This window comes from Eublepharis macularius, chromosome 15, assembly GCF_028583425.1.
Source record: "Eublepharis macularius isolate TG4126 chromosome 15, MPM_Emac_v1.0, whole genome shotgun sequence".
NCBI classification, from domain to species: domain Eukaryota; kingdom Metazoa; phylum Chordata; class Lepidosauria; order Squamata; family Eublepharidae; genus Eublepharis; species Eublepharis macularius.
In genome coordinates, this window is record NC_072804.1 from 55,309,535 (window position 1) to 55,432,443 (window position 122,909).

Below are 122,909 nucleotides of genomic sequence, written 5' to 3' on the forward strand. Positions count from 1 at the left end.
AAAACACCTTGGCGATCCTCCAGCATTGAGAAGGCAGAAATGGAGGAGGAAGGTGCTAGCCACTTTGGATCCCCATTGGGGGAAAATGCGTGGCATAAACGAACATAATAAATAAATTAAGGTCCATCTCCCCCATAGACAAGGTTCGTGCCTTCAGAATGGAGCCAGTTTGGTGTAGTGGTTAAGAGCAGTGGGACTCTTAATCTGGAGAACCGGGTTTGATTCCCCACTCCTCCACTTGAAGACAGCTGGCTGACCTTGGGGCGGTCACAGCTCTTCCAGAGCTCTCTCATCCCCACCCACCTCACAGGGTGATTGTCGAGAGGATAATAACAACACACTTTGTAAACTGCTCTGAGTGGGTGTTAAGTTGTCCTGAAGGGCAGTATATAAATCAAATCTCATGATTGTTAATATTATCTGCTGCCTCGTAAGGGTAGAAAAGCAGGATACAAATATTGTAAAATTAAAGAAAAAATCTGTCCCAGCATGAATTCTGTTGGGCCAGAAGCCTGCAAGCAAGGGAGGGGTATTTTTAGGCAGTGCCCAAGAGACTACTCCATCAGGTATGTTCTGTTCCAAGTACCAATTTGATGCATCAGTTGGGCTTCTGCCATGGCTAAAAAGATCACTGCAAAGAACAACTGTGGTTATCGAAATTGCAGCATGAACGCTGCAGCAGAGGCGAGGCAGAGGGCCATAGATGGGCTCAGATTGCCAGCAAGGAAGAGACTGCAATGGAACCAGGCACTGTGTCACATCTACAAGTAACTCTGTGCATTGAAAATTGGAAAGGTCAACACTCCACAGCAAGAAAGGGAGAGAAGGATGGATTCAAGGAGCCACACAATGTTAATATCACCGTCCACAGGGCTTTTTTTCAGCTGGAACGCGGGGGAACAGAGTTCCGGCACCTCTTGAAAATGGTCACATGGCCGGTGGCCCCGCCCCCTGATCTCCAGACAGAGGGGAGTTTAGATTGCCCTCTGGGCCGAGGGCGGGGGCCACTGGCCATGTGACCATTTTCGCCGAGTCATTTAAACTTTAACCTCCCCCCCCCCCGTTCCAGCTGACCCAAAGTGACGTCATTGTGCGGTCCTGAGTTCCACCACCTCTTTTCCCAGAAAAAAAGCCCTGACCGTCCATATTGTAAGAACTGTTAGATAAACTTCTTAGTGGGTTTTCTCTGCCAGTTTTGGGTGTGTGGTACAAGGCACTCGTCTTCAATGGCTGCCGTTTAGCTACATGCCCCACTAGCTTCCCCCGCCCCCGCTTGCCTCTTAGGGCCAAACCAGCCAAATGGGGTCAGAGCACCAGCACGTTTATTATTTATTTCTATGCTATCTCTTGGGCCCTGCAAATGTTTTGCTGTTGTTAATAGCATCTGTGTGAAACCCTAATTCACTCAATTCTCCCTCCTCATGTTTTTTGTGATCAAAAATGTTCCTTCCATCCCACATCTACCAACAGCAGTATTTGCTGTTAGGAAGAAACATACAGCACCTGTTTTCCCCTTGCTCAGCAAGGCAAATACCATCCCCAGAGAGGCATTTGTGCTCAGAAAATTGCTCTACCCGCCCCCAGCTAGGCACCCTACAACTGCTGTCTCCTTTCCCAGTGAAGCAGGCAGCTAACCATTGAAACAGGAGTGAAGAATTGCAATTATCTCTGAGCATATGCAGAATCACCCCTGCCCTCCAGAACTGAAGGCTGATGGTAAAGCAGCTATTTAAAATCTGGGCTCCAAGGCAGCTTCTTCACCTTCAAGAATGCAGTCCAAAAAGAGAGTTTGGATACTTTTACAAACATTTAAATAACGGCTGCATCATCTAATGGCTGGGATCTATGCTGGTACACCTGGAAGAAACCTTCCTTGTTCATTTGATTACAGAACCACAGGATTGCTTCCTTCACCTCCTTTACTCTGTCCCCCTCCAACCTCTGCAGGAAACAGGACTTTTCTGTGGTCAAAATGTTGGCCTAGGATCTGGGAGATCTTGAATCAAATCCCTACCCAGAGACGGAGCTTTCTCAGGCGCCTCGTTTCAGTCATAGAATCATAGGGTTGGAAGGGACCACCATGGTCATCTAGTCCAACCCCCTGCATAATGCAGGAAATTCACAACTACCTCCCCCCCCAAACCCCCAGTGACCCCTGCTCCATGCCCAGAAGATGGCAAAACACCGTCACGATCCCTACCCAACTGGCCTGGGGAAAATTGCTACCTGACCCCAACATGGCTCTCTCTCTCTCCTAGCCGAAGCTACCTCACTGGATTGTTGTCTGGGAGAAATGGAGAAAGGAGAGCCAATTTTGCAGCCCAGAGCTCCTCAGCAAGGCAGGATAAAAATACAAGAGAAGCAGCCAACCCTTTGTTGACGAGGAACAATAAGTGAAAGCCACCTCCAGAAATCATGTCCTCTTTTTTTTCCTGCAGTTTAATTTTTTATTCCTCCACTCAACAGTCATTTGAAAATGTCACACATGTACGGAGACAAAAAACAGGCATATAAATACCAGCGTGATCGAGATTGGAGGGAGGGGGCGGTGGTAGAGGGAGGCCTTCTGCTCTTTGCCAGCTTAGGTTACGTGTGCGGGGACGTGGGAAGGTGATGAAAACAAACCCTGGTCGAATTTGGGAAGGCGCTGAGGGGAAATACCAACCCCTGTGATCATGGCCGGAGGGGGAGACTTAACACCTGAATTCAGGGCACACGCCGAGGTGTGGGTGGGTGCGCAAAGCTATGCACAGTGTGGAGGCCTAAAGCACTTGAAGGCAGCCCGTGGGAAGAAGCGAGTCAGGACCCCCAAACAGGGAGAAGCCACCACTCATCCCAGCGTGAGAACTAGGGCTGAAAGACTCCATAAACCAGAGCCTAGAAGTTGCACAGAAGGAAGCATTAGAGAGGCTGCAATCTCTCCTGCCCAGTATTAGGGAGAAGTTGCACTTCCAGCCGTTCTGTGCAAATCTTGACGGAACAAGAAACAGCCTTGAAGGGGTCTAGAATGGGAAGTTTGCAAAAGGCAGGGGACCCTTAAGAGGAGCCATCAGCCCGGCTGAGGCAGCGCAGTTAAGACTGGGAAGGGGCACGGTGAACTTTTGCTTCCATGGATCAGAGGGGAGCAAGAGGCAGGTGCACTGGGTACGCGATCACATGGGGGGGGGGGGGAGAACCATTATCGTCTACAGAAGAGAGCATCCAGTTCTGAGTCATCAATGCTCCTTCTACAAGAACATCTCCCTGTACCAGGCCAGAGGGGATTCCAGGGGCCAACCTCTTTGCTCAGAGATTTTAAAAATTAGTAGGAAAGGAGCCCCTGGGCAGGGAGTCACCCCCACGTCTCCCAAACATATTCTCACGCGCGGACACCCATCAAAACGGCAGCCTAGGAAAGAGAGAAAGTGGCATTAAAAAGTGAAAGAGCAGCCCTTTTTGGGGGGGGGGGGATTCGACAACTCCCCCTGCCAGCCGAGGAGGGGCTCTCCCACACCCTGTGCACGGAGCCCTTAAGATGATTTGAGAGTTCATAGCCCTAAGACAACTCGGCCAGCTTCAAGGCAGCAGGATAAAGAGAGCAGGGCAGTGTATTGGGGGAACAGACCCTCCCCTACTGGGGAGAGAGGCCCTAACAGGCTGAAAGCCCGCCTCGCAGGGCTGTTAGATATGCAGCAGTTTCCAGGCAGACCTAAACACAGCAGCAGGGTGGCCATGGCAGCATCCTAGTCCCTCCCAAGCCTGACTATTGAGCCAGATTCCGGGGCAAGTTGCCTGGGGAGAAAGCAGCAGGCTGCAGTCGCGCTTTGCTGTGTGCTGCAGGCTGAAAGCAAAACCAGCCAAGGCGCTATGGTTAAGCTGCCCGTTTTAAAGGTGGCTCCCCACCCAGTATGTTTTTGTGCCAGCAATTCTTGCATTGGAAAGTTCCAGTTAAAGCCATTCGCACCATTGCACCTGTAACCTTTCGCAGCTCAAAAACCGGAGTCTGGGATTAAACGAGAAATGTGAAATCACCTTTCACAAAACTGGATCCAAGCGGCCCAGCTCCCATCTTAGGGATTGCCGTTCAGGAGAAGGGTGGAGAATTCCCCGTTAGAGATGCTCCTTGTCGAACTATAGTGCCCCAGTGCGCTCTTCTGGATAGGCTGCCAGTGTTAGAGCGGGTTTTAGATTTGTGGCAGAGATGCCCACACTTGCAAAAATGCAGGAATGGCTCAGGAACATGCAGAGAGGAAAAACGGGAACTGATTTGCGGCGACAGGGCTAGAAGCATATGGGTAGCACGCAATGCCAGAGATAGGTGGAGCTATGATGGGATGGAAAGAATAGCGGATTTGAAACAGCTCTGCAAAGCAAGCTTTTCCAGAGCAGAAGACATTAAAGGGAGAAGCAGAGAGGGAAGAGGAGAGATCCAAAAGGTGGGGCAGATGGAGGAGGGGCAAACAGAATCGGTCAGGTGGAGCAAAAATGGTCTGAAAGGGGTTAGCAGGAAGAGAACAGCCACATCTCTTCACCTAGTGGTTATTTGCATCTGGGGGTGGCAAGAGAGCTACACTGCGACTGGTAAAGGGTGCCCGACTAATTAAGAACCTGAGGCAAGCAGGCCCAAATTCCCTCCCTCCTCTTAGCGCGTGCTTCTTGATTTCAAAGTAGCACCCCTCTGGCCGACCATTCCCAACCCCGTCTGCGTTTGTTCTCCTAGGGATAACTTTCTGCCAGGGCACTAAGGAGTCACCGAGATTCCCTGAAGCGGACTACAGTTCTGAGAGTCATGAGCGTCGCTTGTTATGAGCAAGATCTGAAACCAGATTAAAAGGGTAGTGCAGACATCGCCTCGCCAGTGACTTGTTAAGCTTCCCATGTGCTGAAGCCTCAGAAGGAAGGAGCGGAAAGATGCTGTCCCAAAATGGAGCTCAGCATCCATGCGCTGGTCGAACTGTACTTTGTAGAGACCTGCCCCGCCGTGTGTGAAGGACAGAGGATGGCTTTCGCATCTACAAAGGAAACAACCTCATTTCGGGTGTTTGCATGTCAATTCTGGAATCTTTACTCAATCTCCCAAAAGCTGGTAATGAGCTGCCAAGGCCGGCAAAGATAAGATACCCCATCTTACTCCCCTCCACCGAGGCATGTTGATCTGGGACCCTGTGGCTCTTTATTTTATATAACATTTTAAAAATCTTTTTTCATAGATAGGGTTCCCCCCCCCCCTTAAACTTCCTTTCTGCTAATGTGGTGGGGAGGGGAAATCAAACCCAAACTGGCAAACGCAACCAGGAAAAAAAGAACCCAAACCTCAACACAACAAAATTCTTGTAAAGCACACTCACACCACCACACACTCTTGCACACAAGAAAAAAGGAAAGAGAGAGGAGAGGATTCCTTCATCAAAAGCTCTCCTCCTCCTCCTCTTCCTCCGCCCCTCACCTCCCGTCCTCCCTCCGGGCGGCCCGTTCTCGCAACATATCACACGGTTGCACCCAGTTGTTATCATGGAGTCCCACCCGGCACCCAGGTGTGTCTTTGTCTGTTTGCCGGCAGCACATCCAGTAGGAGCGTCCGTAAGGCAAGTCGTGATGATAGGGCTTGGGGTGCCAGCGGCAGAGGGAGACGTCCCCTTTCTCGTAGTGCTTCTTGCACTGCTTACAGGGGTCGTCGCGATACAGGGGGTCCCTGTTCCACCGAGAGTCTGTGGCTTGCACGCCGAACGTCTCGATGATATACTTGAAATAGTGGCAGGAGCATTTTAAGGCAGCCAGCGACTGCGTGGGCAAGTAGCTGAAAATCTTTACCATGATATGGTCAGGAAGCAGCAGCATGTACTGGCGAGGTTCCAGCAACCGCTGGATCTTGAAGCGAATCTCCAAGAAGTCGTGGGAGACGTGGCGATAGAGACGGCACAGAGAGGTATCCGAGGCTGCTGACTCAAGTCCGGACCCGTCAGACCTCTCGGGCCCGCCGTCACTACTACTGGTGGTGTCCAAGAACAAACCGTCTCCGTCCCTGCTGTCTTCTGGCCGAGTGGTTTGGGTGTGCAGGAAGAAGAGCTGTCCCGGCGGGGGGTCATCGCAAGACGAGCACAGCACTTCTTGGGTTGGAGAGCTAACCGTGAGGCAAACAGTTTCCTCCTTCATATTCTTGGTGCTGTCTTTGCCAAAGAAGACACACTGGTCCACCACACCCGTGACAACCACATCAACGTGGAAGCCAGAAACACAGTCCCTGGAGAGAGAGCCCGGTGGGCCACCCAGCTTCTCCCCACCAGATCTGCCACCCTCTGGGATGGCATCCAGTTTGCTAGAGCCACCTTGGCTGTCCCCACAAGTCATCTCGACGTCGGGGGGCTCGGTGCCTGATCCCTCTGCCCCTTTGGGGGAGGCACTTGCCAGAAGGAAGTCCACATTGTTGGGGAGAGTGTCCCTGGAGGGACTGATAAGTTGATAGAGGTCGCACGTGATCTTGTCTTTGGCACGGGCTGCGTTACTTGTCGGCGAACCTCCGCAGCTCATGAACATACAATTGGGGCGGGTGTTGGAGCCTCCTTCGGTGGGCGAACGCGGCTCCCGGCTGCTGGAGATACGGAAGGCAATGCGGACTTCACCCGGGCTGTGCTGGGAGTTGGCCACGCACTCAGGGGACTCCCGGCACAAGCCGTTCTGCCGCAAGACATTCCGCTCCCGCTGCTGCGACTCGAAGTGGGCCACGGCCTCAGCCACCCGGCTGCAGTCTGAGCCGCCTCCCAGCGAGGATGCCTTCTTGTCCCCACCGTCTCCTTGCTCCTGGTCTGTAGACACAAACACCATGGGGGACGACGTCGCGGCAGGTGGGCTCGGCCGGGGGTAGTTCTGCAGAGCCAATGCCGTCCGTTGCTCCACCAGAGCCACCATCTCTGCCACCGAGAGTAGGTCAGTGTCGCCGCCTGAGTCAGGGTTGGACTCCGGACAAAGGCACACGTCCTCGGCTTCCTTGCTACTGTCCTTGGGCTTGACCGGGCACGCTTTGCTTTTGCTGGGGTCATGGGACCGCCGCCGGCGCTTGGCCTTGGAGCTGTCGCTCCCCCAGTTACCTTTGACTTTCATGGCGCTTGCTCGGCTACCGCTGCTGCACTGGTGGGCCACAAAAAACGCGATCTTCTCCTTGGTGTTGCCTGGCTTGATCACGTACCACGTATCCAAAAGCACCCGTCCCTCCTCCACCTGGCTGGGGCTGGGGGAGACGGCAGGGGGTGGCGGTGGCGGGGCGGGTGGTGTGTTCTCCGAGCAGGCCTCACCACTGCTGGCCCCCTCTTCCTTGGCTTTGCAGGCGAAGTCTCCAAAGGCCTTCTTCACTTGGCCGCCGCTGCACTGCTTGTTCTGGGAGTAGGTGCCGAAGGGCCGCGGGCACCATAACTGGACGTGGGAGAACGTGTTCTGATCCATCGTTCTCTCATGGCCAAAGGGCAGGGGGAAGGCAGCTGCCCCCTAGCTCATGGCGGACTGCGCTCAGGGAGTCTCCCGGGGCTCTGCAGGTATCTGGGGAGGTGCAGGGAGAGAAAGAGAGACATTGTCAGGTGCACACATCACAAAAGGCAACCAGCAGGAGCATGCCTAGTCTGCAATTCTTCATCCGGCACGAGAATTTCACTTCTCAAAAAGGTCAGCGTTCATTTTTAAATGCCGGTTTCTAGTCCTTGTGGCCTGAAAGTAACATGGGCAACATCTAATGAAATCTCAGGAACTGCAAAAGAGGCCACAGAATGCTGACAACAGAACAGAGATCACTCTTAATTTATATATTACGCCCCCCCCAAGCCTACCATTTATATAAATCCTATCAACACACAGCCCAGAAACCATTTCTAAACTCCTTCCTTTGACCCATGTGTCTTTTTTTTTTACATTTTGAGAACTTTGCAGGTTTGTTTTCTTTTTCAAGTCAAGTTGCTAGTCCTCTGACTGCCATAAACAACCCGGCCTCTTTTCAGGAGGCAGGGGGGGACATAGGAGGCCCGCAGCGTTCTCTCTCCTGCCCTGGGCCTCACCATGCATAGCTTCGGATCCACTGGCTCACACCTTCGCCGCTGTCTGCCCAACCCACAGAGCAACGGACTGTACACAGCTCAGTGCCCCTTCTGACAGACTGCCTGCTCAGGTTCTGTCCAACTTCCTGCATAATTTATGCTGAAGAAAGGGAAGCTGGATGACAGTAAGGATCCAATTACCACGCTGTAAAGGGTAGGAGGGAAGTAGTCATGGCCCAATAGTAAAGAGTCCTGTAGCATCTTTAAGACTAACCAACTTTCTTGTAGCAGAAGCTTTCGAGAGCCACAGCTCTCTTCATCAGATGCATCGACAGCTTTCGAAAGAACCACAGCTCTCTTTGTCAGATCTGACGAAGAGAGCTGTGGCTCTCGAAAGCGTCTGCTACAGTAAAGTGGGTTAGTCTTAAAGGTGCTCCGGGACTCTTTTTGATTTTGCTACTACAGAGTAACACGGCTAACTCCTTTGGATCTAGAGTTATGGGGGCCCAGGTGGCAGCCACAGAAAGGGACGGAATGATGCAGCAGAGACACGTCGGGGGCAGGAAGCAGAACACACCTTCTGCACGACAACCGGTTGGTTCTCTTCCACGTTGCAAAAAGATTCTGGGGCAAGCCCTAGGGCAGTCGTTCACCTCACACTGGCCTATTGGGCCAGGACAACCCATGAGAGTAGGGGGCTGCAGCCCTATGGAAGAGCTCCCGCTTGGCAACCGGCACCTGGTGGGTTCCAGGTTCAATTGCTGACATCTCCGGCTGTGGATCTCTGGGGAACATTGTTGGGAAGTCACCTGCAGTCTTTCAAGGATGTTTCTGCGCCGTTCCTGACCCGGTCACCGAGGAATCCATCACAAAAACTCCTCCTGTGTGCGGAAACCCCCACGGGATTGTTTATGGGGCGGGAGGCAATGGAGATACAGGCTGACAATGTGTAATAACGGAAGTGTGAGGCATTCTTTTGTTATGGAGCAAAAGGCCATCCTGGGCCCTGGTTCAGGCAGTCTCTTTCTCAACCTAATCTACACCTCACAGGGTAGTTACAGAGATTAAAAACAGAGGAGAATCACACACCAAAAGAAAACTAGAAATTAGTAGCAGAACTGATATTCAGATTCACAGACATAAACATTATCTTTGAGTTCTTACGACAAACCTGACAAGCAGGTCAACCATTTCTCCTGACTGGGAACAGGGGATGAGGGAGAGAACTAGTCGAAGACCATCTAAAGATTGTGCGGCCGATGATTCAAACCCGTTCAGTTTTGCAGCCACAACAATAATTGATCCAGAGGAGTTAGCCGTGTTAGTCTGTAGTTGCAAAATAGTAAAGAGACCAGTGGCACCTTTAAGACTAACCCACTTTATTGTAGCATAAGCTTTCGAGAGCCGCAGTTCTCTTCATCAAATGCATTGTTGCGTCTGAGAAAGAGAGCTGTTGTTCTTGAAAGCTTCCGCTACAATAAAGTTGGTTAAAGGTGCTACTGGACTCTTCACTATTTTGCAACAATAATTGAGTTAATAATATTTAAACAGCAATTCAATTGTGCTTCAGAGCATCTGAAGCACCAGACACACATTACCTTCATCATTTTCCCCACGGCCTACCTTCCAGGGTTGTTTTTAAGGATCACAGCAAGATAGTACAAGCACACTTCTAAGCACCAACCACACGCCAAGTGTTCAGATTGCTTCCACTGCCTGCTGAGGCCGAAGCAGAGGTTGGAAAAGCCTCCGAGAAATCTCAAAAATTCTTCAAGCTCCAAAGAGGTTACAGAACAAAAGGGGCCTGAAAGGAGCTTTTTCCTCCAACTTCAACTGGAACTATGGGGAGGGACCACAGCACAAGCTTCAGCCGGCCACCCTGCTTGTGCGTGCTGGGGGAGGCTCTCGTGGCACTGGAATAATCCAGGCGGCGGAGCAGGATTAAAGGCAACCCTCCTGCCAGCGTTCCCCTCTTCAAACTCATAATCACCGCCTCGCCCAAGGAGTCTGAAGTCCCTCATTCGTTTAAAGTACAAAGGTGACTTTTCCCAGTTTCCTCTTTGTGCTAACTGAAGAGAAGCAGGGGATGAGGAGAGGGACAGATCATATTCAACATGTGCCCCTATTTCTCACTGCCAGTTCATGCCCAAGCCCTTCAACAGAGCTAGAAAGAAGACCACCGGCTCACAAAAAGAGCTGGCAAATGGTAGGAACATTCCGAGAGCAGCAGGGGCACTCGGCATGCCCCACATTCGTTCATGACACTTTGCTTCTGGGCCCGTTCCACACAGCGTTGGGTGCTAGACATGCAAATAGGTCTGAGAGGAGAACAGGGAGCCATGAGGGCAACTCCTAAAGGAGAGGGAAGAATACTTTCCTTCTGTGCTGTTCCAAAGGGAGGATACAGGAGTATTTGTGGGTGCTCCTACCAGGTGGAAGGCAGCATTTCCTCCTGTGCGGTCCCAAAGGGAAGGGATAGGAGTATTTGTGGGTGTTTCTACCCAGGTCTGAATTTCCACTCTGCCATGGAAGCCAGGGGTGACCTTGGGCCAGTCACATGCTTTCATCCTAACCTACTTCACAGGCTTGCTGTGAGAATGAAAGGAAGGAGGAGGAAATGTTATAAGCCACTCTAGATCCCCTTTGGTGGGAAAAGTGGGGTATAAATGAAGTAAATAAAATAAAGTAAGATAGGTCTGTGGACAAGGAGGCCATTATCAAAAGATTCCTAGGCCCAGCCACTACACTTTAGGTACTGTAGGGAAGCTGCAGCGTGGAACAAAACTAGCAAGAGAGTACTCAACTAGCACTCAACATATTAAAGTTGTATTTTTATATGTTGTTATCCGCCCTGAGCCTGCTTGCAGGGAGGGTGGAATACAAATTTGATATAAATAAATAAATAAAATAAGAGTTTTGAAAAAGGGGGTAAACTGGAATGTACCACCTAAAAGCTGGGTGGGGGGCTCACACGACCAAACGCACTTCCATATTAAGCTTCCCGCACATAGAAAATTAGCAAGTCAAGGTGAAGTGGTCTAGTCCAGCCTAACATTCTCCCTGAGAAGCTAGTTTTCTAGGCCAAGGGGCTTGGGGAGCAGTCCAACACACGCTCAAAACACGACCGTTCTGATGCACGTTAACCATCTCAGTGAGCATTCAACCTACCATCGACGCTTAGCCCCTGACGGAAAGCTGTCTCCTCAGCCTGTTGCGAGAATTATCTCTACATGCTTATCAGCAAATAAATACGGCATATCTGTTTCTATTTCTGACCCCCCCCCTGCCAATGACTCCTGCTCACTGCAAAGCTGGCTTCCATTCTGAAGCAATTGGGGTGGGGGGAGCAGTAATATTTTAATATTTTAATCGTGCAAGATTTGGGTCCAGTAGCACCTTTAAGACCAACTAGATTTCCAGGGCATGAGCTTTCGAGAGTCAGAGCGCCCCTGGAAATCTAGCTGGCCTTTGAGGTGTTACTGGAGCAGAATTTTGTTTTTCTTTCCCTATCTGAAACTATTTTAATTGTAACATTCTTTGAAGACGTAGCTTGTTCTTCAAAGCAAGAGATCAAAGAGACGGAATTATCCTTGTTGCCCCCTCCCCAACCAAAATGCATACTTTGCCATAGTTCCAGCGTAGTTCCATCAGCCTCTTGCAAATATTCTAATTGTTTTTTTAAAAACTCAAACTTCTTTAAAGGCCACATTTTGGGTGACACTGGAGAGGAGGGAAAGGCCAACCACTAGGACCTCCACTGCTCCACCATCACCCCCAGGAGCAGTGAAGGTTCAGCCAAGTTCCAAGGAAGTGAGACACGCCAAGGCAAGAAGCCCATCTAGGTGGCATTTGGGCTGGCCTATCTGTAACCCCCATTGTGGAGGGGGGAGCCCAATCCATGCAGGCAGGCATGCCTGTGGATTCCCCACGGCCTTCCAGGAGCATCGCGGAAGGTGGGCGTGTGAGCATGGGTGCACTGCTCCTGCCACTTGCGGGGAAGCGCTCTGCACTCTAGGGTCCCACTAGTGCAACTGGCTGCACCCTCCCCCCTAAAGTACCACCATTTACACGCAGCCTCAGCCTCGGAACGCAATACTGTGGTGCAAAAAAAACAAGCCAGGCAATGCACTAGCACAAAACAACGCACACACCCTCACACTGCAGCAGCCCCTTTCTCCCAACTAAGCCATCATCTCTTCACCCCCGCCCCACAAAAGAGAGATCCGGTTCCTTACCTGTGATCCCAAAGGGGGGGGGGTGCAGGAGGAAATGCTACCTAGAGCAGGCAGGCCCCCCCTGCTGCAAACTACATCCTTGCTTTGGAAGCCTGCAAAACAAAATATATAATATGAAAAAAATGAAATAAAATCCACAGGTTGCAAAGGAGAGCCTTTTTTTTGGCAAACACAAAGGGGGAGGGACCAGCGCAAGCAAAACCTGGGAGAGGGCACAGGATTTTCCTGGCAAAGCCCCCGCTCCTGTCTGGCTGGTGGGGGGGGCCTAGTTGATCTCTTAAAGGGCCAGCATCCCCATTCCAGCGCCCCCTTGATGCCCCTTGCAGTACAATAGGAGCCCTGACCCCACTCGATTGCAACCCCCCCCCTTTCCTGGCACACACACACACACCATCAGCCAGTCTCTGCCATTTGTTGACAGACATATGCATGGCGCCTGGCAGCCAATCAGAAAGCCAAGTTTGGGGCATGCCCATATATGGATGACAGCGGAGTCGCAGCCTACCCAGGGTTGGATTCTCTTTTTTTTTTCCCCCTTCGCTCTTCTCCCTTTTCCTAGTTAGGGACCGACTCGCAATTGACTCTGCAAAAGAGGAACGAAGAAAGGGGAGGAAATCAGGAATTGCTTTTGCAAACCTGTCTGCATGTTCAGGAAAAAGGAAAGGAGCTACTAAGAATGCCAAGAAAACCACTCCGCTGTTTGTTTCTTTCTTTTAAATACCCAGGTTCAGTACTAGGTCATGCATTCTGAATAATAACTGCAAATAATAATTGCAAATAAATAATGATGATGATAATTTTTCTGCCCAAACACTTGGCTTTAAATCGAGAGACAGGTAGCATTTATTGATCTGATTTCTTCTTTAAATACCTCCCCACCTTTCCTCTAAGGAGCACAGGGCAGTTTACAGGGCTCAGTTCTCCTTCATTTTATCCTCACAACAACCCTGAGAGGTAGGTTAGGCAGCAACTGACAGTGCAATCTTATGCAGAGTTACTCGGATAGACGCTATTATATGGTTTATTGAAATGTCCCTGAAATTGACTGCACTGTGTCATCCGCCTTGGGTCTCAACAAGAAAGGCGGACTATAAATAACACAAATAAGTAAAAAAACTAAATTAACAAGCCCACTGAAGTCAATGGGCTTAGACTGGAGTAACTACATAGGATTGCACAGACGTTTCTCACGGCTAAGAATACTAGCAGGTACTCAACTCTGCACACTCTTTCCAGAGAATCTTAACTGTCACTGCATTTTGAGAAGGAACCTCTTCCACCCATAGCTCTCTTTCAAAGTTTCTTTAAAACTTCCACTCAAAGAAACTGTTAAAAAGCTTAAAAGTATGGAAATAACTTTTAATCAACCAAGTGCCCGATGGGTCAAATTATGTAAGCTCTGAGCAGGCAAGTGGCACAAACTTCTGTGTGACTTGAAAGTTTGTGCTGGGCGGCTTTTAGAGGCCTTGATGGTGTTTTCAGTAGGCTATGGAGACATCCACCTTCTCAGCTACTTTTGTGGGGTGGAGGTGTTTTGGAGCTAAATTTCTAGCTCCAGTGATGGGAGAGACAAGTTTCAAAAAAGCGACAGCAAGAATGTTACGACTGAAAACAAGGAGACTTCGATTTTTTAAAAACTCTCATGATAGCACAATCAATAAGTATTATGTGTAAGTTCAAAGGCTTGGTAGCTGGTTTGTACTCCTCGAGATGGGAAATACAGAGCAAGCAAAGCCATATAAAAAGATCCCCTTGGCCCATTTCAACCCACAGGTACTGCAGGAAAACCAGCGGCAATGGCCAGCTCCCCAGTTGGTCTTTGATGTATTTTTAAAAGAATTTATTTATTCTTGCCATTTATTCAAGTGGGTTTTTTGAAACCTAAGACCTGGCCCACTGACAGCTGAAATGTTCTTTTGTGCACCTACACACACACACACACCCACTGCAATGTGAAATTGTGTCCTTGAAGTACTGCAAATCTAGATGTGAGTGCTGTAAACATGGAACTGTCACACACATGAAATTGCAGTATTACACCGCGGTCCTACTGCGTTGTAGCCTCTCATGGGACTGGCAGTGGCTCTCTGGTGTCTTAGGCAGAGGAAGGTCTTTCCCAGAGCTCCTTTATCTGAAGATGCAATCCCGAGGACTGGATCTGGGACTTCCTGCTCACAAAGTATTTGCTTTAGCATGGAGCTATGGTCCAGCCACTGTCCCTCCCTTTCTACACATCTACATTCATATTTTGCAACGGTTAATTCAATCTTTCTTTTCAACTGACATATCTGATTGATTTAGTTTCCAAAGCACATTTTTGAAGCGGGGTTATACTCTCAGAAATTGCTGCGGCAGAGAGTTCCAAAGTTTGGGGGTATAGCTGGGTGCGGAGGGGGCTTCTTTGGTTCCAGTTTCAGCAGGAGGTGGCAAACAGGCTGGGCAAAGTTTAAAGAGAGTCATGCATGATGATCCGTGTTAACAATAACAAAACAATAAATCAATAAAAATAATAAAAAATAAAAAACCAACAAAAATAATAAAAATCAGTAAGAGTGCTTTTTGGACTGTCAAAGTGCTTCACGTGCATGATCGTAGCCATTCTTACAGGGGTGCAGACTCATCTCCAGATAGCAGGACAGAGACAACCAAATGAATTCACAGTGAAGGAGAGAGAGAGGCCACCCAGCTTACACTATACTCATAGCCCTTACCAAGCTGCAATGGATCAAGAATTCAGCCGGCAACCCCTCCCCTGGGAAGGGTTACAGCCCCAAGGCAGCGAGAAGGAAGTATCTCTCAGTGAGAAGCGAGGAAGCGCGCCACTGCTGGCTAGCTGCCAAATGTCATGCTTCAAATTAAATCTCACCATCAAGCAATTTACCTGGAACCGTGTAATTAACCCATGTAACTCACCAACGCAGAACAAGGTAAAGAAAGCTTAGATGCTGATTGCAACTGAGCACGGTGGAAATTGCACAGGCTACGGAACTGACCGCTCCAGGGCATTGTCGAACAACCCGATGCACAAGCATACACCTTTGTAAGTATTTCCAAGGCGTTTGCTTTCAGAACCTTAATGGCTTTCATCTTTTGCAACCATGCGACAGAGCATTATCTGCCAGCCACCGTTTGATTTTGGAGCACAAACTTGCTTCAAAATAGCATCCAGTTCAAGGGACAGAGGTGAGGGTTGGTGCAAATGGCACCCTGAACTCCTCGTTGGAAGAGTGGCATAAAAATGAATTAAAAAAAACTTTATTCGTTTAATTCCATTTCTGGCAGCAGGCAGGGTACACAGCCCAGATCAGTAGCTATTGTAACAGGAGGTAGTTTCAGGTGGGTAGCTGTGCTGGTCTGCAGTAAAACAGCAAGATTTGGGTCCAGTAACACCTTAGAGACCAACTAGATTTCCTGGGTGTGAGCTTTTGAGAGTCAAAGCTCCCTTTGTCAGACAGCAGGTGGATCACTGTAATCAAGTAATACAGGGCTTCCGATTGCTGATCCCTGGCTCACAGCGTAGCCAGGCTCCTAACAGAAAGCAGATCCTCCAAAGTCCATTTTTCATCCCACGCCTCCCCTCCAGGGCACCGCAGCTTCCTCTGCATTAAAAGCAGAGATTTCACCCTAGAGAAATGATCTTGCCAACACATAGCAAGCACTTCCAGGAGCTTGAATCAGAGTGCGCAGCCAACCAATGCATGCTCTTGTGCTCCTACACAACAGCCCTTTCTCCCTGAACATAAGATATAGTTCACTCCTTCCTTCGCAACACAGCCCAACACAAAGCCCACACCCTAGTAGATGCAAAGAAACAGATTTGGAGACAGAGAGAGAAGGTCCTTTGATATGTCACCAGCTGCTTCTATTTCCTTCCCCAAGATGGGTTATCACCTTCTCTAACCAGCCCAGCTCTTCTGCTTTACCAAGCAGCCAGAAATATAGAATAGTTGCAGACAGGTAGCTGCGTTGGTCTGTAAAAGAGCAAGATTCAGGTCCAGCAGCACCTTAAAGACCAACTAGGTTTCCAAAGTTTGAGTTTTCAAGAGTTAAGGAGTTACGCATCTGCTTCTTCCGCCTGTAGCAACAGCTTTTCCTGGTGTGGAATTCCTGGGTGTTCGAAGCACAGGAGCAAGACCACTGAAAACAAATGGCAACCCTAAGTCCCCTAGCGTTGCCAACTCCAGATTAGAAAATTCCTGATCTGAGGTGCAGCCTGGGGGGAGCAGAGTTTGGGGAGGGGGCTCAGCAGAGAGCCTATCCCCCCCAAACTGCCATTTTCTCCATCTGTGTACGGAGATTTGTTGTAATTCTGGGGTCTCTCCAGGGCCCCCCTGGAGGTTGGCAACCATATACCACCACCCATTCCCCCACCCTCCAGCCTTGCTTGCTATTCCCCCCTCCTCTCTTACCTCCCACATCTGGACAGGTGGGCAACTTCAGGTGACTCCCTAACTGCACCAGCAAGACCTTTGGCTTCCGGGTTAATCACGGCGCATGCCCGAGTCCTCTTGGAGGAGTCCAGTTCCGGACTTGCCTCCCAGCCTGCTTTCTCCGCCCCCTTCCGGCCCCAGGCGCAAAGGGGTCTGGGAATTGTAGTCCTCTCTGTCTTGATCGCCCACTGTTGGGTTCTGCCGCAGCCAGTTTAGGGAAAAGGGATTCTTTGCAGGTTATGAAGTCCTCCCCCATCTTGCCTCCCAGTTAAGAAAGGTTGCAGCAATTCGAGGTCCAAAATTCTGAGTGCCTCTGAGCATGCAAAGAGTGCCTTTTCCCCATTGAGATAGCGTTGCCATCCTCCAGGTGGTGTCTGGAGATCTCCCGGAATTACAACTGATCTCCAGGCCACAGGGAACAATTCCCCTGGAGAAAATTATTTGGAGGGTGGACTGTATGGAATTAAAATCTGCCGAGATCTCTCCCATCACCAAACCCTACCTTCTCCAGGGTCTAAACCCCATCCCCCCAAATCTCCAGGAATTTCCAAACATGGAGCTGCAACCTTACGAGGGTAAGGTCACTTCTGAGCATGTACAGAGTGCCATTTCCTCCTGAGAAAACAAGGTTTTAAAACAATCGGTGGAAAGAATGTCTTGAGCATCTACAGAGACCCCTTTCCCGAGGGATACCACTTATGCTCTTTTTCAGCATTTCTTCAACTCTATTATGGACTTCTGCAGAGTTTTAAAGCTTTGCAAATTTGCTTATGCTACAAATAAGTTGGTTAATCTTAAAGGTGCTATTGGACTGTTTACTATTTTGCAACTACAGACTAACACAGCTAACTTCTCTGGATCTATGACTAGGAAGAATTCTGTGTCACTGGAAAGCTCACACTGTGTTTTGCCCATCTCCTATCTTTTGGTAGTATTTCCCTACAATACAGTGCTTTTGAGGCTGTGGCTGGTTGGTTGAGACAAAGTCGGCTGAAATTGAATCCCACGAAGACGGAGGTCCTGTATGTGAGTCGTGGGGAGATGGCTTTGGGACCTCGGCTTCCTACACTTGATGGGGCAGCACTTACACTGGCCCCGAGAGTTAGGAGCCTGGGGGTGATTCTGGATTCCTCCCTGAAGATGGAGGACCAGATCACTGCAGTTGCCAGGTCTTCCTTTTATTATCTTCGGCAGGCCACGCAGCTTGCCCCTTATTTGTCTCCCCGTGACTGGACTACAGTGGTCCAAGCAATGGTCACCTCTAGGTAGGATTACTGTAACGCGATCTATGCTGGGCTTCCCATGGGCCTGATCCGGCGGTTACAGCTGGTGCAGAATGCAGCAGCGCAGGTCATTGCTGGAGCACCGGTGTGGAAGCATATTACACCGGTGCTACGCCAGCTGCATTGGCTGCCAGTGGAGTACCAAATCAGGTTCAAGGTTTTGGTGTTAAACCTACAAAGCCCTATGCAGACTGGGACCGACGTATCTGAGGGACCGTCTCTCACCATATGAGCCCCAGAGGACTCTCCGCTCTGGTGGAAAACATCTTTTAAGTGTCCCTGGCCTTAGGGAGGCCTGCCTGGCGTCGACCAGGGCCAGGGCCTTTTCGGTCCTGGCCCCGGCCTGGTGGAATGCTCTGTCTTGCGAGACAAGGGCCCGGCAAGATTTGCTTGCATTTCGCCGGGCCTGTAAGACAGAGTTATTCCGCCAGTCATATGGCTGATGCTGGGCGGTGCCCCCCCCCCCGTGGAGGGGGGGTTAAACCATCGCCCCTATGCGAACACAGATGCATGTATGAACCGCTGTGCAGTATGAACCGTAACATGTAATGCTTTTAAATGTTTTTAAATGTATTATTTAATGCTTTTAAATGTTTTAATGGTGGGTGATGTTTGTATTTTGTTATCCGCCCTGAGCCTGCGAAAGCGGGGAGGGCGGAATATAAATATAATAAATTAAATTAAATTAAATTAATATCCTATTAGTTTAGCATCTCAAAAGCCAGGAGGGAGGCTGAGGCCGGCAAAGTATGAGGATCTCTCCTGCCTTACCTTCTTGCTAAATTCTCAAATTGTCCTTGATGAAGTCCACGTAGAGCCCAGGGCCAGAAAGCAGCAAACTGGGGCCTCGAACCAAAGCCGAGAGGCTAGAAAACTGAGTTCCAGAACATCACAAGGCAAGTGTGTGTATGTTGTGTTAGATAGTACTGGCATGCCATCTATTCTGAGCTGCCTCATAATTTTTGGTGAAGTTGTTAGAGTCACAGCACTTGGGTTTTTTAAAGCTACTAGTTCTCAAGAAGGCATAGAGTTGTAGGTGAGCTATTATTATTATTTATTTATTTTATTTATGTCATTTATTGTCTGCCTTTCTCACTGAGACTCAAGGCGGATTACACAGTGTGAGATTAGTACAGTCAATATCAAGGACATTTCCACAAACAATGCCAGAGAGTAAATCGATACAAGTTCACAAAGACATAGCATTAATAGGAATCCAATACAACATAGTGGTGAGGTCTCTGGTTCCGAACTCATTCACAGATCATCTGAAATCCCCTGCCTACAATACAGTCCTCCTATCTGAGTAAAAAGCCTTTTTGAATAATTTGATTTTGCATCATTTGTGGAATGCTCAGGCAGGCCATTCCACAGGGTAGGGGCCACCACAGAGAAAGCCCATGTAGAGGCTGCTGTTGGTTTCACCAATGTGCAGTGTGGCACCTGCAGGAGACCCCGTTCGGAAGAGCAAAGCTGCCGTGGAGGAGCATAGGGAAGGAGGTGGTCCCGTAGGTATGCCTAACCAAGGCGATCCATTCTTAAAGCCCAGTAGCCAAAAGATCAGTAATAAAAGGACACATTTTAAAAAACTCTTTATTTGAATGGACATTGCCTGACTCTGACTGTCAGCAACATTTTCAGAACCAAAGCTCTCAGATGACCGCTCTCGTCCTCCCAGACATACAGTGGCTGGGCAGGCACTAAGCACGTTTCTCCCTGTCAGGAAAGGTGAAGCTAACTTTAGCCTTGTGTGATTCAAGTACTTTTTGAAAACTAGAATCATGGCAATCCACTGATGCATTTTAAATTTGCAATCACCTCTTCAGGATTTCTGGACAGCCTGTGGGAAATGCTGGTTCAGCCCAAAAAATAAGGGTAGGGTAACGTTTGTGGAAGAATCCCAGGAGCCAGAAGGAGCAAAGGAGCCCACAAGAAATCAGTCAGCCTGTGCTTTTGGTGCACCCCAGCACTCTCTTGTTGTCCAGACTTTGCAAACAAATAGTATCCCTTGGGTGCCCGAGCTGCTGTTAGTCGTAAGTTTGAAAGCAGCACTTTGTGTAGTTTTCTGTTCCAGACCCTGTTCAGAGGGGCTAGAAAACCGGTTTCCATAACCTGATTTCCACAAGTAAAGACAAATCTCACATTATGTGAGAGATCTAGGACTGGCTTGCCACATGCAGGGCTCACGGCAGCACTCTCTGCATGCGATATAATTTTTATCGTGATCATGGTGTCTCCCCTGCCAGGTAAGTAAACTCGTGAACGAGTTTGTGACTGTGGACAAGTTAGAGACCTTGGATCATATAATAGTTTTTTGCCCTAAGTGGAGTAAGGAAAGAGAGAGATTTATTATTCCTATTATGTTAAAAGAAAAGCTTCCCTTCCTTCCTTGGGCAATCTCAGTGCTACTGTCTGATAACTTTCCTGACAATCAAACCTCTGCTATAGTGGCTTCCTTTTTAGCCACGGTGATAAAGAAACAAAATTTTCATGAGCTTAGATAGTTTAAAGTGATAATGACGAGTTATGTCTGTGTGAATTGGGTCTGTTCAAGTGTACAGTTCATATTTTGTTGGTGTTTGTATGGCTTATGGCTTCGGCCGGAAAAGCAATAAACAATTTATTTATTATTATTTTTATCAGAAAACAGTGCAAATCTAATACGGGATTTCTCTCATAAGGTGTAATTTGGCCCACCTACTGTTAATTGCAGTGTACCAATAACCTTTAAAAAAAACTTGTTTCCAGTTTGCAAAGTTTCCCTGCCTGGTCACCTGGAAGGGATTGTGACTCGCCCCAGGTAACTAAAGGATTGGCCGCTTACACACATTGGGGTAGACTGCTCCTAGTGATGCATCCCCATCAAAACCTGGGCAGCAGAAGCTTGAGGACAGTCACCAAGGGCAGCTCCATGCAGGGCACAGAAGTCTGTCGGCTGCTTCCTATTCCACAAATGTTCTGCTGCATTGTCTTTCTTTTGGCCCCTCATGTTTTGGAATGCTGACAATATTCTCCCAAGTACTCTTGACCACCAGAAGGGAGCTGGAGGCAGCAGCAATTTGGGGGGCTTGGAAGAGCCTGCTTGGCATCAGGGAACTCTCCTGCCCGGTCTTCAGTCTTCATCCTGACGGGGATGTACCCATAGGACTTGCCACCCGCAGGGGTCTGGTGCAAACCTGTTGAGTTGGGGGGATCTTTTTCCGCCGGGCAGTTTGGAGGCCTGGGGGTACTGTCCTTTTTGCGACAGCTGGTGCTCCGGCTGCGCCAGGACGTCCAGGTGTTGCAGCTTTGGCCCTGCTTCTCAAGCAGTCTAGAACCTAGCTGGCACCTCTGCCACTTCCTTCGGATCTCGGACTGGACCTGGAAAAAGCGGAAGGGCAAGAATAAAGAAGTTAGCATTGGTGGCAAGGGCAAACAGCGCATCTCAGTAGAGGTTTGTCTCTGCCTTTCTCCCCGGAGGCCAACGACACAAGCACAGGGGCAAGTGCACCATATAGGAGGCTAGGCAGCCATCTAGGGTGGTATAAGCTTTCGAAAACCACAGCTCTCTTCATCAGATGCATCTGATGAAGAGTGCTGTAGTTCTCGAAAGCTTATGCTACAATAAAGGTCGTTAATCTTAAAGGTGCTACTGGATTCTACTATTTTGCAACTACAGGCTAACACAGCTAACTCCTCTGCATCTAGGGTAGTGCAATTCAAAGGGGTCCCTCATGGCAGAAGGTGGGGGCTCTCTTCCTGCTTTGGGCATAGCCAGCTGTCTGCATTTGGAGAGGATTTGCCCATTTTCTGTGCAAGGAGTTCTTAGGAAAGGCACTTAAAAATCATAATGTTGTTGTATAGGTCTAGTATGCTCTGGCTGCATTTTGAATAGTGTATATACTTCTGGTATACTTCTAGTCTATAACTATGATATTCCCCATTATTACGTATGGATGTGAAAGTTGGACAGTGAAAAAAGCTGATGGGATGAAAATTGATTCATTTGAAATGTGGTGCCGGAGGAGAGTTTTGCGGATACCATGGACAGCCAAAAAGACCAGTAAGCGGGTACTAGATCACATCAAGCCCGAATTCTCCCTATAAGCTAAAATGACAAAACTGAGGCTATCGTACTTTGGTCACGTCATTTGAAGACAAGACTCTCTGGAAAGTCAATAATGCTAGGGAAAGTGGAGGGCAGTAGGAAAAGAGGAAGACACAAAATGAGATGGCTGAACTCAATAAAGGAGCTACGTCCTCCAGTTTGCAGGATCCGAGCAAGTCTGTTAATGATAGGATGTTTTGGAGGTCATAGGTTTGCCATGGGTCGGAGGCGACTTGATGGCGCATAACACACACATATACTTCTGGTGGCCCAACTGAGAAAGAATATCATTGGGTTAGAAAAGGTCTAAAAATGGGCAAGCCAAATTATTCGGACTTGGAGGAAAGGCTAAAGAACATGGGGGAGTCAGTTTGGAGAAAAGGTGACAAGGGGCATGAAATTACGCATGGGATGGAGAAAGTGGAAAGATGAAACATTTTATCCCTTCCCTCTCTCACAGTATATGCTCCTAATGAAGTTAACAGGTAGCAAATGCAGGGCAATCAAAAAGAAAGCGCTTCTTCCCACAATGTACAATCAACCTGTGGAACTACTTGCCACAAGACGTACTAATGGCCAGAAGCTCAGATGACTTTAGACAAATTCATGGAGGATAGATTCAGCAATGGCTATTAGCTAAGATAGCCATGGAACCTCCATGTCCAGAAGCAGTGTACCTCTGAATGCCTGTTGCTGGGGGTAACAGGTGTAATCTCTATGTCCCTGTATCCTGTTTATGGGCTTCCTAGAAGCATCTGGTTTGCAACTGTGGGGGACAAGCATTCCAGTTCCTTGATGTGTTCTGAGACTGTCCAGTTAACAGCTGACAGCACTTGGAAGGGGCGGGGAATGATGGGCAGCTGATGTAGTAACGTTGCAACGTTACAACGCATGCACGAACATTAAAAAAGGCGTACATTGCGATTCCCCCTGAAAACCGAAAATAAAACTAACTCTTTCTCTTGCATCTAAAAAGAAAACAAGACACCAAATTGAATCTGCCTCTGATGGTGCAGAATGCAGGAGTGCCATGCCGAGTCCATGTCGATCGGGGCGAATGCTTAGAATGACCGGCTTAAAGGGACTGTGCATAAAACATGCTAGTTTCTGCAGAGATGCCTTTGAGTCACCTCCCCACTCCAACAGCAGTAAAGAACTCAGAACTGGCCTTTTCCACACAGACGTAATGTGGGGGGGGGGGGCTCTCAAGGACCTACCTCCTTGTTGACGAAGCAATAAAGGACACTCACAAACAGCCCCTGGAAGATTAAACAGTGATGACATGTCAAGAAAGATATCTACACCGCAAACTTTAATTAGTTTTAAGTGCAACTACCCAGGTGAGCCTGATCTCGTCAGATCTCAGAAGCTAAGCAGGGTCAGCCTTGGTTAGTAATTGGATGGGAGACCTCCAAGGTAGACCAGGGTTGCACAGGCAGGCAATGGCAAGCCACCTCTCTCACTCTTTTGCCATGAAAACCCCATCAGGGGTTGCCATAAGTCAGCTACGACTTGACGGCACTCTCCACACCACCACATCCTCCAAGGAGTTTTAGGAACTGCAATTTGGGGAGGGAGAATTCTGCTGGAAATTCCCACCCACACCTCGACCTTCCATCAGATTTTCCAGGGCAGGCAGAGTGACTATTAAGACAATAGTGGAGAAGCCCGCACGCAATCCCGGACGGTCACCTGGAAGGAGTTGAGGAAGAGTTCAAAGAAGTATTTCACGTAGTGCAAGGTTCCCTGGGCTTGCTCATCAGTGACCAGTGCAAAGACCACCTCATGGATGCCCAATAGCGGGATGAGAGTGAGCGTTGACTTGGCCAACCTGAGAAAAAGGGGGAAAGAAAAACAAGGGTATTGGGGTGTATGTGTCAAGGAGGGGGGCGGAATCCAAAAGATACCTCCCAAAGTAGCTGCTTCTAGCACTAAACCACATCCAGAGGTTGGGATATGCAAACCGACCCAAGGTCTGTGATGTTGGCTCAGTAGACTCTCCATGCTTAGAGGCAGTGTCCCTCAGAAAGCCAGTTGCTGTGGGGAGCAATGGCCTTCGTGTCTTGCATGTAGACCTTCTGGAGGTATCTGGCTGCTACGAAAACCAGGATGCCGGATTAAATCGACCTTTGATCTGATGAAGCAACGTTGTTCTTGTGTACTCAAAGCACACACCATTCACAGGTAAGGAGGTCTGCCTTGGCCCTGCAGTCACTCCATTGGCTGCCTATCAGCTACTATGCTCAGTTCAAGGTACTGGTTATCACTTACAAAGCTCTTCACGGCCTTGGTCCGGCATACCTACGGGACCGGCTCCCTCCCTATGTTCCTCCACGGCAACTTCCCTCATCTGAACAGGGCTTTCTCCAGGTGCCACCCTGCACATAGGCAAAATCAACAGCAGCCTGTACAAGGGCTTTCTCTGTGGTGGCCCCTACCCTGTGGAACGGCCTGCCTGAGGAGGTCAGGAGAGACCCCACTCTCCTAGCTTTCTGCAAACAATGCAAAATGGACTTATTCAAAAAGGCTTTTGCATTGTAGGGAGGGGCTCTCAGATGCTCCGCTAATGAGTTAGGGACCATAGACTTCACCACTATGTTGCCTTACGTACTATCTGTTGCTTCAAATATGTGCTCCTATATACTACCTGAGCTTCATGTTGTCTAATGTCAGCCCTAGAAATGCTTCTGTTTCAGCATTTCTTCAACTCTGAATCAGATTCCTGCTAATGCTATATCTTTGTAAATTTGCATTTATTTACCCTACAGCATCGTTTATGGAAATGTCCTTGATATGGACTGTACTAATCTCATATTGTGTAATCCGCCTTGAGTCTCAGTGAGAAAGGCAGGCCATAAATGATAAATAAAAATAAATAATTTTTTTTTAAAAGAGCCACATTTCCCACCAAGGGCCTGTTTGGCTGCTGGTACAGTTTGCATTCTCCTTGCCTATATATTACCTGTCCCCTCTCAGATCCTGGTCCGCAACAGCCCGTTTCTGCTTTGCCAGCTTCGTTTCTAGGCATTATTACCAGAGCATCATTTCCTGCCCTTTGGCATCTGTCAGAACTGTGTCCCCTCTGCACAGTGAGATTCCTTTCTCTCCCCTCCACCCTGCAGGCAAGCCCCTTCCTTACCTAAATTTGTAGTCCGCATAATGCATCTGTTGCGCTCGGAGTTTAGATACCAGTATCTTTATGATGCGGATGAAGATCACGAAGTTGACCTGAGAAAGAGGGGAAAGACACTGAAGGGCAGGATCCTGCACCTTCCAATACTTGTCCCCCAATACTGGGGGAGCCAGTTTGGTGTAGTGGTTAGGAGCAGCAGGACTCTAATCTGGAGAGCCGGGTTTGATTCCCCACTTGAAGCCAGCTGGGTGACCTTAGGTCAGTCACAGCTCTCTCAGGGCTCTCTCAGCCCCGCCCACCGCACAAGGTGTTTTGTTGTGGGGATAATGACATACTTTGTAAGCCACTCTTGAGTGGGCATTAAGTTGTCCTGAAGGGCGGTATATAAATCGAATGTTGTTGTTGTTGTTGTTATTGTTATTGTTATTATTAATGGCAGCCTCTCCTTCCATAATTGCAGTCTGGAACAGATATCCACACTGGGGGTGGGGAATTCCTGCTTTTCTTCTCAAAAGGCAAAAGCAGCAACGGGCTCTAAGTTCATGGTTCAGACTGGGGCAGGAGTGTGTGCGTGGGTGGGTGGGGGAACAGGTCAACCTTTTTCCTGCATCATGCTTCTCCAATGCAAAAACCACGCACAGCTCCCCCCTCCCCAGTGCTACTGTTCACAGCCCAAGAGAAAAGACACATATACCATACACGTGGGGCAAAAAAACAGTACAGGGTGGCTGGGTGGGAATTTACATCAGGAAAATGGAGTGTGAGAAAACATGGAGACTGGGGAAGGCCTTGGACCGCAGCTGCCAGTCTGAGTCGTGACTGCTGGGCAAGAGGGGCAGGATCCGGCTTTGCACATTGCAACTTACAAAGATGGCTAGTAGAATGGGGCAACGGATGATCCACCAGTAGCCCATGTGGTCATTTCTCTCCCAGCATCTGGAAAAGTAATGTCAGCACATGAGAACCAAGAAGAAGAAGGAGAAAAAGCTGTCAGAGGTGGAATTGGCCTTTATAGTTGCCAAATCTGGCTTGGAAAATTCCTGCAATTCGGAGGGTGGGTCCTGGGGAGGGAAGGGAGCTCAGCAGAGATGTGATTCCATACAGTCTACTCTTCCAAGCTGCCATTTCCTTCAAGAGAACTGGTCTCTGTAGTCTGGAGATCAATTGTAATTCTGGGAGAGCTCCAGCCCCCCCCCGCCCGCCCCGGAGGCTGGCAACTGAAGCACGCTCCCTCATATACAGTCCCTTGCCCACTTACGGGCATTCTGATTTGTCAGAACTGCATGGAAACTCATGGCCTGAGTTGGGATTAGTCACTTGAACAGCCCAGTGTTGTGGACTGCTGGGCCCTGGAGCTGCCAGCTGCAGGCTGGGAAATTCCTGGATATTTAGGGGGTGGAGCCTGGGGAGGGCGGAGTCTGGGAAGGCAAAGGACCTCAGCCAGGTACAATGCCATAAAATCTACCTTCAAAAACAACCATTTTCTCTAGGGAACCGATTCTGTAGCCTGTAGATCAGTTGTAATTCCAGGAGATCTCCAGCCACCCACCTGGAGGCTGGCAACCCTACCTCAGCCACCTTTGGGCACAGAATGGGACCGCCCCGCCCCCACCAAAGCCTTGGATTGGTTAGGTCTGGTATGAATACCAGAGACCAGGCCTTTCTGCAAAGTCCGATAAGGGGTGGAAGTGTGCTTTTGGAACTGGAGAGTTAAATCACCCCTTTGGCATGTAGCTCCTTGGGTGTTCTTGACCTAATCTCTCTCTCTCTCTTGGCTGGGTTGTCATGAGGACAAAATAGAAGATGATAGAACCATGGACGCTGCCGTGACCTCTTTGGGGACAAGGAAGGGTAAAACTAAAAGCTGACGGTTGCCCTTGTTTGGGGATCCTTCTATGCTAGCTGTCCAGCTTCATATCCGGATCTTCTCTCAAGCAGCCCCTATCAGTTTGCTGAACTCAATGTCTCCCTCTAAAGGGAGGACTGGGAATTGAGTGAGAGCATGAGGGTTAAGTTCTTTTTAAAAATAGGAGTATCCTACTTCCCCCCTTTCAAGACCCTTTCAGTTGCTTTCTTCCATTTTGTAGCAGATCATCAGAACGTGATTCCTTTCCCTTCTTTTTGTAAATTTAAGCTTGGCCGTTTCCAGACGGCTTACCTTCTGCCGCTCCATGCCGCAACGTTGCGGCTCATGCCGGGGCAAACGCGAAATATCGTGTTTTCTCGCACGAGTTTTGCGCGATGTAGCGCAAAACTCGTACGAGAAAACACGCTATTTCACGTTTTCTCCAGCACGAGCCACGACGTTGCGGCAGAAGGTAAGCCGTCTGGAAACGGCCCTTGTCAATCTACTGGGGGCATTTGAACCTTCACTTTACAAGCACGGGGACTCTCAGAGAGGCATAGTAGGTGGCTGGAAGAATAACAATAATGTTATAATAACGACAATGACTAAAATGTGGGTAAAAGTTTTTTTTTTAAGCAGATAGACTTACTCATTGTTTTCGTAGAGATATCTCACAATCACCCAAGGGATGACAAACAGGACTGGGGCCCCTGCAGAGAGGCAGAGAGAGAGAAAATTAACAACCCCCCCTTGCTGTATCTTATTCCCTTCCATTTGGGCGCCAGCTAGCTAGCTTCTCGGCTTTCTTTTTGGAGCTCCCTGCGGAGCGGGCTGCTCTAGGAGGCAAATTGTCTTTTGAACGTATTAATCATTCTGGTTCCCAAAGAGTATTGTCCTAAGCAGTTTGCAGACCACTTAAGCAGAATACAGTAAGCAATGAAATAAAGATTTAACAAGAAGAATTTCTTTTTAAATAAAGCAGCTATAGCAACTGACAAATAAACCGGCAACAAACCTCTGCTGAGGCATTGTGAAAATTCTAAGCGGATTCAAATGGAAATCAATAAGGAGCTGCCCTGTATCAAGCCAGATCATTGATCCATCTGGGTCAATATTGTCTACTCTGAATGGAAGTGGATCTCAAGGGTCTCAGGGACAGGCATCTTTCCCAACACCTGAGATCTTTTTAACCGGAGAGCTACAGTGCCATCCTACGCAGTTACACTGTTCTAAATCCATTAAAGTCAGTAGGTGTAGAAGGCTAAGCCTGGGTTCTTCAGTAGGGTTGCCAACTCTAGGATGGGAAATCCTGGAGCTTTGGGGTGGAGCCTCGGGAGGGGGGGGGTACCTCAGTGGAATATAATGCCAGACAGGCCACCTGCCAAAGCAGCCATTTTCTCCAAGGAAATCAAAGAATCGTAGGGTTAGAAGGGGCCTCTAGGGGCATCTAGTCCAACCCCCTGCACCATGCAGGAAATTCACAACTATCTCCCCTCTCCACACCCCCAGTGACCCATTCCATGCTCAGAAGATGGCAAAATACCGTCAGGATCTCTAGTCAATCTAGCCTGGGGGAAATTGCTTCCTGACCCCAATGTGGCGATTGTCATTACCCTAGGCATGTAAGAAGGGGTCAGGAGAACTAAGCACTGATGTAACCCTTCCTGCCCTCCCTCTCATGATCTGCCTAGGTTCACAGAATCAGCATTGCTGTCAGATGGCCATCTAGCCTCAGTTTTAAAACCTCCAAAGGGGGAGAGCCCACCACCTCCCGAGGAAGCCTGTTCCACTGAGAGACAATGGAATTCTCGGACCTCTCCAGGCTCCATCTGGAGGTTGACAACCTTTTCTGTATGCAAACTAGGGACTCAGACCCTCAAGCCATTTGGGCTCTTCCCTTTTTGCTTATTATAGTGTATTATTCTAATGCATTAATACCAGGGCTTTTTTTCAGCGGGAACGCGGTGGAACGGAGTTCCGGAACCGCTTGAAAATGGTCACATGGCTGGTGGCCCCGCCCCCTGATCTCCAGACAGAGGGGAGTTGAGATTGCCCTCCGCACTGCTGAGCGGCGTGGAGGGCAATCTCAACTCCCCTCTGTCTGGAGATCAGGGGGCGGGGCCACCAGCCATGTGACCATTTTCTCCGAGGGCAACCCACTGAGTTCCACCACCTCTTTTCCCAGAAAAAAAACCCTGATTATTCTAATGCGTTAATTTGTTGCTATAGCTATCTATTCGTACAAAATTATAGTTTGATTAAATGAATGAGTGGAAGGGGGGGATGTTTGGATTTGGCAGCTGTGCCAGATATCCTGTGGCTGACCACCCCTGGTCCCGTGGCCTCCTCTCTCAGCTTGGAAGGTTGAGCCTCCGTCCTGACCCATCTGCAAGAGGCTGGCACCCCACTTGTGGGTCACGAGCCACAGAGAGAACCGCTAGCTGGGTGGCTCCCTGTGTCTCCCTTCCATTTTGTACTGGACGTAGACTCACCCCAGCCAAGAAGCAAGTACCCTGGGAAGTAGCTCTCTTCAGAGAAGGCCCTCAGACCCAGCAGGTTATGGAGGTAAAGGCCCTCCACTAGAAGCCAGCAGTAATTTGCGCCAACGCAGTACTGAGTCAGAATCTGTGCCAGCCGACAGCCAGCAGCGGCCTGAATATCCAGGAGAGAGAGAAAGGTAACTGAAGTTAAGTCCTCCATTCTCCCATATTATCTCTGGTTGCTGCAGAACCCATTCTAACAACAGCAACATTTGATTTATATACAGCCTTTCAGGACAACTTAACACCCACTCAGAGCAGTTTACAAAGTGTGTTAATAACAACAACAACAACAACAACAACAACAACAACAACAACAACAACAACCGATTTATATACCGCCCTTCAGGACAACTTACTGCCCACTCAGAGCGGTTTACAAAGTATGTCATTATTATCCCAACAACAAAACACCCTGTGAGGTGGGTGGGGCTGAGAGAGCTCTGAGAGAGCTGTGACTGAGCCAAGGTCACCCAGCTGGCTTCAAGTGGAGGAGTGGGGAGTCAAACCCGGCTCTCCAGATTAGAGTCCTGCCGCTCTTAACCTCTACACCAAACTGGATATTATTATCCGTAGGAGAAAGAGAACCGAATTCAAGTCTTCCACTCTCCCATGCTATCTCTGGTTGCTGCGGGACCCATTCCAACAACAACAACAACAACAACATTCAATTTTTATACCACCCTTCAGGACAACTTAATGTTCACTCAGAGCAGTTTACAAAGTATGTTGTTATTATCTTCATGACAATCTCCCTATGAGGTGGGTGAGGCTGAGAGAGCTCTGAAAGAGCTGTGACTGACCCAAAGTCACCCAGCTGGCTTCTCCAGATTAGAGTCCTGCCACTCTTAACCTCTACACCAAACTGGGTCTCTACACCCTCTTCTGAATCGCAATGAGATTACCTTCCCTCTCCCCCCTCTCAAACGGAACGGGTCCTGACCTGTCCTGTCGGAAACTGGGAGACAGCTTCTTCTTTCCGCACAATTTTGGGGAAGTGCAGCCACAGGAGGCTGTCTCGGGCAAGGATGGAGACTGCGCGCAGCATGAAGGAAAGGAAAAGGTTGATGTGGATGTAATTGCGGATGCATCGAAGTTTTCTGCAGAGGTAGAGGAAACAATGGGGAAAGAGTCATCTCTGATGCAAATCTGCATATCTACCCATGATCTCAGGCAGCTACTAGAAGGCTTTATTTGAACCTAGTGCTAGAGTTTGCTGAATGGCAGCCAACTGCACTGAAAGGCATCGCGTGTTAAGTTCCGTTCAGTGGTCCTCCAGCTTTCTGGGAACCACTCCTAAAGGCACTTTCTGGGACTCACTTGCAAAGTACCTCCAGCCTGCTTTCCCTCTTCCACAACCCAAAACGCAGGAATCAGTTAACACTGGACAAGATCCAGAGGAGTTAGCCATGTTAGTCTAGAGTGCCAAAATAGTAAAGAGTCCAGTAGCACCTTTAAGACTAACCCACTTTATTGTAGCATAAGCTTTTAAGAGCCACAGCTGTCTTCATCGGATGCATCTAACAAAGAGCTGTGGCTCTCGAAGGCTTATGCTACAATAACGTTGGTGAGTCTTGAAGGTGCTATTGGACTTTTTACTATTTCACTGGACAAGAGCATGTTTGATTTTTTAAAATGCATTTCAGTCTCATTTTGCTACCGTTTGAGAAGCACCGCTTTAGCTATCAGTAGGGGGACTGTTGCTTTACTTAGCACTGCTTTAAAGAAAAGTTAAAGAAACAGCGTCTCTCTTGGCAGGGATTTGCTTCTGAGATGAATGCAGCTCGGTGTGTCTGACTGTCTTTTCTTCCACCACAGCTAGTTTTCCCCAGTTTGATATTTGTGGCCTGGGAAACGTATCTTTTTTGGTTACCTGAAAGAGGCTAACAGTACCAAGGCTCCCAGCAGAGCTACCAGTGAAAGGGAGTAGCCCACAGTGTACATCAGCCGAAACTGATCCAGGATCCACAAGTGGTTCTGGAAGAAAAGAGAAGCATCGCCCATCAGTCAAGTGGAACTTTTGCTCTGGAAATAATACAGAGACTGAATACTCCCATGGGGTAAAAATGCACCTGTCCTAATAAAATCAAAAAGAGTCCAGTAGCACCTTTAAGACTAACCAACTTTATTGTAGCATAAGCTTTCGAGGTTGCATCTGACAAAGAGAGCTGTGGTTCTTGAAAGCTTATGCTACAATAAAGTTGCATCTGATGAAGAGAGCTGTGGTTCTTGAAAGCTTATGCTACAATAAAGTGGTTTAGTCTTAAAGGTGCTACTGGACTCTTTTTGATTTTGCTACTACAGACTAACACGGCTAACCCCTCTGCATCTATGACCTGTCTTAATAGTGCTTGAAAATAATATTATTTCAAAGAGTCCTGTGTGTTTCTTACTCATTTCCCTCTTGAGAGTTCCGCCACCTATTTTCCCAGTAAAAAAAAACCCCGCTTGCATGGCTGTATGAATTGGAAAGGAGGAGAGGGGAAGACTGAAAATAAGGATCTCTCCTCTAAGTATCTTTCTACTCGAGACATCTGACATGTGAAGAACACGTGTCGGGAGATGCAATGTTAGCAGGGAAGGGTAGTTTAAAAAGACAGAGCCAGCAGCAGGGCAAAGGCTTTGCTATACACTGGAGCTGTGTGAAGGGGCTGTGAAATGCCAGAAGGGAAACTTCAGCTTATTATAACCTCTCCAGGTCCAAGCCCGACTCTGGAAGGCAGCTCCAGCCCATTTCCATTCCTCGCTGCCCTCTGGTTGTGATCCCACAGGGTTTTAGAGTGGAAAGGTGAAACTGGCAGAGCCTTAGAGGAGCGAAGATGAAATTAAGAAACGCTCTTCGGAGCAATCTCCACCGGCTCTGTCTTTTTAGACTCCTCGGCTAATATTGCATCTCACTACACTTGAGGAACACGTGCCGAGGCATCTCGTGTAGCGAGACTCTAAGATTATAGCATTTGCCAACCTAAACTGCAGAGTTTAAGTGACCTCTAGGGGGCAGAAAGATTGCCTACATGCAACGCTAAGAAAAAAAAATCCCAGACTGATGAGGCTTCCATGAAACACTAATACGGTGGAAATACATCTGTTGACCTGTTTGAGGTTTTTAAAAAGTGGCCTCCCGAGTGACGATCATTTAAACATTTAAATCAACATTCCTGTAACTGCAACTTCAATGCACAGCCAAGTCGCTAAGATAACGCAGGAAAGGCAAAACAGTTGAATAAACAAAAGCCACCATCCAATATCAGAAGTTCCGTGTTAATATTTTCTCGTTTCAATCTGTTTTGGAAAAATCAGAAGCAAAATACTCCTTCGCCAAATGCTCTTAATTCATCTCCCTCCGCTAATTAAGCAGACTTGCCTGTCTCTGACTTTTGTTGGCCAGTCGAGTCGAGTGCCAGTTGGTTAATCTACCCATGAAACTGATTAAGAACTTGCCACTCTCCGTGGCGACCCTTTCTGATCTCTGGATGCGTAAAGCATGTGTCCACATTGTTCCTTAATGTGGGTTAGGAAATCAAGAGCAGCCTTCCATTAAGATGGTATCAAAACTCCTTCTCTGAAGAAGTGAGCCGTGGCTCATGGAAGCTCATACCCTACCATATATTTTGTTAGTCTTATAGGCAAGGCTTTTTTTCTGGGAAAAGAGGTGGTGGAACTCTGAAGAGGGAAATGAGGGAGAAACACAGAAGAAAAGCTTTCAAATGTCCCACTGCTTTTTTCAACTGAGGGGGTCCCTCCTCCCCTTCTCTCAGCTGAAAAAAGCAAGTGGGGGTTTGAAAGCACTGTTGCTGCTTTCAAGGCCTGCAGCTTGTTTCAGCTGATGGGGGATCCCCCTTCCATCAGCTGAAAAGCAGCTGGCTTTGAAACCGACACTTTTCTTGCCACTTGCAAGCAGCAAGAAAAGTGTTTCTCTTTGCCCGAAGCTAAAGAGCTGGACGCCTTGGGCTGCGCACGGGAGGAAACAGGATCATGGGGTGGGGCCACAGGACAGGTGATTACTTTCAAGAGGTGCCAGAACTCCGTTCCACTGTGTTCCCACTGAAAAAAAGCCCTGCTTATAGGTGCTACTGGATTCTTGCACTTTTCTGCTGCTACAGACAGACTAACATGGCTACCCATCTTGATCTAAACTCCTCCGGGCCACTTCCAGTTCTGGAGGCCTTCCCTCAGCGGACTTACCTGGAAGGGGAGCTCTTCACTGAGGGCTTCACACTGGGAATGATCCCGCCAAATATGGCCCGATTCGTCCACCACCCACTGTCCATCTGGACCACATTTCTGGAGCACAAAGCCACCTTGTACTGCAGAGGAACCAGAGAAAGGGGAGAAATGGAGCAAGAGTTCCATATCCTACAAGGCCAGAACAGCGGTTCCTCTAGTCCAGCATCCAATTCCCCATAGTGGCCAGGAAGCAAGCCACGAAGACAGCTGCCCTCCCCTGTTCTACGACACGGAGCTGGCTGCTGGGATCCTGGGACATCGTACAGCGGAGAGTTGGCTGCGATGTGAGGTTAGTTTGGAGTCCGGGGATAAAGCATGAGAAACAATTGTGACAGCAGAAAAGAGCAAGAATCCAGTAGCCCCTATAAGACTAACAACATTAGTAGTAGGGTATGAGCTTGCGTGAGTCACAGCTCACTTCTTCAGATGTATCTGAAAATATATTCTTCAGTGCATCTGAAGAAGGGAGCTGTGACTCACGCAAGCTCCTACCCTACCACAAATTTTGTTTGTCTTAGACGTGCTATTAGACTCTTGCTCGTTTCTGCTGCTACAGGCAGACTAACACGGCTATCCATCTTAATTATGAATTAGCTGTGTTTAGATGGTAGTTTCTTAAAATCCTGAAAATGGGTGTTCTTTTAAAAAATTATTTTATTAAAACAGGAAATAGCATTGAACTGTAAAAAAAATCAAAAGCAGAATATATAACAAAGTAACATTAGACAGGAAACATAATATCCAAAACAGAATGTGTAACAAAGTATTAACTACACAATAATATAACAGAAAGTAACATTATAGAATAGACATAATAGCAAAACCAGAATATCCTACTATATAAAAGGAGAGCCATGTTCCAGATGACTCACCTTTTATCCTGGTGCAGGCGCAGTCTGTGCAAGGGCCCGCAGGTTGGCTCCACCCTCCCCTGTCCTGATTGAGCCAGGGCCAGTGTGGAGCTTTCCCAGCTTCCCTGCGCTCCACCCTGAAAGCCTCGATCTGGGGCGGGAGGGGCGGGGGGCAGCATGGCTTGCCTGTGCTCCCCTGAAAGCCTTGATCTGGGGTGGGAGGCCATGAGAGGCAGTGCAGCTTGCCTGCGCTTCCCCCAAGCCTCAATCTGGGGCGAGGGGCCATGGGGGGGCAGCACAGCTTGCCTGTGCTCCCCTCAAAGCCTTGATCGGGAGTGGAGAGAGTGTGGCAGCAGGCATGCCCTGCTCATCTGCGCTGCCCCCCAGTCTCAAATGCACCGGCCCCATTTTTACTTATTTGAGGCCAAATTCGGCTGGTGCAGGACATAGGAACACTGCCGGGGCAGTGCAACAGGGTCTGGAGTGCCCCTGCAAACCTCACCAGTTAAATTTCCACCCATTTGAGGCCGAAGTTAGCCCACTGTGGAGCATAGGAACACTCTTGGGCTGGTACAGGCCCTCACAAGGCCCAGCAAGAGCCTGTTGTATTGTTAAACACAATGGGCTTTGTTGCTAGTATAACAGGATATTAAAATTATGTAATATTTTCATCTCCATCCCTTCACTGATTTTTGTTGAAATACTTTATACTCGACATTTTATATTCAGCATTTTAAAAAAAACAACTTTTCTTATCTTTCATCCACATAGTCAATTTTTTCCCCATTTTTCCTGAAATTCTGAAATTAGGCTATTATGTATATCAGATTAATTTAGCTATTTATCATAAACATACAATGTTCTCTTCATCCATTCAGTCAGATCTGGACAAAGTTTAGCCTTCCATTTTGTTGCACATACTACTCACGCCGCTGTCACCATATATTTAAAAAGTTCACTGTGTTATTTTGAAATATTACTTGGCAAAATATTTAATAACATATCTTTTGGGTCCAGCACCAAACAGAGCTTTAATACCTTTTGCATCTCTTCATATATTTTTATCCAAGATCATCTCGCCTTCTTGGTGAGAATTTTTCTTCTCTCTCATGGGGACCGCTGGTCAGACAGGTTTTTGGCAGCATTTAAAAAACCTACAAAGCCTGTTCAACCAGCGATTGGGGGAAAAAATGAAATGTGTAATTTAAAGCATGGCGTTTTTTTACGGGCCCTGCTCATGGGCCTTGACATTTTTAGGACGGACAATGCTAATTACTGCCAATTAGTTACTAATTAGTGGTCTGGTACAACAGGGTAGCTGTTACATTTTAAGACTCAAGAAGGACCCGTAAGATGAGTTTGAGTCAGGGTGGCACGTGGTGGGCGGGTCGGTAAGCCTGCTGCTCCCTTGAAGTTTTTGATTTCTTTGTTATACTTTCATAACCCGCAGGGGTTCAGCATGGCAGTTGAGCAGTCTTCTCCTAAGACCCTGGCCCAGGGCCGGTGCCACAGTTTCTGGCGCCTGAGGCCGGGGGCAGCTTCAGGGCTGTTGCTGGCCCCACGCGAACACACAAAGCATGTGCGCGCACCCAGACTGTGTGATGGCGTCACTGTGTGTGATGTCATCACGCAGCATGCCACTGCGAGCCGGCCCCATTGGTGCGGCAGGCAGCTGGGATGGCACGCGGGTGGCCTCCTAGCCCTGATGCTCAGTTGCCCCGCGCCCCATCGGCCGCCTGCCACGCCTGGCCCGCAGCTGTGTGCAGGTGGCAGCGGCAGCACAGGGCAACTGAGCGGGAGGGCTGGGAGACTGCCTGCTCAGACTGCCACGTGCTCCCGCCCAGGCGCAGCAGCTGAGTTCCAAGCACGGCAGGTGGCCGGGGTGGCACACAGGTGGCTTCTCAGCCCTCCCGCTCAGCCACCAGTGCTGCCACCGCCAGCTCCACAGGGCACAACCCTGCCCCCGGTGCCCCCCCCAGAACCTCAGTGCTTGAGGCAGCTGCCAGACCCGCCTCCATGGACACGCCGGCCCTGCCTTGGCCCAGCAGAAGCCTACGCCACTCCAGAGAGACAGAACTCCTTCCGAGAACTTCAGAGTACAATTACCTTCCTGGTGCCACGGAAGGTACCAGGGGCAGGGGACCTTGGCGGAAGTGTTGGGTCGAGTATCGCTCCAGCAGGCGTACATATCAAATGTACGATTGCACACCAAGCCTGGAAACAGAGCAGGGAAAAAGAGAGAAGTTGATTCCCCTCTGCCAGGGAGGAACAGGAAACATCTACCAGTTATTCAGATCTGCAAATGTAACAAATAAATCAAGGAAGAATCAACAGGTTGAAAATCAAAACAGTTGACAGTTACAGCAGTCCCTCAGTGGAACAGGCTTCCCCGGGAGGTGGTGGGCTCTCCTTCTTTGGAGGTTTTAAAACTGAGGCCAGATGGCCACCTGACAGCAATGCTGATTCTGTGAACCTGGGCAGATCATGAGAGGGAGGGCAGGAAGGGTTACATCAGGGCTTAGTTCTCATTGCCTCTTGTTACATGCCCAGGGTAATGCCAATCAACGCTTTGGGGTCAGGAAGCAAGAGGACTAGCAAGAGGATTTAGGGGCAGCCAGATCTGGGTACTTTGAGATCAGTGATCCAAGGATCCATGATACAATTCTATTCAGCGCGCCCAACATCTCTACACAAACACAGACAGACGAAGGTCACAGCAGTGCATAAAATGTTCTAAAAGCAATCAAACTTCTGCACCAAGGTCAAGATCCAGAGGAATTAGCCGTGTTAGTCTGTAGTTGCAAAATAGTAAAGAGTACAATAGCACCTTTAAGACTAACTGACTTTATTGTAGCATAAGCTTTCGAGAACCACAGCTCTCTTCATCAGATGCATTGTCAGCTTTCGAGAACCACAGTTCTCTTCGTCAGATGCATCGTTACCTTTTGAGAACCACAGCTCTCTTCGTCAGATGCATGATGAAAACTGTGGTTCTCGAAAGCTGACAATGCATCTGATGAAGAGAGCTGTGGTTCTCGAAAGCTTATGCTACAATAAAGTCAGTTAGTCTTAAAGGTGCTACTGGACTCTTTACTATTCTGCACCAAGGAAATCTACAATCTGTGCCAAGAAAAGGTGGGATTCTACGGCCTATGTGAATGAATCATATTTGCACATAGATTGGTCATGAAGGCTGCCCACCCCTAGGGGTGGAGGCACCAGAAAAGAGCGCATTTCTCACTTGTGGGAGGGGGCTCCTCTAACATGTTGCTATAGCAGGTTTCCTGGTACTGCTGCCAGGCCTCAAACATCTCTTTTGCTGAACGTCGGCGAGAGCTCGTCTATAACACAAGAGAACAAAGTAGAATCAGGCTTGTGTCGGCTCCTCCTCAAAACAACACAGTCTAAAATACCCGTCAACTCACTCTAAAGGGCACGGGTTTGCTTTTTCAGTCTCACAATGGTCTCTGAACGAATAGGTTTTGCAGGTTTTTGAAATAGTAGCCAAAAAAAAATCTTGTTTGATCGTAGGCCAGAGTAGGACAGAAAAAATGCCTTTAAATCTTTGAAAAGTGACTGTCAATCCCATTAAAGAACATCAGAAGAGACTCGCTGGATCGGACCCACGATTCATCTAGCATCTGACAATGAGAACGAAGAGGATCCGGAGCCCAGGTTCGAAACCCCACTCCGCCATGGAAGCTTGCAGGGTGACTTGGGGCTAATCACTCTCTCTCTGCCTAGCCTACCTCACAGGATTGTTGTGAGGATAAAATGGAGGAGAGGAGAAGGGTGTAAACTACTTTGGGTCCCCAGCAGGGGGAAAGCCAAGGCATAAGTGAAATAAATAAAATAGTAATAATAAATAAATGATTTGTAAGAAACCTCTGAGAAGCTCTCAGTTAAGGCCAGAGGGCAACAGCTTTGGCCCTGCCACTTGTTCTTGGACTCTAGTATTCAGAGGTATACACTGCCTCTAGAACCAGAGGGTCCATTTAACGATGTATTGTCGAAGGCTTTCACGGCCGGAGAACGGTGGTTGTTGTGGGTTTTCCGGGCTGTTTTGCCGTGGTCTTGGCATTGTAGTTCCTGACGTTTCGCCAGCAGCTGTGGCTGGCATCTTCAGAGGTGTGGCACCAAAAGACAGAGATCTCTCAGTGTCACAGTGTGGAAAAGATGTGGCAGGTCATTTATATCTACTCAGGAGGGGTGGGGTTGAGCTGAGTCATCCTGTAAGAGTTTCCCAGGGTGTGGAATGCTAATGGCGGGAGGCTTCACTGTATCCTGAGGAGGTTCTTTTGCATATGGATTGGTGCTTGATGTGCTAATCTTCTCTGCAGGGCTATTGTGGGATGTGGAGTATTTCGTTAGCCTGGTGTTTTGCAGGGCTGGAAACCATGCTCTGTTCATTCTTAAAATCTCTTCTTTCCTATTGAAATTGTGTTTATGCTTATGAATTTCAATGGCTTCCCTTTGCAATCTGACAAAGTAGTTGGAAGTGTTGTCAAGTATTTTAGTGTCCTGGAATAGGACACTAAAGCAAGTGACACGGAGAGATCTCTGTCTTTTGGTGCTACACCTCTGAAGATGCCAGCCACAGCTGCTGGCGAAACGTCAGGAACTACAATGCCAAGACCACGGCCATACAGCCCGGAAAACCCACAACAACCATGGTCCATTTAACCATTATGTCTCCTTCTCCATGAATATGTCTAGCTAGCAACAAAGCCTGTTTGGGGGGAAAATACAACGGGCTCCAGAAAGGGCCGGGCAGACAGGCCGGGCATTCCTGCCTCCACTGCCTGCTCGGTCTGATCGGAAGTGGAAAGGGCAGCGCAGGCGCACTGGGCCTTCCCAACGCCTGCGCCTGCACCCATATAAAAGGTGAGTCGTCACCAATATGGCTTACCTTTTAAATAGTAGAAGATTCTCCATCTAAGACATTGGTTATCCCTTCTCCATAATGCCATACATTAACTATGTGTTGCAATTAACTTAATGGAGGACGCACTTTCCACCTTGGAACTGGCCTCTCCTGTTCTGCACCCAGAGACAGAGTTGCCGGTCCAGGTTCGGATAGGCCTTCGGTACTTTTAAGAGTTGCCTAGCAACCGCAGGCTGGCTGGCCTTCCGTGAACCCAGCACAACAATTGGCCAGCAGCCTGGGAGGATGCTGAGAAGGGACGGGGAGCTCCCTTTAGGGCTGTCATCGCATGGCCGTGTGTTCCATGGGCCCAGCTGATGAGCCAGCCCTGCAAATGAACAGAGGGACGGCTGGCTGTGCTGGGGCCAAATTTTCTCATCCGATGGGAACGACAGATTCGGGGCAGAGGTTATCACATCAGGAGTATCCCATGAAATTAAACAGAAGTTGCTGATATCTGCATTGGTCCAAAGCAAAATCCAGAAACCAAAATTTTAAAAAGCTCTCATTCTGGCAGCTGTAGAGAGCAAGTCAGAAAAACTGGCATATAAGAGTAGCCCCCCCCCTTAAGAATTACTCTAAGGAAAACAACCAGGTGGCCTCAATCTTACCTCTGCTCTCCTTTGGAGCAACATAAACAGCAAGAGAATTTCAAGGCCCCCCCACATGCTGAGACGGCAGGTCAGGCATTACGCCCATGGAAAGCATCCATCAGGGCTTCCTTTAGCTCTGGGGGCCTCCATCCTCTTCCATCCACACCAAACCAGAGCAGGGGAGAACCATTCTGGGGGAGAAACCATCAAACCAACAAAGAGTGTCAAGCTCAAGAATCTCTTCTCAGCCAGCTGACCTTCAACAAGACTCACATAGGGCTGATTTGGGACCCCCCTGTTGCACCAATATAGATAAAAGCACATGACAATAATCAATACTAAGCAATACTACACCATGTACTTGTATTCTGGATGAACTTTCAGACTTTGCATGACCCGTCTGTGTGTTTTTTTCTGTGTTAGGTAATTCTAACAGGTGTGCTTTAATCTCTTGACAGTTAATTAAAATAGTGGACTCTATCGAGATTAATGTTCCTCTATCAGAGATTCAACCAATGCTGATTGCTCAACGTAACTCTTTCTGACGTTTCTCAGAGATTTATAGTTTTGTTTTGCAAGTTTGAGTATAGCGTCATTTTTTACTAATTGGAAGGTTATACAATAGAAACTATGAATATTCAATGAAGCATCAGACCAATTATCGTTTGTTTGTGCTATCATGTGAATAGACCTTAGATATTTGCATATGATGACTTATAAAAATGCAAATTCAGATAGCATGGCAGAGCTCTGATGGAAGAAATCTCTTGACAGAATTTAGGTGAGACTTTATCTTTACTTATGCATTTCCTAGAAACTTTGACTATGTTAAACTTAGAATTTATTAGGAAATGTTAGCAAACTTATTTCTTATTGCCTTTCTGTGTTCTGTTTTTATAGGATTTATATTAATAACCATTTATATTTTAATTACTTGCTTCATTAAAAAACTAGGGTGTATTTTCAATAAAGTGAAATAAACTCTAGACAGGTGTCTGTGTGTTTGATAAAGAGTTGCATAGCCGTATTGAACCCTGTTTAAATAAATGTACTGATAAACAGGTGGTTCAAAGAACTTAGCTGTTTGACAGGTCTGAAAACTAATTGCTGAAAGCTTTCCAAGAGAAAGATACTTTCCAAGTGAAAGATACATCTTTCTTTTGGTTCGTGGAAGCTTGGTTCAGACACAGGCAAAAGCTCGTTACACCCCCCAGGGGAAAGAGAGGCCTCCGGGGCCACTGAGATGGGAAGGAATAGGGGGTCAACATTGGGGGGGGGTTGCTTACTTGGGGGGGCACATCCCTGGGCCCAGCTGATGGACCAAGGACATCGAATGCTGTGTCTGGGCGATTCCCTGGATGGGAAACCACTGGAAGTCCTGTGTTATAGGAGGCTAGGGAGATGATAAATTAATGTTTTTAAAAAGTATGTGATGTTCCCCCCTCGACCTTGCTAGCACCCTGGCAGAGATCCCTGCTGGCTGCTTCCCGTTCTCAAGGACAAGGGGGTCCCTCAACGGCCCTTGTTCCCGTGCATCTGTCTCTCTCCAGCCCTTTGCCCCAGTGGTCTCAGGCCACAGAGGGAGGCTAAAAACCGAGTGCCCTAAAAATAGGCCTTTCAAAACATCATCTGCTGCTCCTGAGGCTTCTTGTGAGAATGCAGAAGGGTGGGCTGGGGGTGCACGGAGGCGGCAAGGGACAGCGGGACTGGGCTGGGGGTGAGGCGTATGATGCAACTTTGCAGTTGGGCTGGCCTTCTCCCTCTCTGTGATGGACTTACTCTAAGTAGGGTTACCAACCTCTAGGTGGGGCCTGGAGTTCTCCAGGAATTAGAGTAGATCTCCAGACTACACTGACCAGTTCCACTGGAAAAAATGGCAGCCTTGAAGACTCGATAGCATCATATACCCGCTGTGCTTCTCCCCTCCCCAAATTCTGCCTTCCCAAGCAATCCTCCCCAGATCTCCAGGAATTCCCCAGGACAGAGTTGGCAAGCCTAAATCGAACCCTATCCCTCCCTTACTGTTAGCCCACACAGAGAACCAATTTTACACACAGTGTGGAGGGTCCTGAATAGGGATCCCAACTTTGGGTTGGAAAATTCCTGGAGATTTGAGGGCAACTCTAGTCCTGACCCTCAGCATCTCCTGGGGAAAAGATCTTGGAGAATTGGGGCCAGTCAGGAATCAGCTGGCTACGTGGACCAATGGTCTTGCTTGACATAAAGCAACTTCAGATATTCTTGGGAAGGGTCCGTAGCTCATGGGTAGAGCACCAACTCTGCATGCAAAAGCCCCCCCCCCCATTTCAATCCCTCAATCTCAGGAAGCTGATATTAGGAAAGATTGTTCTTCGGCTGAGACCCTGTAGAGGAGGAAATACTAAACTGGACCAAGAATCCATCCCAGTGAAGCAGCTTCATATGTTTAACCTGGAGTCTCTCTACATGAGTCATCTTACACAAAGATGCTCAAATAATGGGAGAACAACACAACAGTGATCGCACCCGGGTATTCACTGCTCAAGATGTATTGAGAGAAACAAGAAACTCTTAAAGCTATAGTCATACAATAAACCTTTTTTCAAAATTCATAAGAAGGTGTATTCAAAGTGCTAGTGCTACAAACATGCAACAGACAATCTTTGCCTGTGCCAAGTAATGGGAGAGGAAATGTTAGCCGGGAAGTGTAGTTTAAAAAGACAGAGGTGGCAGAGATCACTCCTCAGAAGGTTTGTTAATTTCATCTTCACCTCCCCCAAGGGGAGGTGAAATTGACAGAACCAATAATACTGGTGTCCTTTTGCAATCCAGTTCTTCTAAATTAGCAGGCGGGCACTCACAGGAATTAAATTCCCTGAACAACTAAAGTTAGCACATTGGAAAGAAGAATTCTAGTCTTTTCCCTGAATGACTAGTTTTCTATATGTAGAGATTTTTTAACTTCCTTTTTTTTGCATAGAGAATGATTCCTTTGGAATGGTATAAATAAACAAACAAAGGTAAATAAACCCCTATCTTCTTTCTGAATCCCAGTCCAGAATTTTCCACCTCACTGAAAGCAAAGACTTTTTGCTCTAACCACTGCACATACTCCCCCTTCTCCCCCGCCTTTGTCCTTTGGATAGGAAACAAGCTTCTCAGAGCCAGAGGTCCCATCCCTCGCCCATCAGTCTCTGGTTTCCGCAAGATAATGTTTACTTGGCTAAAAGCCGGTGATGGGAAGTAAAAATTGAAAAATCAATGTTAACTTCTCTGGCTGCACTTAAGCAGCTGGAAGCAGCTCACATCCGGCGGGGAGAAGGAGCCGGAGAAAGCCAGCTAGCATGACAGGAAGCCCTACGCTCCACCTGCACCCCCTTTCCTGATACCTGCTTTTGCTGAAATCACAATTCCTCTTCTCCTTTTGGAAATGCCTGAGGAACAGTTCTTCGGGAGGGGCTAGAGGCACCTTTCTTCAGAGTTCAGCTTCCCCTCCAGAGGTCTCTACAAGTCAAATCTTCGAGGGCAGGGGCTGATACATGGAACACCACTGCATAATCCTGAATATAGGCCCAGTGACCAGCAATGTCAACAGATACTGTGGTGTACTAGGATCTGAGGGGTAGGGTTGCCAAGCTCCAGGTAGTAATCGAGAAGGGGGGCAAAATATCCAGGGCTTTTTTTCAGCTGGAACGAGGTGGAACGGAGTTCCGGAACCTCTTGAAAATGGTCACATGGCTGGTGGCCCCGCCCCCTGATCTCCAGCCAGAGGGGAGTTGAGATTGCCCTCCGTGCCGCTCGGCGGTGCGGAGGGCAATCTCAACTCCCCTCTGGCTGGAGATCAGGGGGCGGGGCCACCAGCCATGTGGCTATTTCTCCGAGGGCAACCCACTGAGTTCCACCACCTCTTTCCCCAGAAAAAAAGCCCTGAAAATATCCAAGGAGACTATATGAGCAATAAGCTTATCAACCATAAACGTCAATTAGTCAGTCAAACCGCATAGGCACAATTAAGAGATTCATTTATAGATCACCAACTTTCAAATATCAAGTTCAGCAATGTCCATCCTATATATGATCATTCCTTGTAATCCTCCACCAAATGTCTTTTTATTCCTTTCAAGCAACAGACCGTCGTGGCCGCATAGGTTCCAACTGACGGACAACAATACTCCTGGAGGACGAGCCGCTCCTGGAGAGTTGGCAACTGGTGCGCCAGCGTTAATTACATCCCGTTTCAGTCCATTTTGCTTCTTCGCCAGCCTCTTTAAAGTGCAATATAATCCTTCATGGTCACTTTCAATGCATTGATATCAATTTTCTCTAATCAGAGAAAATTAATTAGATTTTTCTGATTAGAGAAAATTGATACCAATGCATTGGAATTATGCTATGCCAAAGTCTTTCCCCTCCCCAAGACCCTCTTTCTCCAGGTTTCTCCAGGTTTCACCCCCCGGATCTCCAGGAATTTCCCAACTTGGAGCTGGCAACCCTACTGAGGGGTCAGATTCAATTCTCTGCCCTGGGCGACCTTCAGTCACTTGTTAGCCCGGCCTCCCTCACAGGGATGTTGCAAAGATTCAGTGGGGAACGAAAGACCATGGGCGAATCCACATTACTCATTCTAAGTCGCATGTTCCCTGCATTCCTCACGCAATCCCGAGTGCCGGTCACATTACCTCATTAAACAAACGCATTTCATTCGCATTTCTCCCGAAAATGTGGTCACAGGTTTTCAACAGGAGTTTCGTGGTGGCCGTGAACGGGCCAATGCGCAGTTTACGCGGTTTTTTAAAAAACCACCCCCCTTCCTGTCTCTCCAGCCGTTCCGAGAGTTCCTATTGGCTGATTCAACTTGCAAGTGCTCCGTAGTCTGCAAAAGACTGTTTTTGACTTCATAGCATTGGATTTATTGATTATGCTGTTTCTGAATCAAATCTGGTAGTTTGAAAAATCATTTTGGGGTGAATCCATCCTCAGAACGGACTCGCGAAACTTCCTTTTTAACTGTTTTTTATTTTTTTTATTTTATATTACTGTAATATCGAAATTACAATATCCTTATAAGGAAATACAATATCCTTATAAGGCAAGATTGAAATAACGGAAAAGTAATTTAAAAAAAAAGGCAGGAAGATTTGTTCCCTCCCTCAAAAGCGGAAAATGCGGGTGTGGGGTGAATGCGGATTCGGCCAGTGACTATTGGGAACATAATGACACTCCAAGGAAGTGAAACTTCAGTAAAATTCAGGCACTGAACTGTCCTGCATAGTAAATGCCCACGAAAGCTTCCCACATGCTTCCAAATTTCCAAAAAAGAAACAGGAGAGAGCCATCAGTGCTGTCAGTGGGGGAAAGAGAGGCATCATTATCTTCAGTGATGTTTCTTTATAAGGCAAGATCGAAATAACGGAAAAGTGCGCTCAAAAAAATTTAAAAAGATGGGTGGGGAAAAAAGGTCCCGCCCAAAAAAGCGGTTTTCGAGCGGCGAGAAAGACAGATTGGAAGCAGGAATGTGAACGAAGAGGAAAAAATCACGGATTGGAGGCAAACGGAAGATATCCGATAAACATGCGGGTAATGGGTGAATGTGGATTCGACCCATGTAGGCTGCTTTGCCCTTCATGGAAGAAGTGTGGGATAAAAATATAAGAAGAGCCCATTCATCTGAGCTCTTTTCCCATAAGAAGCGCCGGCATCCATGGAGTTTGTGCTTTCAGATCATAACCACTGGCCCGGCTGCCAGCCTCTGCCCGCTCACTCCTTGCCGCTGTTTCTTGAATGTTAGAAAACAGCAATGAATAAAAGGCAGACAGCATCAGGCAGAGTTCCCACCTTAATCCGGGGCCTGGACTTGCACCTGATCTCCTGGCCTACCCCACCTCCGCCATGTTAAAATATATTGCTTAGGGCCAAACTTGACACAACAACATCCTTGCAGCTGCCGCAAAGACAACAATGCCATTTTAAAGTCATTTAAAAAATGCTGCAAGGGCCCGATTAGGATTGCAGCATTTTTAAATGACTTTAGAATGGCAGAGGCATCTTTGTGCCAGCTATGTCGATGCGCTCACGTTTGCTTTGGCCCTGAGATAGGAAATGAAGCTCCCTCGCTGAAGACACCCCTCTACACATTTTGCATGTTGAATATTCTACAAATATATGCTCAGGTGTTTGCAGAATGAAAGTGTAACGTCTGTGTTTGATTTCAATATCTTATATTGGATGGTAAACTTGCTAACTGGCACGCAACAACATTGAACATTTGACTCTACCAGGTAATTCTTATTGTGGTGTTTTTGACCATATTTAATACTTAACATAAGGTGAGTCCAACCGGATCAGACAAAAGGTCCATCTGGGCCAGAGATCCAGAGGAGTTAGCCGTGTTAGTCTGCAGTAGCAAAATAGCAAAGAGTCCAGTAGCACCTTTAAGACTAACCAATTTTATCGTAGCATAAGCTTTCGAGAGCCACAGCTCTCTTCGTCAGATGCATCATCAGTAGCACCTTTAAGACTAACCAACTTTATTGTAGCATAAGCTTTCGAGAACCACAGCTCTCTTTGTCAGATGCAACCGTCAGGTTGCATCTGACAAAGAAAGCTGTGGTTCTCGAAAGCTTATGCTACAATAAAGTTGCATCTGATGAAGAGAGCTGTGGTTCTCGAAAGCTTATGCTACAATAAAGTTGCATCTGACGAACAGAGCTGTGCTTCTCAAATGCTTATGCTACAATGAAGTCGGTTAGTCTTAAAGGTGTATCTGGGCCAGCCCTCTTTTCTCAACAGTAGCCAGCCAGACCGGGAAGTTTACAAGCAGGTTGTTTTTGTTTGTTCCCAGATTTGGTATTCAGAGATAGACTACATCTAAACACGGAGGTTCTACATACTATTATGACTAACAGTGTGTTATTAAAGAGAAGAGCTTAATTCCACTGGCAGATAGGAAAAAGGTCACATCCTATATAGGCGTATGTGCCAACATTTTTGTTTACAAACATTATGCACTCCACCTAGGGTTGCGAACCTCTAGATGGGCCTTAGAGATCTCCCAGAATTAAAACTGGTCTCCAGTCTACAAAGTTCAGTTCCCTTGGAGCAAATGGCAGCTTCGGATGGTAGATTTTATGGCATTATACCCCACTGAGGTCCCTCCCTCCTCAAACTCCACCATCCCCAAGCTCAAATCTCCAGGAATTTCCCAACCTGGAGTTGACAACCCTAATTCCACCCACCCACCTCTCTCAGTTGCATTCTACAAACGCAGCCCACGTTTTATGGGGAAGCCTGCCATATTTTTATTTGTTTTGTTGAAATATTTACTCCTCTGTCTTCTACAATAAACTCCAAAGTGGCATGACAAGCATTTAAAACGATAGCGAAACACAAAACAAAAATGAGCACTAAACCTCAAATCACACAGTGATGCACCAGAACCCCAAATGCAGCTGAGGACAGAACAGGGAGGCAAAGAATGCTGAGAGTTAGTTAAAGCAAAAAAGTGGGTTGGAATGGAATTACCCTGATGAAAGAGAAACCTGGAGGGGGCAATTCCAACTTGTTATGTCCTCCTGTGACTCCTCACAGGTTTCCAGCTTGTTAGATATAAATGCTATCTTTTGGCACCATAAAACCTAGGGCTGCCAACTTCCAGGCGAGACCTGGAGATCTCCCAGAATTACATCTACTCTTCAGGCTACAAAGTTCAGTTCCCCTTGAGGAAATGGCAGCTTAGGATGATAGACTCTGTGGCATTATACCCCACTGAGGTGCCTCCCGTCCCCAAATCCCACCCTCCCCATGCTCAAATCTCCAGGAATTTCCCAACCTTGAATTGGCAACCCTTTTCAAACCAATCCCCCTCCTCTTTGTTCAGCCTGGCCTAAGATCAAGCTTCACTGAGGATCTTTACTGTACTGTTTGGGAAACGATTGCCTTGAAAGCGGAACATTTATTAACAATAAAAATATCCGCATTAATGCGAGCATTCTGGACCTGTCTAGGATTGATCTTTTTTCCCACTGCATTTTGCAAACCATGGCTCTAGAAACCCCACAGCCTTGACGCAGCCACGTTCTATCTGCTTCTCATGGATAACTAAACAAAACATTTTAATTTGATTTTTTTAAAAATGAGAGGGTGCCAGACAGAAACCAGGATCAATCGGAGCAAAGGCCTTTAATATATCCTTAGCTCTGTGCTTTCTCTTAGGTTGATCCAATCAACTACAAAAAGGACGAAACTAAAGAGGATGAAAATAATCCCTTCTTGTAGTTCGGTCTTGTGTATTTATACTCAGAATTAATAGTACAATTCTAAGTCAACTTATTTCAATCTAAACCCGTCGATTAGACTGGAGTAATTTTGCTTAGGATGGTATTGTAAGTCTGTGATTTTGGAGTATCCTTGTTAGCAGGGCCTTTTTTTCTGGGAAAAGAGGTGGTGGAACTCAGTGGGTTGCCAGCACAGGGGGCAACTCTTGGCAGGTACCTGGTACCTGGTACCTGGTACCACATGCACGTGTGCAAAATGTGCGCACGCTCCCAGGACTGCACAATGATGTCACTTTGGGTCAGCTGGAACAAGGGGGGAGTTTTTTAAAGTTTAAATTGCCCTCGGCGAAAATGGTCACATGGTTGATGGCCCTGCCACTGGCACGGAGGGCAATCTAAACTCCCCTCTGTCTGGAGATTAGGGGGCAGGGCCACCAGCCGTGTGACCATTTTCAAGAGGCGCCGGAACGCCATTCCACCGCGTTCCAGCTGAAAAAAAGCCCTGCTTGTTAGTAAGAGACCAGGGGGCTGCTGTGTATGGCCGAATCCTGCAGCTTTTCCCTCCAAACCACATCTTGCTGAAGTTAATGGGGCTTGCTCCCAAGTAATTGTGCACAGGATTGAAGCCTTAGAACATTTAAACCCTGCTATGGAACCCCCACAAGGTGCAGCCAACTTTTAAAAAACGAATCCTAAGAACATAAGAAGAGCCCTGTTGGATCAGACCCGTGGGCCGTCAAGTCCCGCATCCTATCTCACACAGTGGCCAAACACTGGTGGCCTAACAACAGGGAATATAGGCCGAGGTCCTTTTCCAGATGTTGCCTCCCAACAACCGGTATTCAGAGTTTTAATGCCTCTGAATTTGGACATAAATCCAGAGCAGTTAGCCGTGTTAGTCTGTAGTTGCAAAATAGTAGAGTCCAGTAGCATCTTTAAGACTAACCAATTTTATTGTAGCATAAGCTTTCGAGAACCACAGCTTTCTTCATCAGATGCATCTCTTTACTATTCTGAATTTGGAGTTTCCCTTTAGTAGGCACTGATGGACTATTCTCCATGAATCTGTCTAACCCCCTTTTAAAGCTGCCTCCTATGGTCTTAACTAACTTTTCCTCCAGAGTTGATGCTTCTCCCCCTGAAATGAAAAGCTACACCTGCAGATTTCTGCCTGTCAAAAACAGAGGAGCAGGCTAACTATTATTTCTAGCCATTTGGCAACATTACACTGACTTGCAACCTTTCCCACTGGTGGGTGGAAATTCTGGGGAAGCCAGCTCCACTGAACTCAACAGGAGAACAAGAGTTGGGTCCAATAGCACCGTAAAGACCAATTAGATTTCCAGGGCATGAGCTTTTGAGAGTCGAAGCTCCCTTCATGTTTCTTTCCAAGTTCTAGTTTTAGGATCAAGGACTTAGCAGAGCTGGTGTGCTCAGTTACTCTTGGGTCAGACATCTGAAAAAGACTTTAATTTGCTCCTCTACCCCACCCCTCCCTCTGCCAGACAAGATAATACCACTCAAATCCAGTCTATATAAAACTTTGGAAAATAAAAGCAGCTTGGATGAAATTTTAGACATCTGATTCTAGATAACGTTGTACACCTTTTTGTAGTGATGCCAACTGATCAGAAGAAAAACGACCAGAGCCTGCTCTTCTGCCTTTAATGACAGTTTGATCTGCAGAAATCAACTAATCAAATGTTTTGGGGGATAAAGCATTTTAACCAGCTAATGTTTATTGTTCAAGATTAAAGGCACTCGAGCAGGGACCAATCAAGAATTGGCAAATCAACACCCAAAATGGGAAAATTCTTGTCCCTGTGTTTTCCACCTGTTTGGAATCAAGAACTAGAGAAAGAATCGCCATCAGAACTAGGATGCCCCTTCGTGTGCTCTGTGGGGAAAGAATAATAAAAACTGTGCTGTCAAGTCGCAACCAATTCATGAACGCAGACTCAATTGCCAATTGCTGGGCAAGATTTGGCAGCAAAAGTCCAGTTCATGGATTTAGCCCCACCCAAAACACAGGTTGTAGATTTGCCTCTGAAACATGCACCATCATCTAAAAGTGGAGCTCCAAAGGCAAGTCCAAAGTTTAAAATCACCTTAGTACCTTGCTGCAAACTACATCGTTGTTCCCTACATTTAAAAGCAGAGGAGCTCTTACCTGTCAAAGCAAAGAAGGGAAGCAATTGTGTCCCGGCTCCGGCATCTGGCTGCGCACCCAGCGGTGTCCTTGACGGTCTGGAGTTTAAAAGCATCGCCTCCCTTGCCTTGCCAATGGTGGGGAGGGACTGATGAAGAGGAGGCAGAGGAGTGGGGCAGAGAAGCAAGGCAGGGAGACAGGATCCTTTCCACTTTTCCCTGGGGGAAGTTTGCAACATGCCACAGGTCCCCAGGGCTTGCCACGCTGACTCCTTGGCACGTACCCAGTAATGCACACGGGTGTTTTCCAACAAGAGGGGGTAGGTGGGTGGCGAGGAGAGATATGACATTGTGTGATATATTTGCTAATGCAGGGGAGGCAGGCCGTGGGTGTTTACTTTTGGGAGTAGTAGAAGGAAAACAGGCTTTATTATTAGTATTGTCGTTACCATAAATGGTGTGAGGGAGATCCTAAAAGTTTGCAGTCCTTGAAAGGCACAACAGGCAATAAATACTTATATATAACTGGGTTCTAGAAAGTTGTATAAGGGTTTTTTAAAGTTAAAATAACAGGAATGAAAGGGGGAAAGTAACCCTTCTCGTTTGGGAATAGGAGTGCTTCCAAAACAGGATAATTTGGGAGAAGGGTACTTTCCCCCTAATTTCTTAATAGAGAATTTGTTGGTGGGGCCCTTCCTGACAGCTTTTGACCAAGAATCCTGCATTCAGACCAGTAGAGTTTGGCCAGGGTTGTACAGCGGTGATGAGGCAACACTCTGCACTGACTCAGACACACCCTCTTCTTCATCCTCTGCCTCCATGTTTCAGAGCTACGGTTGCCAACTGACCAGAAAAGAATCCGGTCCTGCTCCCATGCCTTTAGGAGCCGTTTGACCTGTGGAAATCGGCAACTGAAGTTTGTCAAGTGACATGCTGGCTGTCGAAAGCCTGAGAGCAAAGGGCACTGAAAAACGTGGCAGCCCCTTCTTGGACTGACCCATAGCATTCAAAGCAAGAGGCAGAAGCCAAACCCTGTCTCCCAACCAAGCCCCGAGGTGGAATTGTGTATGGCAACACCTTTCTAGCTTGCTTGTTTTAAATCGGAGGGCATACATCTGTCTCAGCAACAGGCACAAAACTCTTCTATTGTTTAAGGGCAGACATGGCAAAGCTTCTTTCCCAGCAGGTCCTATCTTACTAAACTCTGCCGGCAATCCATCAGTCTGTGGCTCAGGAGACTATTTAGCAATTATTGCCATTCAGTCTGAGACGTCGGGAGAAAAGAAGTAAAGAATGAAGCAACACGGATGTATTAAGAGCTATACAGCCAGTTGAATGTCGTATGTGCTGCTTTAGAAGCATACCTCAAACCCAGTTCGAGTCTGGAGTGGTGCGTGTCATAAAATGGAAGGGCCGTGTAGTGGTTAAACATTTACCCTTGAATATATAAGATATTTCTGTGTACCAAATCAGGTCCTTGGATAGAGATTTGAAATATTTGCAGAATTTACTTCCTTATCAAGCCTAAGCTTATTTTATCTCTCAAACAACAGAAAGACATAATGTATAACTCAGCATATAATATTGTACGATATGGCACATGAATGAAATGGAAAGGCATAAATGCCTTCGTTCTAGAAGAGCAAAACTTCCATATCAATACTAAAGAAAGAAAATGCAAACTGTTGTACACGCAGTGCTACCTTAGCACACGTATCTTGGTTTTTGCCATAACAACAACAACATTCGATTTATATACTGCCCTTCAGGACAACTTAATGCCCACTCAGAGCGGTTTACAAAGTATGCCATTATTATCCCCATAACAAAACACCCTGTGAGGTGGGTGGGGCTGAGAGAACTCTGAGAGAGCTGTGACTGACCCAAGGTCACCCAGCTGGCTTCAAGTGGAGGAGTGAGGAATCAAACCCGGCTCTCCAGATTAGAGTCCCACACTCTTAACCACTACACCAAACTGGTTCTCATCAAGTAGACAGATAAAAAATAGAAACTGAAAACAGAAAATGTATATTTTGCAGTAAAGAAAAGGACAGAAACACAGTCATACAGTTGCAACAGGACTAGCAGCATGTCTGGATACTGAATTGAACTCTCTTTGGCCCTTTCCACACGTCCTTAAAGGACGACCCACTCACTGAATGCTGGCGGCTTTTCCCCTTGGCTCATTTTCTGGGGGTGCACTTTCCCACGGTCCCAAAAAAGTGCCAAAGAAATGGAAGCCAAACTGCCTGTAACCATTTTGAAAATGGAGACGTCTGGAGTCAAGGGGGAAAGCCGCCAGTGTTTGGTGAGTGCGCTGTCCCTTTAAGGGTGTGTGGAAAGGGCCGTTGACAAGTAGAGTTGCCAACCTCCTGATGGTGGTTGAAAATCTCCCAGAATCATAACTGATCTTGAAAAACTTCTGGGATCTTTTATGAATAAACTCAGTTTGCTAATTGACTCCCGATATGGTGTGCGGTTGGATGTTCAAACCGAAGGCAGAAAATGGAGCTTGAATGAAAATGTTTCGATGAGAAATCAAAAGCATGTCAGGAAACAGAAATGCAAGCAGCAGAGCTGGATGTGGGGGTAGGGGAACAAATGACGCTTGGGAAAGCGAACGTAAACACATTAATAAAATGGCTGGTTTTTAAAGAAAATGACAAAAATTGCGGAAGCTTTTACATCTATTTACGGATTTGGGTTTGGAAAATGTCAAGCTTGTTGTGGAGATGCAAACGGGATCCCAAGGGAAGAAAACATGGTTAGAAATTTTAGAAACTTCTTAAGCAAATGTCTCATCACAGAGACAGACCTAAATTAAAAGGCAGTTTTTTCTTTGCGGTGTTGTTCCTTAACTGAAAGGTTTTAAACATGTCTTAAAACCATCTTGAAGAGGAAAGTCCTGTACTCCTGGTCTCAAACTTTGGCCTGAGTTAAAGGGCTACCTGTCAACCCACACAAAAGGCTAACAATAGTGTCAAAATATTAAAGAGTCCAGTAGTATCTTTAAGACTAACCAACTTGATTGTAACATAAGCTTTTGAGAACCACAGCTCTCTTCGTCAGATGCATCGTGCTACTGGACTCTTTACTATTTTGTAACTACAGACTAACATGGCTAACGCCTCTGGATCTAATACACTGTCAATAATTCTGGCCCAGTTTGCAGGATTATTGTTAAGACTGCTGAGATAACCAGCATGAACTGCTTTCATCTATTTAAAAAAATCTGTGTTTAATTGATCTGCTGCAGAAAGCTAAAATACTCATTTCAGTCACTGATAATTCCCATGATATTCCTGAGAATGAGTCACATTTCTCCTTGGTCTGATGAAGAGTCCTGCATAGTTCAAAAGCTTGTACACCAGCAAAAGTTGTTCCAGTATCTCCTCTGATTTTTTTTCCAGGCTCCTAAAATGAAATACTGTATTGGGCATTGACTTTGTTCACCGTTCTGAACGGGCACTAATCTGTCCAGAAGGGCTATATATAAGCATACTGTTATTATTGTTGTTATCATTACAAATATTTTGAGTCTTTTCTTGAAACAGCCAGATACAAAGACAAAGACATTCAGAGATACACACACATACCCAACTGATCGCTCTCCATTGGGTTTGGTCAGACTGTCCAGGGAAAAATCTGACAACACAATTCTAAGAAGAATTACTCCAGTCTAAGCCCTTGAAATCAGTGGGGCATCTCTCTTTAGGAATAAGCTGTTAATTAGTTTTTCAAGCAGGGCTACATTCTATTTTTTCGTTTAAAAAATTCTATTCATTGGTTTTGTTTAATACAAATGAGTATAGTTAAAGATTTGGTCAAGTATCGTTTACATTCTTTTGCGACTCCATGTATAAGCACATCGGTCTTTGTCATTAAGTGGAGAAAAGAAGACGCATAAAATGCCCAGAGAGGCCAAGAGACGGGGAAAGAAGAGGAGCTTTCAACTTCTTCCCCACACTGGAATTCCAATTATCTCCCCCCACCCATAAATTCTGTAATAGCAGGTATAGCCTCAAATGGTCCTATGATTTCTGATTTGTACTGGGATAGCATTTTTTACTTGTAAATATTTGCATGCTGCGTCATAACATAGTTCTTTAGATAGTGGTGCGGGGGGGGGAGGTTGTTAAAAATTCAATAAGATCAGCAAATTATGAATTCCAGAGGAGGCGCCATGTTCGTTTGTTGGCTGCCAAAACGAACCGGCCGTCTTGGGGCACATCAAAGACATGCCAAGGGTTTTTTTTCCAGGAGGAGGGTTTTATGGGTGAGAGCCCTACAGGAATGGCAATATACATGATCCGGAGGGTAAAGAGAAAAAGATGCCAGATAACAAGAATATCTTTACTCTAAAAAGAGCTGGCACCAGAAGATCTCTGGCCCTGAGAAATTACCCACTTTATTTTCTCTGTCTTGTCTGACCTTGTTCAAATGCTGCAGGTTGCTACCATTGCAATTCAGCAGAGGTCAACTCCCTTCCCAGTCTTTCTAGAGTGAAGCAGACATTCCTCCCCCCCTCCCCGTGCAAACGTATTTTGTTAAAAGGTGTCCACCCTGCCTTTGTTTCGGCAGCTCAACTTTCATGCCAGAAATATAAAAGACCCCTTTGAGGAAAACCCTGTGTGGGCAAAACGCCTGCCAGAAGCCCAGCCAGGACCCATTCAGTGAATTTGCAGAAGAGTGCAGATTTGTATCTAGGCTTGCCCTCTCCCTACACAGGGCATCCTTTGCCCCCAGCCATGCATGGTGGGCCCAAGCAAAGAGCATACAGCGCCATGACAAACTAACTACTGCAGACTAACACGGCTAACTCCTCTGGATCTATGACCCTCGAGACTGGTTGCAAAGCTTGGGTGGAGAACTGGGACCACCACGGCAGAACCGTTTTATATCTTTAAAGGCACCAGCTTTGCAGAGCAAATCAGGCATCGCCGTATTTTGGCAGTCAGAAATGTTCCCTGATGAGGTCTTCAAAATGATCACCATTGGTGAAATCGGTCCGATTTGTATTTGCCGAACAAAGACCTTATTATTCAGCTAGGCTCTCTTCACCGTGCGCTTGAAACCTTCCTACATTTATAGTTTTTTTTTTTAAGTAGCAGTGCACAGCAATCGACAAAACCATCAGCTGTCATTCTGTGCCATCGTTCTATTCAAGGTTCTTGGAATAATAAGCCAAACGGTTAAATTCGGGCTGTGCAATAATAACTCGTTTGCTGTGATCTTGAGCAAGATTCCTTTAGAGTTTTCTTCGGGTTGCCTGGGAAGGGAGCAATTTCAATCACTGCTGCCACCTCTTGTGCAGGCCCTCCACTAGCAAGGGCTTCTTTGATGCTGGAGCGGTAGAGAAGTAGATGTGTCACGGCTATGCAAGCAGAATCAATACCTTGGAGCCTGGAGTATGTTTCAGGGCAAGGCTTCCCAAATGCAATAGACATCTGTGTATAACTGTTGTATAAAATAAAGGTCTGGGAATAGCTACATGTTTTCATCCTTACCCTTTCCCGAAGGAGTTCAAGCAATTAATGTGGGTTAGTCATCATCAACACTTAGTCCTCTGCGAATTTGTCTAGTCCCACCCCCTTTAAAGCCATCTAAGCACCCAAACCACTTTGTCATGTGGCAGTGAGTTTCATAAGTTAATAATAGTAGAGTCTAGTAGCACCGTTAAGACTAACCAACTCTATTGTAGCATAAGCTTTTGATAAAGTTGCATCTGACGAAGAGAGCTGTGGTTCTCGAAAGCTTATGCTACAATAAAGTTGCATCTGACAAAGAGAGCTGTGGTTCTTGAAAGCTTATGCTACAATGAAGTTGTTTAGTTTTAAAGGTGCTACTAGACTCTTTACTTGCGACTACAAACTAACATGGCTAATTCCTCTGGATCTTTAAGTTAATAATGCATTTGATAAATTTCTTATCATGTCCCCCTTTAACTGTCTTCTTTCTAAACTGAAAAAAAAACCAGGCTTATTTCCTCCAGAACAGTATGCAAGATCTCAGCTGAGGCACCACCCTATAGCAAGAGGTCAGGGCCTTCTTGGTCCTGGCACCAACCTGGTGGAACTCTCTGTCTGCTGAAACCCAGGCCCAACAAGATCTATTATCTTTTTGCCAGGCTTGTAAGACAGAGATGTTCTGCCAGGCATATGGTTGAGGCTAGGCTACGGGTGAGCCTTCCTACCAGTCTCCCGTTGGGGGGCAGGGCAGTGCATTCCCCTCCCCGATATTTCCCACCAACTGGACCACTGCTTCGCCTCCATCTGTCACTCCATAGAATATTTGGTTGGGGGCTGGAAATATGGGCTGCCATCTAAACTGTTTTATTACTGAACTGTATATTTGTTTATGGTTTTAATAGGCATTTTATTGTAAATTTTAGTGCTGATGTTATTCACTCTGAGTCAGTTCACGGGGAAGGCAGATTATAAATTTAATAACTCAGTCAAATCAATCAGGAGGGGTTGGGGGTTTTTTTGGTCTTTTTGGCAAAAGACAAATAAGTGGGTACTAGATCAAATCAAGCCTGAATCCTCCCTAGAAGCTAAATTGACAAAACTGAGGCTATCGTACTTTGGCCACATCATGAGAAGACAAGATTCTTTGGAAAGGTCACTAATGCTAGGAAAAGAGGAAGACCTAAAACGAGATGGCTGGACTCAATAAAAGAAGCCACGTCCTCCAGTTTGCAGGATCTGAGCAAGTCTGTTAATGATGGGACATTTTGGAGGTCTTTCATTCATAGGGTTGCCATAGGTCGGAGGCGACTTGACAGCACATAACACACACACACAATCAGGAGTGCAATGGGACTAGAGTCAAGGTTCTAGGCTGTTCAGTTGGGGTGTGTGTGAAGGAGAGGTTAGGAGAGGAGGCTTCCTTCTGCTAACCATGGCATCCCAGCTGGAAAGTGACTCTGAAAAGAACTGTTGTATCAGCACTCTGGACAGCTCTTCTGCCTTTTGGCTAGTAGGTACCCCTGGAAATTGCGCAGGCTTTTAAGTTTCACAGCACACTTCTTCACGAAGAATGGAAAGGCAGTCTTAGGCCACGCATGAAGCAGGCAAGTGTGTGCGCTTCCCCCTAATATTTGCCCTGTTGGTGATGGTCTGTTTGCAACAAACAGCTGAAAAGACGGCCACGGTACAAAGTATCTGGATATAAAGGGAGAGACCGATCAACACGAGGTCAGCTAGACTTAGGCCACTGCACCGCACTGCCTTAATCCATCATCCCCCACAACAGCTGTGGTTGCTTCAACTCCTGCTTCATGCATCATTTTCTTGTAAGCTCGCCTGTGCAACTCAAACTTTAATTTTGCTAAGAATCCCCTGCTGATCTCGCCTCCTAGCAATGCAGCCCGAAGGGACCCGGCTGCTCACCTGGCATGCTAGTGGCATGATATCCCTGGCACAGCTGAGCCAAGCGGAGCACTTCAGCTTAACGAATTAAGGAGCAATTAGGATGCGGGCAGACAAAGGATGGTTAGGTAGAAGCTGAGCCGGATTTAACCTGCTGGGCTTGCGTGCTCGCTTGCGCAGGGATGCTGTTAAGGTGCTTGCTGCAGCCCCGCTGTGGTTCATTTTCCAAACAAGAGACCCGCCTGCCTCTCCAAACCCAAAGAAGAGACGTCTCAGATGGCTCTAATCCTTTTTTCCTGCAGGAAAACCTGCAGCCTCTTGGCCCACCAAGCCCCTCCCTTAATATTATGCATATGCAGAATTAGATTATGCAAGAGGTGGGCAAATTACAGCCTCAAGGGATGTTTTTTAAAAAAATTTAACCAGCCATCTACCTGCACTGGGAACATGGGCCCGTCCCACCAGACTGCAGCACTGGCGCATGGGTTGGTGCTCTGCCCAACACCTTGAGGTCCATGAGACTGAGCAGAGCAAGGTCTGTGACTGCCAGGTCTGTGCCTGCTTCAGAAGGCTTCTGGATGGACACCACCTCTCCCCTTTTCCAGTACTGCTGGCATCCAACTTGAGCCAAGCTACAAGTGATGCCTGACACAGGTTGGACACTTGTCAGCTTCCCTCAAGTTTTGATGGGAAATGTAGGCGTCCTGGTTTTACAGCTTGGCTCTCCATTACAGCTGCAAGACCAGGATGCCTACATTTCCCATCAAAACTTGAGGGAAGCTGACAAGTGTCCAACCTGTGTCAGGCGTCACTTGTAGATTGGCTCTGAGCAGTAGTCACAGTGAAAAAAATTGTCTACCCCCCTCCCTAGGCTTTTAAAGGCTAGAGATGTTTTCTTAGCAGACAAGGCAGGCGAGAAGATGCATGGTGTGAAAGTGGTGGAGGGCTGGTGGCTACCAGCTATAAAGAAGCTGCCTTGTTTTTTCCAGTGGAAGAATACAGAGAGAACGAGGGAGGCTGAGAGCAGGTCCCCATGGAAAGAGACATCAGAATGTTGCTGTTTGGGTGCTCGGAAGGAGCCCTGGCATGGAAAGACTGCCTGCTCATTACGTCTGACTGCTCCTGTCTGCTCATTTTGTCCATTTGGAGATAAACACAATTTTTATAAGAACACCATCCCTTCACAAGCAAACCGACTCTGTAAAAAAGACAGCCTCTTGTTGGAGATGAAAAAGCAAATTAATTTCAAGTGCGGCAATGTTTTCCACTCACTCACGAAAACTGCAATGCATTTGCCTCGTAATTAACTTCCGGCTTTGCCTGCATATAAAGAGAAGGTCATCCATTTACAGGCATGCCCCCGCAAGGGACGGTGGGGGGGGGCAATTTTGCAGGACCAACCAAGGATTAAACTATCAGGTTATTTGCTTTGTTTATTTATTTATTCATGTCCTTTATAGTCTGCCTTTCTCACTGAGACTCAAGGTAGATTACACAATATGAGATTAGTACAGTCAGTATCAAGGACATTTCTATAAGCAATGCCATAGAGTAAATAGACTCAAGTTTGCAAAGGCATAGCGTTAGCAAGAATCCAATACAGGACTGAAGAAATGCTGGAACAGAACGTAAGCAGTTCTAGGACTGACATTAGACAACATGTCGTATGTAGGAGTCCATATTTAAAGCAACAGGTACTATGTAAGGCAACATAGTGGTGAAGTCTACGGTCCCTAACTCAAAATATCTTTCTTTGCAGACATGCTGCTTCTCAAGCTGGACTGAACAGAATAAGCAAAAGGGGAATGCAGAGGGGACAATATTCGCAAATGCAACTTCACAAGCCAAGAAAAGCCCTGCTGGATGAAATGCAGGGTCCAGCATCCCGTTTCCAAAAGCAGCTCAGAAATAGGATATGAGAACAAAGCTCTTCTCCTGTTTTTTATTCCTACCACCTGGAACTCAGGTTATAGTGCTTCTGTACATGGGGATTCCACTGAATGAACATAGTAACGGCTCTTGACAACTCATAACAGAGGATTAACATTTCCGAGCCCTTCCGAGTCAAGTTGCCAACTGACTAGGGACGGAAGTCTACTTGACTTCTTCTGTTGCCTTATCCACAGCTGGATGTACAAAATCTAGCAGGAGAAGTTTTTTTCCAAACTACATGGATCAATAAAGTACACCCAGCAAGCTGTTGTTAAAAGTACAAGTGCACAGGTTACTAGAACACAGTGGCAAATGCGCTCCTATCTTGCGGCAGAGAGTTCCAGAGTCTGAAGAAATGCTTCCTTCGGTCTGCCTATCCTGAACAGTGCTGGAAGGATGATAAGAATCACCAATTCTGCTCCAGCCCTTATTCCTAGTTTTTAAATCTTATAAACACACTGCTTCATATCCTGAAATCTGCCTCAAGTCTCCGCAAAAAAGGCAGATTTTTAAGTAAATAAATAATACTATAATACCATCATAAATAGTACACACCTCTCTCTAATCTCTATCCAGTATGCTTTTCTCTTCCACATTTTCTCCAAGAAGCTGGCCTGCGTGGTTTTCCCTTCACCTATTTTGTTTTGACAACCACCTTGTGAGGTAGGCTAAGCTGAGAGAAAACGAATGGCCTGATGGATTTCATACCTGAGCAGGATATGAACCCAGGTTTCCCACATCCTATTTGCCCCACTACAGGACACTGTCTCTGATCACTGAATAATCACAATCTGTCCTCACTAGAAAAGGCCAATGGTAGGGTTGCCAGCTCCAGGTTGGGAAATCCCTGGAGATTTGCAGGGTGGAGCCTGGAAAGTGGCGTGCAGGGTTTGGGGAGGGAAGGGACCTCAGCGGGGTATAATGCCATAGAGTCCACCCTCCAAAGCAGTCCTTTTTTTCAGGTGAACTGATCTCTGTGGCCTGGAGATCAGTTGTAATTCCAGGAGATCTCCAGCTACCACCTGGAGACTGGCAACTCTAAATGGAGAGGGGCACACACACACACACACCATCCCAGGTTTGTGCTTCCACTCCCAGCCATAAATATTGGCTTCTCTGGACACAAAATTGTCACTCCGGTTGCTATATCGACAGCAGTTCTGTAGCCAGACTTAATTGCTGCACTTTGGCATTTTCCCTCTCCACTCAGTCCTACGAGCTCTTCCTGGCGCTGGCCCCTTTCTCTCCAACCCACAAGGGGCGAAAGAACAAAGAGAGACCAATTTCCAAGGAAATCAATCCCTGACACCTCAGGAGCAATTCAAAGGGCTTCTCTTCTTGCCGGAATCTCACCCACAAACCCTTTTCTTCGTTTCTAGAGAAGTGACCAGCCACTTCGCCCCAAACTATTTTTTCTGAGGAATAGCGGGGTGAGGGAGGGTTGGCATTGTTGTGCCTACAGGGGTTTTGAAATGACACAGCCAGCTTTTCAACAGGTTTCTGAAAGCAATTTGAATTACAGCACTGACCAGAATCCCAAAATACACACCTGCATTTAATTGGCACACAACCCAAACGATTCACCTGCCAGTTTTTGCAAATCAGTCCTCCGTGGGAAGGCACAAGGACAGATCCAGAGTTCTTCTTTGGGCAACCCTCCACACCAGCCTTCTGGCTCTTGAGCTGTGGGTCGCAAAGGACCTGCAGGAGGCCAAGTGGGAAAGAGAGTTCACCCACTGGGGTTTGGGGGAAAACCTGCAGCCTCTTGGCCCACCAAGCCCCTTCCTTTCAGGAGTCATGAGTGGGGGTGCTGATTCCCTCTTCCCTTCTCTCTCTCGGAGGCAGCAGAGGACACATTTCTTAGATGAGCAGAAGGGCAGGAAGCATTGCCAACTGACCAGGTGAAAAAGCAGCCAAATGTTCCTGTGCCTCCAGCCCGCACAACTCACAGCATAAAGAAGAACAGCTTCTCTTCCAGAGCAGTTAGCCATGTTAGTCTGTAGTAGCAAAATAGTAAAGAGTCCAGTAGCACCTTAAAGACTAACTAACTTTACTGTGGCATAAGCTTTCGAGATCCACAGTTCTCTTTGTCAGATGCACCTGATGAAGAGAGCTATGGTTCTCGAAAGCTGATGCATCTGACGAAGAGAACCGTGGTTCTCGAAAGCTTATGCTACAGTAAAGTTAGTCTTTAAGGTGCTACTGGACTCTTTACTATTTAGCTTCTCTTCTGCCAGCAATTTGCCCGCCAGTCATGCTTGCTGTTAAGGGCCAAAGCACAGGGACTCAGTAAGAAAGATGGCAACATGGGCCAGAGCTTGCCTTTACATGTGATTGTGCCAGGGTTTCTTTGTTTGCTAGAGGGAAAAGGGTGCTATAAGGCAAGGAACACCTGTGCCACTCATTACTTACCTGTCCGATCCAACAGCCAGAAGGAAACCTGCCTTTTATCTGCTTGGGGCTGTGCAACAGAGAGCAGGCCTGGACGCAGAGAACGAGCAGGGGAAAAGCTCTCCTTGGTCATCAAAGCAAGCTCTTCTCCCGAGGCACAAAAGAGCTTGGACACCTGAGTCCTCCTTGCCGTCTACATCTAGCTTTTGTTTAACTCTCTCTACTGACTCACACACCAGGCTAAAGTTCTCACAGGCAACGAAGGTTCTAATCCTGGTCAAACTTAATGCAGTTGGTCCTGGGAACAACCAAAAGCCCCCTGAATGATGAAGGGACATTCTCCGTGGCCTTTCCGAGATCAGAACCCTCCTATCGTTGGCCTCCCCTCTGTCCCTGACCCAGCAAAGACTGAGGTCTGGTTCTCACATGCAGAATAAGGGGATGGTAATTTGCTTATGTATGTTCAAAAAACTCCCTGCCAATAGAAAATGAGTGCAGCAAGAAAAGAAAGGAGGGCAGAACCTCTCTCTCTCCATGGCTTTTTTTCTACCTGCAGGGAGAGGATTTTTAAATACACTTAGAGCTAAAACCTACCACCTGCAGTTTGAAGTGCATTTTGCCACTTCTTCCGTGTGTGAACCAAACCTTCATTCTGGAACAATCCCATGAGAGGGGTCGAGGCGATCATAACTTCTCTAGAGTCTGGTTATTAGTACCGCCTGGAAGAGGGTGGGTGGGATAAATAATGCTGTGGACATGGGGAAGGGGGGAAATGGAGGATAGCCCATTGGTTTCAAACATCAATTTAATGTATTGTCGAAGGCTTTCACGGCCAGAGAACGATGGTCGTTGTGGGTTTTCCGGGCTGTATTGCCGTGGTCTTGGCATTGTAGTTCCTGACGTTTCGCCAGCAGCTGTGGCTGGCATCTTCAGAGGTGTAGCACCAAAAGACAGAGATCTCTGAAGATGCCAGCCACAGCTGCCGGCGAAACGTCAGGAACTACAATGTCAAGACCACGGCAATACAGCCCGGAAACCCCACAACGACCATCAATTTAATGGTCTCGGCAAAGAGAAGCTGACAGTCTCTCCTGGAGGAGATGTCGAGAATGGACAGCGGTGTCTGGGGAGCATGGACGAAACGGAGGGTGAGATCGGAGAGCAAGCAAAAATGAGCCAGGGTCTCAAGAGGGGCCCTGGGTTCCATTCTCATTAGGAAAACCGCCAGCGCAAATCACAGCAAATCACTCGACTGCATGATGAAGAGTTCCACCGAGGCAGAAAGTCTGCGATGCCGCCCCAAAGTGCTTGCTGACGTCCCTCCTGTTTCAGCCATCTGTCAAACATACACGGCCGAGATTGTCAAACAAAATATTTTAGTCTTTGGGGCAGCTACAAAGACCGAGTCTGCTCCCCGTTTCATTTAGTAGCCGCAGGTCTGAGCAGGAATGGATTTGGAAAAGCCAGAAGTCCCATTCCTTGGTCTGCTACGGGCAACCAGGCACAACAAAAAAAGGGAACCCACCGCAACCGACTAATTGATCACAAGATCAAAACCGTATCATTGTCAACTGGTATTATTACATTCATTGCTCAAATTATTCAGCAAACAAATGATTAATATGTATGCATCAAGTGGTTGACAGCAGTAAACACTCAACAAATGTAAATCTCAGTGCAAAGCGTCAATACATATGAACCAGAAATGAATCCAAAAAACATCCAAGCATTAGTTACAATCCATACTAAATAGTAAAGAGTCCAGTAGCACCTTTAAGACTAATCAACTTTATTGTAGCGTAAGCTTTCGAGAACCACAGCTCTCTTCGTCAGGTGCATTGTCGGATTTTGAGAAGCACAGCTCTCTTTGTGCACCTGACGAAGAGAGCTGTGGTTCTCAAAAGCTGATGATGCATCTGATGAAGACAGCTGTGGTTCTTGAAAGCTGATGATGCATCTGATGAAGAGAGCTGTGGTTTGTGAAAGCTGATGATGCATTTGACAAAGAGAGCTGTGGGTCTCGAAAGCTTATACTACAATAAAATTAGTCTTAAAGGTGCTACTGGACTCCTTACTATTTTACAACTAGACTAACACAGCTAACTCCTCTGCATCGAATCCATAAAAAAATGCACTTTTTTGTTTGCTGAATAATTTGAGCAATGAATGTAATAATACCAATTGACAATGATATGGGTTTGGTCCTGTGATCAGTTAGCAGGTTGCGGTGGGGTCCCTCTTTTTGTTGTAGCTAATTATGGGCAACCATGTGGCAGAAGCTTTTGCCAGCCACGACAGGAATCTCTTGCCATGGCACAGGGCCAGTCTTGAACTCCCGATTCTGTTGTTGGGGCTGTAACATGCCGGCTCAGCCTTCTCGCCCCCACTCCTGACCCCCATGCACTCTTTGTTTCCTTCTTAAACTTGCTTGAAACATGACAGGCGAGGCAAAACCAGTTCCCTGGAGGATGCTCACATCTTTTTTAAACAAGCAAAGCAGCATGGTGCAGCCAGTTTATAATAACAGCAGTTCATTTATAGTAACCTTTCATATACCGTTCTTCTGGACAGATTAGTGCCCACCTAGGGTGGTGATCAAAGTCAGTATTGTTGTCCCCACGATGCAGCTGGGGAGCTGGGCTGAGAGTAGAGGCTGACCCAAGGCCACCTGTTGCGTTAATGACAGTTGTGAGATTCAAACCAGCCAAGTGCAGCATCTCAGCCCCGCTACTTAACCACTATGCTACACCAGTGAGAACCCACACACGGGCAAAGTCCCATCACACTGCGGTTGTGTCATGGGCAAAGGTATTGCATGAGCTGGCACGGATTGGCTTGGAAGAGGGCGTCTTGCCTCGTTTGCCCTTCTTGCAGCAGAAATAGCCCCGCAGGTGGGCCCTGAACTTGCGATGGAGAGAGGCGTAGATGAATGGGTTGTAGCAAGCTGAGGTCATGGCGGCAAAGTGGCAGGAGACTTGGGCCACGTTGATGTACCTCTTGCTCAGGATGGAGAAATTGGGGTCCAGGTCTCGGACAAGGTTGAGGACTTGCAGAGGCATCCAGCAAAAGGCGAACGCCAAGACAGAGACCACCAGAAGGAGAAAGATCTTGCGTTTCTGCCTGTTCCATTGACCCCGGTTGGGGTCAGCCAAGCCAGGAATGCCCCGACGGTGGAGGTGGACCGAGATGGAGCAGTATGAGACCGTGACAGCCAAGAGAGGAACCATGTAGCTGATGAAGAGCATGGCGCATGAGTAGGCTAGCCGCTGCGTCTCCATTCGGTCCCAGAGTTCCTCACAGATGAAGAGCTCGTGGCCAGTGCTGCTGAGGTCCAGGTAGGTCGAATAAAGTGCGGGTGGGACTGCCAAGGCCAGAGACACCATCCAGATGGCTGCCACCACCAGGCCACAGTAGCGCAGGGCCATGCGCCTCCGCACCGGGTAGGCCACCACCACATATCGGTCCACAGCAATGGCTGTGAGCGAAAGGACGGAGACATAGACGGTGGTGGCCTGCAGGAGAACCACGCTGTGGCACATGACGGGCCCGAAGAGCCAGCCTCGGTGCTCAAAAGCATAGGAGACGGTCAGAGGCACGCAGGTCAAGCACATGAGCAGGTCGCCCACCGACAGGTTGCCCAAGAAGAAGTTGGTGGCATTGTGGAGCTTCTGGTCAGCCACGATGCAGAGCACCAAGAAGGAGTTGCCCAGGCATGCCACCACCACCAGGAGGCAGTAGAGAGGGACAAAGAGTGGCTTGAACTGCAACAGGAGCTGAAGCCCGACAAAAGCATCCTCGGGGAGGCTCCAGTTCCTTGGAGGAGTGTGGTTGGACTCCATCGGGCTGGCCTGCAGAAGGACAAGAGCACAAGATGTGGCAGCCACAGACTTTTAAAGGAGGGGCTATTCAAGTGCCATTAGCCCTGATGGCTAAAGGGAACCTCTCTGTTCAGAGGCAGTCTACCTCCGAGCGCCAGATGCTAAAGGCAAACCGACAGGACTTGTGTTGGTCTCCCCAGAGGCAACTATCTGGCCACAAGATGCCATATACAGCTGGGGGAGGGGGGCATCCTGTGTGTGGCAATGGGAGAGCTGCCACTCTTGGGCAGCACCGGCCACCAGCACTGATTTCGGTAAGTCTTTTTTCCCTATTCTAAAAACAACCTCCCGTTCTTTAAAATAAAAGCTGTCGTTTTGCTTTAAATCTGTGCTCCTGTGTCAGCCCTAGAATTGCTTATGTTCTGTTTCAGCATTTCTTCAGTTCTGTATTGGATTCTTGCTAACACTATGTCTTTGTAAACTTGCATTTATTTACCCTACGGCGTTATTTCTGAAATTGTCCTTGATACTGATTGTACTACTCTCACATTGTGTAATCCGCCTCGAGTCTCAGTGAGAAAGGCAGACCATAAATGACATACATATATACACAAATAAATAAATAAATTAAGCAAACCTTCTCACCCCCCCCCCATTCTTATTATTGGCAATACAGGTGCTAAAAATACTGGCCTAGCTCAAAGGCTTGTAATTAAGATGTGAAACCCTTCCCGCACTTTGGAAAAGGTCTGAAAGTCCATTCACAGCCAGCCCCCAATTTCCCCCCCATAACTGGAAAACCCAGGCATCCTGGTTCCCAGAAATCCCCTCCTCAATTGCCAGGAAGAGAATCCAGGGAGCTGCAGGACATCGCATAATAACAACTCCAGTAATACATCTTTATGTTCACATTGTAAGTCCGTGATTACCCAAGACTATTTCCCATCCAGCTTCCCCCCCACAAGCCCGTCCAAAGATCACCTGAAATTGCCTGCATGTGATTGCCTCTCTTCTCCCCTCAAGTTCTCTTACGCTTTCGCCAAGTGTGATCCTCAAAAAATCAGCTCTTCCCACCTCGCTGCCCACGAAATGAAGGACCCAGAAACCAGTCCACACTCTGACACGCTCTGAAGCGTGGTAGGTTTGGAGTGACAGGTGTCAGGGAGATGTTCCCGAGCTGGGAGGGACAGGACAGCTCACAAGCAAAGCCCTTACCTGTGGTGGGATGATTTTAACAAAGAGGGAGGCATCACAATTGGGACATCCTTTTGGGTTCATCTGCTGGCTCAGCGACCAGAAGCTCTACGTGAATTTGTCGCGGTGTGTTTCATTGTGAGGCTTTGGTCTGAGACTCGGAGGGTGGCCTTTCTTGCATTTATTCTCCTCCCCTCCACTTCTTGGGAACTGCTGTTGTAACCCTCACCTTGCCAGTGATTTATATAGCACCATGGAAAAAGGAAAAGAAAGTAGAGCTCAATCTTAGCCAAAGCCCAGTCCTGGAACCTATCTCTGAATGCCGAGGCGCAATCCTAGGAAATGTGCTGTGCCTCTAAACATGCACAGAAAGCGTTTTCATCTCCTGCAAGTAGCCACAGCGTGCACAGACACATCTCACCGTATGTTCCCCGAAGGATGCTTCGTTCAGCGGATAAACACTTACTGGTGATCCCCAGCTCCAAGGAGGTTTGTCTTACCTCGACCAGGGCCAGGGCTTTCTCGGTCCTGGCCCCAACCTGCTGGAACTCCGTCTGCGTCAACTCGGGCTCATTCGGGTTTATCTTTCCGTCAGGTCTGCAAGACAGAGATGTTTCGCCATGCATATGGCGGTTGAGGCGGGCGGGCCACCTAAGATATTTGTATCGTCCTCCTGCTATGGGGAGAATGCATGCCCCCCCACCCCGGTTTCTGTAACCATCTATAATTGGCCAGCCTGCCCCACGGGTTAGTTAGGTTAAGTGGGCAATACGTGCATTGTTGGTTTTAGAAATTATGTTATCATTGATGTTTATATTGCTGAACCCACATACGGGGAGAGTGGAATAAATAAAATAAAAAATAATAAATATAGAAAGATTTCCCAGAGGCTTTACCTTCCATGCAAGCCCTTGTGGTCTCTCCCAACAAAACTTCAGACTGTAAGCTCCTGAGGGCATAGACCTGTCCTATCCCCCTCCTTATTCTGTAAAGCCTGCTTGAAGCCAGCTGGGTGACCCTGGGCCAGCCACAGCTCTCTCAGAGCTCTCTCAGCCCCACCCACCTCACAGGGTGTTTGTTGTTGTGGGGATAATAGTAACATACTTTGTAAACCGCTCTGAGTGGGCGTTAAGTTGTCCTGAAGGGTGGTATATAAATCGAAATTATTATTATTATTAAAGCCACATGTAACACCTCTTGTGTGCGCCAAGCCATTCCTCTATTACAATAATGTCTACAACTTGCCTGTAAGGTAGACCAACACTATTCTGACATTGCAAATGGAAGAAAGGGCAGGGACTGAGAGTGGAGGATGCGACTGCCTGGTTGATGGCAGAAGTGGGATTTGAACAGGAGGTTTGTGGCTCAGTGCTTATTTCCATTACTGCTATGCTACAGGAGCATTAACTCAGGCGAGTGGCTTCTGAGCAATGCAGTGGTTTATTTAAAAACAAACAAACATGTTATGCTCCAAAGCCAGACTGTGATAATACTAACCCAAGCAATGGCCTTTCAACATTCAATGGCAGCAGTCGAGTTCCCATTTAATTATTTCAGCATTTTATTTCTCCCCAGTGAACTTCTTGGGAGGGGGGCAATCCGAACCCGGGTCCCTCAGTTGCTAGTTCAGCACTCTAATTCCTGCGCCATTCAGCCACCTCATCCCCCTGCAGGTGTGAACCAGACTGAATTTCAAGCTGGTGCTTCTCCATTAGTAACAGAGGAGACAGCCGTGTTCGTCTGTAGTTCAAAATAGTAGAGTCCAGGAGTACCTTTAAGACTAACCAACTTTATTGTAGCTTAAGCTTTCAAGAACCACAGCTCTCTTCGTCAGATGCAACTTTATTGGAGCATAAGCTTTCGAGAACCACAGCTCTCTTCGTCAGATGCAACCTGACACTGATTCAGTACAAGACAGCTTCTTGTGTTTAGTTCTGCCTCTACAAACCCGAGACTGGCTAAGAGACAGAGTGGAGTGGTATTAAATCATGTTTCCTTCCCTCCAGGTTACTAATGGAGTAAAGGTTGCATCTGATGAAGAGAGCTGTGGTTCTCAAAAGCTTATGCTACAATCAAGTTGGTTAGTCTTAAAGGTGATACCGGACTCTTTACTCCATTAGTTACCTGGAAGAAAAGAAACATGATTTAACACCACTCCACTCTGTCTCTTGGCCAATCTTGGGTTTGTAGAGGCAGAACTAAACACAAGAAGCTGTCCTGTACTGAATCAGACCATCAGCTCTTCAAGATCAATACAGTCTAATCAGATTGGCAGCTGCCCTCCAGTTTGAGACAGAAGCCTTTCACAGCATTTACTTCCTGATGCTTAATGGGCGATGCTGGAGATTGAAGTTAGTTCCTTCCGTGTGCAAGCAGGTGCTCTGCCACGGAACCACAGCCCCTCCCCAAGCTCTTGAGATTGCACTCATTGTATTTGAGATTGCACTCATTGTATTTGGCTAGCAGTCTCATTTCTGGGCTAGCCCAAGAGTGCTGTGTCCCAAGATCCCTTGCACTGCCTTAATTTTAGTTTGCAGATCTTCGACCTTTGGGGAACCCTCCCTCACCTCTGATAAACCCATGAGCAATGCAGAGTGTGCTGGGATGTGCTACAGGCCCATGCGCCGAGTACTCCCCAAGATCCAAGCGTGCTCTTTTGCACACACACCCCCATCTCTCTGTGGCTGCAGTCTTTACAGCGGTGAATATTTTGGTGTTTTTTACATTGGCTGTTATGTGCGTGTTGATTAGGCTGTGCAAGTAGAATCACTACGCGGTCTGGTTGATGATAAATTATATTGCCTTTAGCCCCTACAACTGGGACAGAATGCAAATTCAAATAACTGATGGTTGATGAAAAGTTCAGGTGTCTTAACAGAGTGAGGAGTCATGCTTATCCAGACATATTAAAATACTATTTACGGTGATGATAATTTTTCAAGGACTATGTCATATATTGCTTCAGCCACTCCAGGGGAAGAAACGCAGACTAAGGGCAACGTTCTTCCCGAATGGGTTGGCCCCATGCCCCGTTTCAAAAATCATACTCCCCACTTTGAGAGATGCAGTGCTTCACTGTCCTTTCAACCTACGCACCCCCTTTCCAGATTTCCACCCCCAAATTTTCTGCTCCTCTCCAATACTGTCACCTGGTCAGGCTAAAATTAAGGGCCAGGGGGACAAATGAGTTGTCTCGCCCCTAGGTGCCCCTGCAGGTGCCACCCTGCACATGGGCAAAATCAGGAGCAGCCCGTACACAGGTTTTCTCTGTGGTGGTCCCTACCCTGTGGAACAGCCTGCCTGAGGAGGTCAGGAGTGCCCCCACTCTCCTGGCTTTCCACAAACAATGCAAAACAAGAATTATTCAAAGAAGTTTTTGTATCGTAGGGAGGGGGTCTCAGATGCTTCACTAATGAGTTAAGGACCATAGACTTCACCACTATGTTGCCTTATATCCTACCTGTTGTTTTAAGTATGTGCTTCTATGTACTACCTGTTACTTTAAGTATGACCCTCCCGGGTAGTTATATGTCACCTAATGTCAGCCCTAGAATTGCTTATGCTCCGTTTCAGCATTTCTTCAACTCTGTATTGGATTCTTACTAATGCTATGTCTTTAGAAACTTGTATTTTGTTTATCCTATGGCTTTGTTTATGGAAATGTCCCTGATATTGACTGTATTAATCTCGCACTGTGTAATCAGTCTGAGAGATGAGGACTATAAATAACATAAATAAATAAACAGAAGGACCCCGCTCTCATTGATGTAACAGGAGCTCTACAGCGCTGAAATGTCACTGCAACAGATGGAGACCGTAAGTTAAGGGGGGGGGAAAGTTTATTTACAAAAAGGATCACCATACACAGTCCCGCACAAGCATACACCACTATACTTCTCTGTGGGGAGAAGCTAGAAAAGAGCTTTCAGGAATGTTTAGAAAGAGGTCACAGAAAATTATGAGCCAGCCCCGCTGGAGGAGAGACCCTATCAAAGCGCTCAGGATTAATCGCTACTCAGCACAGTGGGCAAATCTGGCCGGGCTTGGTTAAGCCAGGAAACAGGCCCAGCTGTGCAAATCAGGCAGCCGTTTAACACCTGCGGAGAAATCAGGTCGAAAGAAGCCAGGCTGAAAGCACACAGGGCTGTTTTTTAACAAATATTTAAATCCAGATCTTCGCTGGCTCAGCTCGTCTTGGGTGCCTGCCCCAGCAGAGAAGAAAAACTGACAAACGAAAAACAAATAGCTTTTTCAATCATCGCTAGTGCCTCTGTCATCAAAGGGCTTTGCCGAGTCCCACTGAGGCGGCTGCTTGGCAGGGATTCCTAGCCCAGCACCCAGAGGGCAGTCTTCACCGACACACTGAAGCAAATCAGCCCCCAACCACGCCCAAGCAGAGTCAGGGAAACTCCACAGTCAGGGGGAACAACTGGGAGCAGCATGGCTGTTTTCACCCTCTTTAACATCGCGCAAAACTCACGGAACGAAGGTGTCCTCGCGGCGCGATTTCTGATGTCGTCGTGCTGCGAAAACGGAATCATGATGGGATGGCGTCAGAAATCGCGCCGTGAAGACACCCTCGTTCCGTGAGCTTTGCGCGATGTTAAAGAGGGTGAAAACGGCCTAAGTTGTTGCCTTTCCGCTGGGCAGGGCTCGAAGGAAGGGCTGCAGGGCTGTAACACTGTCGCTTTGCTCTCAAGGCGTTTCTTGAGATCAGACCTGACAGGGTGGCAGAATTAGAAGAAAGGGGTTTAGCAGGGCACTCTGATGCCCGAGAAGCCCTCCCGCACCCTTTTCTTAAGGCGCAGTGGCGGATGGCGCGGGTCAAGCTCCCAAGGCCTGCACTCTCTCTTGCATCTGATGCGCTGCAGACTCCGCACCTGCAAGTCCTAAACGGCAGCACAGAAGGGAGAAAGACTACCTGCTTCAGTAAGACATGCCGTGCGTGTACGAGCTAAGCATTTAGGAAAAACTAACACCTCCATGATTCCCACTCCAGAATAATCTTCGTATTTCAGACCCACACCCAAGTGTAGAAAAAGGGACAGTGCCAATGTTGAGAGGGAGGGGGGCGGGGGAAGCCCTTAGCAATTTCTGGCCAGTTCTCGGCAGCTGTGGGTATGTTATTGAGCTCCGCTGGAAGGCCGTTGGAAGGCACCCTCGATCCTCTGCAGGGACTACGTTCTCGTCTCGAGTTTATTCATGTATTCCTGCAAGGCCTGGAGCCGAGCGTCGATTTCAGAGAGGTCAGCTGGGGGGTCGTCATAAAGATTTTCTGTCGGGCGAGACAGCCGTGTTAAGATACACACAACCAGAAAAGCTGGGGATCGGGGTGGGGAGGCCGCCACATACCCCATAGGACAGCCCCAGCATGGTGCCCAGTACCAAGTGGCTGTGGGTGTGCCGTGGCCCAACAGCAACTGGCCTGTCCTGCACCAAAGGCACGAGCTGTTCTTTGGAATCAGGCTCAAGGACACCCTCCCCGGGATAGGTGGCACTGATGCCAAAGATCAACAACCTGGGAACTGTTCCCACAATGCCTTGCCCCAAGGAAGCCACCCAGCATCACCCTGCTTTGCTTGGAAAGCCGCAGCCCTTGGGGCTAGGGCCTTCTCTTCACTTTGAGGTGAGCTTTCACTAGATCAGAAAATTGCTACAGGGCCTAGCACAGAAAGGAGGAAGTGCTTCTTCAACTTATCCTCCCAGGGTGAGGCTGAGTGTGTGACTGGCCTGAGGGCACCTCACAAGCCCCACGGCAGAGCAAAAGTTTGAACTCAAGTCTTCCAGCTCCTAGCCTGACACTCTAACTGCGCTGGTGCTCCCCCATCCCATGAGCTCCGCAGGCTTGCCCCTCCCTCAGCTCAAAGCACCATCTCAGGCCCCGGAAGGGTTACCTTTGTCAGCTTGCTTTCCTGCAGTCGGGGTGCTCACAAGCGGCTTCCTGTGACTACTGTCCGCTCTAGGAACCTTCACAGAAAACAACAGTGGTCCATCATTTATTTCTATTTACTTGCAGAATTTATCAACCGCTTTAGAAGAAAAAACATTCAAAGGGCCTTACGAAAGCAATTAGAAACAGCTAAGAAAGCAAATTTTTGCAGCGGTTCAAATGCCAAAGAAAAACATCAACTAAAATCAACAGGGAAGAGACATCGGATGAAAACCAGACGGCAAAAAGCCACGATTTTCAAAAGCAGCATTAAAAGGGACCTCGTGAGCCAACATTAAAAGCCTAGCAGAAGAGCCAGATGTTTCCTTGGCTTGGGACGCAGGCAAGGCCAGAGGGGAGACCCTGGGGGACTTCTCCCACACAACGTCACATTTACATTGAGCCACTGCCTGTTCAAAGCAGACGTAAGCCAGGCACTGCTACTCTGCCCAGGTAGCAGCCTAGTTTAAATGGGATGCTGTGCAGGAACAAAGGCCCGCAGGGTGAGTTCTTTCCCCCTGCCTTCCCATTTAACATCAGGCCGTAACAAAAGAAGCAAGAGATGCATCTAGATGGGCCTCTCGACTGAAACGAAGGCCTGGCTCCACAGCCTGAGAGCAGAACCCTGGAGATCTGCCACCTGACAACGGCTCTGGCACCAATCGTGAGCTGGGACTGGGGAAGACTCACCCCAGCTGGGAACTCCTGCGCTGCCTTCTTTGTACTTTTAAATACTTCTATTGTACTGTTTTTATATTATTGTTTTAATTTCAAAAATTTAAATTATATTGTTGTTATTAATGTGCTGTTTTACAGAATGTAATCCGCCCTGAGCCTGCTAGTTCAGGGAGGGCGGAATAGAAGTTGAAGATAAATAAATAAATAAACTTACCCCAGATGATCCATTCCACGAGGAGCTGCTCAGGGGCTTCCGGCCCCTTCCCACTCGCTTCCGGCCCCTGAGAAACAAGGACAGACACAACAGAGCAATTACACTCGAGCAGAAGCGGCTCTTGCCCTGCTCCCACCCGCAATGGGGCAAAGACCAAGATGCCAACACCCCCCCCCCAAGAGGGGAGCATCTTGTCTAGCATTCAAGACCCCGGCAGGACATTTTTAACCATACGACTCACCCCCCCCCCACTTCTGCCTCCATAAGCGTTAGACAGTTGGCCCCACCCAATTAAGGCGGGAATTTCAGCCACACGCAAAGGGAGAATGACCAAGGGAGGCCCTGGCCAGCCTTCCCTTACCTAGAAATGGTAGGTTCAGAGTAATCGTCCATTTCGCTCCCCGAGCTCGCAGAAGAGCGCCGGCTGCGGAAGCTTTCCACTGCAGGAGAGAGCAAGTCAGGGGTGAGGCCAAAGGATACGCTTGTCCTGACTATGGCACTTGGTGCGCGATGGCGCAGGCCAGGCCATCAAATGCTGAACCAGCGTGCCTTCGAAGCAGCCACAGCAGAAGGAGCAGGCAAAACAGAAACGGATCCTCATCGAATAGGCACTTAAGCTAAAAACTGGCTGCCAAAGATTTCCTTCTCTTGGAACCGGACTCTGGAACACGAAGCTGGGCAGCAAAAGTGGGGAAGGGGGGCTGCCATGAGGACGGGAACTCAGCAGGAACCGCCTCCCTCTCCTGTGAACGTGACCTGTTTGTGCAACATTCCTCTGTTCACGAGAGGGCGGGAGGGCGATTTGTCAAGCCCCTCTGCCTAGCCCACCCCTTCCGAACTCGCCATCCAAATCGGAACACAAAACAAAAGAGCAGCAGATGGAAATGCCTGGCAATCAGATCCAATTCTTTAGAAAGGCAAATTTTGCAAGTAATTCTGTATCGGGGGGGTTGTGGGGAGGAGAATTCGACAGAACAGAACAAAAAGTTAACTCTTCCAAAACTGACAGCAGTTGGCCAAAAGACAGCTCAACCCTCGCTTTTACTTCTTTGTCTTTCATGTCCCGGGTGCTCGTTATAAAATCTAAAACATGTTTAGTTCTGCAAAGGAATAGGCCAGACAGGTCCCTGGCTTGCAGGCTCACGAGCTGAAAACGCCAGACCAGAGGGGCAAGGGGGCTTGGAGAGAGAAGGGCGAACTTAAAAAGGAAGATAAAACTTTTCTAGTGATTAGCAAGCGAGCTGGAAAGGAATCACAGAAGCGAACGAGCACCAAGACAGAAATAATGTGTGCCCACCATGTGCCACGGACTCTGTAGGACACATAAATGGTGCCACAAGACCCGACTAGGGGAGCTTACATGTAGCTTTGCTCAGTTGCAGAAATTGTCCCCTTCATCTCTGAGGCAGCCTGTATCTCAACAACGCCCTACCTGAAGAACTCCTGCCACGGGACTTCCCAGCTGTGCTGAACGCTGCCAGCCCTCTGGACTGAGTGTGGCGCCAGCCACTTGGTGGGGTGTCGCCCATCCCTCGACGGAGGTATCGCTTGCTGAAGCGGAGAGGACAGTTAGCAAGACAGGTCAGACATGAGGAGAGGGGAGAAGCAAGAAAGCCCTCTCCAGAGAAAAGCCACTCACTTGTTTTGCTCTGCTTCCTTCTGCTTGCGTTCCCTGGCCTTCACATAAGCCGTGGGGTCGAAGCGTGGTCCCCGGGAGCCTAGGGGAGTGGAGAGAGGCCGATTTTCAGAATGGCTTGCTCCCTTAGAAACACAGGGGGGTGCCTGACTAGATAGGCAGCACTGGCATTTAGGGCTTCGCGTGGCTTTCTTGCCCCCCGTATAAAACAGAAGCAAATTATGCAAGGTCTCTATACGTTTCTATACGTATGTCTCTATACGTTTGTTCCGTTGTAAAATTTGGCTTTTATTGGCATAGAGTTTGGATTGTTGGGGTATCCGTTGATAGGAGGTGTGCTGGCAGACTGTAACAATGTGGAGTTCTCCCCATATTTAAGTTCAGACTTGGGACCAGACCAGCCAATCTGGTGCTCCGGCCAATGAAGGGGATACCAGACGGTGAGAGCCACCCACTTCTCACCTGTAGGGGACGGGGACTGCCGTGTGAGCCGGCCCTGGCTCCCGCTGCGCCCCTCCCTGGATGTGGACCGGTGTCGGCTGGGCACCCAGGCCCCACTGTGCTCCCGAGAGTTTGACCGTTCCCCCGAGGTGGACCGGCGATCCTCTTTCCTCTTGGCGGCGTTGCTGGTTCGGTTCAGGCTGGGGCGGGTGAAATGATTCTGGGGAGACGGTGCGGTAGGGGTGAAGCGCCTGGGAAGGGAAGGGGGAAGGAAACACACAGAGCTCAAGGGACAACGCTCAGTGTATGCACGGCCCATGGCAGAGCACGGGATCGGGTGCAAGGGCCTGCTCCTAATAACAAACCACGTGATCGGCCTGAGGCCTTCCCTCACCCCTTCTTGTATAATGCCAGCTCCGTGGTCAGGCTCTTCACCCGGATCCGGAGGCCCCTCTCGGTCGCTTTCAGCTCGGCCAGCTGGAGCAGAGAGACAGAGGAAGAGCTCTGGGTGGTTCACCGAACACTTTCAAAGGACAGTCAGATTCCACCAGCGAGAGACGGGTATTTCAAAGAGAGAAGCAAAACTCCGGGGCCTCCCCAAGCGCATGCAAAATTCCTGGATATTTGCATAATGTAAGCACATGCGGGCAGCAGAATTCGGATCTTCCCAGCTGGAGTTTGGATTTTTAGGGCACTGCATTTTCCCCCAGGCATAGCACTGGCCACGCCTCGCGAACATCCCCCCCTCCAACCCTTGCAGCCTCTCACAGGGCAAGGGGGAGGGTCCCACCGATCGACCGGCCCACCTCGTCGGCCAGCTGCCGGCTCTCCTGCAGCCGCTTGTTGGCTGCCCGCTGGTGCTTGGCCCTCTCCTTGGCCAGCTCCTCCTCCAGGCTCTGCACCACTTTCTTGAGGATCTTCGCTTCCTTGAGGGCGCTGCTCTTGCTGGCCAGCTTCAGCTCCTCCTGCAGGGCCAGCAGGGCCGTCTCCACCGCCTGCTTCTCCTCCAGGACCTGCTGCAGCCTGCTGGGGCAGAGGCAGGAGGGGTTCAGGGAGCGGGAAGGAGGCGGCTTCAAAAGGGAGAGCAACCCGCTTGCCACACGGGAGGCCCGGGGTCGAATCCTGCGCATCTCCCCTTAAAGGACCCAGAGGAGTCAGCCGTGTTAGTCTGCAGTTCCAAAATAGCAAAGAGTCCAGCAGCACCTTTAAGACTAACCAACTTTACTGGAGCATAAGCTTTCGGGAACCACAGCTCTCTTCGTCAAATGCATCTGACGAAGAGAGCTGTGGTTCTCTAAAGCTTATGCTCCAATAAAGTTGGTTAGTCTTAAAGGTGCTACTGGCCTCTTTCCCCTTAAAGGGTAGAGGAATTCTGGTGTCAGCAAAGTCCTTTCTCTGCCCCAAAGCACGGAGAGCCGCTCCCATTCTCCGGGAGACCGTTCTGAGCTGGAGAGACCAACGGTTTGACTTGGCCTAAGGCCGCTTGCTCAGCAAACCCGCAAGCCAAGACCCTCCGGTTTCCAAGCATTTCCAGCCAAATGCGTTGAGTGTTACTGACTCCTCCTGGTTTTAGGTCCTGCTGCTTTTGCTAACGGGTGTTCTGACCTCTTGGGGTCTTCTTCAGCACTAAATGTGATATATTTGACGGGGTTAGTCAATCTCTTTGCAAGTCAGCTAGCTTGACAGATAGGCACCAGACAGGTGAACAGGGAAAAGGCCCACAGTGGCATGGAAGGAAACCAGCCTTAGAACGTGGCCCCTACGAGAGGTGCTTACGGGTCTGTGATCTACCCACTAGATACCACATCCTTCCCAAAGCTACTGGTGGTGTGCAGTGGAGTGGTTAGAGTACTGAGTTCAAATCCTCACTCACTGTGTGACCTTGTGCCAGTCACTCTCCTTGAGCCTAATCTACCCCACAGGGCTGTTGTGAGGACTAAACAGGGATGTGTAGACAGATGCCAGTCTCTCTCCCACAACCACCCCATATCCTAAATGACCAGAAGAGGCACCACCCTGAAGGTACATCTCCAGCAGAGAGCCGGGGATCCCTCTCCGGGATGCTAGACGTGTTCACACGCAGCCGCTCAAAGTAAGGAACAACACTCCCCATACACCCCACTCACTCGTCCCGGAGACGGCGGATCTCAACATCTCGGAAGTCCTTGCCTGGCTTCGCCTTCAGCACGGCCAGCTCCTCCTTCAGCTCTCGGATCACCTTCTGCAGGACGACGGGGTCCGGCTTCCCCACGTAGGGTAGCGGCAGAGGGTAGTGAATCCTGCCAGGAGGCCACAAAACACAGCCACACGTCACAGCCCACTTCGAACATCGTGGAGGAGAGGAGGCAGGTCTGCCCCAGAAATTTACACAGCCGGGGAACCACCAACATACTGGCCTAAGGTCAGCGGGCAAACCCTATCCGCTCTCTTCCCTTTGACCTTTAGAGCATGAAATAGGAAGCCCATGTTCCCATCTGGTGAGTTGGTGTTTGTGATTTGTGATGCATCAACCACCATTAAACACTACACACTATACAATTCAAAAGGATTCACGTCCGTATTTCATCCACTTAGACACATAATGTTTCTATTGACAGCGTTTGGTGAAGGGGACAAGGGGGGCCACACGACTATGTTTTTCCCTGGGCTGTCTCTCTACAGTCTTGCCCACAAATGGGAATAAGCGTTTCAGCTCAGCAGATGGGTTTCCCCTCTCCCAACCAGCCACTACCTCAGGTTGGTCAGCAACTCCGGAGGGGTTTCTGCCTCTCTGAGCAACACGGGCTGAACCCAGCCCATACAATGACCTTGGAAAGGGATTCCAGCGTCCTGCCATTCTTTTCCTATACCTGCTTACCTCACCCCATGTTCAGTGCCCCCTCTTGCGCCATCCTTCTCCCGGCCCCCTCAAGCAGGATTTACCCTTTGCACACACCTGTCAAATTCCACGGAGTAGATCAGTATCAGGTAGCGCTTGGAGCTCAGCGGGGAACTTTTGGTGGCAGACGTGTGCCTCGGGCCCATCCCGATCTTCCTGCTCCGCAGCGCCTCCAAGTCGGTGTAGGTGAGGAGGTCCAAGGTGACTGACTCACTGCTCTATAGGGGAGGGGGGACACAGTAGCACATCAGGAGCCATTGACACAACCCTGTTCATCCAAGACTGAGCATCCTTGAGGTAACAGGGCCCCTGCTGGATGAGACAACAAGTCCCTCTAACTAGACATCCGGTTGCCATTATCGGCCAGCCTCAGGGAAGCCCAGAAGAGGGACCAGCTGTTGTTCGTTGCAGCATCTGGTCTTCCGAGGTACAATGCCTCCGAACACGGACGTTCCGTTTACTTCAGCAATCTGTTTACACAGCCAAAGGCAACGTGGTGGCGCAAACAATGTGACAGACAGCCAATAACCCTGGCCATATCAAAGGTTCTTGAACCTCTTTCCTATTTATCCCCCAACAAATGATGGAAGCAAGAGCGGGGGTGTTATTCGGCAGCACCAAATTCACCGAAGCTACTCAGAAATGAAGATGAGGAAAATGCCAGGTAGTTCGCAAGAGGCAGTCCAGGCAAGCCCGATCTCGTCAGAGCTCGGAAGCTAAGCAGGTTCGGCTTTGGTTAGTAATTGGATGGGAGACCTCCAAGGAAGACCAGGGTCGCTATGCAGAGGCAGGCAATGGCAATCCACTTCTGTTAGTCTCTTGCCATGAAAACCCCAGCAGGGGTCGCCATAAGTCAGCTATGACTTGGCGGTGCTTTCGATCACCAGTAAGGAATTGTGGCAGACGTTCCCTGAGCCAAAGGATGCGCTACCACCCTGAGGGACAGGAAGATTTCCCCCTGCCCCGCGGAACAGACAGAGGACATTCAAGGGCGGAAAAGAATCCTGGGGCAGTGGCACGGGGAGGACTTCTTCCCATCTCCAACCAAGAACTGGTTGAATGCCACTTTACAGAGAACACTCACAGATCCCAAGAGGATTTGGGATGTGTCTGCAGCTTTCCGGCAACTCCTCCATCGTCCCAACCGAAAGGCCTCTTTTCAGCATGGTGCTGGCCAAAGCAAAAGCACTCTCCTGTGGGGCTTAATGCAAAAGCACGGCATCTTGCTGAAACTTGTGCAGGAGGCCGGAGAAAGCGCTTTAGCCTTGACTTGCGTCATGCTGAAATCAAGCCTGGTTCAGGAAGATGGGCCGCTTCTCAGATGGAAGAATATTTCCTCTTGGGAGGCTGGCATTCAGTCCACAGACCCTCAGCCAGAAGATCAGTCTGTGTCCATGCAGGGATGCTCACAGAGCTCTTCTCTGGTCTTGGGCAGATAATTACTAGAGCAAAAGGCAGGCCCGGTTCATGCGAGCGGAGGTTTTTCCATTTGCCCATGCCCCCAATCCTTGAGATATCTACTGGTGCAGCTCTCGCTGAGCCACATGAAACCTTACCTGCGTAAGGGCCGACTCCAGCATGCTGCAAAAGATCCCAAACTGCTTGAAATTCCCCGTCTTGTGTGTTAGGTCTTCAATGACTAGAAAGGATCAAAAACAAACAAGAACTGACCACACTTGGGATTCCTGGCTCAAGAAGATGGAGCTTCTGAGATAATGCCACTTGAAGACTTCCTTCTCATGTGACAGAGAGAAAGAGACCCCATCCCCCTTTACAAGGAGATCAGCCTACAAAAGGTCTCCAGGAAGGCACGTCCGTCTCAGGCCCCAAAGCCAGAAGGAACAGGAGGTAGCATTGGCCCATTTATTTACTCAGGGGTTTTCTTCCCCTATGTCTCCACGAAAAAAAACTCCCTGGAGTCAATTCCCATTAGTGTTGAAACGAAACATAATCATGAAAAAAATAACTGATCAATACTTAAAGCCACCAGCTGGAAACCACATCATTAAACAAAAAAGGCCCAGACCTGCAGGGACAAAAACAATCAGTGTAAAAGAAGAAAAAAATTACATACAAGGAATCAAAAGATCAAAGTATAGTCAAGGCCAGGAAAAAAAAACCAGGCCAGCCATAAAAAAACCCCTTAAAAACAATATACAGGCTGTAAAGTAGATGGCAGGACTTTTTTTCTGGGAAAAGAGGTGGTGGAACTCAGTGGTGGAAATCAGAACCGTACAATGATGTCACTTTGGGTCAGCTGGAACAAGGGGGGAGTTTTTTAAAGTTTAAATGACCCTGGGAGTGCAATCTAAACTCCCCTCTGTCTGGAGATCAGGGGGCAGGGCCATCGGCCATGTGACCATTTTCAAGACGTGCCGGAACTCCATTCCACCGCGTTCCAGCTGGAAAAAAGCCCTGGTAGATGGTAACTTTAAAGAGCCAAGTGGGGAAATAACTAAAATGTAGAAAGAAACTCAGACAAAAGTCTGGGTGAATAAAAACGTGATGCCCAACAGTCTGAGAAGGCACCGGGCTAGCTGCCGCTTGCCACGCGCTGCTGTGTCCCAGCCCCCAGAAGATCTGAGCAGAGTGCGGCATGCAGCACAGGTACTGGATGCTCAACAATGCCCCTTTGCCCCTGGCCCTGCACTGGGGGGCTCCTCGGCCCTCCCACTTCCCCACCATCGACCCTCTGCGACTCACAAGCAGCATCAAACTCTCCTCGCCACTGGTCCGTGGTCAGGCGGTCCTCCACTTCCACCTCCAGAAGGTTCCCCTCCACCGTCATCCGCACGACATGCTCCACGCCCCGAAAGACGTAGTCCGCTTGCAGCCCTTGCAGCTTGGCCATGGCAGCCCTGACGAGCTCTCGGCCTGCCTAGCAGGAGAGGAGGTTCACCGCCTTCCCGTCCCCAGTGGTTTACTCGAAGTTTTCTGCACAGGCAACAAGAGAGCAGGGAAGCTAAGCAGAATGGCAAGAAACAGCAGCGGGGCAGCAGGATCAGAGTCCAGTGGCAACTTAGAGACCAACAAGAATTCCAGAGTGTAAGCTTTCGAGAGTCAGTGCTCCCTTCTTCAGACACGAATCCCTAGCTTTTAAGCCCAATCTCCTGATTCAATGTCTTTCTTCCGAGTGAGTTCACCTTGATTCCCCTAAGCCTCAGAAGCCGTTGAGGCTAGGGTTGCCAACTTCTTAAGGATTGGAGTCCAGTGGCACCTTAGAGACAAGATTTCCAGGGTGTAAGCTTTCGAGAGTCAGAGCTCCCTTGGTGTCTGAAGAAGAGACTCTTGAAAGCGTACACTCTGAAAATCTTGTTGGTCTCTAAGGTGCCACTGGATGAAAATCCTGCTGTTCTACTGCAGACCAACACGGCTGCCCACCTAAACTACCAACAATGCAGACATCCATTCAAACCTGCTATGGGCAATAGGGTAGTCTCAGCTCAGAGCCCAAATGACTGTTATAATTTGAGACACAGAGGAGTTTTCTGCTAGGGTGGAAGGAAACCTGTGTGGGCTTGCTTTCATTACTTCTTCCTATAGCGTGCAGATTGGCTCGCTCACTGGAGCTACTCATCCCATATATATCGGTATGTAGTCTACCCACTCACAGCTTTGGCATGCCATGTTCTCAACTGCGTGACTCTACAGAGTGGGGTGGTGCGATGTTAGATGTAATTCTGCAAACTAAACAGTTAAGAGGGAAAAGCAAAGCAACTGGTGTATTTCTCATCTACTTTTCAATCATGGAACAAACACTTTTTTGGCTTGTAGAAAGCTGGCTGAAAAGCACAGGGGAAAATCGAGTTTTAATTGGGGCAGGAGGGGCTGTTCTTGGGCAGCGCCCACTGGAATGAGGATTGGGGTGTGGGTAGTTAAGAGGAGCCTCCCCCGTTTTGCTTTGTGAAATGCTGGAAGGTACAACGTACGGAAGACATAAGAGGAAAAACCAGTTGGGTGGGGTGAATGCAATGAGGGGGTTCTATGGAAACATTCAAGATGTTGTAGCTTTAGGGAGTAAATATTGGAGAGATGTGGGGAGATTATATTGAGGGAGTAAGCAAGAGGTATACAGGTAAGGCAACAGTTCTCAAATTGTGGATCAGGACTGAAAAGTGGGTGGCAACTCTCATACAGGTGGGAGGTGGGGCCAGGTTCAGGACAAAGGAACAGAACTGGTTTTGTTTCAGTATAAGGTGTGAAATGGCCAAGCAAGACAGGCTCTTGGCTCAGCAAAACTTTACACCTTCAAATAATAAAACATGAAACGCAAACTTGGACAGTAGTAAAGAGTCCAGTAACACCTTTAAGACTAACCAACTTTATTGTAGCATAAGCTTTCGAGAACCACAGCTCTCTTCGTCAGATGCAACTTTATTGTAGCATAAGCTTTCGAGAACCACAGCTCTCTTTGTCAGATGCAACCTGACGGTTGCATCTGACAAAAAGAGCTGTGGTTCTCGAAAGCTTATGCTACAATAAAGTTGGTTAGTCTTAAAGGTGCTAGTGGACTCTTTATTTTTTTGCAACTACAGACTTAACACGGCTAACTCCTCTGGATCCATAAACTTGGACAGTGTGAAGAATCTTGCGTTTTACATTGGGGAGGATGAAAAGCAGGGCAGAGGGGCTGCAAGCAGGTCCCAAACAGTAAAGTTCAGAGGCAGATCCCGCTTCAAGAAGCTGAAGAACCAACCGTTTGGGGGAAGGTGTGAATTAATATGGCATTAGTATGTGTGAGCGGAAGGGTGAGGTGGCAGAGAACAAAATTGCAACAAAGGATTACATGGAAATAATTCCAGCGGCAGCTACTATTAGGAGCACAGCCATCAGGCGGGGGTAGTGGTGGTTAGAATTAGGGAAGGCACATTATTTATTTAACTTTGTTTATCTGCTGCTCCCCTCCCAACAGGGACCCAAAGCAGCTTACATTGTTCTCCTCTCCTCCGGCTTATCCTCACGACAACCCTGTTAGGTGGGTTAGGCTGAGAGTGTGTGGCTGGACAGTGAGCTTCCATGCCAGAGGGGGGGGGAAATCGAACCGAGGCCTCCCAGATCCCAGTCCCTCAGTCTGGCCACTACGCCCCTTCCTCCATTGTACCCCTACAACAGCTCTGTGGAGTAGTCTTGGCTGAGAGTATGTGACTGGTCCATGGTCACCTGGCCAGCTTCTGTGGCAGAGAGGGGACTCGAACCTGGGACTCTCAGATCCTAGTCCAACGGGACTGAAGTGTGTGGGGGCGGGGAGTGGTACGGCTTTTTTGGTGAATGCAAAAATTCCAGAAGAACCGAATCCATACAGAACCTTGTCTTGGAACAACCAAATAAGGGGGAGATAGAAACTGGGTATTGGGGGGGGGCTCTCTCACTAGTATTAACGCGTAGGGTTGCCAGCTCCAGGTTGGAACATTCCTGGGGGTTTGGGGTGCAGCCTGGGGGAGCAGAGTTTGGGGAGTGGGTCTAGCAGAGTCTCCCCTCCAAAGTTGCCACTTCCTCCAGGATAACTGATCTCTGTGGCCTGGAGGTTAGTGGCAATTCCGGGAGATCTTCAGCCCCCACCTGGAGGTTAGCAACCTCAACCTCCAAAGTTGGGAGGGGGCGTTTTCTGGAGAATGAAGGCTGGGCAGGCCTGAAAACGCAAAATGGGGGGCTATAATTATAATTCATAATTATAATTGGTTAGAATTAAGGGAGGGGGCGCCCCAACCGCCGCTCACCTGCGCGCCGCCTCACCTCAACTGCCGCCTCTGCCGACCGGCTCCCACCTTTCCGCTTCTCCCATTGGCCCCCAGCGCAACGGCTCCCACGCTGCCATTGGATCGCCAGCGCGTCAGTCAGCTGCCCCGCCGCACCGAACGCCGCACCAGCCGGCCGTCAACGCCAAGGGCCCGCCCCTAGTGGCGGCCCCTCCTTCCCTTTTGTCCCCCGTCCTCTTTCTCATTGGGAGAGGAAAGCGAGACAGAAAGTCACGATTGGCCAGCTGTTGAAGCCCGCCTTTGCCGATGGGCTGTCAGGTGTCGATCATCAAGGAGGCGAGCGGGAGCTTTTCCGTAGTGACGTAATGAAGAGTCGGCACGGTAGAGGCGTTGCTCTAGTTCCCCCTCGTGGTCGATGGATGCATAGCTGCCGTCGGCGTGGCTGGGAACTCTTTGAGAAATCAAGAGCCGCCAGTTCGAGACACGAGTGGGTCAGGTTCGCGACGGAACATGGGAAAATTTTACTGTGGTTTGTTTAATTATTTTGAATGTCATTATGGTTCGTGTAATGTGCGTTTTGAGGATCTGTGTACCTCACTTTGGGGGGAGCGGAATGACTTTAAATACATTTTCCTTACTCACCCCCCCACCCCCAAATTTGCAGTTCAGTTGACTGGTCTCCCTGCTTACAACCAGTTGAAGCTCCCTGAGAATGCAACAATACTTTGACAAGTGTGGGACACTCAGGAATCCAGGTTTAGAGGACAGAGGCTGAGCTATAGGAGCTGCCCCCAGCAGCTTGACTACCATATCCTGAGCTGGTCACCCACCAGGAGGAACTGGGCCCCCCTGGAGTCCTTAAGTCAAACAACCGTTAAGGGATCTTCGATACAACTTCCAAGCCGTTTTTTGTAATAGGAAAATAGTGGCATGAAGCCAACCTTCCTTCAACCTCACTGGCTCTGGTTGGAAGAAGAGTCACTGAAGATGGGTCCTGAGGCCATTCAGGGCCGAAATTGGGCCCAAAATGGCAAAAAGGGGCTGAAAATGGCCAAAAAGGGGCCCAAAACAATCAGGATTGGGCTGCTGCTGAGTGGGAGAGTGATCCACCACCTGTCAGATGCCCGATCTGGGCCGTTTTGGCCCCAATCCAGGCTGAAACGGGCCCAAAATGGCCGAGAGTAAGGTGGGCGAGGCCACCTGACATGTGACCTCTTTGAGGAACTGCTGGAACTGCGTTCCTGCGCGTTCCCCCTCGAAATGAGCCCTGCATATAACAAAAATAAAGTAAAATTTAGCAGCATCAGTGTAATCATCAATAACAACTTATGGTTTGTCAAATTACTGTATTCATAAAGGTCTCTGAAACACTTCCTTCCTGGATTTATTTCCTTGTCTAGCCAACACACTCTTGAATGCCTCTTACTCAGCAGCAGTCCTTTTGCCTTGTAGGGCAGATTGAAAACATTATTTTATGCATTTGTGGTGTCTGGATGATCAACGCCTGGGCTGGATCTTGACATTCTGCCCTGTGCATACTGGACACTGTATATTTGCTCATGATGACCTGTGAGCCAAACAAATGCATTCAGTTACTAGTAGTAAATTTCACGCCACCCCCTGCCCATGCCAGGCACCAAAGCAGCAAAACCAGGCTCCCACAGACAAGGTAGGGGCTTTTACATTCTCGATAGACTCCCCAGGCATAGAGAAAAATGAATTCATAAATTAACCAGAAAGGGGAGAAAACAAGACGGAGCATGCCTTTAGCGGTACCGAATGTGAAGAGCAGCTAAGAGTCACATGACGGAGGGAAACATGGGGGAGAGGAAATCAGCCTCTTGAGAACTCATGTGAGCAAAAGCACAGCCATTTTTCTTGCTAGCTTGAGATACAAAGCGGCTTTTGCCTGGCCTTGAGTGTCACTGTACAGCAGAGAAATAGCTTAGCCAGCAAGGCCAGAAGCAGTAAACAAGTGCTGGATGAAACCAGCTAGATAAGTTGGGAAAGTTTCACTTAGGGCTGAAAGAAGAGGCCTTTTGCCTCACCAAGAAGGTGGGTTTTGTCTCAGAAAAAAACAAGGGGTATAAAAGATCCTCCCCGCCATTTTAGGGAGGGCTCAGGGTGCTTTTACCTGCTTGAAACTCTGTACCCCTTTTCTTCTTGGAATAAAATAGTTTCCTCTTTAAAATTCTCCAAATCTTAGTGAAATCATTGGGCAAAGCACCAAGTCACAAACCTTGCTATTTTTGCAATACCTAGAGAATCCTGGAGATGAATTTTTTTGTGGGATGGGTGGACTTTGAAGTGTCTGCTCCCCCCCCTCCCAATTCTGCCAAGGGTCGCAGCTTTTCCAGTATGAATTTGAAATACCCCATGTTCATGGCTTTATTTCCATCCAATTTAGGCCCGGAGAGCCGAGGAGATTGACCCAGGTAATGTTTTCAGTGGAGACATTCTCACCTTCCCCTTGTTGGCTCTTTCTCTCTTCCTGCTCGCGGGCAGCAAATGCCACCTCCCTGCCATTCATAATGACGTTGCCCTGCCTTCTCCCCATTCACGAGGAAGGTGTCCCACCCACACTTCATTCATTGCATCTTTCCCAGGACGAGCCTTCCCTTTTCATTCATGATCTCAGCGCCCCCTAGTGGAGGGAGAGCCCTGCAGCATTCTCTAGGCAATTTGGGGCTGTTTTACCACTTAGAACCAGAATGGTGATGCGTGGGGTGGGCGTGGGGAGGGATTCCAAAAACAATCATCACCTAATTCCTTTATATCAGGACCAGGCACAAGGTACTCAAGCTTCGAGGGACCAAAACCTTTTGAGAGCCAGTCTGGTGTAGTGGTTAAGAGCGCGGGACTCTAATCTGGAGTTTGAGTCCCCACTCCTCCCCTTGAAGGCAGCTGGGTGACCTTGGGCTAGTCACGGCTCTCTGGAGCTCTCTCAGCCCCACCTGCCTTACAGGGTGTTTTGTTGTGGGGGTAATAATAACACACTTTGGAAATTGCTCTGAGCGGGTGTTAAGTTGTCCTGATGGGCGGTATATAAATCAAATGTTGTTATGATTATATTATTATTATTTTCTCAGGCTCACTTCCAAGTGCGTGAGAAGACCCCAAAAGTCGGCACTCTCTCCAAACGGAGAGGAGGAGGCATGGCTTCTGTACATCTCCTGTGGTTTTCCTTTGACTTGAGTTACGTCAACTCTTGAAATCTGCAACACGTCTTGGTAGCCATTTAAAAAAACCTGGAAACGAGAACAAGATTGTGTGGCAGGTAGTTTGTGTGACACATCGGATGCAGCCAGGCCCTATTTCAGGGAACTGACCTGTAGGCGGGTTGTGCAACTATGGAATGCAGAATCACAATATTTTTATCCCACCTCTACAAAAGTCGGAGGCAACCGATTGCTGACACACGCACCAAACACACAGTCAATAACTCACTGCTTCTGGACAATAAGCTCATCAGGGAGAAAGATTGTGTTACCTTTATATGTGCAGGGATGCGTTTAAAATGCTTAGGATGGCATTGAGAGTCATACAAAAGAAAATAACAAACCAAGATTACATTACAGTGTTTAATTCCAGAGGGCTGGTCGTTTTGCATCCCAAACAAAACAACAAGGTACCTTGTGGCTTCTTATAGACTCACACATTTATTGGGTCAGAAGTTTGGGGGAGGGCCCGGGAGGTGTTCAGGGGCCCACTGCCCGCCCTTCCCCTCGGGGCGATGGGCTCCAGTAGCAGGCAGGGGTGGCGCGCCTATTGAGGCCAGGTAGGCGGTGGCCGCAGGCGCGGGGTGCCGGAGGGAGCGCTGGAAGAGGCGCAGGGGGTGAGAGCGTGCCCCCCAAAGCAGAAGCCTCCTATTCCTCCCACCCCGCGCCGCCGCCGCCGCCAGCACAAGCCCCCGGCCGGGCGCAGCCACCGTGGGCAGGCATCTGCTGTGGCGGAGGCAACCGAGCGGGAGAGTTCGGAGGCCGCCCGCCACAGCGATCGGGCCGGCGGCAGCGCCTGCGCTCCCGTGATGACGTCACGCATGATATCATCACGCAGGCAGGTGCGCGCGTGCTTGTGCACGCGGGGGGGGGGGGCGCTTGGCCAGCCAGCCGTGAGCGCGGCAAACCCTAGCGCCGCCCCTGGTAGCAGGGGTGGGGTGGACCCCAACACCCCCCTTGTGACTGAGGGGCAGCCACACCGCGTAGTTGAGGTGGCTTCCATCAGTGGTCGCCCCCTCCTCGTGGGCCCGGAAGGCTTCAGTGACCTGCCGCCCTTCCTTCCTCCAGGGGCAATGGGCTACTCACATCACATCTCTGCAGGGACCACACCCAGTTAGCTATAATACAACCAATGGACCACGGTGTAATGTTCCCAACCAACACGACAGAACTACCGTGTGGTAGTAAAACATAACTACAAGAATATACTTAAATATTATAATGAGGTGTCTATGCCAACTAAACAAAGTAAACGACAGTATGTTTGACAATAGTCTAATATAAACAATTGACACAGCCATATAGAATTGCAATGGGCTTCTGGTAAAAATCCCATTTCTGAATTCCTTCTTCAGGTAAAGCATGCAGGATTCTTTAACCAATTACATACACTTCCTCGTATGTAAAGATCTTCAATCATTAAACGTTGCCAAATTACAAAGGGCAATGCTATAACAAAATACATTATATACAGGCACTCGATAACAGTATCACATCAGAATGTAAATATGAATTAAATAAAGACCAAAACTTCTTACTACGCCTACATCTATTAGTACCAATTTGAAAATATTCTCAGTTATACTGTAGCTTCTGAAATACAAAGAATACAAAGGATATTCCAAAGTCAAATAGTAACTCACAAAATCCCAACAGAAGCCAATAGGAGATATCAAGTGTTAAATCGCAAAATTTCTGCATAGAAATTCTGCATAGTACATACCATTTGTTCAATATTGCCACTCTTAGTTAAATCAGCAAAAGCTTCATCAATCTTTCCAAGTTGGATGGCTACAGACTGCTACAGTCTACACATACAAGGAGCTCACACTACAGCCAGCATTTCTTAACATGGCAGATATCCAAAGTACAAATTCTCTGTAACAAGTCAGTTAATATAGTATTATATTTGGAGGGTGTTACAAAAAAGATGCATATTCTGTTGTTTGATTCAACCCATTTGGTGTGACAGTATTAAATCTAAAAATAAAACGTGCTTCTAATTGTAACAATGCTCTGGTGATATCTATTCTGTCATATTTGTGGGGTTGGTATTCAGCGAAAACCAAAAATTTAAAATTGTCAGGCTGGTGATTCTGGTCAAGAAAATGTTCAACCATTGGTGCTTCACCGGGAAAGCAGAATCAGTCCTGGTTGGAAACAAGCCACTGCGTGGCCCTTTAAGAAGCTGTTCTGGGGACAGTAGACTGGGCCAAACTGGGAGCAGCATGTGAATGAGAGAGCCAGACAGAGCAGAAATGGAGCGATATAAAGCTTGGCTCCTGACCTGGCCGCTCGCTCCTAGCAACCTCTTAATTGGGAAAGACTTGAGCTCTGCAACGGGACTGACTTTGCCTCCTGCCTCCGGCCCTTGAGGACAACGGTTGACGCATCAATCTCGACTCCTGGCCAAACGATAATCTCATTGCTTGCCTTGGGCCCTGCTATCTCAAGAGCCCTTCTCCGGTGAAGATGGATTAGCAAGGTTATGATACTTTCAGTTGCAACAGGGACTCGTGGAGAAGCACAAGGGAATTTACCTGCAGGAGAGGCTGCCTGCTGCAGCTCAGCTCTGTCTGTTGCTCCTCTTTGCCCGTTAGGGGAAGCAGGTGTTGGGAAAGACCCTAAAGCAGCTTTAGACCATTTCCGCATGCTCACCCGATGTAGCCTCTTGTGGATGAGTCCTAGGGTTTCCAGCTCTGGTTTAGGAAATACCGGGAGATTTGGGGATGGTGCCTGTGGAGGGCAGAGTTTGGGGAGGAGAGAAGCTCAGCAGGGGTGTAAGGTGAGAGTTTGGGGGAGCCAGACCCTCTTTCCTTCCGATGCATGAAGTTTGCAGAAATATTTACTTACTTAGAAAACGTGCATGCGGCCTCTCCAGAGACCCGCTTGAGGTAGTTTACAATAAAACCTTAAAAACAACCCAAACCCCAACGATTTCTAAACCGTAAAGCAGCCCTCCGTCTTGGGATTGGCAAAAGAAAGTCAAATAGGCACCAACTATCCTTAAAGGGGAGGGAATTCCAAAAGCGTTACTGGAAAAGTCCCTTTCTCTGGTGGCCACCGGCGTGCAGTAAGGGGAAGGAATATGGAAGCACCCCGGGTACAGGGACTCATGGCAAACGTGGGGGCTTCTTAGGATAGATCTCCAGACTACAGAGTACAAAATGGCAGCTTCGGAGGGCAGACTCATCAGGTTTTCTGAGCGTTGGGTCCGGGAGGATTGGATCTGATGTGGCCCTCCACGTTTCCACGCTTGTGGGAGTCAAACCAAATTGATACCTGCCTTTCTTCTCTGCAAAAATGCCCTGTTTCTACTGCAGGCTTTCCACTTCCCAGAGGAAGGCCTGTGGTTCAATAGCAAAGCACCTGTTTTGTGTGCAAAAGGTGTCAAGTTCAATCCTTTACCTCTCTAATTAAAGGATATTGTGTAGGAAGTGAGAGGAAAGACCTAGCGCAGAAGTCCCCAAGCCTTTTGAGCCTGCGGGCATATTTGGAATTCTGGCAGAGGGTGGTGGGCACAACTGCAAAATGGCTGCTGTGGCAGAGCCAGCCTGAAAACGTCAGGAAGTGAGGTTGTGTAACTCTGATAGTAGTTCTTAAACATTTATTTAAGTCACGCTGACCTGTCGTGGTTTTTGTTTCCGAAGGAAGTCCCACCGTGTTTTTAGAATAACACTTTGCTATTTGCACAGGTAACGTTCTTTACATAAAACTTTATATCATAAACATCAGAAACTCAAAAAGGCCCACTTGGCCTCAAACTCACTTTCTAAAATACTTGGTGGGTGCCAAGAAAGGTGTTGGCAGGTGTTATGGCACCCACAGGCACCAAGTTGGGAATCCCTGACCTAGAGAGCGAAACAGACTGTTGTCTGACTATAAAAAGTTCCATTTCAAGGCCTACTGGTCAGTGCTAGAACGTCACATAGGAGGTCCACACAGAAGGTCTCAGGTTCAATCCGGGGCATTTCCAGTTAAAGACTCTCAGAGAGGAGGTTTCGGGAAAGACTTTCTTCTCTCTGACCTGGAAGAGAGACTGCCATCCAGGCAATATTAGCTTAGGTGGGCCAAGGCTCTAAAGCATCTTCCTGAGTTTTAGCAAACCATCTGCGCAGGACGGCACCGCAACGTTTTGCTGGACTCCCCAATCTCTTCCTCGGCCTTGGCATCTCAAGCAGTGGGTAACAGTTGCTGGAACTGCTTTTCTTGAACTGTGGTTTTCACCAAGACTCCCGAGTCTTAGGCAAGGAAAGCAAAAATGTTTCTGGTTGCAGGTGCATCAGCGGAACTGATTTTGCTATCAAGAAAAGGGGTGACCTTTTGGGGGGGCATGGAGACCCATGGCTCCTTTGCGGAACATGGTTTGACGTCAAGACCCCCACAAGTGAATGCAGGGCACCGCAGGGGTGTCTGCCTAGAAGGATTTTTCTCGGGTTAAGGAGGAAAATTTGGAACCCCTGGCCCTTTAAATCACAGACTCCTCCTCTCCGAGTTTACATTGTCTAAACAGAATATTTTTTTGGTGGGGCCACACCAGTTAAAAGTACGGGGCCTGAGTTGCTGAGATCACAAGCCGGGTTGTCCTGATCTCCAGATCTCTCCAGTCTGTGCTACCTCATCTTCCCCATCATGGCTGGTGCCCAGTACTTTGATATGTGGAAGGACTATCTTAACCTCTCCAAGGTTGTGGCGGAGATAACAGAGGACCGGAAGAGGGGCCAACTTTTGTCTCCTGTCTGGGACACCGTACCATCTTATGGGCCGCCATTCTCTCTTGAAGACCCCCCAGCAGCCACGGCGCAGTGGCCCAATGGGAGCGGGACCAGCGGCAGCAGCAGCTCAGAATGTGGAACCGGTGGAGGGACCGCCCAGGGAACCTGCAACTTCTGCAAACACAACGGAGAATCCAAAAAGATCTACTCCTCCCATCCGCTGAAAAGAGAAGATGGCACGGTGGTCTGCCCCATCTTGCGCAATTACACCTGCCCGCTCTGTGGCGCCACCAGTGACAAGGCCCACACTCTGAAGTACTGCCCGCTCAACCAAGGGAAGCAGTCCCTCTACCGCAAGAGCGGACGCAACTCGGCTGGACGCAGAGTAAAAAGATGAAGAGGTGGCAAGGAGCCCTCAAGACCCAGAGGGGATGGGAAAGGGTGGGGAATGGAAGCATGTAGGATGAAAGTCGCATGAAAACTGTGGAGAGAAACAACTTCAAAAAAAAAACTTTCAAAATAAAACAAACAAAACAAAACAAAAAAACCGAGACCAGTGGTGACATATGGTGGTGACATGTTTCAAAATCATGTGTGATTTCCCCCAAAAGCATCCTTTTCCAGGTTCAGGGGAGAAATAAGTCTGTTTCCAGAAAAGAAATCAAGATTTAAACCTGTAAGTTTACAAAAGTTGTTATTTAGTTGGTTTGTCGGGTAAATCATGAGGACTCTGCACTTTTCAGAAGCACAAGAAAAAAGGACTTGGCTACCTAATTTTGCATCGGGGAGGAAAACAAGTTTATATCCTTCGAAAACATTTTTTTTGTAATACTTTCAACAAAATATTGACATTATTTTCCCTTGTGTAACCTCTTGGGGGGTATTGTTTTAAATGTGTAATCATCATTATCATTTTCTAGTGACAAGTTGAATGCCAGTTTGTTCCGTTTAATAAACAATGTTTTATTGTTCCTGCAACAAACTGTTGATGGTTTTTCATAGCTGGATCAAGTTTTTCTCTACAGACTACCTTCAAAGGCTTCATTCAATCAACACCTCCAGTTGATTGATCTAGGACTAGTTCCCATTTAGACTGAAAATTCACTTGGGATTGTAAGTGTAGGCAGGCCAGCACTCGATCCATTTTCCTCCCTGCCCATTAATCAGATAAGAAATTCAGTACAGATTCAGCAAGAACAACATTTCTCATTTCCATATCTCCACCCTCACCAGCAGAGACCCAGAAAAGCTTTAAGAGACATCTGCAAATCTGGCCTTGGTTCAGTAGGACTTCCCAGTAAATCTGTTCAGGATTCTATTTGTGTTTTAGAATGGTAGCTTTATTTGCATAAAATGGGTAAGTGCACAATGTTGACATACCAATGTGGAAGATATGCTGCAGGCAAGGGGATTGTGCAGGGCTAGCAATTAACATTTTCAGTTAAAAAAAATAAAACCCTTTCTGCTTACACCAAGGAAATCAAGGTCTATTGTCTTTTCCTATCCCAGTTTCCCACTAGGCCCCGACAGAACTGAAAGCGATGCTCCCAACAAGAGCCGTGCCAAAGATCCCACGGGCGACTTTTCTAAACATGGGCCTTCTTGGCCAGCAGAACCAAACCTCTATGGTATGGGCCATGAGTGGGATACTGCAAGCACTTCTGACATCCCCCTTCCTCAAAAAGATAACCTTATGCTGAAAAGAAAGTCCAGAAAAAGGCAACGGGTGTGACTGAAGGACTGGAGCACTTTCCCCGCGAGGAAAGCTTAAAGTGTTTGGAGTTTTTAGTTTTGAAAAAAGATTATTTTTGTGTGGAGTGGGGTGACAGAGTTTATAAAGTTACGTGTCGGTGCGCAGAGTGATTTCTCTGCCTCTCCCATGAGACTCTGATCTTGGAATCAGTAAGAGAAATTGATGGGTAACAGATCCAGAACAGACAAATAGAATGCATTTGTACTCATATGTAATAGGCTGATTCTGCACACGTTGGATAATGCACTTCCAATCCTCCTTAGAGATCATCTGGAACTGAATTTTTCGAGTGTGAAACAAAAAATCCACTTCCAAACAATTGCTAAAGTGCATTGAAAGTGCATTATCCAATGTGTGCGGAATCAATAACATGGAATTCTCTGCCACCCAGTGTAGTAGTACAGGAGGCTGTCGGCGTAATAGATAAAATCATGGGAAAGCAGGCTTGCAAAGAGGGTATCAGGGTGGCCAGATGCCCCGAAGCAAATCTGGCCTGGTCAGCTTCTGACCCTTCAACACGGGTCAGTGCTATGCAGGAACCAGTCGGTGAAGCTTATCAGTCAGTGTGGCAAATGAAAGTTCAAATCCAACTGTTGCTTCGAGAATCAGCAAGTAGCTGTGAGCTGCTTACAGTTGGGCTGTGATCGGCTTTCTGTCCTAGTCATGTGGAAGGACCACAGTGTGTGAGCCAGTGGACAGGCTGGAGTCCAAAACTGTCCCTGTGCAAGGGGATGGTTTTGGCCTCCAGCCTGTCTGTAGTTCGCCCCCAGATGAGCAAGTCCCTGGTTTGACCACAGTATGGTGGCGCTGGACACACTGCACTTGGGTGAGCCCCAAATCACGTCGGCCAGCCCTGCATGAAGAACGTGTCAACTGCACAGAAGCAAGCGAGAATAATAATAATATTTGATTTATATACCGCCCTTCAGGATAACTTAAAGCCCAGCAGTTTACAAACACCCTGAGAGGTGGGTGGGGTTGAGAGAGCTAGAAGCTGTGACTGACCCAAGGTCACCCAGCTGGCTTCAAGCAGAGGAGTGGGGAATCAAACCCGGCTCTCCAGATTAGAGCCCCGTGCTCTTAACCACTACACCAAACTGGCAATGCCATTGGAGAGGTCCAGGATCAATACACTGAGGCCGCACTCCGACCAAAAACGCTGGGGAAGAGGGCCAAACCACAAACGGAGGAGGTCTGTTGTTTGCACTGCCTGCTTGCTGGCTTCTTGGAGGAATCTGTCTGACCCCCCCCCCCCGCCCCCGACTCCTGGGCCTTTGGCCCAATCCACCTGGGCTCTTCTTGCAACAACAAGTTTTTTTGGGCTAGACGGCTTGGCACCACTTTCTCCTCCAGGGGACCTTGGGCTCACCCTGTCTGTTCCACTGTGGGTAAACAAAGTCAGGTGATCAATTGGCTAAGGGCTTTTTGGAGGTCAGCTAAGAAGCACGTGGTTTGAAAGCCAGATTTAGCAAGCAACCAGAACGGGAGCAGGCAGCCCCTCTGCACTGACCCCAATCTGGCCCAGCCCCCGGCCCCTACACACACTGGACCAAGCACAGGGCTTGGTTCCCATAATTCAGGAAGGAAGGAAACCGGCCAGCTTGCTGGGGACTCCTTTACGTGGCTGGAGTGGCTGTTCTGCTTCTTCCTTCTTGGGAATCAACAAGCCAAGCTTGACTAGAAAGGAGGGGCGGCCCAGCTGGGACCTCCTTGCCCAGGGCTGCAGTGCATGTTGCAAGGTGGCACCAGCACATGGGTGGTGTATTGCCAGTCTACCCCAGCCGATAGGAGGACGACAAACACGGACCCCTAAACACTACAGTCCATGTTTCTGAGATTGACTTCCCATGCAGGGATCCAAGGAAAAAAACACAAACACTGATTCTCAGATTAGGACCAAGGACACTTGGATCCCATTTCCTATCCAGCCACGGTCGGGTTACCAACCCCAGGATGGGAAATGCCTGGAGATTTAAGGGTGGAATCCAGGAAGGGCAGGGTTTGGGGAGGGGCGGGACTTCAGTGGGGTATAGGGCTCTAAAGTCCACTCTCCAAACCGGCCCTTTTCTCTAAGGAACTGATATTTCGTCCGGAGATCAGTTGTAATTCTAGGAGATCTCCAGACCCCACCTGGATGTTGGCAACCCTGTATCTTGGGTCAGCCGCTGTCTTTCAGAGCAACAAGGTGGCTAAGTTAAAATATACATAATCAAAATAACATTTTTGGGAAGAGTGAATCGTTATCAACCATTAAGAAACGAATAAAAGGTCTAGATTACTCTAGCTCAGTAATACACGCTCGGAGAGAATGCTCAACCCAGTTCTTTGGCATTCTTCCATCTCCGACAATCCCAGCCTACATTAAACTCTTAACAGTTCTTCGCTATCGCAGAGCATTTATGCTCGCACGTGTGAATGCTGCTCCCTCAGCAGTTTTATCAGGGAGATACCATAATATACCTTATTCAGATAGACTTTGCAAATGCGACTTGGAAAAGATTGATTCTTTGCCCCATATAATACTGGAATGCCCTTGTTATAATTCTTATCAAGAACTGTGGATTATTCCTATCTTAAATAAACTGCCCCCTATTGTACCAAAAGACAAGATAGTCCCATATTTGCTGGTGGAAAGAGACCCCAAGGATCCTGCTGGTTTTGGCCAAGTATCTCTCCGCCATATTTTCCTTAAAGAAATAAAGACTCCATATCCACTACTCAAGATCACTGAATCAAAGGAGCTTGAAAGGAAAGGATAATCAAAATAACATTTTAAAGGATTAAAACCAACCAAAGCAACAACAATACATCATTCGAACCGTTAAACCAGAGATAAAAACATACAAAGACAAACAACAGCTGCAACAATTAAAACATCAGAAGCACGGGGCATGAAGGAGGGACCACCGAGGGAATGCCAAATGAAACCAAAAGAAGTCTTCACCCCCTGGCAGAAGATGGCAACAGGCAAATCTGTCTGGGGCGAATGTTCCAGAGTTTTATGTATTGTCAAAGGCTTTCACGGCCGGAGAACGATGGTTGTTGGGGGTTTTCCGGGCTGTATTGCCGTGGTCTGTTCCAGAGTTTTGTTGCCGCCACAGAGAAAGCCCTCTCCCAGGCTGCTCTGTGCCTCATCTTGGAAGCCAGGGGCACCCAAAGCAGGACTTCCACAGATGTTCTGTGGTCAGGTAGGTTCATAAGGGAGCAGGCGGTCCTTCAGAGAAGCATGGAACTGCGTGACTGACGAGGGGAAGACTACTCTGGGGCGTGGAAGTTGTTCAGAATGGCCTGCCGCTGTCGTCTCTCCTCTTCCTCAACGCTGATCTGGATACAGTGATGATTATAACCTCACTCTAGCCTGGGAGATAGCTTCCTACCTCGACCTGGCTGACCTGGACACCTGGCTCCATGCTACGGTAACATCAAGACTTGACTATTGTAATGCACTATACGTAGGTCTCCCGTCCAAGTGAACTAGGAGACTCCAGTTGGTGCAAAACACTGCGGCACGACTGTTATCAGGAGCGAGCAGGAGCATGAACATCACCCCCATTCTGCAGTCACCCCATTGGCTACCTATCAGTTACCGTGCTCAGTTCAAGGTATTGGTTATCACTTACAAAGCTCTTCACGGCATCGGTCTGGCATACCTACAAGACCGCCTCCCTCCCAATGTTCCTCCACGGCAGCTTTGCTCATCCAAACAGGGTCTCCTGCAGGTGCCACCCTGCACATGGGCAATATCAACAGCAGCACGTACAGGGGCTTTCTCTGTGGTGGCCCCTACCCTGTGGAACGGCCTGCCTGAGGAGGTCAGGAGAGCCCCCACTCTCCTAGCTTTCTGCAAATGATGCAAAACCAAATTATTCAAAAGGGCTTTTTTAAACTCAGGAGGGCTGTATTGGAGGGAGGTGGTCTGAAAGAGATGCTTGACTAACAAGCTAGGGACCACAGACTTCACCACTATGTTGCCTTCTGTCCTCTCTGGAGCTTTAAGTATGTGCTTCTGTGCCTGCTACTTGAAATATGACCCTACTGAGTAGTTCTATGCTGTTTAATGTCAGCCCTAGAATTGCTTATGATCTGTTCCAGCATTTCTTCAATTTTGTATTGGATTATTGCTAACGCAATGTCTTTGTAAACTTGCGCTTGTTTATCCTATAGCATTGTTTATTGAAATGTCCTCCTTGATATTGACTGTGCTAATCTCACTCTATGTAATTTGCCTTGAGTCTCAGCGAGAAAGGTGGACTATAAAGGACACAAGTAAATGAAAATAAAGTGAGTAGCCGTGTGGGTCTGCTGTAGAACAGCAAGATTTGAGTCCGGTGGCCCCTTAGAGACCAACAAGATTTTCAGAGTTTAAGCTTTGGAGAGTCAGGCTCTCAATAGTTTACACCCTGAAAATCTTCTCAGTTTCTAAAGTGCCACTGGACTCAAACTGTGCAGTTAGTGACTGTTAATTTCTTTTTCATCCAGCAATTTGCACAGCATCTACCACTGCTAACAGCACGACATAAATGCAACACAGTAGCAGAAGGCAGAGGGTGTGTGAGTGTGTGTCCGTGCACCTCAGCTTCCTGCCTGGGATTTTGAGGAATGGCACTCAGCCATTCTTATTAACTGCGCCCAAAGCACCGAGGCTGCGGAATGCAGCCCTCTAAAATGATTGCCTTTCCACACACTAGCGGTTACCCACTCAGCTCTGGTTTTGCAACCAGAGCCGCCTATCTACTTCTGCTGCAGAATTTTGCATCCACAAAACCTCCGCTTTTTAAAAACGTTTCTAGTCCTTAGGACTGTAAAGACCTGCTTTAAGATGCTAGTGCAGCCTCAGAAGCTGAGACGTCCCGGATGGGAGTGGCTTCTAAGGAAAGGCACCATTGTTCTGCAGTCTCTCGGCTCATCCTTAATTATCACAAAATGAGCACATTTGGTTCATTTGCATAACAGACAAGGGGGTCCACGAGGCCTCTTTTCTTGCTACAGAATCTGCAGAGGCTTTGACTGTTCTCTGCTCATTTTCTGCCAACTGGCCTCCCGTTCAGCCCGTCCTTGCTTTTGACTTTGGGTGCGGGGTTAGCTTGCAAAAGCTGTGCTTGTGTCGTTTTCAGGTTTTGTATCCTGCTGCGGGATCTACAGAAGCAAAATCTCTGCAGAGGAGCCGGATGGCTGGCCGGCCCCTTGGCCTTAGCACATCGATATATTTGTCATCCGTATTAGTTCTAAGATATATTATTAGTTCTGCGATATCTCAGATGTTAAGCGGCTTCAGACCGGCCAAGAGCTCCTCTTGGCAATTCCTAAACTTTTTTTTTGTGTGTGTGGCAAGGCCCATGTGAAAATGTTCCTGCATGCGCTCACCACCTGCTGGGATGTGGCAAAGTTACTTGCAAGGTGACCAGTGTCCCTTTGAAGGCAATAACTGTGAGTAGATCTGCCCAAACGGCCCAAAGATCAGAGCAAAGCCCTTTTGCAAAGCAAGTACCAGAGCCAAGCTACAAGTGATGCCTGAGTCAGGTTGGACACTTGTCAGCTTCCCTCAAGTTGTGATGGGAAATGTAGGCGTCCTGGTTTTACAGCTTGGCTCTCCATTGCAGCTGCAAGACCAGGATGCCTACATTTCCCATCAAAACTTGAGGGAAGCTGACAAGTGTCCAACCTGTGTCAGGCGTCACTTGTAGATTGGCTCTTAGTCTACTAAGGTTGACAGCTTCCAGGTGGTGGGTGGAAGACCCCCAGAATTACAACTGATGTCCAGGGCCGTTTCCACACAGCTTACCTTTTGCCGCGTGTTCTTGTGCGAAATCGCGCCAGGAAGATGCTGTTACTGCGCGATTTCATGTTACATCCTGGCAAAAGGTAAGTCGTGTGGAAACAGCCTGAGTGACAGAGATCAGTTCCCCTGGAGAAAGTGGCTGCTTTGGAAGGTGAAGTCTATGGCATTCTGACCTGCTGACGGCAGCATTCTCGTGAGCACTGGCCGAGCAGCTCTGTATTTTCTTCTCTGGAAAGGAGACATGAAAAGAGGCTGGGAGAGCCACAGCTGGCCTGTGCTGGTGTAGACAGGAGAACCCCTCACTGGTCCTTCTGTGTTGCCCTCAAGATGGTAATCCAGTAACCCGTGACCTGACCTGCCCGTTTCGTCCCCTCTTGCTTCCTCCTGTCCACTGCATAGCCGTTAGCTCATGTACAATCCTTTCTGAATTCCTTCGAAAGACAATTATTTAAGTGTCTGCGGTTGGGGCTTAATGGGGGGGAGGCAGAAGAGGCAAGAAGGTAACACTGGAAAGGGGGCAGACAGCAGGACAATCTGGAGATGGGAGTTCTGTGGCAAGCAAAGGACTGGAACTGGTGGCCAGAGGAGAAAGGGGAAACAAGCAGTCTCCGTAGGGCGTGGCTCTCCCCCTGCCCCTTCCAATTTAACTTTTAAGAAACTGCATCCTGTATGACATATTAAACTGTTGGAAGCCAGGAATATCCAAGGTGAAAAATGAACGCAAATCGGATCAAACATTTCCTAGAGTGGAGAAAGGATTTCCAGCATGCCCCACAACCTTTGCCTGTTCCCAGAATATACCAGTGGATCAATTTTGGATCTTACAGTGTTAAGATCTTAGAGCCAATCTACAAGTGGCGAATTACACTTGCCTGGCAAGTGAACAGACTCACGTGTCTTCCTCCCTGTTCACTTGCTCAAGTGGAGCGCAAGTGAATGGCAAGTGAACAGGGAGGAAGACATGTGAGTCTGTTCACTTGCCAGGCAAGTGTAATTCATCACTTGTAGCTTGGCTCTGAAAGAGGAGGAAAAGCCCACAATCAATGTTTGTACTGTTTCCTTTTTAAAGGCTGTTTTGTTAATAATAATGATGATGATGATGATGATGATGAAGAAGAAGAAAGAACAAGAAAAAATGATTAAATATAGAGATCTAGCAATAGAAGCCACCCAACTATGGAAGAAGAGTGCAACAGTTGTCCCCATTGTCATCGGGGCACTTGGAACCATCTCGAAAAACTTTGCAATTCATATGGGAAAACTGCAGCTTTCTGACATAAAACCTACAGAACTGCAAAAGACGGCGCTACTTGGAACAACGTACATATTACGCCGATATCTGGTTGATACTTAAGTCTCCGGTGGAAACTTGTATCAGCTTAGCAAGGCCAGTCAATAATAACACGTGACCTCTGCTTATTGTTCATTGTGTTTCAGATAATTCGAATGATAATAATAATAAATATATTTGATTTCTAACCCACCCTCCCCGCAAGCGGGCTCATGGCGGGATACAACAATGTAATAGTACAAAAATAAACCATTAAAATACATTAAAAACCAGAATCAGCAATAAATACATTTAAAATCCCAAGATGGCAGCTCCCTCCACTCTAGACGGGGGGGGGGCGGTACGAACTGATGTCATCACTGTGACTTACTGATCTCTCTCTTACCCAGTCTGAATGGAAGGGAGAGAAGGAGAAACTTTCTGTTTGGGGGGAACTTGGCAACGATGAGCAAAATAAAAAGCTCAGACAGAGCAAGGATCTCTTACCTTTTGTGTTGTCGGCAAGTACAGGTACTAGAAGAGACATCCAGAATTACTTCTCATAAAGCCCAGTTCACATGTGCCTGGTTACAACTCTCTGAGCCAACTGACTTCTGGCTTGAGTGAACTGTGTTGCCTTCTCACCGGGGGACAGCTCACCTAATGAGTAGGGGCTACAGTTTGTATGGTGAGGGAGATGTGAGCTGATTCCACGGTGTATATGTTGGAGAAGGGGCATGGCACCAGAAATAACAATGCACCAGAAATAACATTTCTGGCTCCAAGCCATCTGGGAAGAAAGGGATGGGCTTTATTCTACAGGGTTCTAGGCTATCTATTCCGTTAGGAAAGAAACAATCATCCTCCATCCAAAAGAAAAGAGAAGGTTTGAGTTCATTGAATCAGTTGCAAAATGTTAAAGTGACGTGCCTGCATGAGGGCATTCACTCTTGCAACTTGCACCCGAGCAAGTTTACTCAGAAGTAAGTCTCACTGAGTTCACTGGGACTTTCTCCCAAAGCCTCTCGCCTGGTTGTGTCCTTGTAATCAGACAGAAAACAGATTCTTCACATTTTCCTCTCTCACTGGGCCTCTCACTCAGGTGAGATATGAATGCAGACATGTGCAGACATGCGCAGACCTCTTTCTTTCTACACTCTGCATCTCCTAACTTAGTTACGTCTAAGGAGGATCTCTGGGCTGAATGCAGCTTCTTTAGCTCTCCTTAAGAGTTGGGCTGTATTTCCAGAGAAGCTGTCCAATTGCACGATGCCTCCCGCCCCCTGCCCCGCCCTGCCATTTTTGTAAAAACAAAAACGATTTCAAATGTTACAGATGAAATTGTTTATTTAAAAAAAGAGGCACCCAAAACATTTTTGAGCAAATTGGGCAGGAGCTGCTTTTTAAAATTTCTAAATGCGCCCCACCCAAAAATGCTTGGGATAGTTTTCCAACTTTAAAAAAAAAATCCAAATCACACTAAAAATATAAAAAGAACATGTCAGGGCATGTGAGGAATCATACAATGGAGGAAGACCTTGGAAATTCCACCCCCCCCCAAAAAAGAACTCCCTCTCTAGAATTCTCTATGGTCTTCAGTAAGCTAATTTCCCTGTTTCCCCATTTAACGGATTCTTGACTTCTCTCCCCATTCCATTCCTAACGGGCCCCACCTGGTCCTTAACAAACCTCCCCTGCCTTTTGATTTAATTTACAAAACTATATTTTCCTGCACACTAGAAACCCTTTGCTTGACCATGAATGGCCAGGCCTTGATGTTATTCGGGTAGAGATGGGGGCAAACCAGGGCTGCCAACCTCCAGGAGGGGCCTGAAGAACTTGCAGAGTTACAGCTGACGTCCAGACTACAAAGATGAGTTTCCCTGGTGGAAATAGCTTCTTTGGAGAGTGGATTCCATGGGCATTTTTCCCTCACTGAGGTCCCTCCCCTCCCCAAGCCCCGCCCCCAAGCCCCGCCCCCAAATCTCCCGGAATATCCCAGTCTATAGTTGGAACTCACTGTAAGATTAGATTCAGTGACATGAAAAATTCTTGCAACAGGGTACAAAACTTTTCCTACACATGATCTTGACAGCATTCAGGTAGACTAGAATTACTGTCCCCAATGATAGTACAGAGTCCAGTAGCGCCTTGAAGGCTAACCAACTTTATTGTAGCATAACCTATCGAGAACCACAGCTCTCTTCGTCAGATGCATTGGGCGCATTTGACGAAGAGAGCTGTGGTTCTTGAAAGCTTATGCCAGAATAAAGTTGGTTAGTCTTCTAGGTGCTACCAGACTCTTTACTATTTCGCGACTAACGTGGCTAGCTCTTCGGGATCTATGTCCCCAGTGATGCAAACGGGGAAGGCTAAGAGCCAGGGCCTTTGCCTGGAGCCAGCTAGGCAGTTCATGACAGCAGCAAGAATCCCGCTTCCTGCTTCATAGCAGAGTCTCTTAGCAACTGCCTTTTAAGCAGAACCGTTTCCAGTCCAATTGCTGAGCAGTAAAAGGGAGAGATTGGTCCCTGCAAAATCTTAACAATGCAGTGTGACAGGCCCTTTTGAGACTCACACAGCTGTTCCTCTAGAATGTAAATAATCGTTTTGCTGGAAAAAAAGGAGCGAGATGTTTCTGGGTTAATTATAAGAACCCCTGCTTGCTGTACATACTTTCCAGCAGGTTTAGGAAGTGACCCTCTATGGCTCTGTCTCCAAGGGGACTGAGTGAAATGCTGGCACCCTAGAACATCTCCGGTCGGGCCGGCCCTGTGCATGGCATTGCAACCTGAAGACCTCCCCCCCACCCCGGAGAAGGTTGCCACTTCCTCAGCAGAGGGGTCTCTTTGCTCCTGGTCTCCTAATCTGTCCTTTCCCCACCCCCTTCCCTAACATAGGAGCAGAAGATAGATGGGGGAAGTGGTCTCTCTGAGGTCAAGTTGACTCACTAGAGTTTCTTGAAGTTGCTTCAGCGGGTGGAGTTTCCTCTGGATCTCGTCGTTGTCCCTGGAATTTAGTAGAAGGATATCATATCTGTTTAATTTTGAGTGGGAAAATACATTTAGTAACTGTCTAAAACATTGGGTTGGGAAGGGCTCCTGGCTTAGATCGGAGGTTTCACTTTCAATTTCAGGTGGTTTGGGGCGAGATTCAAAAATTGAACTGGCAACGGGCTTGGGGGGATAGATTGACTCAGCTCCTTAACCTTATATGCCAAGAAAGGAAGATAAATGTTGAGTGATTATCTTCTGAACTCCTTAATTTGGAGGCTGACAGAGAACCTGCCACCAAATTTAAAGGAGGAGGGGAGGAAATTCCATTTCTGTCTGTCAGGCAGTCCCTTGAGTTTTTCTCATATTACAGATGCTAATTTTCTGCACCACACCCCTTCTCTATCAAGCTAACTACAGCATGTATTATAGCTAGCTTCCTGATACTCTTTACAAAACCCCTCCCACCCTCTGCCTGAGTTATAAAGACTCCTTCTTTTCCCCATTCCACATATCTGATGAAGGGAGCTCTGCCTCTTAAAAGCTCATCCCCTGAAATCTGGTTGGTCTTTAAGGTGCTGCTACAAACCAACATGGCTTCCAACCTGAAGCAGCCAAACCTATCAATGAACCAGAGTAAGGAATGGTGGAGAAAAATGAGCATAGATGCATTCTAGGTGAATGCATACTAATGCCCTAAACAGCTTTCTTGCCCAATGCCAAATCATAACAAGAAACTCAACACCCTACCTAAGCAGGTTTTCTTCTGTTGACTTGAAGACCGTAAAGAAAAGAGAAAATGTCTCACACAAAATCACAATTATCCTTCAACGATGAGACGGGTGTTGATTAAGAATGCTTCCAGAGCTAGTTCGAATGGATGGTGCAAGACAGTCAGTGCCATGATGCCAGAGGCTACATCTTCTTAACCATTCAGCCGTTCCTTGGTGATTGTGGAGCCATTTGGCACATCTTATGGACAACCCATCCGTGAAATGCTCAAAGTCAAACCAGACCTTTATTGTATTGTTGAAGGCTTTCACGGCCGGAGAGCGATGGTTGTTGTGGGTTTTCCGGGCTGTATTGCCGTGGTCTTGGCATTGTAGTTCCTGACGTTTCGCCAGCAGCTGTGGCTGGCATCTTCAGAGGTGTAGCACCAAAAGACAGAGATCTCTCAGTGTCACAGTGTGGAAAAGGCGTGGGCAGGTCATTTATATCTACTATCTATATCATTTATATCTAACCCCACCCCTCCTGAGTAGATATAAATGACCTGCCCACGCCTTTTCCACACTGTGACACTGAGAGATCTCTGTCTTTTGGTGCTACACCTCTGAAGATGCCAGCCACAGCTGCTGGCGAAACATCAGGAACTACAATGCCAAGACCACGGCAATACAGCCCGGAAAACCCACAACAACCATCAGACCTTTATTCTTCTTCCTCAGCTCTGAGTTCTGCAAGGATGAGGACACAAGAGATAGGGGAGAAGATTCTGCAACAACCAGATGACAGATAGGGTAGAGAGTCTTTGCAGTATTTTTGGCAAGGGGAGTGGGTATTATTTGTTTATTTAGCAACTTTATATGCTACCATGCCAGAGACCTGCTTGAGCAAAAACAATACCATAAAATCATAAAAACAACAACATAAATTATATATATATATTTAAACTTTCCATTAAAAGCAAGAATAAAAGAGGATTAAAATAGCTTAAAATAAACATCAAGCAGCCTAAAAAATATCCACAAAACAGTTTTCGGGTTGGAACTAGACCATAAAAACAGCAAAAAAAAGAGACCATCGCTTAGTTAAAAGTCCAGGTACAAACCAATGGTTTGGAATGGTGCTTAAAAGACTGTACGGCAGGTAGCAGTCGAGCCTCAGGGGAGAGCACATTCCAAAAGTGAGGTGCCACCACTGAAAAAGCTCTGTCTTGGTTGCCACCTTCCTAACTCAGTTCTGCAGGTGGGAGCACAGAGACCAGGACTGGTGGAGGGGCAGATTGTAACTCGTGGGCTGGAGCATTCAGGAAGAACGTAAGCTCTGGGATACGAGGATATGGTCAAGGAGCTCTCGGGATGGGGGGGGGGCTGGTTTTCAAGTGTCCATGGAAGTAAAACCAGTCCGAGGTCCTAATGTCATACCCACCAAAGAGCCACCCTGATGCCCAAATGCAGGCCTTGTGCTTACCATAAGCTGTCAGTCTGCATTTGCCTTCCGAAGAGATTTGATCTTCTCCAGGAAACAGACAACGAGCAAGACAGAGCTGAGATGCATGTCTGGTCTTCAGCATCAAACACTGTTTCACATTGGATCCCTACAGGTCCAAGAGTCACAAACACTGAGATAAAACGTCATTTTCACAATGTGTGCGCCAGCTCTGGCCATTTTGACACTGCTTACTGGCCACAGAACATTGTGCCGAGTTCCCGGAACGGCAGTGTCTTCCTGGCGCAATTTCGTGCGAGAACTGCCATTCGGGAGCTTGGCGCGATGTTCCGTGGCCGGTAAGCAGTGTGAAAACAGCCTCTTTTCCTTGTCCCAGTTCGTACTTAGGATGCCCCCCCCCAGAATGTTCTTTTGGCCTTAACCAAAACCTGCCAGGCCTTTTAGGTTCTGGCTCAAGCCCAAGTGGCTCTGGGTGTCACCTTTGCCCCACTTTAGGAAAAGAGACAAAGTGGTACTCTTGAAGAAGGCTGATTTCTTTGGTGGTGTGTTGTGGGATATTTCCCATTTTATCAAAATGCTTTCTTCTGCTGAAATTGGGGACAATTTCCTATTTACTGTTGGATACTATTCCAGAAATAACGGTCTCAGTGGCGAAATATCTGGCAATAATAACTTTACTGAAATGCAGTTTCAAATAAGTTTTAGGTGAGATTCTGCACTGACATCTACATCTAGGTATAGTCAAGTTTTTTTTTAAATAATTAAATGCTGAATCTTAATTATACGGCCCATTTTTATCTATTTTATCAATCTTATAAAATATCCTATTTATCATATATTTTTATCTTACAGATCCTGTACTTTTAAGCTATTGTTATTTAGTAATTGCATATTGATTTTAACTGTATTAAATTATGCTTAAGGCCTATGGCCATATAAGCTGAATAAATGATGATGACAGCCGTTTTAACAGTGGATTGTTTCAATGGCATTTGTGTTGGCCGGGGCCCCCTTTGTGAGTCATCGTGGCCTTTGCAGGGACAAGCAGGGCCATTTCCAGATGGCTTACTTTCACCTGGGATGTCACGCCTCATTGCGGGGAAAATGCGAAATATCGCATTTCTTTGCGCCGATGACGCGCAAAACTCGCGCGAGGAACTGCGATATTTCGCATTTTCCCCGCAACAAGGCGCGACGTCCCGGGTGAAGGTAAGCCATCTGGAAACGGCCCACGAAATATTTGACATAAGTCAGTGAAATTGGAGGGAAAGAACTGGAAATATTTGCCCGTTTCAAATATTTGCAAGCACTCACTGAGGCTCTGCGGCTTAAATTCTGCACAGAACAGGACTCAAGGGTACTCACCAGGGTCTGATTCTTTTGCTACAGCAGAAGAGTCTCTTCTTTGGTTCTGCCATGGTGGAAGCTACACACAGTATGGGTTGTCAGATAAAAGCAATCTAAACTGATCTTTGTGGCCAGGAGATGAGTTATAATTCTGAGAGATTGCCAGCCACCACCTGGAGGTTGGCAGCCTTAGCTATAATAGATGTGTGTGGGGGGGTATCTCAGCATCCTCTACTTAAATGCCCCTCCTTCCAGCATTTTGGGTCACAGGCCACAAGTAAGGAATCGCTTTAGCAATCTTTTCAAATATACATTATTTTGTACACGTACGCATCCTTTTTTAGTTTGGGAATGGCTCTAGAACAATACAGTGATTTTTGGCCTGCTTGTGTCTACGTAGCCTCCTCCTGTACAAAAAAGATTCAGACTCCCCACTCCTCATTAAAAAAGGAACTAGAGAATTATTTTGAAGACACCATCAGGGGGGCAAAGGCCATCTTTGTCTGTGTCCCTGGAAGATGCCCCGGTATTTCCATGGCAACACCTGGTTGAGCCTGCAGTGTGGTAGATGCCTGTTACCATGGGAACGAGGAGGATCTCTCTCTTTTTTTGCATCCAGGGTGGTACTAGGAGAGAGGGCAGCTGAACTGGAGAAATGAAAAGAAAATGGGAGGGGGGTGTTTGACAATGAAAGGCAGGTGTGCCTTGAATTCTGTTTGGGGGTAACAAAGCATCTTGAGCAGTGCTTATTCTCCCCCTCTCCCATGAAGGTCAGGGTGCCAGGTACAGAACAACGCCCATATAGCAGGGAGAAGCTGTGGCTCAGCGGCGTCTGCCTGGCATTCAGGAAGTCCCAGGTCCAATCTTGGCAACACCTGCAGCTTCATGCATTCTCAACCGCCCATGAACATCCCAAGAGCACCCAGTGTTTGAACCCAGGCCTCGATGTAACTCCGCTGCTATATCCATAATGCGTGATTTCTGCTGGTCATGTGGCTAGTCGGGGCATGGAAGCCTAGTCAAGAGGAAAAGTTGGCATCCCTAATGCCGGGGTTGAGTCCTGACATTGAAAAACAAGTTCTGGAGCAGTGCCCAGCTCCTAATTGCAGGCATTAGCCAGCTGGCCGATGGGCTTTGCTGTTGCTAAGCAACCAGCCAGTCATCCAGGTACCACAATGGGGACTCCCAATTCACTGATGCTACAAAAATACAGTCACAGGTGCCAACTTTCTGCAGCCGCATCACTTTTTCAGAAGCACCACTAGGGAGCAGCAGACACCCAACGCATGGGGAAAGCTTCCTCAGGCACAATTTTTGTGCATGCAAAATACCTTTTTGCTTTTTCCTAGGTCTCCTGTGGAAATTTGGGCTTTTAATTGTGTGTGCATTCAGGTGTTTTTTTTCTTTCTTAAAGTCTGCATACAACTTTGTGTCTTGGGATGGGTGCAGGGGAGAAGACCAATTAGGAACTGCTGAGTTTTGTAATATTTCAATTTTTGCGGTAAACGGCAGCTTTAACATTTATTTCTGAGGAGGGTGGAAAGCCCAGCGCTCAAGTTTAATTTGGGCTTTCTCAAAGGCTAATGTGGCAGAGTGGCGGGTGGGCTTGTGGGGGAGATATTTTGAAAGACCTCCTGTTACGTGGTGCTCAGCAACTGATTCAGGCAGTGAATTGCAGTTACCATTCAAGAGTAGTAAATTGTATATGATGGGGCTCAGTATCCAGGGAGGGGCATTTCGATTTTTCTGCCGTAGGCCCCAATGCCTCTTTGAGAGGAGAAAGTGGTAGCTTTGTGATTTATAAAAGAAAAGGTAGCAAAATTCTAGGAAACGGGAAAGGGATTGTGGAAATGGGGGAGGGGAATGGAAAAACTGGATTTTTTTTAACCCTTCCCTGCCAATGTTGTTCAGATTATTTATTTATTTACTTAGATTTAAATCCCACCCTCCGCATGGATGGGCTCAGGGCGGCTCACATCAACGAAACATCAATAAAGACCATCTTACAAACACCTAAAACGATAAAAGTTAACACCAATCATAGTAAAGCAGCTGCCAAAGCTCCTTCTTGGGGGGGTAACTTCTGGCATGCAATGAATAGTTTTTAATAAGGACGTTTATGCTGTTCTCTGATTTCCTTGGTTTATTCTGCAGAGATTTATATTACTAGCTGTGTTTCTGCTTTCTTCGAAATAAATATGGGGTGTGTATGTTGCTAAGGGGACTGCAGTTGTTGCTCTGTTCCTGTAACCTGCCTTGAATATTTCGATACAAAAGGGCCCCAGGAATTTGTTCAATAGGACACGCAAATGGACCTGAATGTGCCTTAACACCTGCGTTCCACTTTTTCATTTGCAGGTTAGGTTGTCTGCCTGAGGCGTTTGCTTCACCTGGTGAGAGCCGGGGGGGGGGGGGAAGCAGCGACTGCTTAGCTGGATGGCACACCAGAAACTGGGAGGTCAAGTCCTGAGAAGAGAAACTGCATTCTTTCGAATTCAGAAAAGCCAGTGTGACCTAGTTATCGGAGTGTCGGACTGCACCCGGGTTTGAATCTCTACTCTGCCCTGGAAGGTCGCTGGGTGACCTTGGGCCAGTCACACACACTCAACCTAGCCTACCTCACAAGGTTGTTGGGAGAACAAAACAGAGGAGAGGAGAATGATGCAAGTCACTTTGAGTCCCCATTGGGAAGAAAGGCATAGTATAAATGAAGTAAATAAATAATACGCGGCCTCCTCTCCAGCTGTTTCCACATGTTTGCAATGCCTCTCCTTTTCAACGGGACGTTTCAGGCAAGGGGAGGGATGAAATACAATCCCAGGATTTTTTTTTTTTTAAGGAGTGCAGGAGTCCGTTCTGCCCATAGAGGAAAAAGTGCCATCAGTTCGGGGAGGAAGAGAAAGGCCTGCGCGTCATCTCAAAATGCTCCTTCGCTGACTCATGTCTGAGATATGACGGAGGGGGGGGGGATGTCTGTCCTTCCTTCGTGTTTCACTGTCTCAGCCACCTAAGCAGCTTTGAAATGAATTCCTGCAGCTGCAGCGCCCCCCAGGCCTCCCTCTCTTTCTTCTTCCTTTCCCCATCCAAACCCATCTACCTCCCGGCCAGCACCCTGCATCCTATTGCCACGGCAACGGGGTGCAGCTGAAGCCCTCTCGTCTCCTTGAAATAAACGATACCACTGGAGTGTGAAGGAAGGTGAGGGGAAAGGGGGGGACTAGAGCGGAAGGGAGGAAGCCAAGAGAGAGGCAGGGAAGCTCATGCAGGTTTTGAGGAACAGCCTCCAGCAGTCTGAGTGACTAGAGTGGTGAATGATTTTGGCAGGGGAGCTCTGGAAAGAGGGCTGGGGGTGAAGAGGAGGCGGTTGCCATTGTCAAGAGGATGGGAGAGATGACCAAGTCTGAACCGGCCTTCTGGCTAATAGGATGTGGAGGAAGAGAAAGATTTTTGCCCCGTCGGTTTCAACACGGCCTCCGTCTCCTCCAATTGTGGCTAGAGCAAGCTTTCTCCTCGGCCCAAGCTGCACATGCCACCCTCCCTGGGGCAGCCTGGTGAATAATTCAGGGCTATGGTTGCTTCTGACACACTCCAGCATCTGCTCCCTAGATGGGGCTTGTCGGAGCCCATCCTGTCTCCTGGCTCAGGAAAAGTGCAGGAGACCCGGACTGACCTCCAGGAAGGGGGGGGGCGTGAGGGGGAGGTAGCCCTTCCTCTCTGCCAGGCTGAACCAGAGCAAAGGGATTTGTGTTTTTAGCATGCGTATATAGTACCTAAGTCTGTAATTGTTCATGACGGTGTCTCAGGGGTACAGGCAGGTATGGGGCTGTTCCCAGAAAAAATGACATGCAGCCCAAACCCTGGTTTCCCTTGCTCTATCTAAATGAGCCCCAGCCAGGGCTTTTCAATTTGTGGGGGATGCTCCCCAAGGAGGGGGGCTTGGGTCACTTGTTGGGGGGAGCACAACTCTTCACACTCCACCATCTCATCCTGATTTGGGATGGAGGAAACTGCAAAGAGCTCTCAGATTGCCTCCTCAATGGAAAACAGCACACCACATGCAGTTCTGCAATCCTTTTGACGGTTTTTAAAAAATCCTGATATAATGCAGCTATTAAAATAGTAGAGTCCAGTAGCACCTTTAAGACTAACCAACTTTATTTTAGCATGAGCTTTCGAGAATTACAGCTCTCTTCGTCAGATGCATCTGCTTTCGAGAACCACAGCTTTTCGAGAACATCTGCATCTGACAAAGAGAGCTGTGGTTCTCGGCAGCTTACGCCACAATAAAGTTGGTTAGTCTTAAAGGTACTACTGGACTCTTTACTATTTTGTACCTACAGACTAACACGGCTAACTTCTCTGGATCAATGCAGCTATTGGAGCTGGGCCGAAAAGAAAGACCAGTCAACGTAGAAGGGGCTTTTAAACCTTTCCTCGTGGGGCTCCCCCCCACCACAATCACCACTGCCCAATTTGTCTTCACACACACACACCTTGCAGAAAACTTACAAGTTCCCTCTCCAGCAGGAAGGCAGCATCCGGGGAAGGGTTCCGAAGTCCCTACGCCCCCCAGAGAGTACCCTTCTCAACTGCAACTCCAGGCAACTGCATGTATAAAATTCAAGCTTATTTATGGACAGGTTGTGATGCTAAGACCACGTAGAAGGAGTGGTTTGTGGAGGGGGGTCCGAGATGCCTTGCTTCCGGTGCTAGTGCAAGGTTGGTGCCCCTCATCCACAGATTCTCCCACACAGCAGTTGCACATGAGAATTGCCACACGCTATCTCATGGAAGAGGCCATGAATGGTGGGTCAACTTGGGGGATCCAAGCTGAAAATATTCGAGAGAGAGGTCGCTCTGGACAGAACATGAGAGAGGTTTTGGTGGCTTGATTCTTGGGTCCAGTAGCACCTTCAAAACCAACTAGATTTCTAGGGTATGAGCTTTTGAGAGTCAGAACTCCCTTAATCAGAAAAGCTCTGACTCTTGAAAGCGCATACTCTGGAAATCTAGTGGTTTTTTAAGGTGCTATGGCACCCGAATCTTGCGCTTATATTACAGACCAACACGGCGACCTACTTGAAACTGACTGTGCAAGGTGATGCCTAAGAATCTTCCTGCTGATAACTCAAAAGAGGTGAGGAGAATTGAGAACAGGCAAAAGCAAATACTTCAAAGAACGCATAATTATCTTATGGAACTTCCTGCCACAACATGTGCTGATGGCTGTTAGCTGATAGTATTTTGTTAAGAAGGGTATACACATCCAGGCGCCCAGCAGCAGTGAAGAATACAGGCTGATGACACAGAAGCTCTGGTTCACATCTTACGCCCACCACATGATCACAAGGTAGCCTATTCTCATAGCTTCCCATCCCACAAACCAATAGGGGAAATCCTCTCTGGCCTACCTTTTGGGGTTGTTGCAAACATCTCCGCCTCCAACCACCAATGAAGTGCTCTGAACTCTTAGGAAAAGCACAGTGTTGTGTGTTATTCTCATTCTTAGGGCTGTCCCCTCAGTTAAGAAATCTTGCCTCCTGGAGTATGTGCGCTCTCTCTCCCTTCTAAGAGTGCCAAGGATTGCGGTTTAGAACGAATCAGTCACAAGAGTTCTAATCCGTAGCTTGCTTAAATCTGGAGAAATCCACTAGGGGTAAACCAGAAGTTCTTAAGGCAACACCGTTCTTTCTTGGCTTCAAAGCTGTGTATATCACTGTCTTCGTAGGCAGCCGCCTGCCATTTTGGGAAGTGTTTGTATGAATGGAAATTAATGTTATTTTTAAAGATCTGCTGCTTGGTCAACGGAGGGGGGCAGGAGGGCATCTTTTTAATCCGTTAGAACAGATCCATCTGCCTTGTTATGTGGACAAGCATCGCAGCCATAACAAATGTTCTCAGTCATATACATAGGCGGGTGGGACTGTGGATAGGGTTGCCAGCTCCAGGTTGGGAAATTCCTGGAGATTGGGGGGGGGGGGTTTGAGCCTAGAGAGGGCAGGATTTGGGGAAGAGAGGAACCTCAGCAGGTTACAATCCCATAGAGTCCATCCTCCAAAGCAGCCATTTTCTCCAGGGTATCTGATCGCTACGGCCTGAAGATCAACTGTAATTCCTGGAGATCTTCAGCCACCACCTGGAGGCTGGCAACCCTAACTGTGGATGAGGGGAAGAGAACTTTCTTTGCATGCACAGGGTCTTCAATGTAGTCCCATTCAAAGATCTCAAGAGGCAGGAAGTAGAAAAGGCCTCCTTTAGGAGACAGAGTTTATACTACACACCCCCTTGCTATTCAGAGGCCTATCAGGGCCCCTCCCTTTCCTCCAGAAAAAAAACCTTGAGTTGTGGAGGGGAGAGCTTTATAGAAGGGTTTCTGTTCTGATAGTGGGGGGGGGGGGGGGTGGACCATCACAACCCTGCAAAGATGGTTGTGTGAAAACTACCAAAACCAAGTTGTACTTACTTGTAACAATTACAGTTGGGAAGCAGGGTTTCCCCATGAGCACTGAACATGAAAAAGAATCCTGTGTTACCTGAAAGCTGGCATTCATCATGGGGAGGATTCAAAGTAGCAGGTTCAGATGAAAGTATTTTACCTTATTTTTTGTGGGAAAAGGAAGTAAATGTATAAGATGAAAGGCCCACATAGATGATAATAATGATAATAATATAATAATAACATTCGATTTATATACTGCCCTTCAGGACAACTTAATGTCCACTCAGAGTGATTTACAAAGTGTGTTATTATTATCCTCACAACAATCACCCTGTGAGGTGGGTGGGGCTGAGAGAGCGCCTAGAAGCTATGACTGTCCCAAAGTCACCCAGCCGGCTTCAAGTGGAGGAGTGAGGAATCAAACCCGGTTCTCCAGATTAGAGTCCTTCTGCTCTTAACCACTACACCAAACTGGCTCTGTTCTCTTAAATGTATTCTGTGTGGGTCTTGGATAGCTGCTGTTACAAAGACATGTGAGGGATGAACACTTCCCAATAGAGTAGCCCGTTTTTCCTGAAGAGCCCAGTCACACGGCTGAGTGCCGGTGGCTGCTTCGAATCTGTTCTCACGTGACTCTAAAAGTTTGTCCTCAGTTCCTGCCCTTGTTTTGTTTTGGTTCATGCTGACTTCAGTCACATGGTGGGGCCGTAGTGCTGCTGGAAGTTAACGCTGAAGTACACAGTGCCATACTGACCCCTAGTGACAGAACATAGGCGTTACAACATTAAAAAAAGGGAAAGCACTCACATACTAGATAAGGCGTAAATTTCAACCAGAAATCCACCCCCTAATCCAGATATTCAAACTCACAGACTGGCCATAAATCCACCTCCAAATTACCCCACTTAGAATTTCAGGTGCTGTTTTCCACCTTCTCCCCCTTTTCCAAATCCCATTGCAGGGAAATTACAGGGGAAGAAAGGAGATCCCATCGCACAAGGGAGGACTTTCCTCAATTAACCCCCTTTCGTAATACTTAACCCTGTCCTTTCCTAATTTGTTTGCCAAATAATACTTTTTTGTTTTGTCTGAATTAAAATCAGGGGTCCTTTTAATTCAAAGCTATACCCATTTACTTTTGATGTGTGAAAGGAAAGAATAAGTAGTCCTTGGAGAAAGCAACCCTGCATGAGATACTAATCCGAATGGAAAGAGGTAAGCCCAGAGCAGTGACTCATGAAGAGATACAACAGAGAGCCTCAGAGGGAATTCTGCTGCATCTAAGCATTGGGAGTGATTGAGGCACAGCAGGACTGCTTTCCTCCAGTGGGGATTGAATGGAATACATCAAGGCCAGAGCATCGTTCAGAGACATAACCGAAGAGAGCCCTCTCTAAGGATGGGCCATCGGAACTCCAAGTAGCATATATCACAACACATCCTCTTATGGCACACACCTTGGAAATGGCTGACCTATCCTCAACAAACATAGGTTGGAAATTTGTAATTCACCCACTAAAATGTACCCTGTGCCCGGTAAAGGGACAAGGAAGGGGTGGAGGAGGGGAAAATGATGAGGCCAAGATGTAGCTTTCCCTGCGACACGATCCAGCGCCATTAGTAAAAATGAGTTAAGATTGTCGTGAAATGTAAAGAAAAAACGACAACGGAAGACGGAAGTGATGTCGTGAATGGACATTTATCATGACAGAAATGAGTTAATAGTATTAGCACTAAAAAAAAACGCTGACTCCACTGAGCACAAAATCAATACACAACTTTACACTAAACACACAAACCTACCAAGACATTCAGTTTTTTTTTTTGTTTTTGCTATGTAGCCATGGCAATGGAGTTGGTTACTTGGTTGCTGCTTTTTTTTTCTTTTTAACAATAAAAACATTTTTTCAATCATAACCCTCCTTGGTTTCACCTCCCCCTTTGGCACCACCCCCACGAGAATAAATAAGATTTCTGTTAAAGGCGAGGTTTGGATGGAGAACAAAAATCCAGAATGACTGGAGACCATTGCATAAAAGGTATCGGAGGTTTGCACAGATATAATACCAACACGAGGCTGCCTTCTACTGAGTCATACCAGCACTGGCTACTCTGGCTGGTCATGCTTATGTAGGGTCCCAGGTGGAGGATCCCTTGGGTGGAGTTGCTGGGACGGCATACCTGAACGTGGGACTGTATACCTGAAAGCATGTGCTGTATAACTTCCAGCTATGGTCTCTTGCTGCAAACGTAAGACCCTCCACTGCAGCCAAACCTGCTACTATCTTAGGCAAGGAGGAGGCTGAAAATGTTTAAGTTCTCTCATCCACTTGAGGATGTTTCACAATGACACCCACAATCATGGCATGGTGTTGTGGGATTTGATGCCACATGGATGCCCTGCCCTTCAAATCCTCAAGTTGCATTTGTCCAGCTCTGCAAATATTCACCTGCTTGCTTTTCTCTGCAAGCCAATGTTTCCTGGGAGTTGCTGAGTAGGAGCTCACAGCGACTCCTCTACTGCTCTATAACCCAATTACCTTCTTTACTGGGTGGAGGGAGCAATCCTTGCATGCAATCCACGCATGCTGTAGCAGAATAGTTAAGTGGTTGGGCTGTGAATCAGTACTCTGCTGGTTCGACTCCCACTCTTCCATGAGCTCAGTAGGTGGATCTGGGTAAGCCGCTCCTCTCAGCCCCAGCTCCCCAACTGGATTGCGGGGATAATAATAGCACTGACTTGGTCTACCACTCTCTAGAAGAGCGGTATATAGGCCCAGTTAATATTATTATGACCCCACACCATCCGCTTCAGTGGAATGCAACTCATTTCTGGTGACCTCTGCTTCTTCAAAGGACAGTGAGGTCTCTCCCTTATTTTAACTTCCTGATTCTGCGCATACTAAAAATGCAAGTTGGCTAAGCTGATCCTTTCTCTCTGTTTAGTGGCACAGGTTTTACTGGAGGAAGAGCATTCTATTGTATAACATCCTTTCTGTCTTGCTCACACTCACACACAGCTTGGGGTGGTACAATCCAGGAAAATTTTTTAGCATTGATTTTGCTGACAGTATAAAATGGCTCAAGGAAGACAAGAACCTTCCCTCCCTTCTCCTCTCCCAGCCTTCAGTTGCCATTCAAAAAGTTGATCTATTCTCTCCCCTAGCACAGCAAACCTCCGACACTTTTATACATCTATTTGTCTCCGATGTTCAAGAACACAAAATTGATGGGGCTCCCTCTCCCCTTCTCTTTGTCCCACCACCAACATGTTAAAACAGAAACAGAGTATTTACAATGAAGCGATGGAGGAGAAAACTTTTTTGTTCACAGTTAAAGGGAAAAAAGTGACATCAAATTGTCCCATTCAGTAGTCTAAACTGTAAGAATTTGACAGTCTGTTGCATTTTTTTCATTTCCTAATATTTATATATTTATATATATAATTTTTGTTTGTTTTGTAATATGGAAGATGAGGAAAAAATCCAAAAAACACAGGTTTGATGAACACAGAAGGAGGGAGGTTTTAAAGTTCGAAATGATGGAAAGGGTGAAGCCCAAAAGTTCAGAAGACGGGTTGAAACAAGATGACTGTTCCCGGCAGAGAGAGAATTCGAGATGGAATCCCCAATTCGGATGAAGCAAAAGTTGACTTCATTTTTTTTTTATTAATATTTTTTAAAAAACACATTTGAAAGGTGAGAGGTTGTGTCCCCTGAAAAAACAACACGCTAGAAATGTTCTTGATGCTGAGAAGGATGAAGGTGGATTTGGAAAAGCAGTCCAGAGGTAGCCAACCACTGTATAAAGAGTCCCACGCTGCTTTAGGTAAGTTTTTTTTAAATAATATATATATACTTATATATATATTTATAGATAGAACTTTGTGGTATGCGAACTTGTCAAAATGCTGGATGGAAGGATGCTCCAGAGAATGAGGTGCCCTGACACAAAATTAAAACAGCTTTTGAGGAGGGGGGGCGGGAGGGAAGGATGAGAGCTTGGCACTCCAAACTGGGATGCACGCACAAGTGGAGGAGAAGGTGTTACACCTGCAATATTCCCATTCAACCTTACCGTTGGCCTTTTCATTCTTTTTTTTTTAAACCCTGCCACCACCACACCCCTTCTTTGCACAGAATTACCTGGAAATTAAAACAAGAAATAAAATCAACAGTGATATGATAAATGTTGAGGGGGACAGTAAGTGGAGAGTAAATGATAACAAGACAGCTCTCCCTCCTACCCACCCCCATTGCTGCGTGTGATTCTGTTGAAATGTAAGTGGATATAAAAATTATGATATATACATATACATACTGGCTTGTCAGGACTTGGAATACGCATCTTTAGAGAAGAAGCTCCACTCTGATTTTTTCATTAGAGCACAGCCCCACTCCCACTTCACCCTCCCAAACTGTCTCTTGTTCCTTTGAATTTGGAAGGAGGCCACGTGCACCCACTCTCTCACACACCAGTTTGGCATGAGGCAGTGCCGGGAGTCATTCAAAGAGCAATTCCCCCAAAGGGCAGAAGAGGCTAGAGTTTCCCTTCAGGCCAAAGAGTGGACACCCATCAAGTCTAGTCTGGCCACCTCCACTGTAGACCCTCCCAAGAGCTTCTTAAAATTATTTAATTCATAAAAATCTAGCTCATATTTGGCACATTGAAAGCTTGCAAGTCCCAGCTCTCACCATGGCAGGTTTCACAACCATTCCCCTCAAGCACTGAGGGTGGGGTGGGATGAAGAGGGTGGGGGACCCAACACCCAAGTATGAATGATTGCTTTTAAAATTAAATGAAAATGGACTGGGAAGGGGGAGGAGTACAAGTAAATTCCAGTCGAGAGATCTGGTGGAGAGAGAGAGGAGGCAGTCGCAAACGGACCAAAACTTCAGAGAGTACATGTTGAGCTCCACAGTTCCCCATGCCTAGCACCCTGGTGTAGTGTATTGCCACTACAACCTCCTCTCGGGGCACTGTGGCTATCGCCAAGTTGTCAGAGCCTCTGGGACCATTGCTCAAGGAGGGATTCTTAAGATGGTCAGAGTTATGGGACTGCGAAGGTGCCCTTAACTCCCTATTAAGACTCCCATCCCAGCACATAAAGCAACAAAAGGTACTGAATGCCATCAAGCAAAAGTTAGTCTTGACAGCAAACCAAAGAATATCAGGGAGTAAGCCTACAGAAACAAACAAAGCCTAATTCCAAGGAGACAGATGTAGGCTTGGCATGCAACTCCACCAGATGGCAACGGGAAGGGGACTTAGATACGACTAACGTAACAGCACATGGATTTCAACTCGCTTTTGTTGGACTGTCCCCGTTGGATTGTCCAAGGAGGCAGATTTCCCCACCCCCACCCCCCACCCCCGGCTGGATGAAGGATATCAGACATGAGCAAGCGCTCTGAAATTGCCGGCCGTGAATCCACAGCACTGCAAGGTCTTCCTGTTCCAGACAGTCCTCTCTCCTCTTGCACCTTTTCTCCAAAATCAGGATATGCACCAAGTGGTAGATAATACGAGGTCAGAAACGACAGCTGCAAGACCTCCCCACCTCACCTCATTGCTCTTAAAGAGCACTTTTTTGTCCGATGAAAGAAAAAAACCCAACAAAATTAAATTGGACATTATTTTGCAAGCAGATCTCCACTATGTATGGAGTTGATATATAACAGGGCCCCCTAGTTACTGGTGCAAAAGATTTAGATCTCGTGCCTCCACCGACAACTATTCTACTGAGATTCTTATATGAGGCAGGAAGACCCCTCATAGGTCTCTCATTGTTTTAAAAAAAATGTCATTTTTTTTAAAAAGCCACTAAGGACCTGATTTCAGATCCACTAACAAGTTCTACACTTCACTTTTTTTTAAACTTTTGTTTTTAAATATCAAAACACTGCCCTCCCCTCCCCCACCCTTTCCCCCGACAACTCTCCCTTTAAAAATTTTTGTTAAATAGCTGCATGTTTTCTATAAATAATAGTTTGGCACTTCGAAAACGAAAACAAACAAACCAAAGAGAGTGCGTCTTTTTAAACAGGGTGCGTGTCCCATCATTTCCCCAAATGGTTCTGTAGAGAAGTCATTCTGGTTGGAGTAACCATCTTCATTCCAGTGCGGAGGGAAACGCGTGCCCTTGTTTTTGTGTTTTAGTTTTGCAAAAAGGGACAGGAGAAGAATGTTATGGATTTGTGTGGGGGTTAAGGGAATCAGTTTTGTGAAAGTGAGGCTAGGCAAGATGATGCCAACAAGCACAATGCATTGAGATAATCTTCTGTACAAGTCCTTGGGAAAGAAACCAGGCTGGGAAGAGTTCTCTTTCTTTTCAGTGGAGTTTGCATGTCGGCGGAGGGGGGAATGCGCAAGGAATCATTTTCTTCAGCTTCTCTTCCCATTTCCAGAGTGGTGCATGGGGAGAAGAAGAAGAAAGTTGGTTCAGGAAACCTTTACGAAAAGCATTCAACAAATTCATGGAGTCCTTCAACGGCTAGGGACTGCAGTGTTGCAGGAGCAAAAGAAGCAGGAAGCTGTGGGATGAAGTTCTGTCTGCAAAATTCAACTCCTTAAGAATTTCAGTTTTCTTTGTTTAAAAAAAGCTAAATTGCTAATACTTACAGTTCCCAAAATATTTTTGATGCGGGGTGGGCAATGAAGTAACTGAATTAGATTTCCATTTTGAAGGGGGCAGGGTTTCAGTAGTTTAGCGAAAGTGGAATAAGTTAAGCAAAATAAGCAAAACTCGGCAAATTCATCTTATCGGCATCATTTGTGCAGGTTCCTGTCACAGGATTTGGACTACCTTGGCACAGGTACCTAACATTTAAGTGCGCACAGCCGTGGTCTCTTCCCAAAGAAAAGGAATTCGAACAAAAGGAAGGCGCAGACCCACAGCCTGAGAATGAACTGCCAATTGCACGAGAAGGGGAGCTCTCTGGTCTCACCTTATGCACCCACGCTGTTTAAAAAGACGCAGACTAGAAGTTTGGCACAACACATTTCCTTTTGCTCTTCCTCACTGCCCGGGCAAAGCCTGATACGCAACACATGGGCGACACAGCAGCAATGTTTGTTCCTCATAAAAACCAGGAGGCCCAGAATCACAGCCAGTGTAAACGGAGGCCTTTGTCACTGGCAAGTCTCCCCCCCCACACCCGGCCGCCCCCCTTTTCACTTGCTGGGAAACCTTCTGTGGACAATATGCTGGCTGCAGCAGCTCTCCTCGCTCCGTAAAATCAGTGCAAGTTACTCGATAGATATTGCTTCCTTATTTTAATTATTTTTTAAAATAGTATATAAGTTTCACATTTGAGTTTTGCTTCCTAGTGGTTATAAAGTCTTATGTCCCTCCCTTCAAGCTAAGAAGGAAACAGAATTGAGACACAGGCTGCTAATAAGAGATGAAATCTTCCCCTCGATACATCCCAGACCCCCCCAACCACCCCTGCAAAGCCAGCCTGAGTGCTGGCCTCACCTGTCGGTAGTGGATCCAACTCATCTGGAGAGAACTTCCCCCGTCCATCCCCCCCCCACCCCCAGCCCCCCACCCACCCCGCCGATTTTAGGTTGTTCCGCCAGTGTCCACCCTCATGCTTCCAAAGAGTCAGGAGGGAACTGTTTCCCTCTAGTGGTAATAACAAAAAAAAATATTGCACAAATCCGCACCTTGCTGCTGGAGTAAAAAAGTTGGACATTTTAGCCACAGGAGAAAGGAGCTGCAAGTGTACTGGGAGACAATCAAGGGAGGGAACTGCACAAGAGGGTCTCCTGCCATGTCCCCACCTTCCTCCCCACCAAGATCTTGGAAACACACCCAGGTCTACACTCCTTTTGCCCCCCAACCCTACTGAGAACATCCTAGGCGAGACAAACGGGGAGATGCCCCCCAACTCAGCTCTTCCTAACAGAAATCTCTTGCCTCCAGCCCTACTGCAAACAAGCCAATACGCAACACACCAAAACATCTTAAAATAACAGCACCACTCTGGCTTGGCTCGCCCATAACGGCTGCAAGATGGCTCAGAGGGGCGTGGGCATCAACTGAAAGGAAGCAGTTTGTGGTGCCACAGGAAGCTGTACACTACATCACAGCGTGAGTCGGGAAACGAGGTAGACATCCACTTCACATTGGAGACCTTACTAAGGAAGCCATGCACCCTGGAACACGAAACAGCAGGCCACCAGCTGGAAACGCACGTCTCCCAACACAACCTAACTTTCAAGGGATCTCTTGGTCAAAAATGAGATGCCAACCAGCCTCTGACAATGCTATTCATTTGTTCAGACTGATGACAAACCTCGTTGTTTCATATTTCCAAGAAGGAAAAGCTGGAAGGAGGGGAAAAGACACTCTTATTAAAATGCAGGAACTTTCAAAAGCAGAGACGGCTAAACCCTCCGCAAGATTTCGAAGGTGTTGTTAGACCTGTATGTAAACATTGCAGGGAGATACCCTGATTTTCTTTTGTACCCCTTTAAGGGGAATGGGTGGGGCACAGTC

General features: G+C 47.7%; 5 protein-coding genes across 9 annotated transcripts; 1 reads left to right on the top strand and 4 right to left on the bottom strand.

Annotated features, from left to right (window-relative positions):
* Positions 1 to 2,428: 2,428 nt before the first annotated feature.
* Positions 2,429 to 16,706, bottom strand: FBXO46 (F-box protein 46). Of its 3 annotated transcripts, XM_054999759.1 has the most exons (5): positions 16,642 to 16,706; positions 12,738 to 12,815; positions 12,233 to 12,324; positions 8,575 to 8,878; positions 2,429 to 7,509 (listed from the first exon to the last, which is right to left on the bottom strand). In XM_054999759.1, exon 5 carries the CDS (start codon positions 7,414 to 7,416, stop codon positions 5,422 to 5,424), a length of 1,995 nt encoding a protein of 664 aa, XP_054855734.1. In that variant the 5' UTR covers positions 7,417 to 7,509; positions 8,575 to 8,878; positions 12,233 to 12,324; positions 12,738 to 12,815; positions 16,642 to 16,706; the 3' UTR covers positions 2,429 to 5,421. The 3 variants fall into 3 exon arrangements, with proteins under 3 accessions (XP_054855734.1, XP_054855733.1, XP_054855735.1); XM_054999758.1 differs by lacking the exon at positions 8,575 to 8,878; XM_054999760.1 differs by lacking the exons at positions 8,575 to 8,878; positions 12,233 to 12,324; positions 12,738 to 12,815; positions 16,642 to 16,706 and adding an exon at positions 9,621 to 9,876.
* Positions 16,707 to 20,930: 4,224 nt separating this feature from the next.
* GIPR (gastric inhibitory polypeptide receptor) lies at positions 20,931 to 62,372 on the bottom strand. The gene is given in 15 exon segments (XM_054998956.1): positions 20,931 to 21,305; positions 23,250 to 23,291; positions 23,725 to 23,863; positions 25,172 to 25,260; positions 26,032 to 26,101; positions 27,661 to 27,721; positions 29,504 to 29,733; positions 30,559 to 30,651; positions 31,425 to 31,528; positions 33,737 to 33,858; positions 36,736 to 36,843; positions 37,871 to 37,970; positions 39,378 to 39,496; positions 61,433 to 61,549; positions 62,261 to 62,372. Coding segments are annotated over 15 exon segments (1,881 nt in total).
* Positions 62,373 to 65,019: 2,647 nt separating this feature from the next.
* LOC129342997 (prolactin-releasing peptide receptor-like) lies at positions 65,020 to 66,078 on the bottom strand. Its single transcript, XM_054998957.1, has one exon. It carries the CDS (start codon positions 66,076 to 66,078, stop codon positions 65,020 to 65,022), a length of 1,059 nt encoding a protein of 352 aa, XP_054854932.1.
* A 5,010-nt stretch (positions 66,079 to 71,088) lies between these two features.
* Positions 71,089 to 84,840, bottom strand: CCDC61 (coiled-coil domain containing 61). 3 transcript variants are annotated; one of them, XM_054999393.1, is made up of 14 exons: positions 84,761 to 84,840; positions 81,731 to 81,961; positions 80,584 to 80,666; positions 79,085 to 79,245; positions 78,276 to 78,428; positions 76,956 to 77,175; positions 76,544 to 76,626; positions 76,171 to 76,400; positions 75,712 to 75,790; positions 75,505 to 75,623; positions 74,434 to 74,512; positions 74,073 to 74,139; positions 73,146 to 73,218; positions 71,089 to 72,526 (listed from the first exon to the last, which is right to left on the bottom strand). In XM_054999393.1, exons 2-14 carry the CDS (start codon positions 81,876 to 81,878, stop codon positions 72,429 to 72,431), a joined length of 1,593 nt encoding a protein of 530 aa, XP_054855368.1. In that variant the 5' UTR covers positions 81,879 to 81,961; positions 84,761 to 84,840; the 3' UTR covers positions 71,089 to 72,428. The 3 variants fall into 3 exon arrangements, with proteins under 3 accessions (XP_054855368.1, XP_054855369.1, XP_054855367.1); XM_054999394.1 differs by having other exon boundaries at positions 76,956 to 77,172; positions 84,745 to 84,785; XM_054999392.1 differs by having other exon boundaries at positions 84,745 to 84,785.
* Positions 84,841 to 92,573: 7,733 nt separating this feature from the next.
* On the top strand, positions 92,574 to 93,053 carry NANOS2 (nanos C2HC-type zinc finger 2). Its single transcript, XM_054998958.1, has one exon. It carries the CDS (start codon positions 92,574 to 92,576, stop codon positions 93,051 to 93,053), a length of 480 nt encoding a protein of 159 aa, XP_054854933.1.
* The last annotated feature ends 29,856 nt before the right edge of the window (positions 93,054 to 122,909 follow it).

Coding starts and splice junctions, on each gene's coding strand:
- CCDC61 (XM_054999393.1), bottom strand. CDS start 81,878: ATGGCCAAGCTGCAAGGGCTGCAAGCGGACTACGTCTTTCGGGGCGTG. Junction 76,627..76,955: donor GCCGGCAGCTGGCCGACGAG/GTGGGCCGGTCG, acceptor TCTCTGCTCCAG/CTGGCCGAGCTGAAAGCGAC. Junction 73,219..74,072: donor CGTGGAATGGATCATCTGGG/GTAAGTTTATTT, acceptor TTTTCTGTGAAG/GTTCCTAGAGCGGACAGTAG.
- LOC129342997 (XM_054998957.1), bottom strand. CDS start 66,078: ATGGAGTCCAACCACACTCCTCCAAGGAACTGGAGCCTCCCCGAGGAT.
- NANOS2 (XM_054998958.1), top strand. CDS start 92,574: ATGGCTGGTGCCCAGTACTTTGATATGTGGAAGGACTATCTTAACCTC.
- FBXO46 (XM_054999758.1), bottom strand. CDS start 7,416: ATGGATCAGAACACGTTCTCCCACGTCCAGTTATGGTGCCCGCGGCCC.